Genomic DNA, 108,161 nt, shown 5'->3' with positions numbered 1-108,161 from the left:
GGACACCCAGACCTGGGAGCCCTAGCACCAACACCCCCAGGCCTTGTGATCTCTGACTCAGAGCTGGGGTCCCTGGCTTGGGGTCCTTGGACCCTGGAGTCCAGGGATCTCAGGTTGGTTATTATTTTTTTACTTACATTTATTTCCAACAGAGGTAAATTAAAAAAAAAAATTAACTTCACTTCAGACACTGAAGTAATGCTTCCTTAAAAAGTAATAAAAATTGAGATAATTTGGAATTTATTTTAGAGTTCACTTCTCTGCACTGGTAGTAATACCTAATGCAGTTATGAAAATTGTGCTAAAATTATCTCTTTTTTATAATTATTGTTTTGTCCTGCATAATGAGACCCAACTTTTACAAAAAGGTAAAGAATCCCTACAGATGAAATTCAAAAGCCTTTGCAGGAAAGTGCTCTCTAGATCTTTTGTCCCTTTCTGCTGCCCGTAGACAGTGAAATGAGGCAATCAGTTTCTAAGCAACCAGAAACAACATAACTCTTAATGTGCAAGGTGCGTCCTGCAAGGGAAAGCACACTCTAAACTTCATATCTGTGCGATACAAGTAAGGGAAGATGAATAGTGAACTGAACGAGGAAAACCTGCAGGAGCTTTACGCCTGGATCGACCAGATTCCGCTGAGCAGACAGAAGAGAAATATAGCAAGAGACTTCAGTGATGGAGGTACGGATATTGCATGCCACATAGCACTAAGAGGAGGCAGATGTCGTATGTTTCTCATTGAAATGCACTGCAGGGAAGCAATACATGGAAGGGAGATAGCTTTCCCCAGAACCGTACTATTTCAGCCCAGAAATGTATTCCAGTGTAATAAAAGACATATTTTGCAATTCCGTGATGGTGGGCCTTTTCAATGCAGATCACAAACAATGGCAATGTGTATATGATATGCAATATACTCAAAGCATCTCATCAAGTAAAATCATTCCCTTGAGGGTCATGTGGGAAAATCACATCAGCATATCGCAAACAGACCAAACAGCAGTCTCCTGTCCAGGTGGTTCCAGCTATGCTGTACTTTGGTGAGAATTCTAAGTAACTGACTACTGGGAGGACATGAGACACCTGACATAAGGGCCGATGCAATACTGTGCGCTGTGGCCAGAGCACGGCTTAACGCGCAATCGGACACACGTTTTGGACACGCGTCCATAACCCTCTTTGCAATACGGGACAATAGCGTGTCCAAAATGCGCGTAGCTAATAGCACTCATCACATGAAAAGTACATGTAGATGAGGCTGTTAGCTAATCCCCGTGATTCAAAAAATTTCCTGCACTATCAATGTGCCCATTGTAACACAGCAAATTGCCATGCTCAGTGCTCATTGGAAAAAAACAAAAAATTCCTGCTTTTCTGTGATTCCTCCTACTAGCATTGGTCGCGATACTAAGTAGGAGGAACCACAGAAAGTGAATCATGTAAAAAAAAAAAGGTCACGAAAAAAAATTTCTGGGCACCCAATACACCCACAATATACACGGTCCAGGCTGTGTATATCGTGGGTGTATATTGTGCCAGTAGCAGGAGAAAATGGATACTTGTACTGAGTGTCTATTTCCTAACCCGCTACTGACAGCCACCTTTCCTGGGTGCCCAATTCCAAGGAGACGCTAGAGATGCATAATTTCCCCTAGTGCCTCCTTGTTACCGTGGCAGCTCATTTTAATATTAAATTGTGCGCCCAGGAGAGGTGGATTTACGCACGTTAGGAGAGTGGGCCAATATTGCATCGGCCTGATAGGAAATGCAGTCAGATAGTCATCACCAAGGCTTGGCCTGACAGCAGCAACCAGCTGCAGTTTCTCTCTTGAAGTGAATCTTCACCTGCCCCCCAGCACAGGATGAGGAAATTCATGTTTCAGTTTATTCGGTGCAAATTAGTCATTTTTGTTTTATTGCCTACTTTCTGATGGGAAAGAAAGCTTATGAGATCCCTCTGTGTGAGGAGTTGGAAGAAGAGCTCCTGAAAGGAGTATTAGATTCTGAGGAGACCCAAGAGAGAAAGGAATTCTGCAGAGTCTTGGGTGAGTGCACCAGGGAGTCTTAGTACACCCAACTAAGGGAGAACGGTTTTCATGGAAATATCCACACTCATCCTGAGGGAGAAAAGCTTGCATGGGAAAATCCACTGATCAAACAATTCAATCAGAAGCTCATCAAACAGGAAATAGAAAGGAATGCAGAAGATATGCAATACCTAAAAGGAACTGAGACTTTATGTACAATGTGGTGCACGACCAACTGGTGTAGTATTGGACTTTGTGATTTTTCCTGCGAGGTGTTTCAATAAAGATTTTTATTTAAACAATAGTTTTTGGAGTGAAGATTGAATTTTTGGTGTGACTGACTAGTAGGGTTACCAACTGCCCGGTTTTGAACCGGATAGTCCAGTTTTTGTTCACCTGTACAGTGTCCAGTCAGAAGTACTGACCGGACACTAAAAATCTGTCTCCTGCAGCAGGCAACTCCTGCCCCCTACAGCTCTGCACCACTTCCTGTTTTCAAAACGGGGGAGGGGACTAAGATAGAACAAGCAGCATGAGAGAGGAACTGCAGCCCTGCCCAATCTCCTCTCCCGTGCTGTGATTGGCAGCTGTGGGGAGTGGGGTGGAACCTCACCTGAGCACACTCTCCTTGGCAGCTGCTCTGCCCCTCTTCTCCCACCTCCTCTCTCTACTGTGACTGGAAGCTGTAGGGAGAGGGGATGGGAACACAGCTCAATCTCTCCCTCCTCTGGGCTGCTCCAGCAGCACTTCCTGCATAATCTCAGGAATGCCTTAGAGAAGAGAAAAAGGCACAGAGGAGTAAAAAAAAAGACGGGCTGGAAGAGAAAAATAAGAGGATACAGGGAATGGAGAAGGGGGATGGAGGGGGATAGAGAGGGAGGTGCACAGGTTGGGTGAGAGAGCCAGAGGTGCCACATGAAAGGAAGGAAGAGGAGAGAGGGGGCACAGGGAATGAAGGAGGGAGAGACACAGAGGATAGCACAGGGGATGGAGAAAGGAGAGAGTCAATAGGGCACAAGAGAGATTAGAGTAGGAGCACAAGGGCCAAGGATGAAAAGACAGGAGGGCATAGAAGATGAGGGGAGAGAGAGGGGGCACAGGGACAAGAGAGGGGAGACAGGAAAAGAGACAAGGGAGGAGACCGGAGGGAGAGAGATGAGAGGCAGTGGAAGAGGAAAGAGAGACGGTCGAGGCACAAGGAATGGAGGGAAAAGAGAGGAGACAGGAGCAGGGGAAAATGCACATTTATGCTAATATCAGAAAGGGATGGGGCACCCCCTCCTCCCAGTCCTCAAGTGTCCAGTCATGGGCTATGAAAAAGTTGGTAACCCTAGTGACTGGTGTGCAGAGGAGCCCCAGAGAGTGACAAAACCCTGTCTTTTTTGCCTTGTGTTGGAACCCCAGGAGGACATGGGGACTTTCATGGTCTGTGGCCCTCCCCATGTGCACCAGTGCCCAAGAGCTGTTGTTTTAAATAACAATTTTATCCAATATATTGTCCTATTTCAGGCTATGATCTCAAACTGCTTTATGAAACAACACTTTCAGTATTGTCACTATCAAATTACAGTTAAGGGAGAAGCAATCCAAGTACATTTTGGCACTGGTTTGCTTTAAAATTTTATTCATACTTGGAATTTATTTATCCAAACTATTGTTTAAAAATGAAACATCATCTCGTATCACCTGTGGCAGGGGGTGACATTCCTCTAGCATTTTCACTTTCCCTTCCTTCTCCTCCCACACACATCTTGCCCCTGGCGAAATCCTCTTCCCTTCCATCTTTCCCCCACACCTATCTACTCCCTGGCATAATCCCTTCCCTCTCCCAGCCACCCTCCTAGCATAATCATCTTCCTTCCCTCCCCTCCCCTCACCCACCCCTCTATTCATCACCCCTGACATAATCATCTTACCTTCACTATCCCTCCCTGCATAATTATCTTATTTCCTTCCCTCATCCCTGGTGTTAGTATCTGTCCCTTCCCCCACCCCCAGTGCAATAATCGATTTTCTTCTCCACACCACCCCACCTCAGCCATCGGTCCTTCTCTTCCCCTCTCTCTCCAGCCCTTCCACCCCCCTGGCCGCACAATCGTCTATCCTCCACCCTTCCCTCCTGTTATTCCCTCAAGTTGGCAGGAGTTCACCAGCAGGAGCACTTCTCACTTGCTGCAGCTTCCTCTGTGGGCTTCCTTCTGAAGTCAAAACCGTGGGGGGTGCCCCTATTTTTGTGGGATCCTCTGGCCCCCATATGCTTCCCATTTCAAAGGGAAGCCAGCAGAGGAAGAGGCAGCAGCAGATAAAGAAGCCCTGCTCACCAATTCCTCCTGCCAGTGGAAAGAGGAGTTATTTATTTATTAAAGTATTCCTTTTCCGCGTAGAGTGAACCAGCCATGCTATTGCATAGGAAGGAGGATAGAAGCAAAGATATTGTTGCGAGCTGCGGCTCTGTCTTGCCCCTCCTCTTCTCACTGACAGCAGCTCCTCTGCCACAGCCCGGTGGCTCCACTCTACTCTCTGCATTTGTGGCACAGCTCCACTTCAGCTATAGTGCCAGCACACATTGTCAGAGATTGAGCCTCTTGGGGGATTCACTAAATCCCTAGAAGACCCTGATCGCATGCCAGTGTCTAACACAATCACAGATTTAGTTTCTGGGTTTTAACAATTGCCTAAATTGATGACAGTTTTAAATTTTGTATTGATTTTTTGTAAATTGTAAAAATGTGATTGTGTAATGCAATCCAGATGAGAAGAGGTGTTGGAAAATATGTCTGGCAATAAGTACAATTAAAACAAGAAGCTCCTCGCAGAACTAAAGGAGCCTACTTTCCAGGACATGAAAATGCGCACATTCACAGAGATATGTGGATCAGAAAAAACTCCACCCTTGTTTTCATGGCCCTCTAACCCCTAATATGGATAGGACACTAAACACAAACATTCAGGCCGATACAGTACAGTGCGCTCCAACAGAGCGCACTGTTATCCTGCCCTTGGATGCGCGTTTTCCCTTACCCCTTATTCAGTAGGGGGCGGAAAACGCGCGTCTAACCCGCGGCACCTAATAGCGCCCTCAACACGCAAATGCATGTTGATGGCCCTATTAGGTATGCGCGCGGGATACAGTAAGTAAAATGTGCAGCCAAGCCGCACATTTTACTCTAAGAAATTAGCGCCTACCTTTCTGCCGGCACCAGGAAAGTGCACAGAAAAGCAGTAAAAACTGCTTTTCTGTGCACCCTCCGACTTAATATCATAGTGATATTAAGTTGGAGGTCCCGAAGGGTGTAAAAAGTAAGAAAAAAAATTAAATTGGGCCGGCGGCTGTTGGGCCGAAAACCGGAAGCTCAATTTTGCCAGCGGTCCAGTTTCCGAGCCCGTGGCTGTCAGCGGGCTCGAGAAACCGACGCCAGCAAAATTGAGCATTGGCTGTCAAACCCGCTGACAGCCGCCGCTCCGGGTCAAAAGGAGGCGCTAGGGATGCGCTAGTGTCCCTAGCGCCTCCTTTTGCCCGTTTCTACCGCACCACCTAATTTGAATACTGAATCACGCGCACCAGCGAGTGGCCGGTGCGCACGCCGGGAGAGCGGGCGTTCGTCCGCTCTCCTGCGTTTTTACTGAATCGGCCCAATTGTTAGGGGACACACACACACACCCACAGCGATCTCATATTTTTTTTATTTCCCATCAGAAAGCAGGCTAATAAAATAAAATGACCATATAATTTGAAATATAAATGTTTCTCATCCATCTGTATTGGGATGAACATCGGGCCTAGTTTTTAAAAGGGCTATTTCCACATTTTTGGTTACAAAATATTTTTTATATATCCTGCAAAATAAATTTGCAAGCCTAATATATTTAATGGGGCGTTCAGATTTATTCTCTTATGCAGTGGCATACTATGGTGTGAGGGGACAGTCCATCCCAGGTGACCGCCAGGAGGGGCGTGCCATGGGTAGGGATGTGTGGGTGTGTGAGAGTGAGAGCCCATATGCATGTGTGGGAATAAGTGTGTGTGAGTGAGAGCCTGTATGCATGTATGAGTGAGTGTGTGTCTGTTAGTGAGAGTCTGTGTGCATGTGTGAATATGTGTGCGAGGTGAATATGAGAACCTGTGTGTATGTGAGAGTGTGTTTGTGTATGTGTAAGAGAGAGAGAGAATAAGTTTATATGGGCCCCTCCCCTAATCCACAACAATCTTAGGGTGACTGTAAATCAAAAGATCCCAAGTATAGAGAGCGGAGGATTTTTTTATTCTTCTTAGATTTAACTGTTGGATATTATTTGATGTGCCTATTCTTTTGAAATATTTAATTGGTTTTTGAGAACTTTAAAAAAATATTTGTTTATTGAATGATGTTATGTTCATCAGCTGTTTTGAAATATTTATTCTTTCTGTTAGTATAGTTTTACTATTATGATTGATATATTATATTTCTTGATTTTATTATTGTTTTATGAGGAATGATGGTGTTTCTGTTTTTCCATTGTTGCACTGCATACAGAGTATGGCTTCTTGAGGTCTCCAGTTCAGTTTTTGTCTACACATTTCTGTTTATACTTTATTCTGTTTTTGGTTTGGGTCTATCTGTGAGGTGTGAGATGTGAGGTGAGGTTTTCTTCTGACATATAGTTTCTATGTAGGGATCTATAGCAATCTGGTTTATTCTGTTTTCCTAATAGGAGGTGTATTGGTGTTTTAGTGCCTGATGTAATATTTATAGTGTTGCCTTTTCTTAGGTAGGGTTGTTACTGTTTGCGAGTGCTGCCATTTAGTGCTATCTTGGTATGGGAGGTTTACTATTTTGTAATTGTTTACTAATGGCTTTCTGAGGGTCAAGCCCACTCAAGTGCCCTTTCAATAAGCCTAATATAAGGGGTCTAAGTGTCTTTTTTTGCAGGATTTTCGAGTTGGCACCACAGCAGTGCATGTAAAAATCATTTATATGTTGTTGTGATATTTTTACTTTAGAAGTCTAGGAATATCCTTTTTCATGTAAAATCTGATTACAACTGCAACAGTTTTTAATTTGTGTGTGGTGAGGACTGGGAGGAAGGGATGCAAAGCTGTAAAGTTCGCTTAGTGCACTTAATACCTTGCACCACACACATACCCCCACCATTTACCCATTTCCCACTTCTCCAGGGCTCAAATGCTGGGCAAACATTGGAGGCAGGTGGTAGGGTTCCTGGGAGCGTGGCAGGGTTGCCAGCTTCCTAGAACTATTAAATATTATCTGCCAATCTTCTGGGACTTTTGTCCCCTGCTTCCCCTCTTCTGCAGCAGAGGGTGCAAGGAGTGAGTGAACTAGGGATCGCTGTAGGGTGGAGAAATGAACCATGGGAGGGAGGAGTGTCAAATACGTTAGGTACACCACTGCTCTTAACATAGCTTTGCAAGTTGCTTACTCTGCCTCAACTGCTGCTCCTAGCTTTCCTCTTACTATTTGACTCCTATCCCTGTTCTCGCCCCTTGGGCAAGGCAGAAGGTCTGGCCTTCTTTCTACTTTTTTCTTGCTCTTTTCCCTCTGGGCAGCTCTATATGTCCACTTCAAACTCCTACAGCTAGTACTTGATTCTCATATGGGAAATATGCACCAAGACAATCTCATAATCAATTAAGCTTTTTCCAAAGTGTCTCCCCAACTGTGGGTTAGATGTAACATAATGCATTTCTAAATCTAGAATGTATTATTAAGACTCTAAGGGGTCCATATTCAGGGGCATTTAGCCAGATAATTTATGAGTTACCCAGCTAAATGCTGATTTTTAAATATTTTGGCACTTATCTGGCTAAACTTTAGCTGGATAACGTAAGGGCATTCTGGGGTGTTTCTGGGCAGAGTTAGGTTAGCCAGATATTTATAGTTAATCAGATTACATATCTGGCTAACTCTGTAATACTATCAAGCAGCCCTAAATCTTTAAGACAGCCATCTATTTCCAATGATGTGGCTACACCACTGAATATCCCTCCAAAGTTAGCTGGATAAGTTTATCTGACTAGCTTTGCATTCCAGCCAGTGACTGAATATGGACCTCAGTGAATATAAGAAATGCTGTGTTGGGACAGGCTAATGTCCATTGAGCCTAGCTTCCTGTCTCTGATAATGGCCATCCAAGTCACAAGTACCTGACAGATCTCATAAGTACTGAAGTTTTCTTTTTTTTTTTTTTTTTTAAATTATTCCACATAACAAGTCTGTATATTTTTTTAAGTGATGGTTGCAGAGGTCGTGAAGCATTTTCTACCTAAATTCGTAGAAATGCACAATTATATACCAGCAAACTCTACACAGCAGAAACTGAGCAACTGGGGGATTCTGAACAGGTAAGCAATGAACTGTCCGTTGCATCAATGTTTATTCATTTGACAGAATTATTTACCATGTTCAATAAAGATCAATTATTTCTTGGATCTAAAGAACAGATTTCCTAATTAAATGCAGGTTGTTGTGGCAATTAATGTGAGATGCAAACAAGATTCCTCCAGGCTGACATGGAGACAGGGCTGTACTTCATTGAGTATTGTGGTCACTCAGTGACTTTGTGTGCAGTTTAGAGAAACTGCCCAAAATGAGTTACAGAATACAGTATAACAAAAGAATACATGTATAAATAAGCCAATTTGTGCTTACGTACAAATAAAAACATAAATTAATTACAAAATACCAAAAAAGAAATTTATTTATTTATTTGAAGCTTTTTATATACCGAGGTTTAGCGCATGCCTTCACCCCGGTTTACATTGAAACGAAACAATGATACATAGAACAAGTAGTGAAACAAAAGTATATATAACAGGTCATGGAGCAGGTTGTAACAGGAAATAACTAAAATAGTTTAAGCCAAATAACTAAAATGAAAATAGAAACGAAAAACGAGGAAGGTATATACAATAGAGGGGGAGGCAGTGGGAGGAGGAAGGGGTAAATATCTGCGGAAAAGAGAAGAGGGGAGAAGTAGGTGGAGGCTTAAGGCATCATAATTGTAATTTGCTTAAGTCATCATTGAAAGTCTGGCTGAAGATCCAGGTTTTCAGTTCTTTTTTGAATGCTTTATTATCGATGATATTGGTTAGGTAGTATGGTAGGGCATTCCAGAGTTTTGGCCCAGCTATGGAGAGAGCTCTATTTCTGGTGTTCGTAAGCTTTGCCATGGGATATGTGGGAAATGGGAAATGAATTCACATGCTAACCAAGGATTTTACCAGCCTTCCTACCATATCATATTACTGACCCATAATAAAGAACACTGTCACTGCCTAGAAGAGCGTGCTTAGGGATAAAGTTTGCATGTAGAAAGCACCCCCAGACTGTTTAGCCTGGATTTATACTCATAAGTCCGCTTTGACAATTAGCGTGTAACACAGAACTCAGCATAGAATCTGCACCCACATTTACTCCTGCTTGTTACTCCTGCTGTGCCCCAACTCCCCTCTTACCCCCCACTTCTGGGAACACCTCTTTCCTGTACACATGGAATCACTTCTGTGGGTACTTTTACGTGCACAATCCCCGGGGCAGGGTTCTAAAAGCCCATTTATGCACAAAAACCATATTTTATGCACAGAAATGTTTTTGAAAACCTCCTCTAGAGGTACTTAGGTGGTAATAAGAGGCATGATATCAAGGAAAGGAGCTGCAGTTTACAGAAAACTCTGGCTGTATATAACTGGTGCTGTCAATTAGCTCAGTTTTGCCTTTAGAATATTACTGTATTTTTTTTTTTTAACTTTTCCTTTATTGTAGATTTTCAGGCATACAATACGAAACAAGTTGACCAGGTACATCATGTTTGTAACAGTTGTAGCCCTCTGTGCTGTGACGTAGTTGATGCAGCCTAGTAGACGAGCATACTAGCCCACACCCACAGCGGGTGGACATACCTTTGGCTGGGACTGAGCTGAACTTCACCTGTCCTAGCCCCGTTCCCTGCAGGTTGAGCCCTTGGGTTTCAGGGGTCAGCAGGACTTAAGCGATAGTATCCAAGGACGGTCAGAGATAGAATGTTCCAAGATGGGCTGAGGTCAGGGCAGGTAGTAATCAGACAGGCACCAAGTAAAGGCCAAGGGTCAGGAGCAGGCAGACAGCAAGAAATAGTCAGTGACCATAGCAAGGGTCAATGCTAGCGGCAGGTATGAGCGAGGTCTGGGTCCAAGCAGCAGGTCAAAACCACACAGGCAAGAGGAGGACCAGGATGGGGCAAGGCAGCAAGCAGAACGAGGCTGGGCTGTGCAGGCAAGTCTGGGACAAGGCAGGCTGGATCAGGAACAAGGCAGGCAAGATCTGGAACTAGCAACATGCACTGCAAGGTTGCAGGAGGACCTGTTGCTGAAGCAGTGTGCTGGTATCACAGCTGGATTTAAATACCCAGCCACATGATGTCATCCATAGGCACTGGCAAGAAGAGTTCCTGCCAAGGGGCCAATAAATACAGGTGCCACCTTTGTGCCTGCATGCCTAAGGAGCCGAGGTGGAGATGGCATGGCGGCATCCTTGCCACAGGTGAGTCATTGCGATGGGCAATGAGTATGGCCGGTCACGGGACATCCCACAGTTGAATGAAAACATTACAGTTTTCCATAGCAAGTATCCAGTAATATATATTTGCAGCCCAACACCCCGTCATATGTCATATGCCCAATATTTGCTAATAGTACAGAACAAGTGGCCTAATATATCATAGTCCAAAGTGGAAAAGGGAAAACAAATGTACTGCATGCACATAGAAATTTAACTATAACAACCCCAGATAACAATCATATTGGATCTACCCCTTTAAATACAGTAGATCTAAGCAGCTCAATATCAGCAGTGTAGACTAGGATTATATTTCCAAAAAGAGGCAAATGGAAATTGGTTGCCAATAATAGCTGAAAGACCAGACTTCTTTTAAGCTTAGGAACCAATGAGCCCTCCCAATGTACCAGCAGCCTGTTGCGGATGTGGACCCTTAGGCTGAGAAGGGGTTCATGCAACGTACAGGGAGGGAGGACCTGCAGTTCCCCCACCATCAGCAGGTGGACCGGGACAAGGCAGAGGCCCAACTGGAGCTTCACCTTTACCAACCCATGTTCCCCTCGGGTTGAGCCCTTGGGTGCTGGGGCCAGCAGGTGTAAGTAAGGGTTGGAAGCTGATACCCAGGTGAGTTTCTGCGTGTCGAGTGGCTCTCTCGGACTCTCTCCTGGAAGCGCCTATTTTCCCTGTGATAGTCAATGAGCACTTCCAGTGAGTAGGAAACACCCGAGCAGCAAGCTCGTCCTTAATCTTAGGTGGAAAGCCTTCAAAAAATAGCAAACAAGATGTCTCCCTGCCTCTTTAACTCAGAGACCAGAGTCCTGAATTCCATGGCATACTCCGCTAAGTTTTAAGGCCCTTGGCGTAGCTGTAGTAAGTCCAAGGCCATTGATGATTCCCATCCTGGTTCTTCAAATGTGGCATGGAATTGATCGATTAAATTGCAGAGATCAAGGAAAATAGGGTCTCCTCTCTCCAGAGAGGGAAGGCCCAGGCATGTTTTGCTCCTCTAACAGCGAAAGAATATATGTAGTTGGGTTTGATCATCCCGGAATAGTGGGGCCTGCAAAACTGAAAGTCGTATATGGCGAAGGCTGTGGCCAGCTGCCCCCCCCCCCCCCCCCCCCCCCCCCCCCCCCCCCAATTCTCAAGTTTGCTCCTTGGCAACCCTAGGGCTAAGCTCAGTAAAGCAAAAAATAAAATAAAATAAAATATATATATATATATTAAATACTACAGAGAAGGAGTGTCTTTTTTGTAGGGATTCCTCCTCTCTCTGGTCTCTGTACCTGGTGTACCGATCAGACATCCGTTCCCATTTCCAGGGGAGCTAAGGGAATGTGGGCAGCCTGGCAGGTTGATCATCCTTTTTGCCTAGGCCCCGCACTCAGGCTTCTTTCTTGTTCACTGCTTGGTAGGCCGTGGTGGTTTTTTTGCACATTTTTTCTGAGCATTAGGTTGCCATTTTTAGGTCCGTGTTCATGCGAGTGTGTCCGCCTGTGCATCCAGTTGTGCGTTCAGTTTGGGCGCCTAGTTGGACGCTTAATTGGGTGCCTGGTTGGACATCTAGTTGATAAGGGTGTATATCTGAGCAACACATGCGTTTATTTATATGCACAAGCTGAGCAGTGGATGCTCAGTTTTTGGGCACTCCTCGAAGCACAAGGTTGCGCACCTAAAATTTGGACGCCTAGTATTTTGCAGCGCGGATACAGCTGGACGCACACTTCTCAGTTGCCTGTTTGTGCGTACTGATAGACTGATGGCACCTATAGCTAAGAAACCTAACTGCCTTACCCTCTGTGCTGCTTGTCATATTTGGGCACCTCAGCCTGGATTTCCATAAGAACATAAGAAAATGCCATACTGGGTCAGACCAAGGGTTCATCAAGCCCAGCATCCTGCTTCCAACAGTGGCCAATCCAGGCCACAAGAACTTGGCAAGTACCCAAAAACTAAGTCTATTCCATGTTACCATTGCTAATGGCAGTGGCTATTCTCTAGGTGAACTTAATAGCAGGTAATGGACTTCTCCAAGAACTTATCCAATCCTTTTTTAAACACAGCTATACTAACTGCACTAACCACATCCTCTGGCAACAAATTCCAGAGATTAATTGTGTGTTGAGTAAAAAAGAACTTTCTCCGATTAGTTTTAAATGTGCCCCATGCTAACTTCATGGAGTGCCCCCTAGTCTTTCTACTATCCGAAAGAGTAAATAACCGATTCACATCTACCCGTTCTAGACCTCTCATGATTTTAAACACCTCTATCATATCCCCCCTCCAAGCTGAAAAGTCCTAACCTCTTTAGTATTTCCTCATAGGGGAGCTGTTCCATTCCCCTTATCATTTTGGTAGCCCTTCTCTGTACCTTCTCCATCGCAATTATATCTTTTTTGAGATGCGGCGACCAGAATTGTACACAGTATTCAAGGTGTATCTCACCATGGAGCGATACAGAGGCATTATGACATTTTCCGTTTTATTCACCATTCCCTTTCTAATAATTCCCAACATTCTGTTTGCTTTTTTGACTGCTGCAGCACACTGAACTGACGATTTCAATGTGTTATCCACTATGACACCTAGATCTCTTTCTTGGGTTGTAGCACCTAATATGGAACCCAACATTGTGTAATTATAGCATGGGTTATTTTTCCCTATATGCATCACCTTGCACTTATCCACATTAAATTTCATCTGCCATTTGGATGCCCAATTTTCCAGTCTCACAAGGTTTTCCTGCAATTTATCACAATCTGCTTGTGATTTAACTACTCTGAACAATTTTGTGTCATCTGCAAATTTGTCATCTGCAAATTTGATTAGCTCACTCGTCGTATTTCTTTCCAGATCATTTATAAATATATTGAAAAGTAAGGGTCCCAATACAGATCCCTGAGGCACTCCACTGTCACTCCCTTCCACTGAGAAAAATTGTCCATTTAATCCTACTCTCTGTTTCCTGTCTTTTAGCCAGTTTGCAATCCACGAAAGGACATCGCCACCTATCCCATGACTTTTTACTTTTCCTAGAAGCCTCTCATGATGGAACTTTGTCAAACGCCTTCTGAAAATCCAAGTATACTATATCTACCGGTTCACCTTTATCCACATGTTTATTAACTCCTTCAAAAAAGTGAAGCAGATTTGTGAGGCAAGACTTGCCCTGGGTAAAGCCATGCTGACTTTGTTCCATTAAACCATGTCTTTCTATATGTTCTGTGATTTTGATGTTTAGAACACTTTCCACTATTTTTCCTGGCACTGAAGTCAGGCTAACCGGTCTGTAGTTTCCCGGATCGCCCCTGGAGCCCTTTTTAAATATTGGGGTTACATTTGCTATCCTCCAGTCTTCAGGTACAATGGATGATTTTAATGATAAGTTACAAATTTTTACTAATAGGTCTGAAATTTCATTTTTTAGTTCCTTCAGAACTCTGGGGTGTATACCATCCGGTCTGGGTGATTTACTACGCCCTCTAACTCGTGTCAGCACTGCTCAGGGGGAATTGCCTTTGTCTGATTTTACTAAGCCCAGGTCTTCCCAGCCTGATGCGGGTCTGGGTAAAGGCATGCCAGATGGGTTGCCTGACTTTGGAGCTCCCCTATCTGGTTTGTCAGCGGGGGAAGGTAATTCAGTGGGCACAGAACAGGTGCCTCCTGGGTTTGGTATGAATCCCTCTGTCTTTTCTTGGGTGGAATTTTTTTCAAGGATTGCAGTCTTTTCTTCAGGCTCAGTCCTCAGCTCTGACCAATCTTACCAAGTCAGAGTCGCAGGTGGTGAAATCCCACACATCTAGTGCTGCGGGTAAGCATCGGAATACATCTAGATCGACACCTGGTCTTCCCGATAGGAATCCGGTTGGCATGGATGATGAAGCTGATCCCCACTCCCTGGAGGATGGGGAAATTCCACTGAGATTGGAACCGTATAGAACTATGTTGCAGTTCTTTCATAGAGATGAGTTGCCAGCTCTGAATTCCCAGACATTGAAAATACTGGGAGTACCTGGGGCTAAATCCATGTCTGAACCAAAGAAAGATCCATTTTGACCTCTTTGCATAAAGCCTCATGTTTTTTCCTTATAATAGAGGCCATTCAAGAATTGATTAATCTTGAGTGGAGCGCCCCTGAAGCGAATTTTAAAGGGGGACAAGTCTTGGAGGGACTGTACCCCATGGAGAGAGCAATTGCACTTTCTGAAAGTGGATGTGCTTGTGCATGCTATCACCAAGCTAACTACTATTCCCATAGAGGGAGGAGTTGCCTTGAAGGATGCACATGATAGAAGAATTGAGGCCATCCTTAAGCAGGCATTTGAAGTAATAGTAATGACTTTGCAGATAGCTTCTTGCTGTTTCCTGATGGCTCACTCTTGTTTACTTATCTCTCAGGAAGGCAATGAATCTGGTGTAAATACCAGGGCAGTAATGGAACCAGCAGCCTCTTTTTGGCAGATGTGAGCTGCGATTTGCTCCATACCTAAGCCAGAGGGGTGGCTTAGGTGGTAGTGGCCAGGCATCTGTTATGTCTGAGAAATTAGTCGGCCAATGCAACCTCCAAGTCTAACCTTACGAAGTTTCCCTTTAAAGGCTTGATCTTGTTTGGAAGCAAGTTGGAGAAAATGGCCAATAAATGGGGCAAGTTCTAGGTTCCTCAATTGCCAGAGGATAAGAGGCAGATGCCGTGTTCCTTTAGCATGAGAGGTCGTACTAAGGAATCCAAGCATTTTCAACCCTACCGAGGAGCAGCTTTTTTAGAGCACTTGGCCTTTCAGTAGGTCTCAATCCTCTTGTCCCAGACAGCCCAGAGGGGTGCAGGCTCGGGTAGCAGAACTTTCCAAGCCTCTCAATGAAAGTGTGCCAACCATCCCTGGGAACAGAAGACAGGGAGGTCGCCCTCTCTCTCTTTATCAGAGGTGGATGAAATCACGTCAGACCAGTGGGTCCTGGAGGTGATATGAGATGGATATGTGCTGGAGTTTTCAATGTTCCTCGGAATGTATTCATGGTTGTCTCCCTGACACTCCCCGCAGAAGAGGCAAGCAATGGAGGGTACATTGTCAAAGGGTCTTCAGTCTGAGGGCTGTGATTCCAGTGCCTGTGTCTCAGGAAAATATGGGCTGATATTCCATTTATTTCACTGTGCCCAAAAAGGAGGATTATTTTTACCCCTACCTAGATCTCAAGGGAGTCAACCGACATTTGCGGATGTCTCGTTTTTGCATGGAAATCTTGCGTTCATTGATAATTACCATGCATTCCTGGGAGTTTCTGATGTCCGTGTATTTGTCCGAGGCTTACCTGCATAACCCCATCTGGCTAGAGCATCAATGATTTCTTGTGCTTTGCAGTTTTGGGACATCATTATCAGTTTTGAGTGCTACCTTTTGGTTTGGCCACCACGCCCAGACCTTTTTCCAAGATTATGGTCATGGTGGTGCAGAGTTGAGAAAAGACGGGATTCTGGTCCACTCATACTGACAATTGAGCTGATTCAGTACAAGACTCTGGAAGAGAGCCTCCTGGTATGGCACAAGGTGATCTCCTTGTTACAAGAACTTGGTTGGGTGATAACCCTGGCCAAGAGCAGTATTCAGCCTTCCTAATCGTTAGAGTATCTCAGTGTTCGGTTTGACATGAAACAGGGCAGGGTGTTCCTGCTGGAGGGTTGTATTCAGAAGTTGATGATTCAGGTATGTCTATTGATGAACACAATACGCCCGACAGTGTGGTCCTATCTAAATGTGCCCGGATTGATGGTGGCAACCCTGGAGGTGGTGCCATGGGCAAGGGCGCATATGCATCCTCTTCAGCGCACTTTGCTGACTCGTTGGAGCCCACAATCTCAGGACTATTCGATTCAGCGTCATCTGACAATGGAGGTATGTACACACTTGGAGTGGAGGTTAACAGAGGATCATCTGAGAAAGGGGGTTTCCCTAACCTCACCGGACTGGCTAGTACTCATGACAGATGCAAGCCTCCAGGGTTGGGGAGCTCACTGTCAGGAGCTGACAGCGTAAGGGTGCTGGAGTGTAGAAGAGTCTCTATGGAGTCTCAATTGGCTGGAAGCCTGTGTGGTCCAGATGGCATGCTTGAGGTTCACCGATTGATTGCAGGGTTGAGCAGTCTGAATAATGTCAGACAATGCAATGACAATGGCTTACATCAATCAGCAGGGAGGAACCAAGAGCCAGCAAGTGTCGCAGGAAAAAGCCTATCTTATGGAATGGACAGAAGTGCATCTTCAGGAGAACTCAGCCTCACACATTGCAGGAAAAGACAGCGTCTGGATCCTGGAGAATGGGAATTGTCAAATGAGGCATTTCAGCTAATAATGGACCACTGGTGCCTTCCATTTCTGGACATACTAGTGACTTTTTGCACTGCAAAGATTCCTTGTTTCTTTAGTTGCAGGAGAGATCCAAAGTCCTTGGGCATTGATGCCCTCGTACAGGAGTGACTGGAGGGCGAGCTGCTGTATGCCTTTCCCCCATGGCCCATATTGGGCAGGGTGATTCGAAAGATTGAGCTTCACAGGGGGCTGGTGCTTCTGGTGGCTCTAGATTGGCCCAGAAGACCATGGTATGCAGATCTGCAAAGACTCCTTGTGGAATCTCTCTTTCGGCGTCCAGCACTCAGGGATTTGCTGCGGCAGGGGCCTGTTATTCACGAAGATCCAACTCGAATTTGTCTTACAGTATGGCCCTTGAGAGGGCTCACTTGCTGATGGGTGGATATTCTACTGCAGTGATTGTCACCTTGCTGCAAGCGAGAAAGTTCTCCACTTCCTTAGCCGATGTGCGGGTTTGGTGACTGAAGCTTGGTGTAAAGATCGAGGGGTTGTTCCTCATTCGGTTAAGATCCTGCTTATTTGGAATTTTTGCAGGATGGATTGAATAAACATTGGCCCTTAATTCCTTAAAGGTACAGATAGTGTCTCTTGCTTGTTTCAGGGGTCAGATGAATGGTGGACCCTTGTCAGCTCATCCAGATGTGGCCCATTTCTTGAAAGGAGTGAAACATTTTCTCCTCCATTGCGGTTACCGGTACCCTTGTGGAGTCTTAATCTAGTTTTGGATTTTTTAGTAGGCCCTACCTTGAAAATGTTTCTTGTGGCAATTTGTTCTGTATGTTGAGTATCCAAGCTGCAGGCCTTGTCTTGCCAGGAGCCGTTCCTTCGAGTGACTCTGGGGGCGATACAGCTGCATACTGTTCCTTCCTTTTTGCCAAAAGTGGTCTCTGGTTTTCACTTGAATCAATCCATTTCCCTGCCATCTCTGGATAGGGATAGAGATGCAGAAGAATATTGTCTGTTGCATCCTTTGGATGTCAAGAGACATATTGTGAGGTATCTGGAGGTTTCTAAACCTCTCAGGAAGACGGATTACCTGTTTGTCCTCCACTTTGGAAGTAAACAGGGTGAGCCAGCTTTGCGGGCTACAATAGCTTGCTGGATTAAGGAGGTAATCGAGCCGTGTATGTGGATGCTGAGTAATTGTTGCCTAGACAGATTAGGGCTCATTCCACTAGGGCTCAGGCGGTGTTCATAGGCGAACGTTAGATTGTTGTCTCCCATTGACATTTGCCGAGCTGAGAAGTGGTCCTCCTTACACAACTTTTCCAGGTATTATCATCTGGATGTCCAGGCCTGGAAGGACACAGCCTTTGCATATGTAGTTTTGACTGGACAGCGGTCAACCTCCCGCCCTGTTCGGGAGTAGCTTTGGTATATCCTGCTGGTACATCCCACTTGACTGGATCCACCTGTCTAAACGCTAAGAAATGAGAAATTACTACTTACCTGATAATTTCCTTTTCTTTAGTGTAGACAGGTGGATCCAGCTTACCGCCGGCAGGTTGTGCTATTGTCCTCCTGCGAGGCTGCATGTTTCCAGGGGCTACTGGTAAGTGTTAATCCAGTCCCTAGACTAGTGCGAATATATTCTTTGAGCTCAGTGTTTCCTGTTGGCTGAATATTGGAATGTTTATCTGTTAGTAATCAAATTTGTTAGTCTGTCCACAGTTGTATTTTGCAGAGAATACTGGCAGTCTGATGTCATTGAGGGGTATATATACTGTGATGTCAGCTTTGCTCCATCTCTATCTGCTGGTAAAGGTGCATAACCCACTTGTTCTGGATCCACCTGTCTATATTAAAGAAAAGGAAATTATCAGGCAAGTAGTAATTTCTAATTCAGTGGCATGGTTATGCCACTAAATATACCTGAATAAATCAAAGTTTTCTGATAACCTTAAGACTGTATCATGGTATGACCAGAATTAGCTGGATATCTTACCTGGGTAACACTGAATATCAGAGTTACCCAGCTAAGTTATCTAGCTAAATATGGTCCCTCCTGAAATATTCCCAAAACACCTCCAATTTATCTGGATAAGTTATATCTGGCCAAAAACTTACCTGGATAAGTCATATCCATTCACAATGATGGTAAATTTAAAAACTATAATTTGTCCAGCTAAGTCTCTAACTTAGGTGCTCATTCCCAAAGTTATGTTAGGCTATTTACCATGTGATAAATGCTGTTTATAACACGATAAGTGACCTGATGTGGGGATAATGTGAGGTATTTCAAATACTTTGCATTAATCTGGCCTTGGCATCATGATTATTTAAATGAGCTGACAGCTCATAAATATCCTAAATGATGAAAATCAAATAATGCAGCATACTGAAAAAATTGCAAGCTGCGTCATTTGATAGTCATAGCTAACTTCCCCCAGAAGCATGTGGAAGTGAACGTATAGCCAAATGTTCCTGGGGTCCTGTTTTAAAGGGGCCAACAGCCCTGAATAAGACCCCCCTGCCCTCCAAAAGTAGCTAAAAACCACAGGAATCTATGTGAGGTGGCCATTTTTCAAAAATAAAAAAGTTTAAAAGTCATTACCAGGTCCTAACCCCTAACCCCTAACCCCTCTTTTTCAATCAAAAGGTCTAGCCCCTGGAGACTGGTGACCCTACTGAAGGCCATCTCTTATTTACCCCCCCCCCATAAAAATGAGTCCTTATTGGTCCAGTGGGGGCCCGGAATGCGTAGGAGGCGCTCTGGGCCCCCACTGGACCACCAGGAGTTTCGTGAGTAAAGAGGAGAGAGTGCAGGGAGGAGGTCCTGGCTTTCAGAGGCTGGATTTTTGGATTGAAGGAGAGGGGTTGGGGGACTGGGCCTGGCAGCAACTTTTCAAAGTTATGATTTTATTTTTGAACAATGGCCATCTCCAAGTGTGACGTTATAGGAGGTCTGTGCAGACTCCTCGTGATTTTGGTTACTTTTATGGGGGGGGGGGGCCTTATTCAGGGCCATTGATGCCTTTAAGCAGTGGCAGCCCCACAGTTCCCAGGGCTGCCATCACTTATTGTAAAGGGGGCATTTACCACTGTGGTATCTTTCCTCGCAATATTTTACCGTGGAGAAAATTACCATGGTAATTACAAGGCGGCAGGGTCATTTACCGTGGCTTTGTGACTCCCTCAGTATATCTAGACAAGCCTTCTCAATATGGACCTCTATCTAACTAAGATGGCGGGAGCCATTTTATTTACTAGTGATGTCATCAATGCACACATTAAGGGGGCAATTTTGAATATTCCACATTGCTACAAAGTATGTGAGGGCTTTTGTACCCAAAGATCTTGTAACTAATTTTCAAAGAAACTGCAGTGCTAGCGTACCTGTGAAAATTGCCTACAAGGTCTTTAGGTACAAAGTACTTGCAGACTTTTCACTTTCAAAATCTGCAGGCAGAAAAATGACTGCAAAACAACATGCAGAGATCTGAAAATCAAATTCATACGCATTGTTCCTTACCTTGCCTTGTTCCCACCCCTAGAAACAAGCCCTTTTGATGCACCTATAAGTAAACACATTGTGAAAAAAGCGAAGTAAGGTAAAACATATGGTAAACAAATTGGCTCTTTCTGTGATTGATGGGAAGTATATTTAAGCATAAAATCGTGAAAAAAGGAAATAATATTTGTTTGCATAGCTATATTGTTACTAACTTTCATAACACATGTGATTACAGTCTGATTAGATAATGGGCCTTGTTGAATATAAAAGCCTGGCTTTATTAAGTGACTACTAGAACTCTTGCACTCTTTTATTATTATGTTCATGTTCTCTTACGTCAATATATCTGCTAAGCAGGATGGAGAAATCCCAAGCACTGGGTTGCCCAGATCCATAAAATTTTGTGCCTGCTACTGTGCAGAAGAGCCAAATCCGAACAGACAAGTGAAGAATTGCCGAGGCTAGATAGAGGTGTATTGGCAGTTTGGGTGAAAAGAGAAGGGGTGGCTGGGGCCAGGAGAAGGAGCAGCCCACAAGGGTCATAAAGAGGGCAATGGCCACTGGGGCAGGAGAAGGAAGGACTGGTACAGGGAAGAGTAGCGACTGCCACTGGAAGGAGAAATGGCTGCCAGGGCCAAAGGAGAAGGGGCTGGAGCCAGGTGGAGCCGTAACAGCCAAGGCCAGGAGCAACCTTGGCTACAAAGCAAGGGGAGAAGTAGGAGGGGAAAAAGTTGAGAGGGCAAGGAGAGAGCAAAAAACCAAAATAAGAAAACAAAAACAACAAAGGGTTTAAAAAAGCTATAAAGAATATTTCCCCTGGCTCCTAAGAATTTTGGCTGAAACCTACATTTTCTAAAAGCTTTTCCTCCTCTGATAAAAGCATAACTAGTTCAGCTCTTGCCCTTCACCTTTTCTTGGTTTTTAATGCATAGATGTAGTCATTGAAAGATAGCCCAATACGATTTTCCCAAATTATTCTTTAACCCACATCCCCCCACCACTTCACCCACATGAAAGACAAATGCTCTTGCATCCAGATGTTAGTCTGCCTCAGTGACTGTAAAATCTGAGTCAGCATGCCTCATCAGAGCATTTATGTGGTTAATTCTTTTCATAGCATTCAAGCTGTGTCCTCGGAACAGACCGAGAGTATAGTGCTTGTAACTGGTGTTTGCAGCCTTAAGGCAGTATTCGGCTCTCTGACCTCCGTGATGAATACAGAAATTATTGAAAATGATTACAATGTTCTAGCTCGAATTTGTGACCTATTTCTTCTGGACAAATTGTGGAAAAAATATGGAACAAATGAGCAAACTAAGATGTGTGAACATTTCATGATGCCTGGTTTCCTTCTTTGGTCCAGACATTTGCATATGGTTATAACCAGATCTATCAAGTCTCCAGCACTCAGCAGAACACTCCCACATTTGTGGGCTATCCCCCCCACACACAGAGAACACAAACTCCGCCCCCCCCCCCCCCCCCCTCCCAGCATAGTGTAGCTGTGGCATGGCCTGTTCTATCCTCTCCTGAAAACAAATAGGATTAGAATTTAAGTAAACATTGGTCAATTTTCAGAAAAGTGTGTTCCTGAGGAGCTAACATATCTTAAAGTAGATAAAGCAGTGGGGCTAGATAGGATACATCTGTGGGGTTTAAGGGAACTTAAAGAAGTCCTGGCAGCACCATTGGCTGACCTTTTCAATGTTTCTTTAGTCAGGAGTTGTTCCAGAGGACTGCAGACAAGTAGATGTGGTTCCTCTTCACAAAAGTGGAAGTAAGCAGGTCTAAAGTTATCTGGACATAACTTATCTAGATAACTAGAGCTTATCCAATTATATTCAGCAGCACAGCTGTGCTGCTGAATATCCCTTCTAAGTCATCCTGATAAGTGATAGCTGAATAACTTAGATAACCAGATATCTTTGAATATTGGGCCCATGGAATCTAACTACTCCTTGGGATCTTGCCAGGTACTTGTGACCTGGATTGGCCACTGTTGGAAAAAGGATACTGGGCTTGATGGACCTTTGATCTGACCCAGTATGGCATTTTCTTATGTTCTTATGTACTCCTATTAAACATTTCTATACCACTACGCAACATATGCAGCAGTAACAGCAACAATTTAAAAGAAATTCAGTGCGGGACTGCAGTCTGCAGTCGCACGGTCAAGACCCTGCCCTCTCCTCCCACATGGGCTTCCTGTTACAATAAAAACCCCTGTGAGAGGCAGGGCCTTGAATTTGCAACTGCGGGCTGCAGGCCCTGTGCTGAATTTCTTTTAGCTTGATGTTGCCGTGGCTGCACAGAATCAGGACAGAACTGCTTTAGGTTAGCAGCTGGGAGGCAGGCCCCAATAGGAGCAGAGTAACAGCGGCAACATACCAGCACCTATCAATATTTGGCACTGAAGGTAGTTGCCTATGTTGCTTATGACTTAATCTGGGTCTGCGCTTAGGTTTTTGCATGCCAAATGCATGACCCTGCATTTTTTAGCATTAAATCTTAGCCTCCAGACTCTAGTCCATTCCTCAAATTTCATTAGATCTCTTCTCATGTTTGCCACACCTTTCAGGGTATTTTCCCTGTTGCAGTTTTGGTGTCATCTGCAAAATGAAAAACCTTTCCTGATAGCCCTTCCACAATATCGCTAACAAAAATGTTGAAAAGGATCAGTCCGAAGACCAATCCCCATGGCATACTACTAGGAACACCCCTTTTTTAGGAGTGAATTCCATTTACCTCTATTCTTTGTCGCCCACCACTAACCGAGTCAATCACTTTATGGACATACCTAGGATGCTCATTTTGTTTATAAGTTGCTTATGCAGAACCATGTCAAAGGCCTTGCTGAAATCCAAGTACCCTACATTTAGACCTCTCCCCTGATCTCTCTGGTCCCCCAGTCAAACAAATTGATTAGATTCATCTGATAAGACCTAGCTCCGGTAAGATCCTTTGGATTCCAGAATGTGCACTTTCGTCTGTTTTAGCAGTGATTCTATTAATTACTCACCACCAAGATCAGACTAACTGGCCTGTAGTTCCCAGACTCCTCCTTACTTCCACTTATGTAAATAGGAACTACATCTACCTGTCTCCAGTCCTTTGGGATCACTCCTGACTCTAAAGACACATTGAAACTGCAAGAATATTCTTAAGTTCCTTTAATATCCTCAAATGTCTCCCATTCAGCCATTTTGCTATATCTACTTTTAGTTTTTCAGGCTTCAGGGATCCAACCTCCATTTTCTGCTGTTACCCGCCATAGCACCCTCAAGCAGTAGCTGTGCCAGGTACATTCAGTGTGTGCGTCTGCTCGACCAGGTGGTATGGGCGCTTGTGTCTGAATAATGGCTCCATGGCCCTGATTTTTGGGCCGATACAGTACAGTGCGCTCCGGTGGAGCGCACTGTTAGCCCGGGTTTAGCCGCGCGTTTTTGACGGGCTAGCTTTACCCCTTATTCAGTAAGGGGTAATAGCGCGTCAAAAACGTGCGGCCAACCCCCCCCCCCCCAAACTAATAGCACCCGCAACATGCAAATGCATGTTGCGGGTGCTATTAGTTATTCCCGCGTGATCCAGAAAGCAAAATATGCAGCAAAGCCGCACATTTTACTTTCAGAAATTAACGCCTGCCCAAAGGCTGGCATTAATTTCTGCCAGCACTGGGAAAGTGCACAGAAAAGCAGAAAAAACTGCTTTTCTGTACACCCTCCAACTTAATATCATAGCAATATTAAGTCGGAGGCCCCAAAAAAAAAAAAAAATTAAAAATCGGCCCGCGGCCCGCGGGTCAGAAGATGGACGCTCAATTATGCCGGTGTCCGTTTTCCGAACCCGTGGCTGTCAGCGCGTTTGAGAACCGATGCCAGCAAAATTGAGCGTCGGCTGTCAAACCCGCTGACAGCTGCCGCTCCGTCAAAAAGGAGGCGCTAGGGACGCACTAGTGTCCCTAGCGCCTCTTTTTACCGCGGGCCCTAATTTGCATAGGCCACCCTCCTGAATCGTGCGCCCAGGAGAGTGGCCTGTGCGCGTGCCGGGAGAGCGGGTGCTCACCTGCTCTCCCCCGTGTTTTTCTGTATCGGCCTGTATGTCAGCAAAGTGCCTCCATGTCACAGCCTAGAGCAGTGCAACTAAGGGGGGTCACAGACAGAGACAGACAGAAAGACAAACCCAACCAGGACCAGGATAAGGTGTTTTCTTGCAGAAAGAATGCCCAAAAAAACTAGAGAGGAATACAACTGTGCAGACTGAGTGGGCCAATTGGTCTTTATGTGCTGTCACTTACTGTGATACTATATATGAACAGACAGTGGTAAGTAGTCAGATCATTTTAACAACTCTCGCCTGACAACAAGATGTAAATGTCTTTCTTGCCAACAAGCTGTATATTCCTGCGGTAATAATCATCATTAAATCATTACTTAGGAATTTCTGAAATTCTGCTCAGGAAAGAGATATTCATATTCCATGATTTATAGATTGGGAGTCATCAGCATTGTTTTCTCTCTGAATCACAGGTTACAGATTCTCAAGTCTTAGAAGCAAGGGTCTCAAATGTTTTCCATTAAAGACCCACTCCCAAATAAATTACTTTTTATTAAAATAATCTGAAAATATTGTAAGGTTGCCACTCTACATCAACCAGCAATTAAATATAAGTTCACACAACATCAGAGCAATATCTGAGCAATTTTCAGATTGCCTGCCTATAATTTTATTTTTTTTATAATTTATTTATTTGTATTCTGCTTTTCCTGATAGGTCAGCCACTTCAAAGCAGATTACATTCAGATACAGTACCTATTTCCCTGTCCCCAGAAGGCTCACAATCTAAGTATGCTCCGGAATCAATAATAGGCATGTAAACAGTGCAAAATCTGTATCTGCAGACCTTGTACCTAATTTTCAAAGTAAAGTACGCATATACTTTCCCTTTTTGAAAACTGGTAGAGGTACAAGGTAACCACGGACTTTGCTCCTGATTTTTGAGCAAGTAAAGTTTGTATGGAAAATAAGCCACATAAATTTGAACATACAATCTATGTGAATTATTTTCCATCCCGCCCAAAACACACTCCCAGAAACTCCTCCCCAAAATGTGGCATATGTGGTTTTCCTCCCCCGACCCAGAAATGCATCCTTTTAATCCAGCTAAAATAACATATGCTGTAAAAGTCCATGCGCCCTTTTAGCTTCTCTGACAAGCACAGGTTTTAACCCAGGCAATCTACCTGGGTAAGTCCTTATGAAAATTGCCCTCATTATGTATTAACAAGTATAAAGCATCATCAGACTGCATAATAGGCTATTAGGCAGCCTTTCCTCACAGTACTTTTTAAAATAAAGACATTAATTGACAAATCACCTAGAAATATCAAATGCCTAGGTGCTTTATAATAAGCTCACAGTTGTTGTTGCCAGTATGAAACCATCACTGCGCACAGATTTGGCTCCTCCAAACTGCTTTCCTCATTCTAAACCTGCACATGGTGACAGTTTTAAAACAGTAAGACACACTTGCATCCACATAACTAAAAAATAAGAAAAGAGAATCAGCCTATGTACTTTTTGTAAAACAGTTGCGTTGCCTGATTGATTTGCAGGAAGGTGTTTTCTAAATTAAATTTCCATGTTCCTGAGGACAGTGTTAAAAAGCTGGTTGCTAATGCTTCTGGAGTCATTGAGCCTATTCTCTGCACACTACGGCAAAAAATCAATGAAAAGCTTCAAGACAAAAGAATAAGAGAAAAAGCCATAACTCAAGCAAAGGTGTGTATGGAAATTATTTATTGTTATGTTGGATTAGGGTGGGTAGTTTTCGACAGGCCATGTATGGTTAAAGTACCCGCAGACTTCTGCGAGTGTCCCCCGTATGCCAGGAAGTTTGCTCCCAAGCAGGTGTAACTCTGTGCATGTACCTTTATGTGCGTACTTTCGAAAACTGAAATGCTTTCACTGTCACAACTCCATCTACCATGAATGTGGGAAAAAGTATGCGTGTAATTGTGTTTTGTGCATACTTTTCCCCACACGACCCTCCACCTCCCCCCTAATAATGTTCAAAAGCTGATTTACATGCATAAACTGAGGTTTATGAGCGTGTGAATTATTTTGAAAATTACCCTGTGACCATGTTATCTGCCCTGCTGAGAACATGTAGATATTATACTGTCTATTTACAAAGTGATGTCATCTCATAACCGTGCCCTTGCCAACTGCAAAATACAGTGCTGGCAGCTCTGGCACATAACGGCAAAGAAATAGAGATGGGTATTGTGGTCTTAATTAAATTCATACCAAGAGGTCAGTGGCCTACAGTGTGTTTAATATTGCTCGATTACGCAATCAAACCCACATTTATCATGCATAACAACAGTCAGTGTTAATGGCATGCAAATATAAGTCACTTAGAGATTTCCAAAAATAAGGCAACAAATATAAATAAATAAAAACAGTCCAGTCGGTAAAGCATACATGTTCTTTATCTATGGATATTATCGCAAAATCTTAACTACACCTCCCGAGATGTAGTCCATTTTTTGTGATACTCTGTGTAAAACTTTTATCACATCTTCTTTTATCTCTGAATTCATAGCTAATGAGCTACTTTGAATAATTTTGCTTCACATTAGCTCAGCATGGTGTTTGCCACTTATTCTAACCACAATAGGTGCCAGCTCTGTGGGTGCTTGGCACCCCCAATATTGTTTCCTGCACCCCTGTAGATTGGGAGCTGAGATCTCATGGGGGGACAGTAAGTTGGTGCTTATGTCTCCTTGCTACTGCTTCCACCTCCCCCTGAAGTCTGTTGCCTGGCTGTGACATGTCTGAGCAATGGGGCTGCAGGGCTACCAGAGACTAACAGAAGTGAAGGACAGACAAGTCTTCCAGAGTTGCAGTGGAGATGGGGAGGGCTACTTATAGAGGGTCTAGGAAAGGTAAAGAGAGACAGAGGAGCTGTAAGACGGATGAGAGAGGGGCTGAGAGAACTGCTAGAAGATGGTTTAAAAGGTGTTACTGACTGAGAGAGAGAATACTGCTGTGAGGGAGAGGAATAGACATAGGCTGTGAGGTCAGAGAGGGCTGAAAGAGGGAACATGGGCTGTGAGAAGGGAAAAGGCGATAAAAACTGGGAGAGAGGACATGGGTTGTGATAAGCAGAGGAGCCGGAGTGAGCGGTTAGTTGAAAGGAACTTAAGAAGTGACTAGAAAAGGAGCTGTGTGAACAGAGGGGAGGGGGCTGATAGGAGAGGTAAATCAAGAGAAGGGTTGTAAGAAGAGAGGGGGAATCATGGTCGAGGGAAAGGGCAAGAAGAAGTGAGAGAGTGATGGAAGTGGCAGGAGGAGGATACTAGGAGGAGGTGAGAGAAAATAATGAGCTGTGGAGAGACAGCTGGTGGACAGAAAGAGATACATGGAGGAAAAGTGACAATTGATAAAGAAAGGAAAGGAAGACCAGAAACTAAGCTTTAAAAGAAAAAAGGAATGAGGAAACAGAAAGGAAATTAAGAAAATGCCAAGTGCAACCAGAAACAATGGTTAGATTCAAACTACAAACACAAAGATTGGAAAATTGTTCATTCAAAGTTTGGTGACGATTTCTGTGTTAACTTGACAGGGTCAAGGGAGGGGGCAGGGGGGGGGCAGCAGGTGATATCTTCCCTTTTCTTTCAGCTCAGCAGACACCAGGGTAAATAAGGTATTTTACTGAAAGGATTGAGAAGGGGGGAGGAGGTTGTGTTGGTATGCGATATCATAGGCTCAAAATCTCTCTTAAAAATTGGCAACTCCAATATTGTGAGGGGGCTGCGATCAGGGCTTGAACTGAGGGGGAATTTAGGTGAACATTTCTCCCCTTGGTCACACAAATAAAACATTCCCCTGTTATATCCCATAAGACAGCATTTATTTCTGAGTGCCTGGGCTCAGAGAGTGGCCTGTGGAGGAGGGGGGAATCGCAAATTGAAAGGTGAGCTGAGCCTTCCAATGAATGTTGATGATGGGTAGGAATCGGTGAACCAAGCTTGCAGAGGAGGGCAGCTGGCTAAAGAGGGGTGAGGAGGAATCTGCTGGGGCGTGGAGGGGAACAGAGAAGGACAGCTGAGTGGGAAATGGGGAGAAGAGTAAGCTAAGGGGATGTAGGGAGTGGAACTGGAAGAGGGGTATTAAACCGCCTCCTCCAAATATAAAATTCAAGGTATGCCTATGCAGGAGGGAGAGTATTAAGAGTGCAGACGGAGTAAAAGGATGAGGAGGAAAGATGGGGAGAGAAGAGGAAATTAGGATAAAGAATGGTGATGACAGGTGAGAGTGGGGGAAGAGACTTTGGTATGGATGGACTGTTGGGGGGGGGGAATGCAGCAGGAGGGAGGAGACTGGTGGGAATGAGCTGGGGTTGGGGAGAAGAATGACTGGTGGGACTTTGAGTCTTCATAGTTGTGTTTTGGCCTGGCTAAATGAGTCTTCCCCATGTCCACATTACCTGCTCCTCTCTGGACATTTAAATACAGACTGGTCAGTCATACTCACAACCCACTGTGTTTTGTTTTTTTTCTTTTCTGCTGGGGGCACTGTAATTTGTGTTGAGTTCAACACCCCCAGTCATTTTCAAAAGCTGGCTCTTATGCTTATAAAAGTTAAATATATGCATGCTAAAATCACTGTTTCCCTGTACGTACCCGGATCAGTCCAGACCATGGGTTGAGCCTCCTTTCCAGCAGGTGGAGACAGACCAAAACTGAAAGGGTATCCTATATGAGGACAGAGCCTACCCTGTAGCCCTTCAGTATTTGTCTGTCTCCAGCAGGTGGAACAGCTCACCCTGTGGTTCCCTGTTAACTTCTGCTTGTCCCTTCTGGGCGTTTTTTCCTTCTGTGTGTCTTTCGTGTTTGAATCAAGCAAGTATTTCTGAGTTGTTTAAAAAAAAAGAAAAGTGTGAAATCTGTGGATCCTTCACAGGAGACAGTCCCTGTCTTCTCACTCTTGCGGGGGCCTAGGGGGGCTTGGCCCTTTGTTTTATATAGCCTAGGCTCCCTTTTCCTGGTGGTCCTCGGCTGCAGGGGTGAAAATTTGTGGTGCCAGTCACTCCCCCTGTTCAGCTCTCTCTCTCCCTCACTTCTGTACTGCTCTCCCTTCATTGGAATCCATGGTTTTGTAGCTGCTGACAGGGACCATTGTAAAAAAATAAAAATAATAACTAAATGGGGATTTTACCCAAGAGGAGTCCCTGACAGGATTAACAGAAGGCTCCTGCCTTCCCTACTTACTTTTGCAGCTTGAGAGAGAGAATTGGGAGCATGCACAGTTCATTCTGTGCTTCAGCTCCTTCAGCACCTGCAGCTCAGCTTATTTTAGTGCTGTCCCTCCCCCACCCAGCAGCCATGCCACGATCTCAGATGTGTTTAGCCTGAGGGGATTCCTCGGTCAGGCTTTCGAGGGAGGGGCTCTTTTCACACTGCCTACCGGGGGGAGGAAGTTTCCTCCGAGGTCCCGATACCCTCCGGGACCCGGACCAAGCTGCCAAAACGTTTTCCCCCGTCGTTCCCGGGCCGTCAAACTGTGGGAACGGTGGACATTTTGGGTTTTTCTCCGGTTTTTTATCAGAGCTCCCTGAAGCCCCTGACCCGATTTTTTCGGTGCCCCCTCCCGATTTGAGCCCCACACACTCTCCTCTCCCGGACCCTGACCCCCCACCCCCGAAGCCTCCCCCCCCGGGGGCATTAGGACCCGTTTTTCCACTGAATTTGTGCTTTTGCTGCACAAATCCTATTTAGCAAGTTTGCAGGAACAAGCGGCCCCCCTCCGGCCCCCCCTTAGGCCAGGGTTCCTTGGATCTCTGTCCCTCTCTCCCCTGAGGCTCCCGACAGGCAGGGGGTGACCCGGGTCCGGGTAGTTCAGGGGCCCCTCCCCCCATCTCCCCCACTGGCTCCTGCGGCCCCTCCGCCTGCCCAGGATCCGGACCAGGACCCAGATTCGGCTGACGCTCCCCCTCCCTGGAGGGGGATGACCCCTGGGTTCTCCGTCTCTTCTGCAGGGAGGAATTGGAGCCTCTTCTCCCCTTCATCTCCCAGGAATTGGGGATTGACTGTCCCTCAGTGGACGAGTTCTTGGCAGCGATGCCAGCTTCCTTGGACTCGGTCCTGGCGGGGCTTAGGGTCCTCCCATGCTCTTTTCCCTTCTATCCCATGCACAAATTAATGCTTCTCAGGGAATGGCAGGCCCCCGAGGCGGGCCTCCGGGTCAGGAGGGCCATGGAAAAACTTTATCCCCTCCCGGAAGAGTGTTTAGAATTATTGAGAATGCCTAAGGTGGACTACTCTGTGAAGGCGGTCACAAAGCATACCACCATACCGGTCATGGGGGCTACGGCCTTGCAGGATGTCCAAGATCGTAAGTCGGAATTCCATTTCAAGCGCATTTTTTAAGTCCTGGCCTTGGGTGTTCGGGCATCCATCTGCAGCAGACTCATGCAGCGGGTAAGCCTTGGGTGGGTCCAAATTACTCAGCACTCAAAACCTCCCGTCTGCAGAGGCAGAGCAGGCTGACAGGTTGGAAGGCGCCATAGCGTATGGGGTGGATGCCCTATATGACTTATTCCGGGTGCAGGCGAAGGTGATGGCTACGGCGGTATCGGCCAGACGGCTCCTCAGGCTCCGACACTGGGCGGCTGATTCATCTTCTAAGGCACAGCTGGGAACTCTCCCTTTTAAGGATAAGTTGCTTTTCGGCGAAGATCTGGACCAGCTTATTAAATCCTTGGGGGAGAACAAGGTCCATAAGTTGCCTGAGGACCGCCCGAAACAGGCTAGATCCTTCTTCCCTACTTGTACCCGTTTCCGGGGCCAACACCGCTATAACCCTAGAGCAAGGGGTGCCTTCCCTAGGGGAAATTCTTCTCGGGCCCAGTCTTGGCCTCAGTCCTTTCGAGGCCGTCGGCCCTTTCGAGATGCAGCTACCCACCGTCCTGTACCCAAGCCCGCCTCCCAATGAGAATTCGCTGGCCCATCCCTCCGTTCCCAACTTAGGTGGTCATTTGTCCCTGTTCGTGGAGGAATGAGCCAAGATCGCGTCGGACCAGTGGGTCCTTGAAACAATAGACAAAGGCTACACTTTAGAGTTTGCTCGCGACATCCCGGACTTGTACATGGTGTCTCCGTGCAGCCACTGGAGGCGGGCCGTGGTGACCCAGACCCTTCTCAGACTTCAGAGGCTGGGGGCCATCTGCCCGGTTCTGGTGGTGGAGCGCGGTGCTGGCCAATACTCAATCTACTTCGTTGTCTTGAAGAAGGATGACTCCTTTTGTCCCATCCTGGATCTCAAGAGGGTCAACCGGGCCCTCAAAGTGCCCCATTTCCGGATGGAAACCCTTCGGGCGGTGATAGCAGAGGTACATCCCGGAGAATTCTTGGCCTCACTCGATCTGACGGAGGCCTACCTGCGTATACCGATCCGTCCCGAACATCAGAGGTTCCTCCGGTTCCACATCTTGGGTCAGCACTTCCAGTTCAGGGCCCTGCCCTTTGGTCTTGCCATGGCACCATGCACGTTTACCAAGGTGATGGTGGTGGTGGCAGCAGCCCTCCGGAAGGACGGTGTCCTGGTCCACCCGTACTTGGACAATTGGTTAATCCGGGTCAAGTCGGAGACCCTATGCCACCAGGCGGTGGACCGCGTTCTCGCTCTCCTCTCATCCCTAGGTTGGATAGTCAACTTCTCCATCTGTCTCAGGTCTTGGAGTTCCTGGGGGCTCGCTTCGATACCTGCGTCGGCAAGGTCTTTCTAGACTCGAGAGCTTTCAAGTTGATGGATCAGCTCCAGGGCTTCCTCTACATGCCTCTTCCCACGGTGTGGGATTATCTGCAGGTCCTGGGGACCATGGCTTCTACAATCGACCTGGTCCCCTGGGCGTTTGCACATATGCGACCGTTACAGAGAGCCTTGCTGGCTCGTTGGCAGCCGGTATCGGAACAGTTTCAGATGCAGCTCCCGCTTTCAGACTCTACCATCAGCGAATTATAATGGTGGCTTTCTCTCAAGCACCTCCTCCGTAGAATGTCCCTTTGGACCCCGCAGTGGATGGTAGTCACGACGGATGCCAGCCTATCCGGTTGGGGAGCGGTTTACCAGTCTCAGACCACGCAGGGGCACTGGTCCCCAGCCCAGTCTTGCTGGCACATCAACCGACTGGAGACCCAGGCAGTTCGTCTAGCACTCAAGGAATTTCTCCCTCTACTTCGGCAACGGGCGGTCCGGGTGCTCTTGGACAATTCTACCACGTGGCATACATCAATCGCCAAGGGAGCACCAGGAGTTGACTGGTGGCCCTCGAAGCAAGTCGCCTTCTCGCGTGGGCGGAACGGCACCTGGACTGCCTCGTGGCCTCCCATATAGCGGGCAACAAGAACGTGCAAGCCGACTTCTTAAGTCATCAGTGCCTGGACCTAGGCGAGTGGGAGCTGTCCAACGACACCATGTCCCTCATTATCGACAGGTGGGGTCCTCCGCACCTGGACTTGATGGCAACTCTGAACAACGCCAAGGCTCCCCGGTTCTTCAGTCGCTGGTGGGAACACTGCTCGGAAGGGGTGGATGCCCTGGCCCTTCCATGGCCGAGCGACGTTCTGCTGTACGTGTTCCCTCCGTGGCCCCTCATAGGGAAAGTGCTCAGACGGATAGAGCTTCACAGAGGCCCGGTCATTCTCATAACTCCCGAGTGGCCCCGCAGACCGTGGTTCGCGGATCTAGTCAATCTGGCGTCGGACGGTTCTCTTCGCCTAGGCCATCTTCAACACCTTCTCAGTCAAGGTCCTGTATTTTTCGACCAGGCGGATCGCTTCTGTCTTACGGCTTGGCTTTTGAACGGCGAAGGCTAAGGCGGAGGGGATACGCTGAGAACGTCATCTCCACTATTTTGCGGGCCCGCAAAACTTCTACTTCCCTTGCCTATGTCCAGGTCTGGAAGGTTTTCGAGCTGGCCTGCGTGGAAGTGGGCATTACGACACATTCGGCCCTAGTCTCGCTCGTCCTCTCGTTCCTCCAGCGAGGTCTCTCTATGGGTCTCTCTTTTGGCTCACTCCGTGTTCAGGTGTCTGCCCTCGTTACTCTTTTGGGAAGACTCGACGGCCACGCAGTTGCGTCTCACCCGGATATTGTCCGTTTCCTCAAAGGGATTAAACATTTGAAGCCACCGTTGCGTCCTAATTGTCCCTCGTGGAGTTTGAACTTGGTCCTTCGGGCGCTCTGTCAGGCTCCTTTTGAGCCCCTTCGCCGTTCCACCCTGAAGGATTTGACGCTCAAGACGGTATTTCTGGTTTCTATTTGTTCCGACAGACGGGTGTCTGAGATCCAAGCGTTGTCTTGCCACGAGCCTTTCTTACGTTTTTCGGATTCCGGGGTCTCTCTCAAGACGGTCCCGTCATTCTTACTGAAGGTCATGTCTTCTTTTCATGTCAATCAGTCGGTCGAGCTCCCCGCATTCTGCGGACATTGCAAGCCCTGGCGGGGATGACCTACGCCGTCTGGATGTGAAATGCATTCTCATGCGTTATCTGGAGGTAACTAATGGCTTTCGAGTGTCGGATTGTCTCTTTGTCTTATGGAGTGGCCCCAACTGGGGCAACCAGGCCTCTAAGACTACAATATCTCACTGGCTGAAGGAAGTGATATCGTTGGCTTACATCTGTCAGGGATGCCCGGTCCCGGAGGGCCTCAAGGCCCATTCCTTGTGTTCACAGACGGCTTCCTGGGCAGAAAGTCAGTCGGTCTCCCCGCAGGAGATATGCAGGGCAGCTACCTGGAAGTCTCTGCATACTTTTGCCCAACATTACCGCCTTGATGTTCAAGCGCCTGTTTTTGGTTCTTTTGGGCGGCAGGTACTTTGAGCGGGCCTGTCAATGTCCCACCCTGTCTAGGGAAGCTTTGGTACATCCCATGGTCTGGACTGATCTGGGTACGTACAGGGAAAGGAAAATTAGTTCTTACCTGTTAATTTTCGTTCCTGTAGTACCACGGATCAGTCCAGATGCCCTTCCCTTTCTATCTTCCTGTCCGCTCGAAGATCCGTATACTATGTGTCCCTGCTTGGAGGCACCGGAAGCATCCATGTGATGATTGTGGGCATTCATGTAAGAGTGTCCATGCACAGAGTTCATTCATTAATCCACTGTTTTTCTCTTGTTCAATATTTTCAGAGTTCTCCTGTTATTTGCTCGAGTTCTTCTGTTACTTGCTTGTTCCATGATGTTTATCTTTTCTGCTTTGACAATGGTTATACTGAAGGGCTACAGGGTAGGCTCTGTCCTCATATAGGATACCCTTTTCAGTTTTGGTCTGTCTCCACCTGCTGGAAAGGAGGCTCAACCCATGGTCTGTACTGATCCGTGGTACTACAGGAACGAAAATTAACAGGTAAGAACTAATTTTCCTTTTTGCGAAAATGTTAAAGTACATGTGATAGTATGGATCCACAATTTCTGCAAAATTGCAGTTAGCTGTTCCTGTAAATATTTCCATTTTGGCCACTGCTCAGCCTCAACTATTTGAAATTCATCCCACATTACAGATGGGGCCCTATCATGAGGATATAATGAAAGTTGCACAGGTACAGATGCCCTTTAACTTGAATAACACCAGCCTCAGGCATAAATAAATATATTTGGAGCTGAGAGCTGCTAGAGATGAGTAAACATTTATATTTATTTACATGAATGTCTATAAATGGAGCAGCTAAATCACTCCTCTTCTTATGCATTCCAAAGGTATTTGATCAGGCTAAATCTCCCAAATTTCAGTTTTTATGACGTTTGATATTTAGGTTTTATTTTTATCTCTATTTGATTTTCAGAGGTCTAAAAGATTTGAGGTAAATCAAGCCCTAAAAACATACAACAAATCTTTTTCAAACAAAATTAATGATCCTGTTTTATGTTACAGGATTTTGGATACTACAGCACTGATACTGAAAAGTCTCCTCTTGGTGAGTTGGTAATAAATTAAGAAAGTATTACATATCAACAAGAGGTGTGCCTTCTTTGTATCTTTCAACATGACACCATTACCATAAACCATAATTCTTCATAGTAATTTTTATTGTGTCACTGTTAAGCATGCATTATTGCTCTCCAAGTAAGTTATAACGTGTCAGGGTTAGAATAAGCTATGACTCTCTACGGTATCTTCTAATGTGTCAACGTTAGCATGAATTGTAGCTATCCACAGTAAATTCTAGTGTGCCAGCATTAGCATGAATCTTAGCTCTTGTTATATATTTCTAATGTGGCGGTCTTAGCAAGACTTATGGCTCTTGGAGCCAGCCTCATGGCTCAATTGAATTCAGGGAGGACCTGAATTCAATTCCTGGGTCGATACTTCCATTCTCTAGGTCAGCCAGGGTTGGATATACTACAAAAGCAGCATTCACAGCCACAGGGGAGGAAAGGGTGTTCCAGCCCTCATGGAACAGTGTCAAGACCTAGTGGCAAGACATAAGGCCCATGATTTGAGGGTTCTGGAAGGAACCCTGGTGTATAGCTGCCAGATAAGGATTGTTACTGCAATGATTGGGCTGAGCTGGAAGGGAGATATAAAATAGAGGAGCACAGGTAGTCCAAGAGATCAAGCTGCAAGCCCAAAGGACAGAAGGGAAATCTCTGGGTCAGAAAAATGAATTATGACTCTGTAGCATTGAGACAAGCTCATCACAACAGCTTATATGTCATTGTTAGCATGAGCCATTTGACTTTGGTGTGCTACTGTAAAGCAAAAGCCATAACTTAATAATAAACTCTAATACTAAATAATTTCCTCAACCTCCAAATATTCTATGACCGTCTGTATTTTTTCTTGCAATCTTTCATTTAAAGTTTGTCTTTTTCCCTGTTTAAAACATAAAACCTTGAATATTGTATCTCTTTTTAGCTATTACATAGTAACATAGTAGCATATTATTGACAGCAAATAAAGACCAAGTGGTCTATCTAGTCTACCCAACAAGTTGCTCATGGTAGTAACTGCCACTCCGTGCAGGTTACCCACATGTTTCTGTTAAGGGTAGTAACAGTTTCTCCAAGCAGGTTACCCCTATGCTTTCTGTTACGGGATGAACACTGCAAATCCCTTTCTTCATTTCTAACATCTAGCCTCTTGGGATTTGCAGTGTTCATCCCATATCCTTTTGAATTCATTTACTGTTTTTGTCATTACCACCTCTTCCGGGAGGGCATTCCAAGCATCCATCACACTCTCCGTGAAGAAATAAGGGGGTCACAGATAGACAGGATCTGCATCATCCCCCCTGGAGCTTCATTTAGTGATCTCTAGTTCTACAGTTTCCTTTCCAACAGAAAAGTTTGAAGTTTGTGCATCATTAGTACTTTTCAGGTATCTGAAGGTCTGTGTCATATCTCCCTGCATCTCCTCTCCTTCAGGGTATACGTATTTAGACCTTTCCGATACAGACCCCCACACCATTTTGGTCGCCTTTCTCTGGATTGCTTCCATCCTGTCTCTATCCTTTTTGAGATACGGTTTCCAGAACCAAACATAGTACTCCAGGTGAGGCTTCACCAAGGACCTGTACAAGGGCATTATCACTTCCTTTTTCTTACTGATTATCCATCTCTCTTTGCAGCCCAGCATCTTCTGGCTTTAGTTATCTCTTTGATAACTTTGCTTTGCTGCCTTGAGATCGCCAAACACTATTATCCAAAGGTCCCCCTTTTGGTCTGTGCATATTAGTCTTTTGCCCCCATTGCATACCGCTGTTTTAGATTATTGCACCACACATGCATGACTCTGCACTTCTTAACATTGAATCCCAGCTGCCAAACCTTTGATCGCTTTTCAAGCTTTCTTAAATCACTTTACATTCTTACTTTTCCATCAGGCGTATCTACTCTGTAACAGATCTCATCTGCAAAAAGACAAATTTTACCTCTTATCTCCTCTGCAATGTCACTCAGAAAGATATTGAACAGGACTGGTCCCAAAACCGATCCTTGAGGCACGCCACTTAACACTGTCCTCTCTTCAGACCAAGTTCCATTTACCATTACATGCTGTCTCTTGTCAGTCAACCAGTTTGTAATCCACTCCACCAGGCCCGGGGCAACTGGGTGTGCATACTGTGCATTTGTTCGGGGCAGCAAACCTGGGGAGATGGCAGCAGTGGATTGGGCCACCAACGGAGCCCAATCCACTGGTGGCCGAAGAAACAGAGAGGCTATAGAGCTTCCAGTGGAGTCCAACCCACACCGACCAAAAATAAGGAGAGACCATGGTATTCCTTGTAATTTGCATGTATGCATGCCTTCACACAACTTTTCCCTTAGGCGTGCAAATTTTCTGCTCCACTTTTCCCCACCACCAGTTCAGTTCTTCACGGAGGGCGTGGTGGATGTCTGGAATGCATCCGGAGGAAGTGGTGAAGATTAAAACTGTGAAGGGACATGGGATAAACAATGTGGATCCCTAAAGGCTAGAGGATGGGAATGAATAAAAAAGCTTGGAGGTAACCTGCACGGAGTGGCTATTACTACCCTTAACAGAAAAGTGGGGGTAACCTGCATGGAGTGGCAGTTGCTACCCTTAGCAGAAACGAGGGGTAACCTGCACAGAGTGGCAGTTACTACCTTGGATAGCTTGCTGGGCAGACTGGATGGACCATTTTGATTTTTTTTCTGCCGTCATTACTATGTTAGGAAGGCTGGCAAACTAGTGGAGCTCATCCCACCATGGCCTGGAGTCAGGAGAAGGCCTACAGGACCGTGGTGGAGCTCATCCCACCACAGCCTGAAGTGAAGAGGAAGCTGATTGTGTTTGTGTGAGAGCTTGTGTGCATGTGTGTATGTCTGTGTGAGAGCTTGTGTGTGTGTGTATGTGTGTCTGTATGAAGGCGTGTGCGGAGCCCGACCCACCTGCAACGAAAAATAAGGAGCGGTCGCAGTGTTCCTGGTAATTTGCACGCATGCGTGCCTGCACACAACTTTTCCTGCGGGCGTGCACAACTCCTGCTTCACTCCTCCACCCCCCCCGCACCAGCACAGGAAAGCCAGGGGGCCTTTGTGGAGCTCATTCCACCACAACTTAAAGTCAGGAGGAGGTGGCAATGTGTGTGTGAATGTGTGTGTCTGTATGACAACCTGTACGCATGTGTGTATGTGTGTGTTTGTGGCTGTGTGAGAACCTGTGTGCACGCTGGATTTTATAAGATACGCGTGTAGCCACACGTATCTTATAAAATCCGGGGTCGGCGCGCGCAAGGGGGTGCACATTTGTGCAACCTGTGCGTGCCGAGCCCAGCGCGCGCTGCCTCGGAGGGAACTTTCCTTCGCCCTCCCCCCACCTTCCCCTACTTAACCCACCTCCCCGGCTCTATCTAAACCCCCCCCCCCCTACCTTTGTCGGCAAAGTTACGCCTGCTGAAAGCAGGCGTAACTTTGCGCGCGCTGGCCAGCAGCCCTGCTCCGTATTCCGGTCCCGGGGGCTGGTCCTGAGGCTGCGGCCATGCCCCTGGAACACCCCCGGGCCGAAACCACGCCCGCGTCGCCGTCCCCGAAACGCCGCGTCACGCGCGTCGCCGCCCCCAAAACGCCGCGTCACTCTGGCCACGCCCTCGCCCCTTTTAGAAAGCCCCGGGACTTATGCGCGTCCCGGGGCTTTACGCGCACCGGCGGACTATGCAAAATAGGTGCGCCGGCGCGCAGGGCTTTTAAAATCCACCCCTTTATCTTTATTTGCCACTTTAACACATTCAAATTAGTAGACTGCCTTTACCTTCAGGACAGTGTACTCCAATTACTCACAGTTAGTACCGCTTCTCTCAGTACTCATACAGCTTCGTTACAGCTCCGTGTTTGGACAGAAATATTCTATAGGAGCTTCCTTCCTCCTGGAGACCTGGGCCTGTTCTGACCATCCCACCAGGGTCCCACCTCTTATTCCTCCCCTTTTGGGCCCTGCCCACAGAGCTCTCTCTCACAAGGGGAATTAAAGGAGACCAGGCACCTAGCCTGGTTTAAGGGGGAACATAGGGGCACTGCCTCAGCTTGGACCCATTGGTCTGAGCATTTTCACTCCCCCTTTATCCCATCCAGGGGAGTGCCTCAGCTCCTCAGCCCCTCTTATCTGGCCACTCACCAGTTAAGCTTGGGGTCAGGATTCTAGGGTTGTGCTCACCCCTAACTCCCAGAGTTATCTCAGACCTCCCTATAACCACCACCCAATGTACTGCCTGCACCCCCAGTCCTATTACCAAGTCTCTTGCTGGCTCAGGTTCAAATTCCATCCCAGCAAAACTTCTTGGACTGGCCGTGGTGCTTCCATTGGTGATTCCTCTGGTATCCCCTCAGTGCTCTCTGGCCACTCGCCTGCACCGATTTCTGGCTCCTCCACAGCCTCACTTGCTGGGGTCTTTACAGCACCTGTCACTTGGCACTTCATCTCCTCTCTCACTGGCTTTTCATGCCTTCTCTCTCTGGACTTCTCAGGGCAGCTGTTTCTGGACATCCCTGTAATGTTTGGGTACCCTACCAAGTCTTCATCAGGACCTCCTGTATTGCCACCTTCTGACAGATCTGTGCTGCAGTTCGCTGGCCATTCAATACTAAAGTTACTTATCTGTAACATTGGTTCTCCAATGGACAGAAGGATGGACAAGAGGATTCTTTATCAAACCCTCCTGCATCCCAGACAGAATTGGTTTCTCCAAGTTTTATCTTTATCATGGACTGGGAGGCAGAGAGGTGGCTAGAGCTGCATGTGCCCAGTAGGACATGCGCAAAGCTTCTGGAAGCTTTGAAGTCAAAGTTCTGTGCTGGGATCCAGTGATGTCACTCATGTGAGACTACTGACATCCATTAAGCATGGGAACCCTTTGTTTCCTGATTTTGAAGCTTTGTATAGTCTTCATCACATTTTGAGACAATAATTTGAACATGAACATGAATTATCCTTACACCAGGGAGCATTTGTAAGCATATTTCTACAGTGATACCTGACTCAGGGCTTTACTTCCTACTACCACACTTTCTATTACGTTATGTAAGTTTTGACAGAAGAGTATCTATGTCCAGTGAAGGACTACCATGGAGTTAGATTGTTAATATGTCCAAATATGCAGAACTTAGGAAAATGCAGTACTATCTTATGTCTGAAATAATTATTTATAGAGACAATCAAATGAAGAAAATAATCACATCTGAAACATTTTTCACAGTGAGAGTCATAGTGTTGAAAGGTTACACTCAGTGTTTTGCACTCCATCTGTGGTCCCAACTATAACTAGCATAGAGTCAATTAAACATATTATGCTCATATTTCAGCATGGAAACATATAAGACTAAAAGCTGTCATTTTCCAGAATTCTGATTGTTTTCTGCAAACTGGCCTTGTTTGTTCTATAAACCTCTTCATTTACAAGACAAAAATAGATTCTTAAGTGTATATTATTTCAATGGTTATAAATCCTGTATTACGTAGTAATAGCTAGTGTCTGTCATTCTGGGAAACATGCACGTGCATATGGTATTGGATGCCCAGCTGCTTGTACAAGCACGATTCTTGGAATGACAAACACTGTCACCAGGCCATGCAGGGAATGAGAGGCGCTTGCCACCAGGAGAGTATATAGCTGGGGGAAGACAGAGCAGACAGAGTAGGGACTAGGGACAGACTAGAGAGTGGGAGAAAGAGGGAGTGGAGGGAAAATAGAGAAGTGATGGGGAGAGAGAGAGGATGACCGGGCAAGCTAGGATAAGGAGGAAGTATTCCTGGGTGAATTCTGTGCAAACAAATTTAAAATTCTGTGCACAAAACTTAACATTCCGCAAACTTTATATTGATCAAAATAACACAATATACATGACAGTCTTTAAGTAATTACATTTTAAATTAATATAGAAAAAAGTTATTACTTAAAGATGCAGAATTTTAGATATTTTGAGCAGAATTTCCCTAGAAATTCACTGTAGGAGTGTCCCTTCCACTCGCTCTCCCTACTCCCCTGGCCACTTTGCCCTCTCAGGCCCCAACTCCTCCACCTGCCAGTATCTCTCCACTCCACCTCTAGGCTCAACCCCTTCCACTCTATCACCACTCCCAGAGTTTGACCCCGTTCTCAGTACTGCCCCTCACACAGGCTCCCTCTGTCCCTCCCTCTCTCTCACACACATGCTCCCTCTCTCTAATATACATACACACACCCTCATACAGGCTCCCTCACTCTCTTGCACACACACATCCCCTCATACAGGGTCCCTCTCTCTTGCATACACACCCACACAAGCTCCCTTTCTCTCTCTCACGCATACACCCTCACACAGGCTACCTATGTCTCTCTCTCACGCACCCCTTCACACAGGCTCTCTCTCACAAATACACAATCCCTTCACACAGGCTAGCAACCTCACAATCACATGATCCCTTTTTCATACACACCAGCTCCCAATCTCTCACACACATACATACTCCTTCTCAGTCTTCTCATATAGGCGCCCTCTCTCTGGCACCCACACTCAAGCACCCCCCTGCTCTCTCTCACACCCTCCTGATCAGCCCTCTGCTCTCACCCCCCACTTTCCCTCACCCCCTCCCCATGCTCTCTCTCACACCCCCTTCTCCTTCTCTATCCCACTCCCCCTCCCCCTCCCCCTCCCAGCCTCTCTCCTCTCTTACACCCCTCCCCTCCCCCTTCCCCTCTCTAATACCCCCTCCCCGCCCCCCTCCCCCTCCTCTCACACACACACCTCTCTACACACATTCACTCTGACCGGGGCCTTCAACGTCACCATGAATGGAGCACGTCCCGTGGCACATGGGGGCCTTCATCTTCGCCGTGAACAGCGCACCAAGGCCTTCATCTTTACCACGAACGGTGCGTGCTCTGTTCACGGCATACCGGGATCTCCTCTGCCATTTTCTGCACAGAATTTGGCAGTTCTGCACAGGGGGGGGGGGGGGGAATTCTGCGCAAATTCTGCATTTTCATAGCAGCTTTCTGCACATAAGTCTGCTTTGAAAGTATAACTTCCAAACACTTCTGCCGACTTTCTTATGTGGGTTGTTTGAAAATGAGCCCTGTAAGTTGTGGTCTGATTTTAAAGATGCACAATGTTTACCTTTTATTTTTGAAGTGATTTTCATTCTCTTGTTATATTAAGATTTTTCTGCTAGATTTAAAATGCAGAAGTTACAGTTGTTTTTAACAAAGCTTTAGTATGCCAGGAAAAGGACCCCCTGGGTCTCAGTTAATGAGCACAGTGTGCCTGCTTCCTGTTACACTCAGGTGCTGGGAGAGCTAGTCAGACCTTGGCTTAACTTGTGCAAGCCGTAGCTTCCGGGCATTCCCCCCCCCCCCCAGCCCCTGACCCCCCTGACCACAAAGATGCAATACAAGGGAAATAATGCTCTTTTATTGAGTGGATTCTCCTGAGAGCAAGGGGAGGCTCGGGGATAGCCAGATAAAAGGGGAGGGGGAATAGCACAATGGCTATACACACGCCAGCGGCTCCAGGGGAAAAACTGCAAACCCAGCGGCTGAATCTTCTGGCCTGCTTCTTCTTCCCAGGAGTGCTGGAAGCTCTAGTCCCCCGTCAGCTAATACTCCACCACTCCCTATCCCACCTCTTGATGTTCCTGAGCCCTGCCACCCCTTCCTTTCTCATAGGCTCCTGGCTTGAATTTGAATCGGCTAAGGTGCCCCATTGGCCATCAGTCCCCCACCCGGCCAGGGCGCCCCAGTGGCCACCAGGCCCCCCCCCCCCTAGAACTGGCTGCAGCACGCCTGCCCAGTTATGAGACCCCCCTGCCTCACACAGCTGGGCCTCTTTAAGCTTGGCAGGTCTGCAGCATTGATTGGCAGTGGCTCGAGATCCACAGGGCTCTATGGGTATCTCACGCCAGCTTTTATAAAGATAACTATTATTGCTTCATTCTATGCTTTCCAGGGATCATGCTCAGCCGCAAAACCTTAAAATGACAAGTGGATGAAAACTGGTGATATAAAAAAAAAAACCCCACAAAAAGAAAAGGTGAAAATTTCTAAAGCCCAAAATGAAGTGCCTCTTTAAAATGGAACCCTTTGAGTCTTTAAAAAATGCATGTATCTGTTAATTCCTAGAAACAGCACAATAAACAGACATTTTCTAACTATGAAGCCAATATATTAAAGAACACTAAAATTCTTTGTTTAATGCATGTTAATGGGGCAGTAATGCATGTAATTTTCTGGTGATAATTAACATGAAATACATTATTCAAATTATTTTTACGATATTTTCGCACATAGATTGTGATCAAGCATAAGTAGAAAACACAAGTTGCTAATGCATGTTAATTTCCCTTTCTGTGTGCATTAAATAAAGCATTTCTGCACTAATTAAAATGGAATATGGCCACTGGGAATATTCAGAGTGTTGCTCTTTTTTCCCTATAAACAATCTGTTTAGGGCTGCCTCATTCTACCACACATTTGTCAGTGCTGTGAGGTGGATGGAGCATTGGACTGAGGCATGAAGATTAATGTTTGTTTATTTATTTATATAAAATATTTTAATGCTGCCACAATATCTACTGCTGTAAGTGGCTTGCAGAATAAAACATTCATAAACAAATAAAAGAAGTGAAATTCAATGAACAACACAAACAACAGAATAAAATTCCAAGCACGAGGTATGCATAATTGTTTACTAGTTTCTGCCCCCTGTTCAAACAAAATCAGCAAATGCAAGATCAAATAAAATGGTCTGTAGCATTTTCTTAAATGCTTTTATGCAAGTTATCAACTCTAGAGTTTCTGGGAGCAAGTTCCACAGTTCAGGCATTGCCACAGAATAGGTTCTGTCCAGAATCTCCAATAGCCATGCAAAATGTACCAAAGGTACATCCAAAAGGCCCCTTCGTGAAGATCTGAGAGCTCTTGATGGATTATGGATGCGCTTCATAGAATTTGTCCATGGCAGGTCTCTGTACTAGTCATTTTTGGACAAAACAATCTATTTTGTATTGCACCCTAAAACTGACAGAAAGCCAATGCAGCTCATATAAAGTTGGTGAAAAATGTACTGTCTTGCTCAGATCTGTTAATAACCAGGCTGTAGAATTTTTTAGTAGCTGAAAAGCATGTAGTGCATATGCCGACAAGCCAGTGTATAATACATTGCAGTAGTCCAGGCTAGGTAATATCATAGCCTGGAATATTAACCAGAAATTATCTTTAGCAAGAAGATAGTTTAATGGCTTCAATAAATGGTTTATAATAATCAGATTTAATAACAGTGGCAATCTGAGGTGACATTGAAATATCCCTGTCTAGAATAATCCCTAGGGTTTTTATCTGGGCAACAACTGGAATTTCCTTGTTCTTCTGCTCCACCAGTTAAGAACATGTGAGTTTAGTTCCCTTATCCAGCAATTGGAGGCAGAGGGTTTGTTTTTTTTTTCCTTAATTGACATCACCTATATGTATGTCCTGCATGGAACCAGCTATTGGATGGACAGCTGTGGACATGCCTCGACCAGTTTTTTAACTGAAGAGAATTTTTATGAGTATTTAATAGTTGTGATATAGCCCTTAAACTAGTTTTGAGTCAAATTTATCTTAATGGGCAAAGCTCCTGTGGATTATTCTCTGCAGAGATACAAGGCAGGACAGCAAAACAGCTCAATACCCATCTGATGGGGGTTTGTTTTCTCTGGGAAAGCACTACATGTGTAGTTTGAGCAGGTCCTTTTTAAAAAAGGGATCATCTGCTTTCTCTCTGAGCTGAAATGCTTGTGGAGGCCAAGCTCCTGCAATTGATAAGCCTTACAGCGAAGTGTACCATTGACAATTTGAAAGCTCACCACCTCTTGTCAGGACTCAAGTGAGCCCACTAACGCAAGGCTTCCATTCTGGCTCCCATCCCTTGATAATGGTAATAAGTTGAGCAGTAAAAGACAGTTGACAGGAGAAGGTAACACTCTCTTTTATTATTCAAACTTCCTTTAACCTTTTTCAAGGCAGAAAAAAAACTAGAGCTTTCAGCTGGCTAAGGTAAGTCATACAGGATATGATTTAAAAAAAAAAAATAGAAAAAGGAAAGGGAAAAGATACTTTCAGTTTGTATTAGGAATGGTTTTCTAAGGCTAGGAGATTTACTGAGGCTTGCCATGTGCCAGTTCATATGTCTGAGTGCTGTGCTCTCTGTGACCAATAAAAGGCAGCAGTGTCTGACAGCACATAGGAGCCGATGCAATAATGTTTGTGGAAAGCAGGCACTGACTTTTCAGCGCCCGCTTTCTTAACACACGCATGGCGCCCGCAAGGGGGGCTTGCGCGACCTTAGTGCCTCCTTGCTAACGTGACCCGCCGCTGCTGCCGGTTATGAAGACCGACACCGGTAAACTCGGCCTCGGCTTTCATAACCAGCCGTCTGCCAGTAATGAAAATGGCCCCCAATAGGCAGGTTATGAAAACCGACGCCAAGTTTACCGGCGTCGGTCTTCATAACTCAACGGTCTGCCGAGCTATTTATTTATTTACTTTAAAAAAGAAGTACAGAAAAGCAGTTTTTTCTGCTTTTCTGTACTTCTTTTACCTGCGCTCAGCTATTAACGCCTGCTCCAGGCAGGCGTTAATAGCTGAGCGATAAATGTGCATCATTTATCTTTTTGCATGCGGAGTGAATGAGTAATAGGCTCATTCACATGCATTTGCATGTGACGAGCGCTATCTCATTCATTCCACGTCGGACACGCATTAAATAGGCGCTAATCCCCCTATTGCATTGGGGGGTGGATTAGCGCCTATTTATCCCGCGTCCGACTGTGATTGCATCGGCCCCGTAATGTTCAACTTGCAAACGCGATGATAAAACGCGATGATAAAACAGAATACATCAAACAGAGTACATCAAACAGAGTATACATCAAACAGAATACATCAAACAGAGTAAGCTTACAATATGGGATCTTCCTAGCCTGAACCTAGTGCATAAGTATATTTTAAACTCAGAGACATTCCCAGAGAGAGCAGCTAACATTTTCTTCCTTTGTGTCTGGAATGCTGCCATCTTGAGAACTCTCAAGAAGTTACAGGCTCTGTACTCCAATGTTTAACTGTCCAAGTGCTGGGACAAAGTGATTATTGCCAGCAGTCCTGCCTCTGGGGTTTTTCTACCCCAGATCCATAAGATTCATAAACAAAGCCTTTCAGCCTTTAAAGAAAATAGTCCATCTGTTTCACTAAGTTGAAATTTAGGTATGAAAAATTCTGCTGACTGAGATTCAGTTCTGAGAGGGACACAGAAGGCATCCATAACCATTCCACTCTATGCCGAACTGGAGATTACTTTCAGAATAGACCTTCCCCACAGGTAATCCTGTTTTAAGACACAGGTGGCTGCCAGATTCTCACCACTGAGCAGGAAATCATCTATCCTTGTGAAAGGAGGCGCTGCATGTAAGAAATTATGCTTCACTTTTTTTCAATCAACTATCTGTGCAGATGGCATTTGCACTAGTAGAGTGGAAAGCACTCTATTAAGCAGAAATCTGCAGCTTTTTGATGGAGAACAGATTGCACAGCTTGAATTCTCAGCTGCCTAGCATTTTGTCAAGGTTAATGAATTGGAGAAATTACTTACCTGTTAATTTCATTTTCCTTAGTGTAGACAGATGGACTCAGGACCAGTGGGTTATGTGCTCTTCTGCTAGCAGATGGGAGACTGAGTCAGATTTCAAAGCTGACATCACCCTAGATATACCCCTGCAGTGACCTCAGCTCTTCAGTATTCTCTTCGAAAAGCCATTGTGGATATATATTTGCTTAAATAACTTGATTAAAACCGATTAAATTTGATTGAACTAATTCAACTGATTTCAAAAACTCGAGATGGCCAGTGCACTCAACCAATTAACACCAACACTGGACAAACTGCGGGTGTTTTGAACTTGGGGTAGGCAACAGCTTACCTGTATTTGCTTAATCTCGAGGTTCTCCTTCTCTGGGGCAGCCGTGGGCGGGATGCTGAGACCATCTGTTTACACTAAGGAAAACAAAATTATCAGGTAAGTAATTTCTTCATTTCCTAGCGTGTAGCCAGATGGACTCAGGATCAGTGGGATGTACAAAAGCTACTCCCGGACAGGGCGGAAGGCTGTCCGAGACCCACTTAGTACTGCCCTTGCGAAAGCTGCGTCTTCTCGGGCCTGAACATCCAAGTGGTAGAACCTGGAGAAAGTGTGTAAAGAGGACCATGTCGCCGCCTGACAGATCTCAGCGGGCGACAGCAGCTTGGTTTCTGCCCAAGATACTGCCTGGGCCCTAGTAGAATGAGCCTTAACCTGTAGGGGTAAGGGCTTTCCTGTCTCTGTGTAGGCTGCCTTGATTACTTCCTTGATCCAGTGAGCTATGGTCACCTGGGAGGCCGCTTCTCCTTGATTCTTCCCGCTGTGGAGAACGAACAAGCAATCTGTTTTGCGTACTGGTTCCGATCTTTCCAGGTATCGCAACAGGAGTCTGCCGATATTTAGATGGCAAAGAAGGCATGAGTCTTCCAAGTCCTTATGTTCATCCGGAGATGGTTGGGAGATGGCTTGGTTCAAATGAAACTCAGAAACCATTTTCAGTAGGAAGGAGGGGACGATGTGCAGCTGAATCATTCCAGGAGTGAACCTAAGGAACAGTATCCGACAGGATAGTGCCTGTAGTTTGAAGATACGACGAGCTGAACATATTGCAACCAGGAATACCAGGAAGAGGCGTAGTGACAGACTGCACATTCATCTGAAGGAAGCCCCCGCTAGGAAGTCTAATACCAGATTGAGGTTCCATAGGGGCACCGGCCACTTTAGGGGTGGCCAAAGTTGCTTAACCCCTTTTAGGAAATGGGCCAAGTCTGGATGAGCTGATAGACGGATTCCATTCACTTTGGATCTGAAGCAGGAGAGGGCTGCTACTTGGACCTTGAGGGAGTTGAGTGACAACCCCTTCTTCATACCGTCCTGTAGAAACTCCAGAATCATGGGGATCTTGGCCGTCCGTGGGAATATCCTGCGGTCTTCGCACCAGGCTTTGAATATTCTCCAGATTCTTATGTATGCCAGAGATGTTGAGAACTTGCGCGCATGGAGCAGGGTGTCAATTAAGGCCTTCGAGTAACCGCATTTCTTCAGGTGAGTCTTCTCAAGAGCCAGACCATAAGAGAGAATCGAGATGGATCTTCGTGAAGAATCGGGCCCTACTGGAGAAGGTCCCTGTGTGGTGGGTTAATTTACATAATTTGAATTATGTTAACACTGAAGGGAGAAATGAACTTGTAACGGCGAAAGGTGGATTTCAATGCTCGATTTACCTAGGAGAAACTAAAATTTAAAGGTCTGTGGATAAATATATAGTAATCATTCTTGTCAGTGAGCTGTCGAGCTTAAACGTTCTCTATAATAGTCTTGGGATTGTTCTTGCATAACTAAAGATGGTTATGTGTAGATAGGTTATGTGTGGTTAACTGATACCATCTTTAAACGTTTGACTGAAGATCCATGTTTTGAGCTCTTTTTTAAAAGTTTTGATGTTGCTTTGTGAGCTCAGGTAATCCGGTAGTGAGTTCCATAATTTCGGTCCAGCAATGGAGATGGCTCTGTTTCTTGTATTGGATAGCTTAGCTAATGGAAGTGATGGTATGACTAGATGCATTTTACTTGTGGTTCTTGACCACCTCTATCCTTTACTTGTGGTTCTTGACCACCTCTATCCTTTTTGAGATACAGTCTCTAGAACTGAACTCAGTAGCCCAGGTGAGGCCTCACCAAGGACCTGTACAAGGATATTATCACCTCCTTTTTCCTGCTGGTTATGCCTATCTCTGTGCAGCCCAGCTTTCTTCTGGCTTTAGCTATCACCTTATCACATTTTTTTGCTGTCTTCAGATTGCCAGATACTATTTCCTCAAGGTCACTCTCTTGGTCCATGCACATCAGTGTTTCACTCCCCATTACAACAGCTCTTTTGGATTGCCACACACCAGGTGCATGACTTTGCACTTCTTGGCCTTGAATCCCAGCTGCCAAATCTTCGACCACTCTTCAAGCTTTCTTAAATCATTTTCATTCTTTCCACTCCTTCAGATGTGACCACTTGTTTGCAGATCTTAGTATCATCCACAAATAGACAAACTTTATATAAGAACATAAGAAATTTCCATGCTGAGTCAGACCAAGGGTCCATCAAGCCCAGCATCCTGTTTCCAACAGAGGCCAAACCAGGCCACAAGAACCTGGCAATTACCCAAACACTAAGAAGATCCCATGCTACTGATGCAATTAATAGCAGTGGCTATTCCCTAAATCAACTTGATAAATTTTATCACCTTAACCCATTTGTATTTGGGGGGGGGGGGGGTGACATTCCAATGTCCTTTTGCCACCCCTCAAGTGGCTGCCTCAGAGGCTATGATAAAATACATAAATATTAATACATATATATTTATGCACAAATTCACAAAAATAAAAACATAAATATAATACATAACTTACACAAATAAAACACTGAATAAAACAGACATGAAAACTAGTTGCAACTAAAATGGTGACATAAAATACTAAAATTGAGCACAAGAACATTAAGAGATTAAAAATTATGACTCAACCAATGAAACCAGTGAGCAAGGTTCACAAATAAAACACTGAATAAAACAGAAGGAAGGGAATGTAAAATGGCTATATACTTGATGGTATAAAATCAGAAATCAAATGTAAACTGCACACATCTAGAGATCATATGAATTATTGATATCCACTTTAAAAAGACCCATATTATCCAGATGGCCGATGCACCCAACCGAGCGCACAACTGCACCCACAGCCGCGCTCATAGCTACACGCGCGTACAGTGCTCACAGAGGCAATGGCACCGGCATCCAAGAATCTCAGAAGGCATTCTCTTTGCACAGTCTGCCACATCAGAGCCGCACAGCCTGAACTAGAGTCCTATCTGTGCCATCACTGTGAAGAAGCCCAAGGGGTACAAAAGCCTGGTCCCTCACAGTCTGAGGATGGGTCCGGAACTACTACATACGATAGCACCCCGGACCTATGTAACTCCGAAATGGCATCTCCACAAGAGGGCATTTCAGGGGCTCCTGCTCCAACTTCTCCTGGGGCTAACATGGCCCCAGGGGCCTTCTGGTTAGAAATTTTCCAGGGACTGCAAGCCTTCGTTCAGGCGCAATCAGCCCCGGCTGCGACCCAGGTCCAACCCCAGTTAGAAGCACCTGACCCTCCCGGCCCTGCTCGGGTGCCACGAGACATGCCTCGCCTCACCAAGAATTTTACTGACAGGGACCCGGACACCTCAGAAGATGATGGTGCCTCACTGGAGGAAGGGGAAATCCCTCCAGGCCTGGAACCATACAGAACAATGCTTCACTTCTTCCACAGGGATGAATTGCCAGCCCTTGTTTCACAGACACTGAAGACTCTGGGGATCCCAGGCATGGACCCTATGGCGGAACCAAAGAAGAACCCCATCTTGGTGTCCCTTCGTAAGGCCTCATGCTATTTCCCAATGATGGAAGCCATCCAGGAACTCATTGACCTGGAGTGGGATGCCCCAGAGGCAAGCTTTAAAGGAGGTTGGGCCTTGGAAGCCTTATTTATTTAAAACATTTCTATACTGTTTTTTCAGCAATATTACTGTTCAAAGCGGTTCACAATGGTAACATAAGATAGGAGTATAGTTAATACTAAACAGAATAAAATAAAAACCCAAAAAATAAAAAGTAAATAAATAGAACAACAATAACAGTAATAGAGAATAAAAATACAAAGGGAGTAATATCAATAATATAACTTATAATGATAAAATAAAATTGGCGATTATTTTATAAAAAACTCAAAGGGAAGAAATCGCTTAAAATAATTGACTTAAAAAAAAACCATATAAATAAATAACAACTGGTATGTAAACAATGCTGAACTAATATTGTTTTTCCAAACTAGGAATAGCCATCTCTTTGAATGCTATTTGGAATAAATGGGTTTTTAAAGCTTTCTTAAACTCCTTTGCATTATGTATTTGCCTTAAAGAATTCGGCAATGCGTTCCAAAGCGTAGGCCCTACCACTGAGAAGGCTCGATTTCTGGTAACATTTAGTGTAGCGTTTTTTACTGATGGCACTTCCAGTAGGTTTTGACTTGCTGACCTAAGTTCTCTCTGGGGTTTGTACACTCTTAATGAAGAGCATAGCCAGGTGGAATCTGTATTGTTTAACAAAGAATGTACAAGTGACAGGGTTTTATACTGAATTCGATATTTAATTGGCAACCAATGTAAATTAAATAAGACTGGGGTGATGTGTTGTGTTCTAATTGTGCCAGTAAGAAGTCTAGCTGCAGAGTTCAAGACTAGTTGTAGAGGTTTAATCGTATTCTCTGGAACCAGCGACCAAGGAACGCCTGCGTTTCCTGAAAGTGGATGCCATGGTCTGTGCCATCTCGAAGCGAACAACCATTCCTGTGGAGGGAGGGACGGCATTGAAGGATACTCAGGATAGACGATTAGAATCCATCCTTAAGCAAGCATTCGACCAACAGCCATGACACTGCAGATAGCTTCCTGCTGCATGCTGGTGGCACGTTCCTGCTTGCTCCTATCGAGAGAAGCAGATAATTCCGGAACGTATGCTGGTGAAAAGATTGAACCTGCAGCAGCCTTGCTTACGGATGCAAGCTCAGACCTGGTGCATACCTTAGCCAGAGGAGTAGCCTTGGTAGTGGCAGCCAGAAGGCAGTTATGGTTACGGAACTGGTCGGCAGACGCGACTTCTAAGATGAATCTCACAAGAATGCCCTTTAAGGGATCTCTCCTATTCGGAAGCGAATTAGAGAAGTTAGCCAGCAAGTGGGGCGAATCCCCAGTGCCTCGGCTACTGGAAGACTGGGATAAAAGATCCCAACGCCCCTCCCCCAGAAGAACTAGGGGCAGAGGCTCCCAATGTTTTTGACCCTACAGGAACTCATCATTCCTTGCTCATCCGGAAGGTCCCAGCCCTTTCAGAACCAACAAACCAAGAGAGGAATGGGCCCGGGGGCAGGGTCGAACCATGCTTCCCAGTGAGAATGGGCTGACCCATCCACAGGAAGAGGAAATAGGGGGTCGGCTATCCCTCTTCTACCAACGATGGGTCGAAATCACGTCGGACAAATGGGTACTAAGCATCATTCGAGAAAGTTACTCTCTGGAGTTTCACAGCATCCCTCGGGACAAATTTATGATATCACCCTGCCACTCCCACACCAAGAGACTGGCAGTGGAATCCACTCTGGCAAGACTATTCAGTCTGAAGGCTATAACTCCGGTACCTACGCCCCAGAAAAATACAGAGCGTTATTCCATCTATTTTATCGTTCCCAAGAAAGAAGGATCATTCCAACCCATCTTGGACCTCAAGAATGTCAACCGTCATCTGTGGTTACCACATTTCTGCATGGAAACTCTCCTCTCCGTAATAATGGCAATACGACCGGGAGAGTTCCTAACCTCCCTGGACCTCTCCGAAGCCTACCTTCACATCCCAGTCCATCAAGATCACCAGCATTTTCTACGCTTTGCAGTACTGGGACACCATTACCAGTTCCGAGCACTACCCTTCGGCCTAACAACCGCCCCCAGAACATTCTCTAAAATGATGGTGGTCATGGTGGCAACACTAAGGAAGGAAGGGATCTTTGTTCACCCTTACTTGGACGACTGGCTGATCAGGGCAAAGTCTTCGGAAGAGAGCCGGCAGGTGACCAGCAGAGTCAAGAACATAGAAACATAGAAACATAGAAATGACGGCAGAAGAAGACCAAACGGCCCATCCAGTCTGCCCAGCAAGCTTCACACGTTTTTTTCTCTCATACTTATCTGTTTCTCTTAGCTCTTGGTTCTATTTCCCTTCCACCCCCACCATTGAAATATCTAGCTTGATTAGTTAGGGGTAGTAGGGGTAGTAACCGCCGCAATAAGCAAGCTACACCCATGCTTATTTGTTTTACCCAGACTATGTTATACAGTCCTTATTGGTTGTTTTTCTTCTCCCCTGCTGTTGAAGCAGGGAGCTATGCTGGAAATGCGTGATGTATCAGTCTTCTCCCATGCTGTTGAAGCAGAGAGCCATGCTGGATATGCATCGAAAGTGAAGTATCGGACACAATTGGTTTGGGGTAGTAACCGCCGTAACAAGCCAGCTACTCCCCACTTTGTGAGTGCGAACCCTTTTTTCTTCTCCCCTGCCGTTGAAGCAGAGAACTATGCTGTATATGCATTGAAGGTGAAGCATCAGGCTTATTTGGTTTGGGGTAGTAACCGCCGTAACAAGCCAGCTACTCCCCTCTTTGTGAGTGTAAATCCATTTTTCCACATTTCCTCTTGCTGTTGAAGCTTAGAGCGATGTTGGAGTCACAGTAAGCATGTGTATGTTTATTGAATAAGGGTATTGTCTCCAGGCAGTAGCCGTCATTCTGGCGAGTCACCCACTCTTCATTGGCGGCCTCTTGACTTTATGGATCCACAGTGTTTATCCCACGCCCCTTTGAAGTCCTTCACAGTTCTGGTCTTCACCACATCCTCCGGAAGGGCATTCCAGGCGTCCACCACCCTCTCCGTGAAGAAATACTTCCTGACATTGGTTCTGAATCTTCCTCCCTGGAGCTTCAAATCGTGACCCCTGGTTCTGCTGATTTTTTTCCTATGGAACAGGTTTGTCGTTGTCTTTGGATCATTAAAACCTTTCAAGTATCTGAAAGTCTGTATCATATCACCTCTGCTCCTCCTTTCCTCCAGGGTGTACATATTTAGATTCTTCAATCTCTCCTTGTACGTCATGCGATGAAGATCTTCCACCTTCTTGGTCGCCCTTCTCTGTACCGCTTCCATCTTGTCTTTGTCTTTTTGTAGATACGGTCTCCAGAACTGAACACAGTACTCCAGGTGAGGCCTCACCAAGGACCTGTACAAGGGAATAATCACTTCCCTTTTCTTACTCGATATTCCTCTCTCTATGCAGCCCAGCATTCGTCTGGCTTTTGCTATCGCCTTGTCGCATTGTTTCGCAGACTTCATATCATTAGACACTATCACCCCAAGGTCCCTCTCCTGCTCCGTGCACATCAGCTTTTCCCCCCCCATCGAATACAGTTCATTCGGATTTCCACTCCCCATATGCATGACTTTGCACTTCTTGGCATTGAATCTGAGCTGCCATATCTTCGACCACTCTTCCAGTTTCCTTAGATCCCGTCTCATTCTCTCCACTCCTTCCGGCGTGTCCACTCTGTTGCTGATCTTTGTGTCATCCGCAAAAAGACAAACCTTACCTTCTATCCCATCCGCAATGTCGCTCACAAAGATATTGAACAGGACCGGTCCCAACACCGATCCTTGCGGTACACCACTTAAAACCGCTCTCTCTTCAGAGAAGGTTCCATTTACCATCACACATTGTCTTCTGTCCGTCAGCCAATTTGCAATCCAGGTCACCACCTCGGCCCTCACTCCTAAGCTTCTCGTTTTATTCACCAGTCTCCTGTGCGGAACCGTATCAAAAGCTTTGCTGAAATCCAAGTATATGATATCAAGCGCTCTTCCTCGATCCAATTCCTTGGTTACCCAGTCAAAAAAGTTAATCAGATTTGTCTGACAGGATCTTCCCCTGGTGAATCCATGTTGCCTCTGGTCCATCAATTCTCCGGACTGTAGATAGTTCACTATTCTCTCTTTCAGCAGTGACTCCATTACTTTTCCCACCACCGAAGTGAGGCTAACCGGTCTGTAGTTGCCAGCTTCCTCCCTGTTCCCACTCTTGTGAAGCGGGACCACCACCGCTCTTCTCCAATCACTCGGCACCACTCCCGTTTCTAGGGATCTATTGAACAGGTCACACAGCGGAGCTGCCAGAACATCTCTGAGCTCCCTCAATATCCTTGGATGAATCCCATCAGGCCCCATGGCTTTGTCCACTTTCAGGTTCTTTAGCTCTTCCCACACATTTTCTACTGTAAAAGGATTTTCATCCATTCCACTTCCCTCCAGTTTCTTGTTGTGTAGAGATGGTCCTTCTCCAGGGTCTTCTTTAGTGAACACAGAGCTGAAGTATTCGTTTAATATTTCTGCCATTTCTTCGTCTCTCTCCACACATTGATCATTACCACCTTTCAATTTCACTATACCACTTTGGACCTTTCTCTTTTCGCTGATGTATCTGAAAAATGTTTTGTCACCATTTTTTATCTCCTTGGCAATCCTCTCTTCTGCTTGACTTTTTGCCAACTTGATTAATTTCTTTGTCTCCCTCAGTTGATACAAATATTCTTCTTTGTGCTCCTTCCTTTGGGATCTTTTATATTTCTTGAATGCTATTCTTTTAGCTTTAATTTTGTCAGCCACCTCCTTTGAGAACCAGATAGGTTTCAATTTTCTTTTGCTTTTCTTTACATTTCTAACATATAGAGCAGTTGCCTTGGTGATTGCTCCTTTTAGATTGGTCCACTGTTGATCCACATCTCTCTCGTTCTCCCATCCTTTAAGTTCTTCCTCCAGGTACTTCCCCATTTCCTCGAAGTCTGTGTTTTTGAACTGTAAAACTCGGGTCTTTGTGGTTCTTTTCCCTATTCTTTTAGTGATATTAAACCATACCGTTTGATGATCACTACTGCTGAGGTGGGCGCCCACCTGGACATCTGAGACATTATCTGCATTAGTGAGCACTAAGTCGAGTATAGCTCCTTCTCTCGTGGGTTCCAACACCATTTGTTTGAACAAAGATACTTGCATGGCATCCACTATCGCTCTACTATTTTTAGTTTCTGCAGATGGGATTTTCCAGTCTACATCTGGCATATTAAAGTCACCCACGATCACCACTTCTCCCTTCTTACCTATCTTATGGATGTCTTCAACCAGATCTCTGTCCAGCTCTTCCTTTTGGTTTGGAGGCCTGTAAACCACTCCAATATAAATGGACGCTCTGTCATCTTTTTTTAGGTCGAGCCATAGAGCTTCTTCCTTACCCCAACTTCCTTGTAGCTCAGATGCTTGGATGTTGTTTCTAACATAAAGAGCCACACCTCCCCCTTTTCTATCCTCTCTGTCCTTCCTTAACAAGTTGTAGCCTGGTATTGTTGTATCCCATTCATGAGATTCTGTGAACCATGTTTCTGCAGGAACTCGGTTGGGTCGTGAACACGGTCAAGAGCAGTCTGCAGCCCTCTCAGTCTCTAGAGTACCTGGGGGCCTGTTTCGACACCAAACAGAACAAAGTTTTCCTCCCTCCCCCGAGGAGAAGGAAGCTGATGGAACAATTACGACGATTGATGACCAATGCACGCCCCAAGGTATGGGACTATCTTCAAGTCCTTGGGCTCATGGCATCAAGCCTGGAGGTCGTTCCATGGGCAAGGACTCACATGTGACCACTCCAGTGCTCCTTACTGTCACGCTGGAACCCACTGTCCCAGGACTACTAAATTCGCTTCCAACTACCAGCAGAGGTACGATCTCAGCTTCAGTGGTGGCTACAAGAAGACCACCTAAGCAGAGGATTAAGCCTATCCCCATTGAACTGGATCGTGCTCACCATGGATGCGAGCCTATGAGGGTGGGGAGCCCACTGTCAGGAATTGACGGCCCAGGGACAATGGAGCAAGGAAGAGGTGGGATGGAACATAAATTGCCTGGAAGCTCGAGCAGTCAGACTAATCTGCCTAAGATTCAGCCACAGACTCCGAGGCAAAGCGATTCGAGTAATGTTGGACAAAACCACAACGGTTGCCTACATCAACCGCCAGGGAGGAACCAAGAGCCAGCAGGTGTCAATGGAGATAGACCCTCTCATGGCATGGACAGAGGTAAACCTACAAGGGATCTCGGCCTCCCACATCGCAGGAAAAGACAACATCTCAGCAGACTTCCTCAGCAGAGAGAACCTACCCTGGGGGAATGGACGCTGTCGACCACAGCCTTCCAACTGATATTAAATCGCTGGGGCCTCCCAGTCATGGACCTCTCTCAGTGCCCAAGTCCCCAGGTTCTTCAGCCACAGACGAGAGCCACACTCCCAAGAGATCAACGCTCTTGTCCAGACCTGGCCAGGGGAACACTTACTGTACGCCTTCCCTCCATGGACATTACTGAGCAAGATCATCTGCAAGATAGAACACCACAGGGGTCTAGTTCTACTAGTGGTCCCAGATTGGCCAAAACGCCCATGGTACGCAGACATGCAAAGACTCCTTGCGGGCAGCCACCTGATCTCTCTAGGGACTGATTCATCCTTATTGTCTCAAGAAGAGGGTCATCTATATCATCCAAATCTCCCTTCTCTCAGCTTGACATCCTGGATGTTGAGCACACACTGATTGCTGAATAGCCATATTTTATGTAAACAAGCAGGGAGGCATAGGATCGTGGACTCTCTGCCAAGAGACCATAAAAATATGGAAATAGGCATGCAGTCGTCAAGTGATCTACCTTCCGGGAATGGCCAGCACATTAGCAAATCACTTCAACGGGGTATTTCACCCTCATGATTGGTCCCTTCAGCATTCAAACTCTCAAACTGTTTGACCTTTGGGGACATCCCTTGATCAACCTCTTTGTGCATGTGAAAACAGAAAAGTGGAAAGATTTTGTTCCATTTTTCCCAGCAAACTCAGGTCCACTCAGGATACTTTTCTGCTCACCTGGAATGCAGATCTCATGTATGCTTTCCCACTGATTCCACTGATAGCCAAGTCGTTACAAAAAGCACTCAAAGACCGGGCCTGTATGATAGTTATTTTACCAGTATGGCCTAGGCAAGTATGGTTTGGGTACCTAGCACATCTATTCATCAACCACCTGATCTCTCTAGGGTCTGATTCATCCTTGTTGTCTCAAGAAGAGGGTCTTCTATATCATTCAAATCTCCTTTCTCTCAATTTGACAGCCTTGATGTTGAGCACTCGCTGATTGCTTCACTCTCCTTACCCAAGGAAGTTAAGGACAGAATAGTATCTGCCAGAAAGCCCTTGACTAGAAAAGCTTATGATTTTAAATGGAAATGGTTCTTGTCCTTCGATCAATTCAAATGCAAACAGTAAGAACTACTTCAATACTTGCTGTCAAGTCTCAGTACCTCGTCAGAGAGAGTACATCTCAGAGCCATAATGGCCTACCTTATTCAGGTAGAGAGTAAACCACTATCATCCTTTAGTGTCAAAGTTTATGAAAGGCTTATGATATACAAAGTCTCCAGTGGCCAAGCTACCTGTTCCATGGGACCTTAATGTGGTTCTGGGGCAACTTATGAAACCACCTTTTGAGCCACTGGAATTGGCTTCTGTGAAGTTTCTCACTTGGAATCCTTGTCATGATTATGTGAGCCAGAAGAAACAGTGAGCTTCAGGCATTGGTTCATTATTCTTCTTATATCCGATTCTTTAAACAATAGGTGGGTGCTCTGCACCCACTCAAAGCTTCTTCCAAATGTGGTGTCAGATTTTCATATAAATCAAGGTATCGTGTTCTTTTCACAACCATATGCACATGAATGTGAAAGAGCCCTTCATTCTTTAGATTGAAAAAGAGCCTTTGCTTACTACAGAAAGAGAACTCAGCCATACCATCAAGCCTTGCAACTATATGTCTCTTACAATTCTAATAGCAGAATAGCAGTTACCAAACATATATTGTGTGCAATTGATAGCACACTGTATTGCACATTGTTATGCACTAGCAGGCCTCCAGATTACAAACTTTGTCAAGGTTTATCAAGTGAGAGCCATGGCTTCTTCAGTGGCTCATCTCCGAGCTGTACCTATCAAAGACATCTACAAAGTTATAACACGGTCATTATTGCACACCTTCATGTCCCATTACTATCTGGACAATCTGTCAAGAAACGACAATAGGTTTGGACATGCTATTTTATAAAGACTGTTTACCTAGTATTCTACTCTTCATGATGGAGTCTGAGTTGCTTACTCAGTTAATGTTCTATTGCAATCCTCAGCTTGAGATTCTCCAAGTTTCATGGCTAATTCAGCCATGCTAAATACCCACGCGCCTCCCTGAACAGTTGACTACCTAGTTAGACTTAGCTCTAAAATCGACTGAGGAGCTCATTAGCAATGTCAACACAGGAATTCCCGCAGATGCTCAGTAGAACAAAAGCTCTAAGGGTCCGATCGGCGCTATCAGATGATGTTACCCATGTGACATGACTAATTCATCCTGCGGACTACAGAGAACACTATTTACAGTAAGCAAACTTGCTTTCTCTATCTTCTTGCCTTTTCATTATTTTTTCTTCCACTTTACTTCTCTCTCCTCTATCTCTTCTTTTACCTCACCCTCTCATTTCCCTGCAACTTCCAAAAAGTGCCTCTTATAACCTCCCATCTTTTACCCAGTCAATCTTTTTCTCCTTCCCATTTGCTGTCTCCGTCAATCTCCCATCTCTCCTTTCTATTTTAGACTTTCAAATCTTGCTTTCTCACTCAGCTTTCTATTCCTTCACTGATCTTTCATTCCTCCTGCCTTCCTCTTTCTCTCCAATCTTTTGCTTAGCCTCTTGCTTTTCCACACACCTTCCACTCTCTTACCTTGTTTTCTAATCATTCATTCCCCCCATGTACCTCACCTTCCCTTCTCCCTCTCCTCCCAGATTCTATTTTTCCCATCACCTTATATTCATTCACATGTTCCTGCCACTCTCCTAAGGCTGCAGAAATGAGCAGTACATTAGCAGCGCACAGGAGGTACTAAAAGCATATACTGCTACATAAACTATAGCAGCTACTACTGCACACTTTCTGTCCAGACAGAAAGCATGGAGTCTAGCAGTCCGTACGTTCTGTATAATCATGCTGCTGCTTGTACAGGTGAAAAGGAAGCACAGCAATGACACTTGGGGAGGAAACAGGGAGGTAATGGTTAAGTGAATGGAAGAAAGAGAGAAGAGTAAATGTGGGGGATGGGGGATAAAAAGAATGGTGGCTGTACTGGGAGAAAACAGAGAATGGTAGCAGTGCCGAGGCCACAGAGAGAGAGGGGTGACATTGTGCAGACAGCAAACCAGCTGGGGAAAGCAAGCCAACGGCAGGTACAGCAGGAGAGGGCCAGTAAGTAACTTCCCACAATTCCATGGCAAAAAGACAATTCCACAGCCCTTGCTGCAGCATTATGGACACCTTGACTATGATATGATGTCCATCACTGCACATGGGGTGTCCAGAAGAGCAAAAGGATTATGTTGCAAAGTATTTCCAGTTCTATAATTTTTATGAACTGTTTTATATTTTAACAGATTATATCAATTTGTCTTCATACGGAAAGAAGATTCTAAATCAGAGTCCGCCAGAGTGGACATACAGTCAAGCTGGAAGGTAGCGTGTTTTATTTTCTAACAGCATTATCAGTTATCACAAAATGGCTTAGAGCTGCAATACAGCAGAGTGCTCATACAATCCTCTTAAAGGTCCTGACATGGTGCCTTAATTTTGTTAACAGGAAAGGAGACAAAGTCATTATAGGTCAGTTTTGAGTGATCAAACTGATTTTGTTATGGAGGCTGTAGTACGCCATTCACTATTTCAAATAATTTCTTGGTTTAATTTGAGGTCTGTTCAGTACATTGGGAGACATATTGTTTCTTTCACCTCTGTTAAAAATAAAAATATGCAAAGAAGAAGAGCAGGATGTCAGTGGACCCCTTCCCACTGGCAGCCAGAGGAAAAAGAGGCTTGGTGGACCAATGAAGAAAAGGGTCCCATTGGTGGATTCGATTCTACCAAATGCCCAAAGAACAAAGAAGGAGAAGCCTGACCTGAGAATTTACTTGTGTGTGTGAGTGTGTGTGTGTGTGTGTGTGTTTGTAAGAAAGTGAGCGAGACAGGATATGTGTGAATGAGAGAGAGAGAGTGGGAAAAAGAGCATATGTTTTTGAAAGAGAATGGGAGAGAAAGAGCATGTGTGTGAGAGTGAGCATATGTGTCTGTGAGAGAAAGAGAGATCATGTGTGAGTAAGAGTGAGAGAGTGGGAGAGAATGAGAATGTGTGGGAGACAGGAAGATAGCATGTGTGTTTATGGCGATCAATAAGTGCTTATAAATAAATAAATAAATATATGAGAGAGAGTGGGAGAGAAACAGAGTGTACATGGAAGAGAGCACATGTGTGTGTGGGAGAGAGATGGAGAGAGAGTATGTGTGTGTGTGAAAAAATGTGGGAGAGAATGAATATGTGTGTGTGTGAGTGGGACAGTGAGTGTGTGTGTGTGTGAGAGAGCATGAGCATGTGTATGACTGGGGGAGAGTGAGCATCTGTACATGTGAAATAGAGCGAGCGTGAGTTTTTATGTGAGTGAGGGAGAGCATGTGTATGTGTATAAGCGGGGGAGAGAGCATATGTGTCTGTGTGTGACTGAGAGAGCATGTGTATGCAAGAGGGAGGGTGCGAGCATATGTGTGTACGTAGGAGAGCATGAGTATGTGTCTGAGTGGGAGAGTGGGAGAACATGACTATCCATTAATATTACCATCCATCTGGGGACCAATGACCTTTCTAGAAACAATATCCAAGCAGTACAGAAAGATTTCCAGGATCTGGGGATAGAGATAAGACATATGCCAAAGAATATTTTCTTTTCTGAAATATTACCTGTTCATGGAAAGGAAAAGGAAAGGATAAGCCAGATAAAAATTTCAATACATGGCTCAAAACATGTCAAGAGGTGAAAGATTAATGTGCACGGACCAGGAGAGGGACCTCTGAGTAATAGTGTCTGGCGATCTAAAGGCAGCAAAGCAATGTGTCAAGACAATAACTAAAGCCTGAAGGATGCTGGGCTGCATAGAGAGAGGAATAACCAGTGAGTAAAAAGAGGCAATAATGCACTTGTACAGGTCCTTGGTGAGGCTTCACATGGAGTACTATGTTCAGTTCTGGAGACCGGATGGAAGCGGTCCAGAGGAAGGATAGAGACAGGATGGAAGTGATCCAGAGGAAGGCGACCAAAATGGTTTGGGGTATGTATCAGAAAATTTATGAGGAGAGGCTGAAGGATCTAAATAATGATATGTGTGCCTGAGTCCAATATGGAGACTATGGCTCCCCATCGGGGAATCAAACCCCGGTGTCCTACATGACAGGCAGGGATACTCACCACTACCCTGAAGGAGAGGAGGTGAAAGGGAAATATGATACAAACCTTTAGATACCTGAAAGGTATTAATGATGCAGGAACTTTGAATCTTTTCTGTTGGAAAGGAAATTGTAGAACCTAGGGCTCACGAAGTGAAACTCCAAGAGGGATGATTCAGAACCAACATCAGGAAATATTTCTTCACAGAGAGGGTGGTGGATGCTGGGAATGCCCTCCTGGAAGAGATGATGAGAATGAAAACAGTAAATTAATTCAAAAGAGCAGGGGATAAACACTGTGGATCCATAGAGGCAAGATGTTGGAAATGGAGAAAGGGGTGCATGGGGGTTACTTTCATGGAGTGGCCGTTTCTACCCTTAACAGAAGGCATTGAGGCATGGGAGTAATCTGTAAGGAGCAGAAGTTATTACCTTTAACAGAAGTCATGGGGGTAACCTGCACGGAGAAGCAACTATTACCCTTACAGAAGGCATTGAGACAATCTGCATGGAGCAGCAGTTACTACCATGAGCAACTTGCTGGGCAGATTGGATAAATCATTTAGTCTTTATCTGCTGTCATTACTATGTTACCATGTGTGCTGAGAGTGGGAGAGAGAGAGAGAGTGAGAGAGTATGTGTATAACTATGAGAGTAGAAGTGAGAAAGCATGTGTGTTTTGAGAGAGTGAGAGAGAAAATGTGTGTGTGAGAGAGGGGGAGAGTGAGCACGTATGTGAAAGAATGAAAATGCTTTATGAAAGAGGGAGGGGAAAATTTGTGTACTATTTCCCCCTCCCCCATCCCTTCACTAATCCATAACAATGACAGAGTGACCGGAAATCAAACGTTCCAAGGAGAGCGGGGAATTTTTTTATTCTTATTTAAATTATTAAATAGTATTTCATGTTTGAGTTGTTTTGAAACATTTTATTGGTGTTTGGGAAATTTAAAAAAAATGTATGAGTTTTTTAATAATTGGATGTTTACTATTATGATTGATGTTTTATGAGGAATGGTTATGTTTCTGTTTTCCCATTGTTGCACTGCATACAGAGACTGGCTTGTTGCAGTTTCCAGTTCATTTATTGTCTGCACAATTATATTTATACTTTCCAATCTATTCTCTGTTTAGTGAGGGTTTGTTTGTGTTCTGCTTGTGTGACCAAGGTAGGCTGTTCTGCTAGTGTGTAGTTTCTCTGTATGGATCTATAGCAGCCTGGCTTGTTTTGTTTTCTTAATAGGAGGTCTATTGATTTTTTAAGGCCTAGTGTAATATTTGCAGTGTTGCTTTTTATGGATAAGGTTTTGCTATTTGAGCGCTGACAGTTACTACCATTTTGGTATGGGAGGTTTACTTAATAGTAATTCAGTTTAATCATGCTAAGCCCATATCCAACACATGTTACAATAGTGCTAATGCCATTTGGGTTCCAAGTGTCTTTTTTACTTTTTTGCAGAATTTTCTGGTTAGCACCACAATAGTGCATGTAAATGGAATATACATTTTGTTGTAAATAGTATTGTTACCTCAGAAGACTGTACTTGCATGTACAGGAGTCATGATTTGTGTACAAATCTTGTTTTCAATGCAGAAAACATGGATTATGTGCATAAATCATAATTGATGCATGCCAAGCATAAAAAATGTGCACATTTATGGGTTAGCGCACTTTTAAAAACTTTCCATACATTAGCATATCATTAGCGTACTACATTGGTAGTTAACTGTTTTTAGCATGAGTAAAGTTCAGTACATATTTTATACTCATATCTTATTACACTTTTGATTCATTAGAATATCTTTTCCAATCAGCACTGATCCCAGGGAGACTGACAGCGTTAAACACTGATGTATTTTCAGGGCAGCATGTGTTATGAAGGTTTGAGGCGGATTGCAAGAAAATAGGCTGGGGGATTTTTTTCAAATCTGGCCCACATGGTATCCGTCTGACTCCCTTGTGCGCTTTCCCTGCATGATGTGTTTCAATAGTTCCCAAAAGCACACCAAAATGACCCTTCAGAGGTACATCATGTGACCTGGAGCCTGGCAGAATCTAGCCAAAAAATCTGCAATGTAAATTTCAAATGTTTCCTAAATAACTAAGTGGTAGAACACACTCTAGACCAGGGGTGAGCAAACTGAGTGGTGGGCCCTGGGCCCTCTTCCATCCATGCAATCAGATGCCGTCTGGATTGGTTACATCTCTCATAATTATATCTTGGATTCCTGATCTGGTATTGAAGTCTCTTGTCAACCAATCTGCTCTTGAACCAGATGCCAAATAATATGACAACCACAGTGCCAGCCAGTGTCTGACACACACACACACAGTCTCTCAGACACAAACACCCCCACATACTCTTTCAGACACCCACTTTGTGTGTGTGTCTTTCTCTCTCTGATACGAAGACACCCACACATACACTCTCGCTCTCAGTGTATGGGTGTGTCATAGAGAAAGAGTGTTTATAGGTGTCTTTCTGTCAAGCCGATACAGTAAAGCGCGGCTGCGATTACCCCGTTTCTAACCCGCTTTGTACCTGCAATTTGGCCACGTAAGTCCAACCCGCGATTCACTATCCCTTTTAACCCATCCTTACCACTTCTTTAAATCAACGGGTAACCCTTTCCTCCCGCGGCATGTATATGATATGTAAACGATCGGATTAACTATTCCCTCCCATACAGTAACGTGCGCCCCGATTATCGCTTTTTTAACCTGCAGTTTTGCCGCATGTTTAACCTGCTAATTTACCACCTACCCTTACCCCTGCGTTAGTGTGGAGCGTCAGGCAAACCGAGACGAAATTTCACGGACAAACTTTCCCCCAGCCCCTGCTCACCTGCCCTGGCCGCGTCCATGGGTGCCGATCTCCCGCGCTGACAGCTCCGGAGCAGTCCCAGTCAGCCCCACTTCACTGCCTGACCCCCTCACTCCCCGGGACAAGACCAAAGTGAATCGGGCAAACTTTCTCCCAGCCCCCGCTCACCTGCCCTGGCCGCGTCCATGGGTGCCGATCTCCCACGCTGACAGCTCCGTAGCAGCCCCAGTCCTCTCTCCCCTCCTCCCGGGGACAACCGGCGGCGAGAGCAGCTTCAGCAGCCCGGGGTGGATCAGGCGCTCCCCATGGCTCCCAGGATTCCTATTCTCTAAAAGGTAATGAGCGCACGCCTTGACCTCGGACATCCAGCCGGGCGCTCAGGTCATGGCGTGCTACCTAAACCACCCCCGCCCCAGCCCTATCTACACCCCCCTACCTTTATTCCCAAAGTTACGCCTGTTCGAGCCGGTTGCCGGCGCGCCAGGTTCCGGTCCAGGGACTGCTCCGGAGGCTGCGGCCACGCCCCCGGAACACCCCCGGGCCAGAACCACGCCCATGGCCACGCCCTCGGAACGCCCCCAGATGACGCGCTGCCGCGACATGCTCCCAACACGCCCCCCCCAGAAATCCATGGGACTTATGCGCGTCCCGGGGCTTGCGCGCACTGCCGAGCCTATGCAAACTAGGCTCGGCGCGCGCAGGGGGGGGTTTGGGGTAGGTTTTCGGGGGTTACGCGCATAACCCTTTGAAAATCTACCCCTATATTTACATGCATTGCTGTGGTACCAACCAGAAAACCCTGCAAAATAAAAAAATAAAGAGACACTTGGATCCCATATTACATTAAGCCTATTGTAACATGTTGGGTGTAGGCTCAGCTCTCAGAAAGTCTTGGGTAACCTGAATTACAATTAAAATATAGTAAAACTCCAATACCAAAACAGCAATAACAGCCAGCATTCAAACAGTGACAACCCTACCTATGAGAAGGCAATATTACAAATATTACATCAGGGTCTAAAACACTAATTTGGAAACCAGAACAAGCTAATCTTCTATAGGTCCCTACACTGAAACTACATGCAAGCAGAATACCTCACCTCTGTCACACATGCAGAATACAGATCAACCCTCACTAAATACATAACACAAACCATAAAGTATACATAGAAATGTGCAGACAAAAACTGAACTGGAAACTGCAACAAGCTAGATCCTATATACAGTGCAAAAATGGAAAGAGAGAAACATTACCATTCCTCAAAAAATATCAATTCAAGAAATATAAATCAGCAATAGTAAAGCCATACTAATAAAAAAGAATACATATTTCAAAAAGCTGAACAGCCAATAATTAAACTCATAAAAAACTTTAAAAAATTTCCCAAAAAACAATAAAATATTTTTAAACAGCAGAAACATCAAATAATAGCCAATAATTAAAACCAATAAGAATATAACAAATCCCCCGCTTTCTATATTTTCAGTCACCCTGAGATTGTTCTGGATTAGTGGGAGTGAGGGAGGGCACAAACTTTCTCTTCCCTCACATACATGCTGGTACACACACACTCAAACTCCCTCGCAACCGCTAATACACACACCCACTGACTCATACATACACATACGTCAATCACACCCACTGGCTCAAATAGAAACACCACACACACACACACACATGCGCACGCTTGGTCACACCCACTGACACAGTTCCACTGCCCTACACACCCACTGATACATATGCACACGTGCATGCTCCCTTGTACACTTCCACTCTCTCTCTTTTCCTGTGCTACTTCTGAATATATATATATATATAAAAGAAATGTACTTACAATGATGGGCAGGAGGGATCCAGGCTGGAATAGTAGCTGATGGCCTTGCTGTAGGAAGATGTAAGTAGAAAGACCCGATGCAGCGGGGTGGGGTGATTTTTTTGCCTCTGCCCCAACATAAGGTGGGCTGTTGGCAGAAATGAGTCAGAGGCCATCAGTCAAGACCTGAGCCGGGGTGAGGCAGTAGCGGGAGGTCTGCCGGCTGCCTTGCAAGACAAAGAGAGTGATGGGGTGGTGTGAAGGAAGGCCTCAGAACCCTTCCTGCTGCCGCGGTGATGAGGGAAGAGGCAGGGAGGAGCCCACAGAGCTCAGCAACACTGTGGAAAAGAAAACAAACAAAAATGCAGTCCTATAGAGCCACGCTGCAGCCGTGGAGCAAAAAAATTTTTTCAAAAGCCATAGAACCGCGGCTGCAGCCATGGGAAAAGAAAAAAAGAAAACAAACAGAAATGAGCGCTCCGCGAGAACAGCTGCTGCGGGCCAGGTTTAATTGCAGCGGCTCCGCGGGCATTGGGGCTCCTGCGATCAACACCAGTCTCATGAGACTGGCCTGACCAGCCCAGTGGGGCCAATCTGCCCCTGATGGAGGTCCATCTTAATTTCTCTACCAGGGGCCCAAGACTGCTATTATATGAAGAGAAGTGCCTATCAATTGAAAAAATGTGGCTAGCAAGGAATATCAGTTAAACTCAGCAGAGGCAGCTGAAGTTACTTATCTGAATTCCTTAGCACAGAGAAAGTCTAGGAAAAAAAAGGCAAGCTGTAACTTTTTAGTAATGGACACATTATGAAACAAAACACAAATGTACATTTGCAATCTGACCTTAATTACTGCTCTTTGAATCCTGAATTTTTTGAGAGATGATATTGAAATTGTGGAATGATAAGAATGTGATAATGATCAGATTTTTCTGAAGATTGTCAAAGAATAATGTGATTTATGGCCAAGAGAGTATGAGCAAAAAATACTTGTATGACCAATCTGTAAAACATAGAAATGAAAAGTACTGCAGTTGGAAGAAATAAAGTTTGATAAACTTGGCAGATTGATAGCTTTTGTTACTGATTAGAACAAAAAAGTAGGTTCCTACATGGAATAAAATGTAAATTGTATTGCAACAACAGTTAACATAGCAGCTTCCTATGACTTCCATAAATGAATTGTAAAACAAGTTTCTGGCTCTAAAAATGAAAATACATTTGGCAAAGCTTAGGATAGATTGTGTATATGTGTCACTATACTATGCCAAGTTTTGTCCCTATTACCTTAAACAGAAAAATAGACAAAGAAGAATGGGCACAGAAATATTCCCTAGATCCAAAGATCCATAGCCCCAAGGGAATACAGTTGGTTAGAAGTATGTAGATGATATGTCATAACCAAACCTATTTCTAAACTGTAGCTCATGGAAGAATGTAATTTTGCCAAGAACATAAGGTGAACTAATGGCAGAGCGAATAGTAGAACTCAAGGCATCTTGATCTCAGTCTTAAGCCCATGCTATAAAGTATTTAGATATGAGGAAATAGATATCACACCAGACTGAGATTTACCATCAAAGAAAGAGAAAGTACAATTCAGATACCAACCTTATTCAAGTGGAAACTCATATTTTAGTCCCTGTAGAATATGGATTCTGAACCTGGGGTAGCTTCAGAGAGTCCATGGAGAATCCATGGACATATATATATAATGAAAGGTGGCTCATGAAAAACCTCATTTATAATTTGGGCTTCTGATTTTAGGTGTTTATAAATTGTAAATTTGGTTGTTTAATTTCCAGCTAATTAGGGGTTCTTTAGAGGTACCAAAAATCAGTGTTTATTGATGTTTTCATGGTGCTGGTACTGTTGTTGGATATCTTTGTACAGGTGCGAAGTCGTTAACATGAAAAAGGCACAAAAACAAAGCGAAGATTCAGGATTGGTAAAGGAGGGATGAGAGAGTACCAGGAGAAGTGATGTTTTTCTGATGTTTATCTAATAAACACCTATTTTATTTTTTTGCTTTGAGGGTTTTATTGGGGTTTATCAGTTAAAACCTAAAATCAGAAGCCCTATTTATAATTGAATAGGGTTCATCCTTTATTTTTCTTGAATTTTAATTATATCTTAACTGTTGACAAGAGACCTGCTCAACTATTTGTCCCTATTTCTCCTTTCTGCTCTAAGCAGCATTAGCCATAACCAACACTTCCTCTTCCCACTTTGTTCCCAACATTTGCTCTGACCACACACAGTCACTCATCTCTAAGGGAGATTTATGGCTACAATGAGCGTTAAATGCTGACTATCACAAGCTTTAAGGGCCTTACACCTGCCCCTATTACAATGAGCTGTTTTGTATGGCATTTGCATGTATGAATTTTGCAAATCCATGCAAAGTGGCTCACACATACCTAATCCTATGCTAATAAAATTACGTGGGTGCCTTTGAAAAAAATCAACCTCATTGGGAGGTATTGTTTTCCTGCAGGAGCATCAGGACACTAGCACTGTTCACCAATGATCCTGTGGGAAAATTTAAAGGGACAAATAGCCAAACACTCCACCCCCCAATCTCACAAATCACCCCAGGGATCTTTAGAGACCCTCACCTGCAACACCCCTTCCCCTGCAGACTTCCGAGGTGGTTCTGCCTCCTCCAAAAAGGGAAAAATAATCATTCAGAAACCACATAGCAACAGCCTGCCCCTCCTCTAACCCCTCCCATTGTATGCAAAAATGTTCCGCCCTTGCCTCAAACCCCCCCCTTCCAAAGACCCTCCTCTCAGAAACCCCCATTCCTTCCCACCTTGCCTCCAGTCCAAATAAGAAAATATCCCTAGAGGCCAGTGGTTCCTCCCAAGCTCCATCCTTGGTTCAGTCTCCAGACTTTGCCCCATCATGTGATAGGGGCAAGATCAGGTCAATGCCATTTTGGAAAATGGTGTTGTGACTGGCCCCCCAGTCCATAACTGTATGCCTTAGTTCCATTTCCCTTTTCGTAAACATCATGAGCTATCCATCACATCTTGCCCTCCTCCCAATTAGGAGAGCCGAGATTGGTTGTTCATGCCATTTATAACCAGCCATTTCACATTTTAAGGTATAGCTAGAGTCAGTGCAGATCAGACACAGAGCAGGAAGGATGTAGATTTTGTCCCTCCCTGGTGAGGCCTCCCTGCCTCATCAGTGTCCCTTTTTGGAGAGGGATTCACTGTGCCCAACCTGCCAGTGGATTCTAGGTATTTAGTTAGGATATCTTTTGGGCCTGAATCCTTTTGGATCTTGCACTCTTTAACAGAAGAGTGAGCCCATTCACCCCCTGAATGTGGCAAGCACCTGTGACAGGCTTGTCTGTGTGAGATGCTTGAAGGCTGGAAGAATGCGACCACAGAAGGGACTGTGTTTCACTCTGCACATTTGGGAAAGGTCATCCTCGCTGGCTGTGCTCAGAGGATAGGGGCTGAATATCAGTGAGCCCATTCTCCCCATGAATGTGGCAAGCACCTGTGACAGCAGAATACCAGTCTAGGAAGGTTTTGTAGAAGAAAGTATATCTATTTTGTTGTGAGGAGGTTTTTTTGTTACCCCTCCTCACTGGGAGCCTGGCTGGATCAGCAGGTTCCTAACCTTTCAACCCGAGAAGTCCTTTCAGAACTAAAGGAATCAAGTAAGAACCTGGAGACCCCATCCAGATCTCCAACAACATGAGACCAGGATATAGGGCTGGGAGTTCAGGAAGATGCTGGAGACTGAGGTAGGATTTTTGCTATACTTGAAGGGGACCCCTGACATAGGAATCCCAGGTAAGCCACTGGGAGAGCTTTGAGTGCAGAGTTTACATAACCAACTGGGAAGTGCAACCAGCTTGCTGAAAGAAAGGACACCTACCCAAATCAAGATACCCTAACTTAATGGAAACAGAACGTAACTGCAAACTAATTTCAAGATGGACTTTAATTTGCCTTTAATCAATCAGTACCTTATTATTTAACACCCAGTACCTGGTCCTGCCTGTTTATTCACAGCATGTCCCTCCAGGGAATGCCACAACTAACAAAACACACACAGGATTACACACCACTGTCTGGGCCATAGCCGAGAGTCTCTCCCCATTAAAAGAATCTCACCCAGGGATCAGGAGTCAAGCTTGGGATGGAGTCAATTAGCTGGAGCAGCCCCGAAGGTTATAAATTAGATGTGTGCCCTAAGGCAATCACCACTCCTGTAAAAGGGGTTACAGTGTTGACCGGGCCCAGAGCAAGAGAGCACTCCAGGCCTCCACTGATTGCCAGTGCTTCCATTTTGAGGTTTGGGAGATAAAGATGGGGGTTAGGGTGCCCAATCAGACCCCAGGAATATTTTCTTATTTGGATGGAGGGGATGGGAGAGGAAAGGATGGGGGGTTTGAAGGCCAGGGGGGGGGAGGGTTTTTGCAAACAAGGGGAGGGGTTAAGAAAGGAAGCGGGCTGTCCCCATGCTGTTTTAGAATGGTTATTTTTCCCTTGTGGGGGGGACCAGAGCCATCTCAGAAAGTGGCAGGGACCTCCACTGACCCCCAGGGTGATTTAAGAGGTTTGGGAGGGGGAAGAGTCTTTTTAGGGCCTTGGGCTTTGTAATGCAATGGTGGCCCTGGCCGAGGTGGGCTGCCATTGCGCAAATAGGCCTCGTTTCGGTGCGCAATTTTTTTGTCGCATGTTCATTCCGCAATAAAATTTGTACGCAGCAACTGCCATGATATTTTGTTGGGAGGGGGCAAAATATCGTGGGTACTCTCCCCTACAATATTTTGTGTCCCCCATGATAAAGGATCGCAGTTTAGTACATGACTCTATCTATTTGCATAGCTTCTCTCTCAACATTTGCAGATATTCTATGTTATCTCATCTCTATGAGCTACAAAACACCTGGGATCCCAGTGCCAATGCATCTGAGCAGTAAAGTAAGTTATAATTAGAATAAATTATTTCATTGCCTAAAGTGTTCAACATGTTAAATAGGGCAAGCAAAAAACAAGGAGCCTGGTAAAAACATTTAGCCAAATAACTGCATCTGGTTAACTTGCCGAGCTGCACAGTACCTCAAAATGGACCTCCAAAATGCTAAGAGCTACATCAAATTTGGATTTACCTTTATCAGGGATTAGGAAGGAACTCAGAAACCTCATTGCTTGCTGCATGGGAAGATTTTGAGTAATCAGAGCATGAAGCCTGCAAAGCTATGAGAACATCTGGAAAAAAATTCACCCTGAAAATATTGAAGATGGATTGGTGTTCTCAAGCAGAAGACATGATTTGATTCATCTGGCACTTTACTTAAAACTGGATTTTCTTCAACTCAATAACTTGCTTTGAAAGCATTGTACAAAGTGGTCTGCTTGATTATCAAAACAAGAAGCCACATATGATTGGAGAAATCTTTATCAAGTCCTGTTCTCTGAAAATGGTTAAGTTTGTGTGTAGCAAACGGCGTCAGAAGGAAAATGAAAAAATACCATTGTCAAATGCTGTGATCCTCTAACAAGTTCATGAAGAATATATTTAGATATTCTTCAACAAATGATTGGGGAGTTGAAAGCCAGCCCTCTTCCATTCAGAATCAAGAAAGAATTCCTTTTCTACAAACCACTGGTAGCAACCACAAAAACAGAGACTGGTTTCAACCTTTTCAAGGAACTTTTTGCAAATCATGACTTTAGTGACTGGAGCAAGAAGCTGGGGAGGATTTCCATTATTTGGACACTAGCAATGCCTGGGAACAAATTGGGTTTTGTGGGTCCAGTGTAAACAGTTTCTTCTGACATTACTGTCACCTCATCCTTCAGCAATATTCACGTGCCTCAAAAATACTACTCCAAAATTTGAAGCATATAGGGGCAGATTTTAAACATGCGCATGGGCGCAGATTTGTTTGCGCAACCTGGCGCGAACAAATCTATGCCCAATTTTATAACATGCGCGCGTAGTCGCGCGCATGTTATAAAATCCAGGGTCGGTACGCGCAAGGGGGTGCACAATTGTGCAACTTGTGCGCGCTGAGCCGCGCAGCTTGCCTCCGTTCCCTCCGAGGCCGCTCCGAAATTGGAGCGGCCACGGAGGGAACTTTCCTTCTGCCCCACCGCACCTTCCCCTACCTAACCCCACCCCCTGCCCTACCTAGAACCCCCCTTACCTTTGTTGAAGTTACGCCTGCCTCCTGGCAGGCGTAACTTACGTGCGCCGGCCGATGGCCGGCCCGTGATCCCAGTCACAGCGGCAAATGACCGCTGTGCCTGGAGGCTCAGGCCACGCCCCGCCCTGCCCCCGGACCGCCCCAGACCTCCCACACCCCGCCCCTTTTTGCAAGCCCCGGGACATACGCACGTCCCGGGGCTTGCGCGCACCGCCGAGCCTATGCAAGATAGGCTCGGCGTGCACAGGGTCAGCTTTTCGGGGGTTACGCGCATATCTTATGCGCGTAACCCTTTGAAAATCTGTCCCATAATGTCCATTGTCATACAGGTTGTGAACTTCAAATAAGCTCATGCCACAAATCTTCATGTCTTCAAAATTCTGTGCCAGGAGATTGGCTCATAACACAATGACCTTCTTTTTTATATAGAAGTTTGTTAGTTCTCACAAGGTCAAGGTTTTACTTGGCTTATGAAATTTTGGATGGAGGTTGTCATGTTTCTTCAAGAAAAAAAAATGTAATCTCTCTTGAAAAATTTGAGAATCCAGATTTTGTCCTGGGTCTGGCTTATTTGATGAATATTTTTCCTCATTTGAATGACCTGAATTGTATGATTCAGGGCTTGATCTGAACATCATAGATGCTGGGGAGAAGTTGAAAGCATTTCTGGATAAGATGTCCCTCTGGAAAATGTATTTAGAGAAGGACTGGTATGAAAATTTCTCAAAGATGGAACAGTGTGTTCTGATTCATAAAAAGGCTGAAGAAATCTTGCCAAATCACATCAAGGCTGAATTGTTTTATAACTCTTTATTTAACTTTCCAGGCAAAACATTAGATCTGAAAACTAAGAAATGAAATTGTAGACCTGCTATTGGAAATTTGTAGGGTTGCCTATGTAACACCAATTTTTAAAAAGGAATGAAGGGGTGATTGAGGAAATTATGTTAGAAACTATCATAAAGAACAAAATTGCTGAATATATAGATAGCAAAGCACTAGAGCAGTAACTGCACTCAAAATTAATAAATCACCACGATGAATGCAGAAAATGTTTACATAGTCTGTTATAGTTGTTCAAATAAATCTTTTTATTCATATGGCAACTCCACTGTTTTTCATTGTTACTTTCAAAACGGGGGTCCCCTGACACGGACCCGTGTTTCACCGAGGCTGCGTTGGGAGGGACAAACAGTTTGTATCAACAAGTCTAAAAACAAAAAATGAAAAAGGACTATGTTAATCAATGGATCACACGCTGACAACAAATTTTATAGATCAGATATTTAAACATACCTTTATAAAGCTTGCAAATGTTTTGCAGGGAGCGCGTACTTCAATTCAACAATTGTATTTTTAAGCACTGTCAAAAAAGGCTCAGCACACTGAGCATGCCCAGCATGCCGTTATCCGTACGTCCACGCCAGGTCCCCTTCAGTCTCTTCTTTAGTGCAGTGCAGTTGCCTTGCGGTTTGTGGAGCTCTTCAACTTTCTTGTTTTTTTCACGACAGTATTGGGTTTTTTCCCATTTTCCACATCAGGTCGCCCTTCACGGTCGGTGCCTCCTCAGCAAGGGAGGTTAATTTTGCCTGTTTTCAACTTTGCGCTCGATTCCCAACTACTCACCTTACGGTAACCGCTGGTCATCAACTGCATGCCGGGTGTTTTTTTTATGGCATCAACCGGTTTTCGGCGGTGCCCCCAGTGCCTGCAGACTATGTCTATCATGGATCCACATGAGGTTTGCATCCTCTGCCTGGGGGCCTCGCACGACATCCATGGGTGTCGTCTGTGTAACCAGATGAGTCCCAAAGGCCATTGGGTGCACCTTGATAAAATGGAGAAACCTTTCAGCTCTTCGAAGTCTGCTCCTTCTACTCCTGCATCGGAACCATCGATGCCAAGAGGTCACGGGGAGCTTCTCGATACACTCCCTTCCATTATTCTTCTCGCTGGCTCTTCAAAGGATCGTGGGAACAGTGATAGATCCTCGGTGATTTCATTGCTCTCCCAGACATCGGGGTCCTCTGCCTCCTCAGCCCCAGGCAAAGACCGGGCCGAGCCCCCTGGGAGATCCCACTAGCATTGCCACTGGTTGCCATCAACGCATGGCTCCGGTTCCAGTGTGGCACCAGCGGCTGGCAGGCCGCCACCGAAGCGACACAGGCCATCGGAGGCCCCATCCTCCAATGCTCATGGGAGAGCCAGGCATTCCCCACTGATATTGGTGCTGGGCACCGTGCCACCTCGGAGACCCAAGGAAGAGCTGGTGACACCTTGTCCCCCTCCTTCAGTCCTGGCCATTCCATACTTTCAGGAGGAGTTGGACCACAGGGTGCAATCCATGGTGCTCAAAGCACTTCAAAGCATCAAGCCGCCCATGCCACCGGCCCCCATACCAGTGCCCGAATCTCTGACATCGATTTTAGCACCTCTGTTGGAGTGGCTGGATGTCCTTTTAGGTGCTCTACCGACGCAACCAGTGCCCAAGGGGCCTTTGGTTCCCCAATAGCCACCAATGGCCCCCCCGCCAGAGTGATCCCAATCCTCGGGTCCTCCGAGGAGGAAGATACGGCTGGTACCGTGTTTCCCAGACCACGGTTCCCCGAGCCCCTGCTGGGACCCTTCAGCCTCCCGCGACCTCTGGTCCCCTCGATGCCAGGGGAACCGTCGATTCCAGTGGTGCCCTCGAGGCCTCCGAAGCCATTGGAGCCTAGGGCTGATGCCCCTCAAGGGCTGCACCCACATTGCGCTGGCCATAGTGAGGAGGAAGGGCCTTATGACCCTTGGGGAGGATTCCATGGAGTCGTCCTTTGATTATTCAGACGACCCCCCTCTCGGAGCCCTCCCCATTGGAGGAATGGCACAGGTCGCCCTCCAAGGATCTGTCCTTAGTGGGGTTTGTCAGGGCCATGGCTGAAGCCATTCCCTTTCAGTTGCTCATGGAGGAGGATGTGTGACATAAGATGCTGGAAGTACTCCAATTCGTTGACGCTCCTAAGGAGATCGTGGTGTTTCCCATCCACAACATCTTCAAGGACCTCCTCCTCCAGATGTGGGAGCACCCTATTTCTATTTCCCTCATCAGCCGAAAGGCTGATGCCACCTATTTGGTGCAGTAAGCCATGGTGATTGAGAAGTGGCACCTCCCCCACCAGTCAGTGGTCATGGACTCCGCCCTGAAGAAGGCCCGGTGCTCCCGCATGTATGCCTCTGCCTCCCCCCTCCCCCCCTCCCCCGGGCTGAGATCATAGGGAGCTTGATGCTTTGGGCAGGAAGGTCTTCCAGGGTGCTATGCTGGTCACCCGTGTTGCCTTTTACCAGCTATACATGACCCAGTACAACCAGAACCTCTGAAAATGGGTCCAGGACCTCGGAGAGGGCTTGCCTCAATAGCAACAAGAGGCACTCTCAGGCATTGTCCTTCTGGGTCTAGAAGTTGGCAAGTATGAGGTGCGTTCCACCTATGATGTCTTTGAGACAGCAGCCCGCATGGCCGTGGTAGGTATTGGTGCCCAGAGAATGGCCTGGTTCAGAGCTTCTGACCTCCATCTGGAAGTGCAAGAATGGCTAGCAGACCTCCCCTACACATGTGAAAACCTCTTTGGGGATAAGGTACAGGATGCAGAAAGTGCAATTGAAGGACCACTATGACACCCTTCAACAGCTTTCCACCAGCGCCTCTGACGCCCCGTCCTCGGCCAGGAAATCTTCCAGGCCAGGATCCCGGAAACCCTCCTGTCTCTCGGACTCGTCCACCATGCACCAGCTCCAGGGGCCGCCCTCACCAGCAGCGAGTGCCCAGGCCCCAGCCAGCACCCCAGCAAGCCCCGGCTACAGGCTTATCACTGGCGGCGAGGGAGCGAAAGTCAGTCGAGCGTACCTCTGATGCAGGATCCCCCAGTGGGAGGCAGGCTTCTAGGCTTCGCCCATAGCTGGAAGGATGTTACGTCGGACTGTTGGGTATTGTCTCAACTTCAATCAGCTCCCAGAGGCCTCTCCCCCATGTCCATCGTTTGGTTCATCCGCCCAACAGTTCATCCTTCAGACGGAACTCTCTGCCCTTCTTGTAGCAGGCACCAAGGGTTCTATTCGAGGTACTTCCTCATTCCCAAAAGGAATGGTGGCTTGCACCCCATCCTCAACCTCAGGGCATTGAACAAGTTTCTCGCAAGAGAAAAGTTCAAGATGGTCTCTCTGGGCACGCTAATTCCCCTCCTTAGAAGAAGAGACTGGCTTTGCTCCCTTGACTTCAAGGAGGCTTACGCTCACATAGCCATTTTCCCAACCACAGAAAGTATCTCCGCTTTGTGGTGCGGTGCGCCCATTACCAGTATAGGGTGCGGCCTTTTGGGTTGACCTCAGCCCCCCCCCCCCACATCTTCACCAAATGCCTGGCAGTGGTGGCGGCCTATCTCAGACGTCGGGTGGTGCATGTTTTCCCGTACCTAGATGACTGGTTGGACAAGAGTGATTCCCAGGCAGGGACTCTAAGTGCTCTAGTTCTGACAGTGCAGTTGCTACAGGCCTTGGGGTTTGTTATCAACTACCCCGTCTCAACTCTGCCCCTCTCCTCAGCTGGACTTCATAGGGGCCAAGCTGGACACGGTGCAGGCAAAAGCGTTTCTGTCCCGGAATCGGGCTCTTACTCTCGCCTTACTGGCAGCTTCTGACCGCAACAGCCGACAGGTATCAGCCTGCCTTCTGCTCCGTCTGCTAGGCCACTTGGTGGCTTCCATCCATGCCATCCCTCTTGCCCGCCTGTGCATGCGGAGGGCTCAATGGACCTTGCAATTGCAATGGCGATAGGCCTCCCAGGACCTCAAGACTCACGTTGCAGTCACAGAACCTCTGCAAATGTCTCTGTCCTGGTGGGAGGAACCTTTCCATCTTGGAGAGGGGACTTCCCTTCCAAACTGCTCCCCCTCAGGTGATCCTCACCTCCGACGCCTCTCCTCAGGATTGGGGAGCCCATGTGGATGGCATCCATACACAGGGTTTCTGGACCGCCTCTGAAGCCCGCTGTCAGATAAGCTTCCTGGACTTCGGGCAATCCGTTACACCTTGTGGGTGTTCAGAGACCAGTTGTCGCACAAGGAAGTCCTGATCCGGATGAACAACCAAGTAGCGATGTGGTATATCAACAAGCAGGGCATGAGCTCGTTCCTTCTCTGTCATGAGGCGGTGCAAATGTGGGCCTGGGCCCTGTCGCAGGGGATGTCTCTGCAAGCGACATACCTGCCAGGACATCTGAATGTGCTGGCGGACCACTTAAGTTGCTCCTTCCAGCCACATGAGTGGTCCCTCAATCTGGAGGTAGCGACCGACCTATTTCGCTGGTGGAGTTCACCAGATGTGGACCTTTTCGCTTCCCCACACAACTACAAGGTGAGCAGGTTCTGCTCCCTGTGGTCAGAGGGCGGACATCCAGCCTGCGATGCCTTCTCCCTTCACTGGGGGAGGAGCCTGTTGTATGCGTACCCCCCTCTACCTCTCCTCTTGAAGACACTGCTGAAGTTTCAACAGGACAGAGGGACCATGATCCTTGTGGCACCCTTGTGGTCCCGACAGGTCTGGTTTCCGCTTCTGCAGGACCTGTCGGTGCAGGCCCCCATCCGGCTAGAGACGGCACCCAATCTCATCTCGCAGAATCAGGGCGCCCTGTGCCATCTGAACCTCCGAGCGTTGGCTCTGATGGCTTGGATGTTGAGCGCGTAGTCCTTCAGCCCTTAGCGCTCTCAGACGGTGTCTCCCAGGTACTGGTGGCGTCTCAGAAGCCTTCCACTAGGAAGTTCTATGGCTTAAAGTGGAAAAGATTTTCCATCTGGTGTGCAGGGCATGGCTTGGATCTTTTCTCATGTCCTCTTCCCCAGCTGTTGGACTACTTGTGGCACCTCTCCGAGTCTGGGCTTCAAACCATCTCGGTCAGGGTTCACCTTAGCGCTGTTAGCATGTACCATTGGGATGTCGCTGGCATGCCCATTTCAGTGCAGTCTTTAGTTGGCCGTTTCATGCGGGGCTCTTCCAGCTGAAGCCCCCTCTTCGGTCTCTTTTTGCATCCTGGGACCTCAACATTCTCCTGGCTTGGCTCATGCGCCCTCCCTTTGAGCCACTGCAATCCTGTGATCTGAAGTTCCTCACAAGGAAAGTTATATTCCTGGTGGCAATCACTTCGGATTGTAGAGTCAGCGAGCTTCAGGCTCTGGTTACATACCCGTCATACACGAGGTTCTTTCATGATCGTGTGGTCTTGTGTATGCATCCTAAGTTTCTGCCCAAGGTGGTGACTGATTTCTACCTCAGTCAGTCCATCGTTTTACCCACCTTCTTTCTGACGCATCATTCCCGCCTAGGGGAATGGGCTCTTCATACCCTGGACTGCAAAAGGGCCTTGGCTTTCTACTTAGATTGCACTTCCAGCCACAGCAGCTTTTTGTGTCCTTTGATACCAACAGGCTGGGAACGGCGGTGGGTAAACAGACCTTGTCTAACTGGCGGAAGGCAGGCCTGAGCATAGCAGGCGGCCTGCCTTCTGCTATGCTCAGGCAGGCCTTCCGCTCGCCGGTAGAATAAAGGCTCACTCTGTGTGGGCTATGGCAATATCGGTGGCTCATTTGCGTGCAGTCCCCATCATTGAAATTTGCTGAGCTGCAACCTGGAGTTCTTTTCACACGTTTGCTAGCTCATTACTGCTTGGACAAAGATGGGAGTCAGGACAGTGCATTCGGTCAATCCGTCCTGCGCAACCTATTCCAGACCTGAACCCAATTCTTCCTGTTTGCGCCTCTTGTGGGAACCAGACAGTCCCCTACCGACCCACAGCGCCGCAGTTGTTGTTGTGCCCGTTGGCACCTTGTTCGGTCGCTGTTGGTCTCTCCTGTTAACAGGGACAATCTGGAGCTTAGTACTCACCCACATGTGAGGACTACCATCCTGCTTGTCCTAGGAGAAAGCGCAGTTGCTTACCTGTAACAGGTGTTCTCCTAGGACAGCAGGATGTTAGTCCTCAGGAATCCCGCCCGCCTCCCCACAGAGTTGGGTTCTCTTTCCAGTTTGATTTTTATTTTTTCGCTCATATTTTTCTATGTTACAAGACTGAAGGGGGACTTCGTGTGGATGTGCGATAGCAGCATGATGGGCATGCTCAGTGTGTTGGTCAAAGTTTCCTTTGACAAAAGTTTTCCGTGCTGAGCTCCATCAGATGATGTCACCCACATGTGAGGACTAACATCCTGCTGTCGTAGGAGAACACCAGTTACAGGTAAGCAACTGTCCTTCACCCCTCCCCCCCAGTGCCCCCATATGAGGTAGCTTACATAAAAGTAAAGACATTCAGCTTACACCACGGCGGTGGGAGTCTTGTTCATTGAATGTTTGCTGAAGCTTGCACCAGGCCCTATGGAGGGCATGGTAATGGGTCCTTCTTCTGCAAATGGGAAATAGGTGGCGCTCATCTGCCACCACCAGGGATGCCAGAAGAGCAGGGTCCCTGGTGGTGAAATTCGGCTGGCCATCTTACATTCATGCAGTGAAGAAGGACAGGAAGTCCCGCTCTTGCATTTCCGTGCGCATGCACGCAAACATATGCGCACACGTGAAGATACGCAAACCCAGTGCTCGGTGCACCCAAGGACACATGCTGTGCACAATAGATGTGCGCAACTTTCAACCAAAACATGCGCATATTTTGCATAGCTTGCATGCATATGTGTGAGCATTGCAAAATACATGCCGCTTGCAACGCGACACACCATATGTGTGTTTATGGCCATGCGCATGCATATTTTAAAATCTACCTTAAAAAATACAACTATGCTCACCTCCATTTACAATAAGTCGAATATAATTTTGACATATTGTGCCTCTGACTGCTAGTAAATTCTTGTCTGCAGTTTTTGGACAGATTTGGATTTTAAAGAACAGAAATTCACTAGATTATGGATCAAAATATTTCATTCAAGTCTTTTTTATTTTTTCATGGTAAAATGTAAGAAATAAATTATGTTTTACTGGAGTAGATTATAAATGCATGTGAAAAGCAGAATATGAAAATACGAAAAAAAAAAATCACATCCCCATAAATCATGTGACTGAGACTCCAAACCAGTTACTCTCTCTCCTGCAAGATGTGGAGTCTTCTTTTGTTAAACAAAAAGCAAAAGAAACATTATTCCCTCTAACAAAATAATAAATAAGGTGCCTTATATGACAATCGAAATGTCCTACTGTAACCTACCTTCCTCTAGTGATGTAACACAGATTCTAGTTATGTGGTTCCTGCCAACCTGAAGTAGAAACTTGAACAACATATATGAACATGTCATATTTAATCCATGATGTAGCCATGAAGCTCATTAAAAACTCCCATGATAAGTCAAACTAATCAATAATATATAATCAGGTTGACTGAAAAAAGGAGAAAGGCAGGAAGAAATCCATTTAAAAATATCTTAGGAACAAGAATCAAAAAGCAAGTTCTAAGTGATATCTTGTTATTGGACTACCATAATACATCAGTGACTAGATTTCAAGAGTGATGGTCCCTTCATCGGGTTACTGAAGGGAGCATAGTTCTGAAAAGCAAGTCACTGATGTATTAAGTTATTCCAGTAAAAAGGTCTCACCTACAAATTGTTTGACCCTTATTTCTATATATTAAAATAGACTAAGGGGTCGTTCTCTAACGCTATCGCACGCGAATAGGGACTTTTCGCGTGTGATAGCTAGCTTGGGGAGGAGTCGGGGCGGAGTCGGCCCCGGAAGAGGAGGAGTCGGGACGGCACCGGGGCCGACTCTATGGACACATCGCTGGCAGTGAAAGGTAAGATTCCTTATCGCCGCCAGTTTCGCGCCGAATAACTATACCTTTTATGGTGTAGTTATTCGGCGCGAAAGCCGGCAGCAATTGCACCGCGGCAGTGTGATCGCTGCCGGCGATCGCAGGACCGCCCCTCGCTTCGCCCCCCCGTTACTGCCGGATTCTCTAAGGTCTGCGACCTTAGAGAATCCAGGCCTAAGACAGCAACCACATTGCTTTGCACAAATATCTTACAATGATGCATCGATCTGAAAGTATATAGAAGAATTTTGTGAGTCTAAGAATAACATGACTAAACCTCAGGGAGAAATGATGCTAGGCAAGGATCATTTCCTGATTCAGAAACCAAGTAGTGTAATGTGGGAAGATTAGTTAATAAAATGACTTGGATTATGGGTCAAAATATTTCATTTAAGTCTTTTTTATTTTTTCATGGTAAAATGTAAGAAATAAATTATGTTTTACTGGAGTAGATTATAAATGCATGGTTTGGCAGGAAATAATTTAAATGCAAACTGTTTTCCTACAAGGAGTGAATATATCAGTAAGGTTCTGCTGGAGGCAATGAATTTTGTACTGTGCTGCTTATCCTTAAAATGCAGATCTCATACTATTCTATTTTAAAATTGCTCTTGTTTATGCTAACTTCTGTGAAAATCCAAGTTATACATTGCTGCTACCTTGAAATTAAGTAGACTTTTGCCTGAACTAAATGGGCATGCTTTATAACTTCAAAATAGAAGGGTTAGGGCCAGCCCAATGACGCTTTGACAGGCAGAAGGTTCCCTGGATGTATTCCCAGACCGGGACTTCTGCACCCTGGGTCGGTTGGGGCTAGGGATACTGTGAAGGTAAAATTCACAGCCCTTGCAGGGAAAGGAGTTGTGATTAGGGATGTGCAGAAGGAAAAGATACATTGCTATACGGTATTCATTGTGCCGGGACCCAAATCCGTTGCATCCATTTTCATAGGGGGAAACCCGATTCATCCATTAGTTACATTCGGTATTCGTTTTCCATTAAAGTTGGAAAAACAAAAAAAAACCCCATCCCAACCCTTTAAATGTAATTAACTACAATCCCCCACCTTCCTGATCCCCCCAAGACTTGCCAAAAGTCCCTGGTGGTCCAGCGGGGGTCCGGGAGCGATCTCCTGCACTCAGGCCATCGGCTGCCAGTATTCAAAATGGCGCCGATAGCCTTTGCCCTTACTATGTCACAGGGGCTACCAGTGCCATTGGTCAGCTCCTGTCACATGGTAGGAGCACAAGATGGCGCCGGCCATCCATTGCGCCTACCATGTGACAGGGCCGACCAATGGCACCGGTAGTCCCTGTGGCATAGTAATGTCAAAGGCTATCGGCGCCATTTTGAATACTGGCAGCCGATGGCCCGAGTGCAGGAGATCGCTCCCGGACCCCCGCTGGACCACCAGGGACTTTTGGAAAGTCTTGGGGGGGTCAGGAGGGTGGGGGTTTTAGTTAGTTTTTTTATATTCGCTCCTTAAGACGCACAAAAAATTTGGTAATGATATGTTGCATTCGTGGGGGTTCGCCATGCGTTTCGCGGACCCACGAATGCAACGAAAAGGGACCTATCCGTTGCGGATTGCACATGCGTTCAAAACGAATGCACAGCCCTAGTTGTGACCATTATTAAGGTTAACACCTGGTGACTGGATTTGGAGTCCATGATACAGGGTTTCAAATGAAGCTCTGGTGCATGGCTCCTGGCCTCAAGGCCATTGCTGTAATGATCAGACTAAGGACAGTGGGAGACTGGGTCTCTAAAGATATGAGAAAAATTCCTGAGTAATTGTAAATGAAGGTTTATATCTTCAAGATCCTAGCACTTGCTCCAGTTGAGCTGGAAGAAAAAGCACAAAGAAGAACCTACTGGGCAAAACAAAGGTGGCTTAGGTTGACTATGACAATAGAAATCAGGCTAATTTTTGTAAAAAGTTTTCAGTTTTAACATTTATTCATATTTTATATGCAATACTATGTAAAAATGAGCAAAAGTGCAGTGATTAAGAACAATAAATGATTTTAAAAATCATGTAAATGAGATGACCCACCTCAAAGAGCTCACAATCTAAGAAATGTCCTGCTCTGTCAGTGAAATTTGTTGCATTCCATTACATGAAACATCTTTTCAGTCAGAGGGACAGAGTGAGCATTTCTTCATATTTTTAAATAGAAAATACAATGAGGGCAACTTTCATGAAGTTGCACAACAGCAAAGTCCACGTACTTTTAATGAATTTTCAAAGAGAAACTGCCTAGCTATAATTGCTGCTATGTGTGTGGCTGAAGTTATGGAAGAAAAACTATATACATATATTTGAAAATTCTGTTATACCCATGTAGTTTACTCCCCTGTCCCAAACACACTTAAGCAGCTAGCTGGCTAGATCCTTTCCAGAAGATGGTCTGAATAAGTGTTAAGACATATTTCCTCCATATCTGTGTTATGTATTTAAAAATAGAAACAATCAAAAATCATTTTGTCAAATAAATTCACTTTCAGGTCTATCCAAAGCCCAAATGAACGTGCACACCCGGATCCTCAAGTTCAGTTATTATTGGAAGAAAAAGAACAAGCATTGTTAGCCCTCCAGGAAACAGTACAAGTAGGTGCAAACCAGAAGCAGTGATGGGTGACGTTCAGAATCGCAGAGCCTGCTGCTTCGGCAAGATTCACGGCAGGCTGCAAAACGAAATGCTGTGTTACAGCACTGTCTCATGGTGCTTTGGCTTTATCTTTCAGGTTTCTATAACACTATTGTCCTTCATGTTTTAGCCATTTATTTTGAGGTGGAATGGTCAAAGTCTGATGGAAAACAAACACTACAAACATTTGTGTACAGTACCTAATCAAAACCCAGAGGAAAGCCATAGCACGCCAGTGCATGCCCCGCACATATGTCAGATGTTGCTTTTGCATATGAAGGATTACACAGAAAAAGATATCTGTTTAGGGAAAGACGTTTTCTAAACATTTTATGCTGGTAATCAGGCCTTTGGAAAATTGGACATCCACTCCCCCCGCGACCACTTTTACCCATGAGAAAAAAAGATGTAGGTTGGAGAGGGGAAGTGCACACAGGGCTTTCATTTTGAAATCCCCATGTGGATTTTCACAGGGATACTTTGAACCTGCTTTAAAGCAGATGGAAAGTGCACATGTACAAAGTAAATTGTTTGCCCTTGCTATCCCAAATTTTGGAGTGGAGACTCTCTGGGGAATTTCCGTGCAAAAATTAACTTGCAGGCCCCGTGAGCAGTCTCAGAATTGCTCCCATATTGGACACCTGCAAGCATTGAATTAGCACAAGTTTACAATTTATGAGCAATGGCAGCAGTTATCAAGGCTTCAGTCCTGGACACTGGCCATAGGAAGGATTAACTTCATGTCTTGTTTCATACATTAGAAAAAAATTGAAAGAAGAAAGAAAGTGCTCAGATTCTGTAACCAACTAAAAAGAGCTTGGCAGTGGTTGCCTGCTTGTTACTTCCACATTTTTACATGCCATTTTCATCTGTCTAAGATTGCTGAATAACAATGACCATTTTTCATACTTAAAAAGGTTTCACTGTGCTTTACAGTCATAGCACTGCAGAAACATGCATTTTTGACAATTCTCTTGTAGATAATCACATTCACAGTGCAAAAGCATCTTTATTATTACTGACAAATGGAGAGGAAAAAAATGTCTAAAATTACATTAGGCTCAGGATTTGAAATGAAAAGTCCTGTTCTGTATTATCACAGTATTACTAGACCCTGTTCTTTTCTTAAACACATTAATTCATTGTGCTACCTTAGATTCCCAGTACTGTTTAGTTTTTAAGCAATGTGTGTCAGAATTTATGTAAACAGGGCTGTGAGACTGGATGATTTAATGGAATGACACAGATACATACATATAGGGCCTTATTCAATAAAGATACTTTCCATAGGTGCACAATTTAGAAAAGTCACCTTTTACCTATGGATTACCAGTTCAAATTTAGTTCAGGTTGCTAGTAAATTGTAACATAAACATGGGTAACAGAATGTGGACCACCTCATCACTCGTACAATTAATCCTTACAGAGCAGAGTTGAGGTACATTGGCAGGGCATTAGGGAAACTTGCACTATTCTCTTCCTGTGTGGTATCTGTGCTGTGCATAAATATGGGACTTCATTGTCCAGTGAAGTCTATCCACCTGCACTACAGTCAATTTCTTTTATTTTTTAAATGATGAATGGTTCTGAAGAGATTTGCCATTTGGCACCAAAGATGCATATTTTATTTTGTTTCCTGCAAACCATTTTTTTTAACAGGAAGAGAGGTGACATTTTGGTGAGATATGTGGCATTTTAATTCCTGTTAGTAGTGTTAAGGGGAAACAGGAGGGATAGAATAAGCAAAAATTCACCAGTTCTCACTCCTGATTCATATCCTCTGAAGTCAGCTTGGACCCTGAAACCTTTGGCTGGTTTCCTTACACTTGTACATATGACTCATACATTTAACATTGAACTGAAAGAAAGCAAAATGGGCTTAAACTGAATTTATAGTAAAACAAGCACTCTGCATGCTAATACAAATACATAAGATGAAAAGTAACATTTGTTGATTTCAATTGACTGGCTGGAGCAAGATTTTTGTATAAGTTATAGTGCTTTCATTACAGTCCATCTGTCTGCAAAACTGAATAGATGTTTGGCATACTTCAAAACTAAATGTAGTAACCCCATGGAAAATAGTTGGTTTCCACTCACAGCATCATTTTTTAAAACTCAATACACTAAACGGGACTGCGTCTAACCAGAAAGATTTGATCTCTATTTTAAAAGAACACAAATAAGGAGACAGCCATCTGCCCCACAAACCACCTGTGTGTGTTTCAAGAACAAACTGCTATGAGGTGAAACATTTTTTGTGCTTAGCAAACTAACCCCCTCATTTATCAAAATGTGTTTTCGCATGCGATAGCACCATATTGTATGGTGAGATGCAAATCTGAAAAAGAGGAGGAGTGGGCTTGTGAAGTCCTATTGCACAGCTTTAATTACAATGTTTTCAGTAGCATTAAATCATGTGATAGCTTATGTTACTGCATTGTCTGAGAGAAAGAGAAAGAAAGAGAGAGAGAGAGACTAACTGTAATACCCTGACCCTAGATAGGTATTTATATCTCTATGGGAGGCCCACCTAGTAACTTGATGTGAGGTTTAGGTATGACTGTAGGGGTAAGTGGCCATGTTGACATTCAAAGTGAGACGTATGAACAGAACAGTGGTCTCTTGTGAAGATTTGATGACCTTCGGAATGAGGAAACTCACTCAAAGATGAGATTTGTGCAGTGTTCTCTCCACATAGCTTGATGTTACCCAGGTAGAGTGTCCATCAAGCTAGGTTGAGAGAACACTGCACAAATCTCATCTTTGAGTAAGTTTCTTCACTCCGAAGGTCATCAAATCTTCACAAGAGACCACTGTTCTGTTCATACGTCTCACTTTGAATGTCAACGTGGCCCCTAACCCCTACACTAATACCTAAACCTCACCTCGAGTTACTAGGTGGGTCTCCTATAGGGATGTAAATACCTATCTAGTGACAGGGCACTGTAGCTAGTCTCTCTCACTAAGAGACCATTGTTCTGTTCATACGTCTCACTTTGAATGTCAACATGGCCCCTAACCCCTACACTAATACCTAAACCTCATCTCAAGTTACTAGGCTGGTCGCCTATAGGGATGTAAATACCTATCTAGGGATAGGGCACTGTGGCTAGTCTCTCTCTCTCTCTCCTTCCCCCCTATCTATTAGAATAAAACACACCCCTTTTGCTATCACATTTTGATAAATCCAGGCCTAAGGAGGTTATTTTTCAAAGCATTATCGCGTGCATTAGGACCATATTGCATACGAAAAGGGCCTTTTCGCATGTGATATGCAAATTAGGGGAGGGAGAGGAGTTGGCCGCGGCTCCGCTGCCAGCGATATTGTGAGGAACATTATCGCTGGCAGTAGCGCAGCGAATAGCTACACCTTTTCCGGTGTCGCTATTCGCTGCGAAAGGCCGCAGCCGGCCCCACCGCGGCTGGCGAAATTGCACAGTCATGGTGCGAATAGCTGCGGCCTTTCACAGGCCCATCCCCCTTCACCCCGCCCCCTTTTTCACGGGATTCATCATTCCGCAGGGAATGATGAATCCTGCCTTAAGACCGAGATTCAACAAAAAGCTATAAATATAGGGAAAATAGCATCTGTGATAAAAAGGAAGCGTGGTTAGGCTAATTGCCCTGCTCCCAAATCGCACTGGTAATTTTCGCAAGCTGCGATAAATTTATTGCACCAGTGCTAATTTTCACAGACATGTTAACAACCGAAAAGATTTTTATTACAAATGCCGTTTGGGCAGGTGGGCAAACGAGCAAGTGAGATAGAGAGAGACCAATATGTAATTTTGCTATTTATACCACTGTAAGAGGGGGTATTTTTAACTCATGGTGGGATTGGGGGGGTGCAGTTTCACATACACAGAGTACGAACAGCAAAGTTGATATCAGTGAAAATTTTCTGTCATTTGGAGCGATGAAAGATAAAAGAGGAGTTGGTTTGTACAATATACTCTACCTAGCTTGATTGAAGCTAGATACAGAGTGCATCAAGCTAGGTAGAGAGTACATTGACAGGTAAAAGAGGACTTGATTTGTACAATGTACTCTCTACCTAGCTTGATGCACTCTCTAGCTTCAATCAAGCTAGGTAGAGTACAAATCAACTCCTCTTTTACCTTTCATCGCTCCAAATGACAGAAAATTTTCATGGATATCAACTTTGCTGTTTGTACCCCTGACTGTATAAATAAAACTGCACCCTCAAACCTACCCCACCCAGAGTTAAAACTGCCCCCTCTTACAGTGGTATAAATAGCAAAGTTACATATTGGTCTCTCTCTCTCTCTCCTCCTCCCTCCCTCTCCCTCCTGCCTGAACACGTTAGGAGCTGCTCATTTCCATTAACTCCACCCAAACTCCTCCCACTTTCATAACTAATGTGTTTAACACAAAATGATAAATGACCCTGTAAGGGCCCTGTTTGATAAAGTGTGTAAACACACATTAAATGCCAAGTTTGGTGCTTAGAACATGTAACACATTATTGGAAATACTTGGTGATATCAATAAAGCAAAAAAATTTGGCTCAATGTGCAAAAAAATATTAATGAGCTGTGTTACATACAAAGCAGCTCATGAATATTAAAATAGCTTAACATAAATTACATTACATCATGTGATTTGTGTTAAACCTGAGAAAGTTAATTACATCTTAAGAGTTATAATTAACATTTATAAAAGGCATTGGCAGGCTGTCTCAGACCCCCACCCATGATTCAAAAAGGGGCACATAGCCCCAAGTGTCCTCAGTCCCCACACAAACACCCTTTCTCCCAGTTAGGCAACCCTCACTCTCCCAGCAAACAAATCCCCTTCCCCATTAGATATCACACAGGTTGGACTTCACCCCCTCGATGATCAAAGAACCCCCTCTCAGCAATGTCCACCCATCCCCACCACCCAAGTCCCTTCTCATCCCCGCCTGGACTCTCTTTTATCCCAAATTTTAAGTAACAGAGAACCAAGGGCAGGAGTAATCCCCAGTTGCTTCTGCTGTGCCAGCAGTGATATTCAAAATGCTGCCAGCTGACCTGAGGCTCCCCTTTTCCCGCAGGGCAAAGAAGAGTGTCAGGTCAGCCAATGCCAATCTGAAAAATGATGCCAGCAGGGCAGTAGCAATTGGGGATTGCTTCTGACATAGGGACTCCATCACTTAAAATTTCAGGTAAGGTAAATATGGGAGAAAAGGTAACTGTGTTTGTTTTTTTTTACCAGGCTGAGTGTTCTTTGATTCTCCTAGGACAAGCAGGATGGTAGTCCTCACATATGGGTGACATCATCAGATGGAACCCAGCATGGAAAACCTTTGTCAAAGTTTCTAGAACTATGACTAGGCACACTTAGCATGCCCAACATGCCACTATCCACGCATTCATGTAGGGTCCTTCTTCAGTCTCTTCTTTTCCCTGGAGCGTTCATCTTGTGGATGTGGAGCTCGCGCGGTTTTTGGTTGGAAAACTACCACGATCGAGTTAATTTTTCTCGGTTTGTCTCGCTTGGTCCCTCGATCTCCCAACCCTAGTTAGCGGGCAACATGGTGAGTTTGTACGTTCCTAGCAGTCGATTTCTGATGGTGCCATCTCCCGGCGGCCACCAGCCATTGACCGTTTACCAGTTGTTTTTCCAATTGTGTCATCAGTCTTTTGCCGATGCCCCCAGTGCCCCCAAACTATGTCCATTACAGCCCCCCATGAGTTCTGTATTTTGTGCCTGAGGGCATCGCATGATGTCTGGAGCTATGCGTTCTACGCCCATATGTCCCCCAAGGGGTGCTGGACATGCCTCAACAAAATGGAGAAGCTGTTCGGTCCCAGGAAGTCTGAGCCCTCAACGGCATCAGGGGCATCGACGCCTCAGGATAAAGATGGGCCGGTGACCACCAGTCCCGTGTTAGCTTCTCCACTGTCAGGTTCCCAGAACAAATTGGGCACTGAGGACCAGCCTCTTTCTATTTCCTCTCGGTCCAGGTCCAGTTCCTCACCATCTCCCTCGGCTCCAGGGAAATACCGGGCCGAGCACAGTGAGAAGTTGAGGAAGTACCATCATTGGTCACCATCCTAGCATGAATTCAAGCTCAGGAATGCACCAGCATCGGCCAGGTTTCCCCCTAAGCGGTCCTGGGCCAAGAAGGCATCATTCTCCTTCGAAGCTGAGGGCCAGAGGCGATCCCCGCACTGGTTCCAGTGCTGTGTACCAGTTCCCCTCGGGGCTCCGAAGGGGACCTGGTCTCTCTCACATCCTCCTCCTCAAGCTATCTTGACTTTGTCAGCTTTTAAGGAGGAGTTGGAGTGCAGAGTATAGTTGGCAGTCGGCTGGGCTCTACAAGGCATAGAGCCGCCAACCCCATTGGGGTTGCCACCGCCACCAGAACCTATTGATGCTGGCACCATTATTGGAGCGCTTAGATTTGCTTCTAGGTGCACTGCTGACGCAGCTCTTGCCGGTGCCCCGGGTGCCTTCGATGCCCCAGGGACACCGATGGTGCCCTGATCGGAGGCTATTCCGGTGGCCAGTTCCTCGGATGAGGGAGGGCCTTTGGGGCAGATGGTCCTGCTTCCACGGAAGACCCCGCAGCTGACATTGCCTGAGACCCTATCAGGTTCCTCGGTGCCCTTGGAGGTCTGGTGCCGTTGGTGTCCCAGGTAGCCCCGGTTCCCTCTGTACCCCCGGTACCTGCTGTGCTGCTGATGCCTTCCGTGCCCCCGATGCCCTTTGGGCTCCTGGTGCCTTTGGGGTCCCCGGGCAGCCTGGTGCCACTGGGGTCCCCGGGCAGCCTGAGTGAAGAGGATGCTCCGATCGACCCCTGGGAGGATGAGGCATCCATGTCCTCTTCAGAGGATTCCAAGGACCTGCCCTCTGAGCCATCACCTGCAGAGGAGCGGCATAGATCTCCCCCTGAGGACTTGACATTTGCTGGTTTTGTGCAGGTCATGGCAGAGTCAGTCCCATTCCAGCTCCTGATGGAGGAGGACTCCAGGCACAAAATGCTGAAGGTCCTCCAATTTGTGGATGCGCCTAAGGAGGTGTGGCTGTTTCGGTACATGACATTTTCATGGAATTGTTTGTCTGGCTTTGGAAGCACCCTATTTTGGTACCCCCGGTGAACTAGAAGACCGAAGCTGTGTACCTGGTGCAGCCTACCATGGGTTTTGAGTGGCATCAGCTTCCGCAGCAGTCCGTGGTGGTGGAATCCGCACTCAAGAAGGCTCTTCCAAGCCGCAAACACAGGGCCCTGAATGCCCTGGGAAGAAAGGTCTTCCATCGCTGTATGCTGGTGGTCCATATTGCCTGTTACCAATTACATATGTGCCAGTACTCCAGGAATCTCTGGAAGCAGGTTCAGGATCTAGTGGAATGCCTCCCGCAGCAGCTGCAGGAGGATTACCTAAAGGTGGTGCAGAAGGGCTTGGAGTCTGACAAGCATGAGATCCTGTCTGCCTATGATGTGTTGGAGATGGTGGCAAGAGTGGCTGCTGCAGGCATAGGTGCTTGCAACATGGCCTGGCTTCAAGCCTCTGACCTCCAACCAGAGGTGCAGGAGCATCTGGTGGACTTGCCCTGCACTGGAGAGAATCTTTTCAGAGATAAAATTAAGGAAGCAGTGGCACAGCTGAAGGATCATCATGAGACCCTTCATAATCTTTCAGCCAGCACATCAGACTCACAGTCCACTGGCAAGAAGTTCTCGAGACAAGGCCCCAGATATCCTTTTTACCGCCCAAGGAAATACTACCCTCCGGCAGTCAGAGCAAGGTCTCAACGGGCGGGGCCTAGGACATGCCTTTGGCAGCCATGTACTCCTCGGAAACAACCAGTGCCCCAGCAGAGCCCTGGTATGGGTTATTGACTGGCTGTGAGTAAGCCAGCCACATGTACCCCCGGCAACGGCTGCGGTTCTTTGTGGACCAATAGTCGGCTATCATCTCGGACCTGTGGGTCCTGTCCATCTTTTGTCGGGAGTACCGGTTACATTTCCAGCGGGTCCCTTCAGACTCTCCTCCTTGTCCCTCATGGAGGTTTTCAACAATTCAGCAAATCCTGTTGATGGAGCTCTTCGCCCTTCTAATGGCCAGGACAATCGAGCCCATTCCACCAAAGCAGCAGGGCAGTGGCTTCTACTCCAGGTATTTCATGATTCCAAAGAAAACAGAAGGCCTCCTATTCTGGACCTGAGGGCCTTAAACAAATTCCTAGAACAGGAAAAGTTCAAGATGGTCTCGCTGGGTGCCCTAATCCCTCTCCTGTGGAGGGGTGACTGGCTTTGCTCCCTCGATCTAAAAGATACCAATGCCCATATCAAAATTTCCCACGTCCAATAGAAATACCTCCGATTTGTGGTAGGCAAGGTCCACTTTCAGTACTGGGTGCTGCCTTTCGGCCTGGCGTCAGCGCCCCGAGTCTTCATAAAGTGCCTGGCAGTGGTGGGTGCTCACCTGAGGAGACTACGGGTGCAGGTCTTTCCCTACCTGAATGACTGGCTCATCAAGAGCTCCACTAGGCAGGGTGTGCTGCAGTCGCCACGCTCCACCATTACAGTGTTAGAGACCTTGGGCTTTCTGATCAATTACTCGAAGAATCAGCTGGTTCTGTCCCCGCAGCTGAACTTGATTGGTGCCAGGTTCGACACAGCTCAGGCTCTGGTATTCTTGCCCCAGCCTCGGGCACTCACCCTAGTGTCCCTGGCGGGAGCGATCTCTCAGAGTCACCAGGTCTCGCGCACCACATGCTACGTCTGTTGGGTCACATGGCTGCAACCATCCATGTCACTCCTTTCACTTGTCTGCATGTGTGCAGGGCGCAGTTGACTCTATGGTCCTAATGGCGTTAGGCCACCCAGGACCTTCAGGTGCACAACAGGGTTACTCCACCTCTCCGGGAGTCCTTGTCATGGTGGGGGACCCTATCCAACTTAGTGATTGGGGTCCCTTTTCAGCTTTCCCCTGCTCAAGTCATCCTCTCCACAGATCCTTCCCACCTGGGCTGGGGTGCCCATATAGAAGGTCTCCGCACCCAGGGTCAGTGATCGATATAGGGGAAGCAGTATCAGATAAACTTCCTGTGGCTCCAAGCGATCCAGTATGAGTTTTGTGTGTTTCAGGATCGCCTGGCAAACAAAGTGGTCCTTGTTTGGACAGACAATCAGGTGGCGATGTGGTACCTGAACAAGCAGGGAGGCATGAAGTCGTTCCTCCTTTGTCAGGAATTGGTACAGATCTGGTCATGAGCTCTGTCCCAGGGCATCCTGCTCCACACCATGTACTTACCAGGGCTGTAGAATTTTGTGGCGGACGATCTGAATCATTCCTTCCACCCACACGAGAGGTCCCTGAAGCAGGAGGTCGCGGATTCGATCTTCCATCTCTGGGGAATCCGGATGTGGATCTTTTCCCTTCCCCCTGCAACAAAAAGGTGAATCAGTTTTGCTCCCAGTTCAGGGGGAAAGGTAAGCCAGCATCAGATGTCTTTGCCCACCATTGGGGCATGGGCCTCCTATATGCGTATCCTCCACTTCCACTAATGTCAAAGACTCTCCTAAGGCTTCAACAGGACCAGGGAACCATGATTCTCATCGCCCCTTATTGGCCGAGGCGGATTTGGTTCCTGCTTTTGCAGGATCTTTCCCTGCGGGTGCCAGTCAGTCTGGCTGCACCATCCCAACCTCCAGGCCTTGTCCCTCACGGCTTGCATGTTGAGAGGGTAACCTTACAGTTCCTGGATCTCTCGGAAGAGGTATCTCGGGTCCTGGTAGAATCCAGGAGGCCTTCCATTAAGATGTCTTACAGTCTGAAGTGTAAAGGGTTCTCCATTTGGTGTGAGTGCCATGGCTTGGATCCGTTCTACTGTTCCACCTCAAAGCTCCTTGATTACCTTCTGACTCCATCAGAGTCCATCTCAGTGCTATTGGGACCTACCGCTGAGGGGTGCAGCCTATCATGGGGCACTTTATGTGAGGCCTGCTTCAGCTGAAGCCTCCCCTAAGGCCCCGCACTGTCTCCTGGGACCTCAGCATGGTCTTGGCCGAGATTATGAAGGCTCTGTTTGAGCCTCTGCATTCCTGTGACTTGAAGTATCTGTCCTGGATAGTCATCTTTTTGGTAGCGGTCACCTCAGTGCGCTGAGTCAGTGAACTTCAAGCTTTGGTGATGTACCCACCTTATACGAAGTTCTTTCACGATAGGATGGTTCTGTGTATGCACCCCAAGTTAGTGTCCAAGGTGGTCATGGAATTCCATCTGAATCAGTCCATTGTCCTACCCATCTTTTTTCCCAATCCGAATTCACACCAGGATGAATGGACTCTGCACAGTCTGGATTGCAAGAGAGCCTTAGCCTTCTACCTGGAGCAGACAGCAGGCCACAGACAGTCTATGCAACTCTTCATCTCTTTTGACAAAAAACATTTGGGAGTTGCCATTGGAAAACAGACTCTATCCACCTGGTTAGCAGATTGTATTTCTTTCTGCTATGCACAGGCTGGACTGCAGTTTGGGGGCCATGGCAGGGCTCATTCTGTTAGAGCCATGGCAGCTTCGGTGACCCACTTGCGAGTGATTCCTGTGGATGAGATCTGCAGGGCTGCGACATGGAGTTCCCTCCACACCTTTGCCTCACGCTGTTGTCTGGACAGGGATGACCAACGCAACAGTAATTTCAGCCAGTCTGTCCTCTGGAATCTCTTTCAGCTCTGAAACTCAATTCTTCCTGTCCCAGGCCCATTGTTCGGGTTCAGGCTGACTCCCTCTTTTACCATCAGCACCCCTGTTGTGCACGTTAGCACCTGATTAGGTGCTGTTAGTCCTATTGTTGTTCGGGAGCAGCCTGTAGCTAGTGCTGTGTCCAACGGTTCCCGACGCCCTCTCTCCGCCCTCCTCACCTCTTTGGCACCTCCCTCTTCGTCCACGGGAAAATTGGCTGCTGCAGCGTCTTCCTGCCGAGGACCGGCTCCACGCTGCTGACTGTCACGTTTCCTGGAGGCCTAGGGGCGGGCGCGCGCAGCCCCGACTGAAATACCGGCGAGGCGCAAACCTCGGGGGCGTACCCCGAAGATGACATCACCCGTGACGGATATTTAAGGTCTTAAAATTTGCTAACACATCGAGTTAGCAAGGATAAGGATACGATTACGGATTTGGATTCGTTCTATCTAAGCTACTCTGCCTCCTTGGACTAACTAGGGGTACCCGCTCCTCAGGGGCCTCGCTCTCTCTCATACTTTGTAGATTGCAGTCTGGAACCGGTACTCGCTCCTCGAGGGCCCTTGTTCCTGGACTTCTGCCTGGAAGCCAACACTGCCTACTACATCTGTGAGTTACCATCGCTCTCTCAGAACTTTCCCTGGAACCAGGGTACTTGCTCCTTGAGGGCCTATACATTCCAGCTCCTGGGCTTCTATGAGACATGGTGTGAGTCTTACCATCAGGTTCGGTACATGAACTCTGCTTACCCTGCCTACTCACTATATTTCAGTTTCTCTATAGCTCAGCCTCCAGGGATCGCTGTTCCAGCTTCTGAGGGACTACAGCCCAGCCGGGCATTCAGGCTCACTACTGCCACCTCTGGTGGTTCAGTATACTGTCTAATAAAAGAACTAGTGTGTGTCTGTCTCCATACTCTGAGCCTGATCGGTGGTCCCTCTCGGGATCTTCCCTGAGGGCGTGGTCATCTGCCACTGGTCCAAGGATCCACCCACAACTCTCCTAAATACTACAGATTGCTAACTCCTATCTGATTGCTCCTCCCATCATATAGCAGTTTCATTACAGATTGCTAACTCCTCACGGAGAATCATTCCAGCTAGGGATTCACCCATATGTGAGGACTGCAATCCTGCTTGTCCTAGGAGAAAGCAGAGTTGCTTACCTGTAACAGGTGTTCTTCTAGGACAGCAGGATGTTAGTCTTCAGGAAACCCACCCACCACCCCGCAGAGTTGGTTTTCTGTTCAGTTTATTTTATTTTTCATAATTCTTTATTACAAGACTGAAGAGAGACCCCTCATGAACCTGTGGATAATGTCTTGCTGGGCATGCTCAATGTGCCTAGTCAAAGTTCTAGAAACTTTGGCAAAAGTTTTCCGTGCCGGACTTCATTTGATAATATTACCCATATGTGAGGACTTACATCGGTAATATGTTTTTCTTAGCATACAGATAGTTTAATCCACACCAGTGGGTTATGCACTTCTACCAGCAGATGGAGACAGAGCAAAGCTGACGTCATGGTATATATACCCCTCCATTGACCTCAGCCCACCAGTATCTCCGTCTCCAGCAGAAGGTGGATGTGCATCTCTCTACTGGGGATTGCTTAAAAAAAAATTTGTAGAAGGAGAAAAGAAGGAAATTAATTTGCCCCTTTCTCCTGAGGTGATACCTTATAGTCCCTCTCTCAGTCAAGTTTTCCTGAGGTGATATCTGCGGATCACTTCTTCAGAAGAGTGCCTCGGTTCAGTAGCTGTTTTCCGGCGTGGACTTAGCTGTCGAGAGATAAACAGCTGAGAGTCTAGCGAGTGCATGAAGCCGAGTGCAGCGGTGAAAGCATTTGCCCTCTCCTCCCGCAGCCGGAGACCAACTCTGTACTCGGCCGGGATGGGCTGAACTCAGGTAAAGAGTATATATATAGATATAGATATATATATATATATATATATATATATATATATATATATATATATATATATATATATATAAAAAAAAGAGAGGGGAGTTAATTTTAGAGATTCCACCCCCTTCTGGGCTCCGAGCTCAGTGCACTGATCCGATGTCCGATTCCCATCTCCCGGGGAGCTTGGGAAGTTGTGACAGCTTGGCAGGTTGAGCAGCCTTTTTGGCTAGGTCCCACTCTCAGGCTTTGCTTAGACACCTCGTGGTAGGCCCTGGCGGCATTCACGTGCTTTTCTGCGCATAAGGCTACTGCGAATCAGTGCCTGATGTCGGTTCACACTTGTGCACCCGAGTGTGCACTCAGGTGGATGGTTAGGGGGACGCTTAGGTGGGCACTCAGGTGGTTGCCTACCTGAACTGTGTTTTGGGCGCCTACATTTTGGGCATCCGCAGTGTACGATTGTTAGACAGAGATTGTTTTTGGGTGCCTATCCAAGCGAACACACAGCTGAGCGCACAGTTATCCCTTTTGGGAGCGTACTGATAGTGGGTGTTTATCCATGGCGCCAATAACAAAGAAGCCTAAGCAACTTACCCTTTGTGCTGTTTGCCATATTTGGGCATCACAGCCTGGCTTCCCTTTTAACTTGTGTCAGTGCTGCTTGGAGGCTCAGGGAGAGTTGTCTCTGACTGGTTTTGCTATTCCTGGTCCTTCCCAGCATAATGCAGGAATGGAACAGGAGGGGGAACTACCAGAGGTTTTGCCTGGCTTTGGGACTCCTCTAACTGGTTTGTTAGCGGGGGAAGGTAAGCTCAGTGAGCGCAGGACTGACGCCTCCCTGGTTTTGGAATGGATCCTTCTGCCTTTTCTTGGGTGGAATTTTTTCAAGGGCTGCAGTCCTTTGTTCAGGCGCATTCAGCAGCCCCAGCCAAACCTAATAGTTCAGGATCACAGGCTGCAAATTCCCACATGCCTGGTGCCATGGGTAAGCATCAGAATACGTCTAGACCTGCTGCAGGTCATACTGATAGGGAGCCAGATGGCATGGGTGATGAAGCCAATCCTTACTCCCTGAAGGATGGGGAAATGCCTACGGGATTGGAGCCATGTAGAACAATGTTGTGTTTCTTTCATAGAGATGAGTTGCCAACTCTGATCTCCCAGACATTGAAGATGCTGGGGGTGCCGGGTGCTGATTCCATATCTGAGCCAAAGAAAAATACCATTTTAATTTCTTTGCGTAAAGCATCATGTTTCTTCCCCATTAAGGATGCTGTTCAAGAATTGATTGATCTTGAATGGGGCACCCTGGAAGCTAATTTTAAAGGGGAATGAGCCTTGGAAGCATTGTACCCCTTGAGTCCGGCTGGAGAGAGCAGTTGCACTTTCCGAAAGTGGATGCAAAGGTGTGTGCTTCTAGAAGGGAGAGCGGCATTGAAGGATGCTCTAGATAGGAGAATTGAGACTATCCTTAAGCAGGCCTTTGAGGTGATAGCGAATTTGCAGATAGCCACTTGTTGCTTCCTGGTGGTTCATACTTGTTTCCTTCTCTCTCGGGAAGTCGATGAATCTGGTTTGAATTCCAGGGCAGTGATGGAACCAGCAGCCGCCTTTCGGAAGATGCGGGCTGTGACCTGGTCCACACTTCTGCCAGAGGGGTGGCTTCAGTGATAGCAGCCAGGCGTCAGCTATGGCTGAGGAATTGGTTGACTAATACAATTTCAAAGTCTAATCTTACAAAATTGCCCTTTAAAAGATCACTCTGGTTTGGGAGTGAGTTGGAAAAAATGGCCAGTAAGTGGAGTGAGTCCCGGGTTCCTTAGTTAACAGAGGATAAGAAGCAGGTGCCGCGCTCTTTCGGCACGAGAGCTTGTACTAGGGGTTTCAAATGCTTTTGACCCTACAGAGGGCTCGACCTTTGGGTAGGTCTCAGTCCTTTCGTCCCAGGCAGCCCAAACAGGGTGCAGGCTTGAGTGGCAGTGCCCCCCAAACCTCTCAATGAAGGTGTGCTGACTCACCCCTGGGAACAGGAGATAGGGGATCGCATCTCTTTTTTTATTGGAGATGGGTTAAGATCACATCAGACAGTGGGTTCTGAAGATGATAAGAGATGGCTATGTTCTGGAGTTTCTCAGTATTCCTCAGGATGTTTTCATAGTGTCTCCTTGCAGCTCTCCACAGACGAGGCAGGCAGTGGAGTATACATTGTCAAGACTTCTCAGCCTGTGGGCTATAGTCCCAATGCCTATGTCACAAGAAAATATAGGCCAATATTCCATTCATTTCATTGTACCCCATCCTGGATCTCAAGGGAGTCAACCATTATTTGCAGGTGACTCATTTCCGTATGAAAACTTTATGCTCAGTGATAATGGCAGTACAGTCAGGGGAATTTCTTACATCTCTGGGTTTGTCAGAGACGTACCTACATATTTCCAGTCGTTTGGAACACACTGGGCAACAATGAAAGTGTTACTGACCTAAAAAGGTCCTACTTTGTAGTATCTTGATGTGCTGAACACGAATATGACTATGAAAAGTTTTTATTGGCTCTCGTTTTGAAGATATTTAATATAGTTCACTTTCTATGTTTAGTCATGTAAATTTATCCAGTAGGACTGTAAATAAGCCTAGAATGATGTAATATTGCATCATATTGCATATTGCATCATGCACACATCATCCAGCGTTTATTACATCATTTTCTGATGCAATGCAATTCTACTGCCATGCTGCTGCTGAGTAAGCTGACATCAGCAGTGTACTATATGAAGCCCAGTCAGAAAGGGTGAGCATTTGAAATATTCATACTGGCTGACTACTGCTGGACACTCCGCAGAGATGCTCCCGAACAACTTGTACAAGAGACAAGCAAAGAAATCTAAGACGTAGTCTATGACTTCATTTTTCAAACGGTATTAACCGTAGGTCTCCTACTATTGGCATACAATTCAAGATGTAATTATATTATTGCATATTACAAAAAAACTAGAGCCAATTTTGCATTTTCACAGTCACATTCATGTTTAGCACATGGAAATTTATAAGAATTGACTAATTTCATTTCTGTAACATGACTTTTGTGAAAATTTGTTGCCCAGTGACATCAATGGTTCTGCGTTTTGCTTTTTTGAAGCAACATTATCAGTTTTGCATGCTACCCTTTGGTTTGGCCACCACACCCAGAAGCTTCTTCAAGGTCATGGTGGTTGTAGCAGCAGTGTTCTGGTCCACCTGTACTTAGTTGATTGGCTAATTCGGGCCAAGAGTATGAAAGAGAGCCTTCAGGTCTCGCGTAAGGTGATCTCCTTGCTACAGGAACTAGGTTAGGTGGTGAACTTGGCCAAGAGCAATCTGCAGCCATCCCAATCACTGGAGTATCTTGGTATTTGTTTTGACACGAAGCAAGGAAAAGTATTCTTGCTGGAGATCCGCATTCAGAAACTGAAAGTGCAGGTGCGACTATTGACTGAAACAATATACCCAATGATATGGTCTTATCTGCAGGTGCTCAGGTTGATGGCAGCCACCCTAGAGGTAGTTCCATGGGCAAGGGCGTATATGCATCCTCTTAAGCACATACTGCTTGCTCGTTGGAGTCCATAGTCTCAGGACTACTCGATACAGCTTCACTTACCAGTGGAGATCACCATCCAAGTGCAGTGGTGGTTGCAAGCGGATCATCTAAGAAAGGGCATTCCCCTATGAACACCAGACTGACTAGTACTCATGACAGATGCAAACCTCCAGGGTTAGGGGTCTCACTGTCATGATTTGACAGCGCAGGGGCACTGAAGTACAGAAGAGTCTCTCTGGAGCATCAGTCGCCTGGAAGCCTGTGCCATTTGGTTGCATGCTTGAGATTCGTCGACTGCTTACAGGGTTGAGCAGTCTGAATAATGTCAGACAATGCGACAACAGTTGCTTACATCAATAGCCATGGAGGAAACAAGAGCCAGCAAGTGTCGCAGGAAATAGCCCAACTCATGGAATGGGTGGAAATACATTTTCAGGATATCTCAGCCTCACACATTTCAGGAAAATGCAATATTGGCGAGTGTTAAATGGGCGCTTATAATTGAGCACCCGCTCCCTTTACATGCAGCGATCCATTTCTCTGGGGCGCCCGATGCAAAATGCAAATGGTCTGCCATGGTAAAAAGGAAGCACTAGTGGAAATTGTGTGCCCTTAGTGGCTCCTCAGCAGTGGGCGCCTAGGAGAGGTAGCTGTAAGCGAGTTAGGAAAACGGACGCTCAGTTTACGAGCATCCATTTTCCTAACCTGTCCACCAGCATCCTTTTTTTTTTTTTAAATTTATTTGGGCACATTTCAAATTTTTTAGTTCCTCCAACTTAATATCACCACGATATTAAATCAGAGGAAGTACAGAAAAGCAGTATTTTCTGTTTTACTGTACACTTTTTGGGCTCCTCCAAAATTAATGCCTGCTCGGGGCAGGCATGAAATTTGGTGAGGAAAAATATGTGTACTGGGTGCACATTTTTTTTTGCATCAAGGGGAATAGATAATAGCCTCATCAACATGCAATTACATGTGATGAGCTCTATTACCGATGCGCATTTTGGATGCGTTAACCCCCGTTTTATATCAGAGATTATGAACGCGCGTCCAAAACGCAAGTCCAATCGCACATTGAACCGTGCGCTGCAGCCATCACATGGTACTGCATTGGGCTGTTTAAGAGCAGACTTTCTCAGCAGAGAATGGAAATTGTCAAATGAAGCGTTCCAACTCAAAGTGGATCCCTGGGACCTCCCATTTCTAGACTTGCTGGCAACATTACACAATGCGAAGGTTCCTTGTTTCTTCAGTCGCAAGAGAGATCTAAAGTTCTTGGGCATTGATGCCCTCATGCAGGAGTGGCCGCAGGGCATGATTCTGTATGCCTTTCCCCCATGGCCCATGTGGGGCAGAATGACTCGGAGAATCGAGAGTCACCCAGGGTTGGTGCTTCTAGTGGTGTCAGATTGGCCCAGGAGGCCATGGTATGCAGATCTGTGAAGGCTCCTGGTGGACTCTCCTCTCCGATTACTGGTCCTCAGGGATCTGCTATGGCAGGGACCTATTCTTCACAAAAATACAACTTGATTTTGTCTTATGGTATGGTCCTTGAGAGGGCTCGATTGCTGAAGTGTGGATATTCCACTGCTGTGATTGCCACTTTGCTTCGAATGCGAAAGTTCTCCACTTCCTTAGCCTATGTTCGGGTTTGGCAAGAATTTGAGGCTTGATGTGAGGTATGAGAGGTTCATCCTCGTTCGGTTAAGATCCCACTCCTTTTGGATTTTTTGCAGGATGGGTTAAATTAAGGGGGTGAAGGTACAATTGGCAGCTCTTGCCTGTTTCCAAGGTCAAGTGAATGGTGAATCCTTGTCGGTCTATCCAGTTGTGGCCCGATTCTTAAAAGGGGTGAAGCATCTTCATCCTTCTTTGTGGTTACTGGTGCCCTTGTGGAGTCTTAATCTGGTTTCGGATTTTTTGGCAGGAACCCCTGCGTAGCTTCTCCTTCAGGTTCATTACTTTGAAGATGGTGTTTCTTGTGGCAATTTTTTCTGCGCACAGAGTTTCCAAACTGCAGGCCTTGTCTTACCAGAAACTGTTTCTGCGAGTGACTCCAGGTGCGATACAGCTGTAAACTATCCCGTCTTTTTTGTCAAAGGTGGCCTCAGATTTTCACTTGAATCAAGCAATTTCCCTGCGAACTCTGGACAGGGAGAGAAATGCGGATGAATATCTCCTGTTACGGACCTTGGATGTCAAGAGAATATCATGAGGTATTTGGAAGTTTCTAAACCTCTCAGGAAATTGGATCGACTGTTTATACTCCACGGTGAGAGTAAATAGGATGAGCTGGCATGCAGGCTATGATAGCCCACTAGATTAAAGAGGTAATCATGGCTGTTGCCTGAGCAGACATTGCCTAGTCAGGTGAGGGCTTATTCCACTAGAGCTCAGGTAGTGTCATGGGCAGAGATTAGATTATTGTCTCCCATCAAGATTTGCCAAGCTGCGATGTGGTCCTCCTAGCACACCTTTTCCAGGCATTACCACCTGGATGTGCAGGTCCGGGAGGAAGCAGCCTTTACGTGTGCGGTGTTGATCGGACCACAGGCGGCCTCCCGCCCAGTTCAGGAGTAGCTTTGATACCTCCCACTGGTGTGGATTAACTTGTCTGAATGCTAAGAAAGGAGAAATAACTACTTACCTGTTAATTTCCTTTTCTTTAATGAGGACAGGTTAATCCACCTTCCCCCCCTTGGCTGCCAGATGGTGATGATATTGTTCTCCTGAGTGAATGCGTTTCTGGGGATTACTGGTAAATGTCAGATCCAGTCCAAAATTTTACACTCTTTGACTGAGCATAGTATTTTCCTGTTAACTCAAGGCTTGAATCGTTGTCTGTTAATAGTTATGTTCATGTATTGTTTAGTTGTCCACAGTTGGCTTTTGCAGAGAATACTAGTAGGCTGATGTCAGTGCAGGGGTATGTATACCGTGACGTCAGCTTTGCTCCAACACTATCTGCTGGTAGAAGTGCATAACCCACTGGTGTGGATTAACCTGTCCTCATTAAAGAAAAGGAAATTATCAGGCAAGTAGTACAATGCAAGTTAAAAGTGTGTTAACATGCATTTTTAACATGCTGTGGTACATAGGCCCTTAAGAACCTAGTAGCATTGGATAACTATTACTTGCTATTTATAAATGTTACTGTTTATTATACAGACCAAAAATGGGATTGCTAAAAGAGGTGTGTTGCCATTTGACATATTTTACTATATTAATCTCAAATTTACACATTTTTCCCCTGAAGATTCTGCAGATGAAAATTCATCGCCTCGAGCACTTAGTGCAGCTGAAGGATCTGAGGATTGGAGAATTAACAAAACATCTGAATAATTACAAATTTCAGAAATCTGCCTTGTGAAGCATACATAATCTATCATGAACTACTTCTTTTGCCTTCTGTGATAAAACTGCACCAGTATTTTTCATCAGGATTATACAGAATCAATTGACTTTATTACTATATTATCAAATTGATTGTCACTTTTTTTTAGTCTAACATGATTACATTTAAAATTAGTATCTCTGAAGTAGCTTAAGATTTGACCTGTACTTTTATTTATACTCTAACCATATCTTGATTCTGAGAAAGCAGAAGTTGTACATATTACAGAGGAAGAATATACTAAGTTAGATAAACTGATAAATAAACCACAAGCTTTATAAGGGAATGCTGTGTTATGCATATTAGTCTTAGTTAAGGTGGGTGGGTGACCCAAGATGAGAGGAGCTAGGTCCTTCTCTTTGGTGATATGTGATAATATTATCACTACCTACTGGTTATGTGTTGCAGTTCCCCCCTCACCCCTCTTCCCCTACAGATTCAGCACAGGGCTCCCTCATCTCTTCTAATGCAAGAACCTGTAAAGTTCTCGAAATCAGGAAGCAATCACATCTTAAGTTATTTCAGAGGATCTATTTGTATTTGATGCCTAAAACTGTTGTTGAAAATAAATGGTTTATTTTATACATATCCCTTGTTTTTTTAGTTTATTTTTACAGTCTGAGTAGAACTTTGAACGTATCAGTGATGCACTGTGCATCATTTCACAAATATTTTCATGAATATTCCCAAAAATGTGCATTTTCACAAAAATACTTGCTATAAGATATATCAGAAGTGTTTAATGCAAACTGTAGAGAGTGACAGATTTACAGTGCTTTTTGAAATTTAAAAAAATGATGAAAGTTTGCAAAAGTAGCAAAATGCCAAATTTTGCCATTTTTCACTTGTTCTTTTAACATTTTTCCAACTGAGTGCTAGTACTCGTAGATATGTTTTTCACCAACAAGGTAGATGTACTAAACAGCATACATGTTTGCAAACAAAATTTTGCACATTAAACCAGTAAATAGCATGTGTAATTAATTGTATTTGCAAAATTGTATGCACACTATTTGCCGTTTTAATGTTTGTCATTTTGCATTTCTAAAGCTATTTACAAAACTTGTGCAAAATTGCAAATAAGCTGAAAAATCAGCTTATTAGCAATTCAGAATGAATATTACATCAGAAAAAGTTTGCAAAAGCAAATATTTTTGAGATGTCTACAATTTTGCCAAACCTTATTGCAAAAATAAAGTCTGCAGAGTCATTTGTATATTATTAAAATGAACAAGTTATGCACAGAATGCCCATTTCTGCTGCAAACTCTGTGGCTTAGTACCTTAGCCTTAATGTTTTCACAAAATTTAAAAAAAAACAATTTTCATTTTCACTGCATTTCCTCGCAACATGATTTAAAATTCTCAGTACACTACCAGAATACTATGGGCTTCATATAACTAATTGGCTAAATCAATTTCTTTCTGTTTATTTTATAATGATACTGTTCATGTCATTAGCATCTTGAACTGGATTCACCCAAATTCCTTGTTAGGTCTGGAGAGTGAATATCAGAAAAAAATCTCAAATAGTAACTGTTATTAAAACAGCTATTTTAGAGTTAGTTGACAAAAAAAATATATATTTATTATGGCCCAAAAATCATATATGGCAAATGCAAGAAAAGAAGCTACCATAGATCTGTAAGTGGTGAGGAGATAACATGCAGGGAGCAGCAGTTACAACCCAGAACAAGGCAGAACATAAGAACATGCCATACTGGGTCAGACCAAGAGTCCATCAAGCCCAGCATCTGGCCAATCCAGGCCATAAGAACCTGGCAAGTACCCAAAAACTAAGTCTATTCCATGCTACTGTTAACTTAATTAATAGCAGGTAATGGGCTTCTCGAAGAACTTATCCAATCCTTTTTTAAACACAGCTACATTAACTGCACTAACCACATCCTCTGGCAACAAATTCCAGAGTTTAATTGTGCATTGAGTGAAAAAGAACTTTCTAACCCTGATGGAACAGTAATTACAACCCTGAATTATTATTATTCATGTTTGTCACACCATCCACAGGCTTGCCCACCAAGACTTATTCATCCTTTTCTTAACCTCTAAGAGCTCTCAGACCTGAATATATTTACTCCTGCCTGAAACTGGCATAAATTCACGGAGGTGTATTACTGCAGACATGCAACACAATGTAATGGGATTACTTGGTCTAAGTGTCACAAGTTGGCTTAGGTTGTATTCAGAACGCAGGCCTCATTAGACATAGCGTTCTCACTATTGACCCCTGCATCACACAGCTGTACAAGTGTGGGCAAGGAAGACGTAAAGAACAGATGCATAGGCTCTGTGGTGAGAGAGCTAGTCACAAGAGAAAGCCAGTTGTTTTCTCTCCCTAAACCATGTTTTGGGAAATCGCATGCAATCTCTCAAAACATACTTTCAAATGTACAGACAAAAATGATATAAACAGAGGCATGGAGGGAAAGGGGAGAGGGACAGCCAGAGAAAGAAAATCTCAAACCTATAGCCACCCTCCTAATAATTGTAACAAAAGTATTTGTACTACATTATTGCAACTATTGTCTTTACTATATATGTATATTTCCTTTGCTATGGTGCTTTCTGGAGCATAACCTGGCAATAGTAATAAAACATTGCTTATCCTGGAATCTACAGTTGTGTTGACTCAGGGTGTGAGAGAGTGAGTGTGGTGTGAAGTGCTTTATGTAGCAGACGCGGTCAATAAGGGAGCCGGCAGGATACTGCCTTTTGGGTTTCAGGACAGCAGATCCTACAGTGAGGGTCTCAAAGGATACCAGCCTTGTTTGTGTTTCAAGGCAGTGAATATGTATCTTAACATACAGAATGAACCTGTAGCATGCCTATTACTTCCTATAAGAGGAATTGTGGCAGTTTAAAAAATTGTTTTGCATTTAATTTTGTTTTAGTTTTTATGGCACTTTTCTTGACTAAACAGCCATTTCAAAGGTAAAAAAGGCACATTTTAAATTACAATACAGGTATGTTTTAAATACAAGGCTATATAAAGGAGTCTGAGGCAGTGGTTGAGCAAATTGCTTCGCCAAGGATTCCTTGGGGACGACATGCAGACTAGTTCTATGGCTCTCTGCTCATGTGTGGGGCATAATTTAAAGTTTGTTAGATTTCATCTTTATTTGAGGTTTCTGGGAAGAGGATTTTAGGCTGAGGCTCAGTTAGCTGAAAAGTCATTCAGGTGATGGAATGTCAAATAGTCATTAATGTCCTGCAGAAAAGGAGGAAGTAAATTCCATACCTATGAAGATTCTGGATCTTGGATGGAACGATTATATATTTTTTCTGGATTAAGCGCAAGTTGTAGGTAGGATAGTATCCTCTCATCTTTTCCATCAGGTAGGTGGGACCAATGCCTTCCTTTGCTAGGAAAATCAGGGATAAGATTTTGAATCTAATGCTTTGAGCAGTGGGGAGCCATTCAAGTGTAAACAATAGGAGAGAGGCCCATTCTCATTTTCTCCTGCCTGTGATGGATCTGGCTTCAGCATTTTGTAATGTCTGAAGTTCAATAGCAGGGCCAGTGCAAGAGTATTTGGCACCCTAGCAAATCTTCAGTCATGCGCTTCCCTCCCGCACCTTACTCATTGGCAGCAGCTCCAGCAAAGCACTTCCTCCTCCCAACAGTAGTGACTCTGGCACACCACTTCTCTGGGCCTTGTGCTGGCAGGATTTTGCTGCCCTTAAAATTTTGGTGCTCTAGGCAACCACCTAGTGTGCCTAATGGAAGCACTG

At 45.6% G+C, this 108,161-nt stretch overlaps 1 protein-coding gene across 1 annotated transcript; it reads left to right on the top strand.

Annotated features, from left to right (window-relative positions):
- Window positions 1-489: 489 nt before the first annotated feature.
- Window positions 490-106,196, top strand: LOC115095608 (sperm flagellar protein 1-like). Its single transcript, XM_029609578.1, has 7 exons — window positions 490-684; window positions 8,259-8,370; window positions 25,989-26,154; window positions 35,317-35,359; window positions 60,687-60,765; window positions 84,685-84,787; window positions 104,272-106,196. The coding sequence occupies exons 1-7, from the start codon at window positions 576-578 to the stop codon at window positions 104,383-104,385; spliced, it is 726 nt and encodes a 241-aa protein (XP_029465438.1). The 5' UTR covers window positions 490-575; the 3' UTR covers window positions 104,386-106,196.
- The last annotated feature ends 1,965 nt before the right edge of the window (window positions 106,197-108,161 follow it).

The sequence above is a fragment of the Rhinatrema bivittatum genome, chromosome 7, assembly GCF_901001135.1.
Source record: "Rhinatrema bivittatum chromosome 7, aRhiBiv1.1, whole genome shotgun sequence".
Lineage (NCBI taxonomy): Eukaryota > Metazoa > Chordata > Amphibia > Gymnophiona > Rhinatrematidae > Rhinatrema > Rhinatrema bivittatum.
This window is presented reverse-complemented; position numbering and strand designations above follow the sequence as displayed.

What these genes read in the sequence shown, in the direction of transcription:
- LOC115095608 (XM_029609578.1), top strand. Translation starts at nt 576, where the DNA reads ATGAATAGTGAACTGAACGAGGAAAACCTGCAGGAGCTTTACGCCTGG. An exon ending in AAGCCATAACTCAAGCAAAG is followed by an intron (nt 26,155 to 35,316) that starts GTGTGTATGGAA and finishes TTTATGTTACAG; the next exon opens with GATTTTGGATACTACAGCAC. An exon ending in ACATACAGTCAAGCTGGAAG is followed by an intron (nt 60,766 to 84,684) that starts GTAGCGTGTTTT and finishes ATTCACTTTCAG; the next exon opens with GTCTATCCAAAGCCCAAATG.